General features: G+C 40.7%; 8 protein-coding genes across 13 annotated transcripts in view; 2 read left to right on the top strand and 6 right to left on the bottom strand.

The window, feature by feature from the left end:
* Positions 1 to 32,225: 32,225 nt before the first annotated feature.
* On the bottom strand, positions 32,226 to 40,104 carry c14h2orf42 (chromosome 14 C2orf42 homolog). Its single transcript, XM_031317502.2, has 8 exons — positions 38,902 to 40,104; positions 36,529 to 37,706; positions 35,378 to 35,497; positions 34,653 to 34,757; positions 33,942 to 34,049; positions 33,301 to 33,401; positions 32,929 to 33,091; positions 32,226 to 32,854 (listed from the first exon to the last, which is right to left on the bottom strand). Exons 2-8 carry the CDS (start codon positions 37,652 to 37,654, stop codon positions 32,622 to 32,624), a joined length of 1,956 nt encoding a protein of 651 aa, XP_031173362.1. The 5' UTR covers positions 37,655 to 37,706; positions 38,902 to 40,104; the 3' UTR covers positions 32,226 to 32,621.
* An 845-nt stretch (positions 40,105 to 40,949) lies between these two features.
* LOC116062804 (nucleolysin TIA-1-like) lies at positions 40,950 to 51,322 on the bottom strand. 2 transcript variants are annotated; one of them, XM_031317505.2, is made up of 12 exons: positions 51,093 to 51,322; positions 48,828 to 48,924; positions 47,846 to 47,944; positions 45,970 to 46,024; positions 45,222 to 45,309; positions 44,589 to 44,664; positions 44,332 to 44,437; positions 43,891 to 43,989; positions 43,712 to 43,796; positions 43,437 to 43,575; positions 43,160 to 43,314; positions 40,950 to 42,281 (listed from the first exon to the last, which is right to left on the bottom strand). In XM_031317505.2, exons 1-12 carry the CDS (start codon positions 51,116 to 51,118, stop codon positions 42,143 to 42,145), a joined length of 1,164 nt encoding a protein of 387 aa, XP_031173365.1. In that variant the 5' UTR covers positions 51,119 to 51,322; the 3' UTR covers positions 40,950 to 42,142. The 2 variants fall into 2 exon arrangements, with proteins under 2 accessions (XP_031173365.1, XP_035847758.1); XM_035991865.1 differs by having other exon boundaries at positions 43,160 to 43,311.
* Positions 51,323 to 51,894: 572 nt separating this feature from the next.
* On the bottom strand, positions 51,895 to 58,941 carry dtwd2 (DTW domain containing 2). Its single transcript, XM_031317903.2, has 7 exons — positions 58,667 to 58,941; positions 58,291 to 58,381; positions 57,422 to 57,516; positions 57,115 to 57,313; positions 53,950 to 54,078; positions 53,013 to 53,242; positions 51,895 to 52,420 (listed from the first exon to the last, which is right to left on the bottom strand). The coding sequence occupies exons 1-6, from the start codon at positions 58,828 to 58,830 to the stop codon at positions 53,063 to 53,065; spliced, it is 858 nt and encodes a 285-aa protein (XP_031173763.1). The 5' UTR covers positions 58,831 to 58,941; the 3' UTR covers positions 51,895 to 52,420; positions 53,013 to 53,062.
* Positions 58,942 to 60,218: 1,277 nt separating this feature from the next.
* si:ch1073-398f15.1 (cardiomyopathy-associated protein 5) lies at positions 60,219 to 64,610 on the bottom strand. Its single transcript, XM_031317898.2, has 2 exons — positions 63,802 to 64,610; positions 60,219 to 63,035 (listed from the first exon to the last, which is right to left on the bottom strand). Exons 1-2 carry the CDS (start codon positions 63,924 to 63,926, stop codon positions 60,764 to 60,766), a joined length of 2,397 nt encoding a protein of 798 aa, XP_031173758.2. The 5' UTR covers positions 63,927 to 64,610; the 3' UTR covers positions 60,219 to 60,763.
* A 2,373-nt stretch (positions 64,611 to 66,983) lies between these two features.
* On the top strand, positions 66,984 to 96,700 carry LOC116063036 (homer protein homolog 1). 5 transcript variants are annotated; one of them, XM_031317900.2, is made up of 10 exons: positions 66,987 to 68,019; positions 81,937 to 82,093; positions 86,309 to 86,440; positions 86,567 to 86,659; positions 88,427 to 88,480; positions 90,467 to 90,609; positions 91,132 to 91,291; positions 92,611 to 92,721; positions 92,808 to 92,888; positions 94,918 to 96,700. In XM_031317900.2, exons 1-10 carry the CDS (start codon positions 68,015 to 68,017, stop codon positions 95,104 to 95,106), a joined length of 1,125 nt encoding a protein of 374 aa, XP_031173760.1. In that variant the 5' UTR covers positions 66,987 to 68,014; the 3' UTR covers positions 95,107 to 96,700. The 5 variants fall into 5 exon arrangements, with proteins under 5 accessions (XP_035847780.1, XP_031173760.1, XP_031173759.1 ...); XM_031317899.2 differs by having other exon boundaries at positions 90,464 to 90,609; XM_031317901.2 differs by lacking the exon at positions 88,427 to 88,480 and having other exon boundaries at positions 66,989 to 68,019; positions 90,464 to 90,609.
* Positions 96,701 to 99,941: 3,241 nt separating this feature from the next.
* On the bottom strand, positions 99,942 to 125,103 carry jmy (junction mediating and regulatory protein, p53 cofactor). Its single transcript, XM_031317897.2, has 10 exons — positions 123,662 to 125,103; positions 116,399 to 116,572; positions 108,725 to 108,875; positions 107,683 to 107,852; positions 106,267 to 106,432; positions 104,248 to 104,438; positions 104,070 to 104,150; positions 103,442 to 103,537; positions 102,811 to 103,327; positions 99,942 to 102,188 (listed from the first exon to the last, which is right to left on the bottom strand). The coding sequence occupies exons 1-10, from the start codon at positions 124,538 to 124,540 to the stop codon at positions 101,878 to 101,880; spliced, it is 2,736 nt and encodes a 911-aa protein (XP_031173757.1). The 5' UTR covers positions 124,541 to 125,103; the 3' UTR covers positions 99,942 to 101,877.
* A 6,078-nt stretch (positions 125,104 to 131,181) lies between these two features.
* On the bottom strand, positions 131,182 to 135,329 carry bhmt (betaine-homocysteine methyltransferase). Its single transcript, XM_031317818.1, has 8 exons — positions 135,188 to 135,329; positions 134,842 to 134,974; positions 134,626 to 134,738; positions 134,306 to 134,497; positions 133,033 to 133,180; positions 132,104 to 132,286; positions 131,788 to 132,016; positions 131,182 to 131,697 (listed from the first exon to the last, which is right to left on the bottom strand). The coding sequence occupies exons 1-8, from the start codon at positions 135,206 to 135,208 to the stop codon at positions 131,517 to 131,519; spliced, it is 1,200 nt and encodes a 399-aa protein (XP_031173678.1). The 5' UTR covers positions 135,209 to 135,329; the 3' UTR covers positions 131,182 to 131,516.
* Positions 135,330 to 137,900: 2,571 nt separating this feature from the next.
* dmgdh (dimethylglycine dehydrogenase) overlaps positions 137,901 to 144,179 on the top strand; it is an 18,613-nt gene continuing 12,334 nt past the window's right edge. The window contains exons 1-5 of the mRNA XM_031317512.2: positions 137,901 to 138,159; positions 138,398 to 138,566; positions 140,162 to 140,260; positions 140,341 to 140,505; positions 141,737 to 141,941. Coding sequence (XP_031173372.2) covers positions 138,035 to 138,159; positions 138,398 to 138,566; positions 140,162 to 140,260; positions 140,341 to 140,505; positions 141,737 to 141,941 — 763 coding nt within the window. The 5' untranslated portion in view covers positions 137,901 to 138,034. The remainder of the gene's footprint in view (positions 138,160 to 138,397; positions 138,567 to 140,161; positions 140,261 to 140,340; positions 140,506 to 141,736; positions 141,942 to 144,179) is intronic.

The following is a 144,179-nucleotide window of genomic DNA, read 5'->3' as shown; positions in this document are numbered from 1 at the left end:
AATTTTAACTACTTAATTTACTGCTGTGTAGCTTAATGTATTATATATATATATCAGTCCCTCCAGGATTTCGCGATGTCGCGATCGCGCCAATTTGTGCAAATTCAACTAATCACAGTGACTTTGGTACGACTCGTAATTTTGACCAATCACCGGAGTTTCCCGCGACTTCGACCACTCCCAGCAGTCCCACGTGCCAGACTTTACGTCAGTATAATGTGACTCTGAGTGCTGAGTGCTTATTTCACTAGTAAATAGCTGTTGAATGACAAAAACAACCACCAGATGGGAAAAGGGCATTTAACAACAACTTTGAATGCCCCACGAGGCTGTAAATTACCAGTTTCATTGAACACACCGTCTGTTTTCCCGACAACAGCAGCTGCAGATTGTTACATGCCGGTGTTGAATCCTCTACAGTGAAATACAGACAAACTTTACACCGTTCAGCGTTAGCTGTCAGCATTGTAACCGTGTTTAATCCAGCTACTAGCTAGCGGTAGGCTAACGTTAGCTGCTGTTGAGTATAGTGTTAACTAGCTAGTGGTAGGCTAACGTTAGCTGCTGTCAAGTATAGTGTTAACTAGCATCACATGCAGCGGTGTTTCTGTTGCCTGTAACGTCTGTTTCAGAGCATCAGAGAGAAGTGCAGACATATCAGTGGCACCAGAATGAGGCACCGAAATCCACGTTGCTATTCCTGCAGCAGCAGGATGTGTTACGAGGAAGTATGGCAAAATAGTAGCCTGTTAGGCACGACGCAAAGCCGAGTGAAGTGAAAATAAATTAATAAATGGTGGCATGCGATTAATACGATTAAAAAAAATTAACGCATTATGCTCGGCCCTTAATCGCATCGCGATCTCACATATCTCAAAACCTGGGCCAGAAAAAAAATACAGAGTTATCCTTTAATTCATTAGGTAGACCCTAACCCAATACACCAATTCACCTACCAACCTAATGCAAAGCATTTGGACCAAAATCCATTTATTTATCTAACAACCTATTGTTAATAAATAACTTTTTTTACAACTCCTGAAGGTAGGTGGACTTCCTGATTAATTAAAGAGGATAAACACCAGCGGAACGTAGCAACTTCCTAATGTCTCATTACTCACATATGAAGCATTATTCAATTATGTATTAACTGTTAATGAAGCCATTAGTTACTACTTTATAAACTTTAGGCCCACTGGCGGGTAATAACAAATTAATTCAGTAGCAGCCGGATGCTAACAGCACAAAGTTACACCTCATTCAACGGAGTGACAGTCTTCATTTCTTCAGTGTCTAACCTGTTAACTCTCTAACAAGAGGCTTCTCTCACACAGGATGTGCAGGTGCCGAGAGGCAGAGAAACATCTCTCACCCTCTGTGTCACTTCCTGTTTCTCTGTCACTCTTACTTCCTTATTTCCCCTGATGTCTCTCGCTCCACCTGATCCCAAGGTGTCGGACAGGTGACAGACAGCGGGGCAGCGAGGATGGCACACAGTGACACATCTAATGCATCTATCTCTCTTTGTTTATCTCTCTATAGCCATTCTATCTTCTCTTTCTTTCCTTTCTTTTAAACAGGAACTACATTGTAATGATTGTACGAGTCGGGGGACATTCAGTGCATTTCCATCCCCGTTTTTAGTGAAGGCTGGTGTATGAACAGATAATGGATATATATAGCACAGTTGCAATAATATAAAATGTATTGGGGAAGTTATCATTGCTGACAAATACTGTTCATTAACACTTAATATAGCTTCACACATAAATTATAGTGTTATAAACCAATTTTAGGCACAAACTGGGGCTTCGGTCAGCTAGTGTTCTGCTTTTTATACTTTTAAAAGGAGAATTCCGGCAGATTTTACCTTAATCTTGATTGCTATATGTCTGCGAGTACTGTCGATAGACTACAATCAGTGCTAGCATACTGGAGTTGCTGCAGCTACATCCAGAGCTCCCAGTTAGCTAAAATGCCAGTTGTCGGGGCATCTTATAAAGAGTGCCTTTGTGCCTCTTAACTGGACACAAATGCAATTGAAATGTCTGTGCAACATGAAAAGGGCCCTTCCGTGACAACAAGATGCGTTTTAGCCTGGCTGAACCCCCTCATCCCGGACGGCAGCTAGCAGCTAGCAGGCCGAGCTAACTACCGGCAGGATCGAGACAAGGTAGGCTAGGTGACAGTACAAACTTTGAATTTAAACGGTTTCTTCACAATGTCTGAGTTGAAAACGCATCTTGTTGTCACGTAAGGGCCCTGTTCATGTTGCACAGACATTTCAATTGCATTTGTGTCTGTTAAGAGGCACAAAGGCACTCTTTATAAGATGCCCCGACAACTGGCGTTTTAGCTAACTGGGAGCTATGGACGTAGCTGCAGCAACTCCAGTTTACTAGCACCGATTGTGATCGTTTTTTTTCCTATCGACAATACTCGCAGACATATAGCTATCAAGATTCAGGTAAAAATCGCCCCGAATTCTCCTTTAACGTACAAAATAAACCTTCTTGCCTGGTAAGTCACAGTTAGCAAAAGGCCAGAGAATTCGGCTTAACTAATCTTTCAAATTCAAGGAGAAACATTCTGTACAAGCTAGATTTGAGCAGCACACAATGTGTTGTTGGAAAAACCGCCTATCATGTGCTATTTTCTGGGATGTCTTCCTTGTCAGATAGAAAAGCGAGGAGAGAGCAGAGGAAGAGGAGGGTTAGGACTGGGTACTAATGTCAACACCTGCCTGTAGTCCAACACACACAGATAAATCATGAATAAACCATTGAATGAGAACCAGAGAGATAAAACAGCTGACTGACCTCGGGATTATTTCAGTTTAAAAGCTCCCAATCAGTGTGAACAAGCAGTTTTAGGAGAAAAGGGGGTCCAGAGGAGATTAACCCTTGGTCACCCCGCTATGTCTACTGAGATAGTATCATTGGGTTTGGTGCCACTCATGAGCCTTTATCACAGTAGTGAAAAAACTGCATTTAGGCCGACTTCTATATCTTATTTCTGTCTACTACCCACTCCTGCTGGTGCTTCACTCTCTCTCTCAGCTGTTCAAACACAGCTCTTCTATTTATATGCATTAGCCTGAGAATATATTTACTCAGGTCCAATGAAGCAGTCTGGTATGAAAGAGCACCAGTTTAGCTTGTCAAATTACCCATGCGCCTGTGCTGCGCTGCCTGCTAATGACAGATAATTGAGCTGCTGGCAGGTTCGCCTGTCTGGTTTAATGTCGAGATCTGAGTCCTAGCCATCACTTCGCTGTGACTCTGGGGTCATGTCAGTCTGCACGGCCTCAGCAGAAGCAATGCTGATGAATGTGTGTCAGTAGGGTGAAGTTAGCACTCTCATGTATAACCATTACATTCAAGCATAGACAGTAAAATAAATGGACAATGTGACGCCGTAGATTTCCACGGAGACCAGTGAAGGATATTAGAAGCACTTTTCCGGTGAGCGCTGAGCGTTACTGAGCAGCCTCCAACTGAGAGAGACGACGTAAATGTGACGTGAGCAACCTGTCTGAAAGCTGTTAAGTCTTCTGGTAGCTGTGCCAAGAGAAATCTCAATCATTCCCAATCTTGCAGAGACGGAGAGCGTATATATATGTTAGGAGATAACATAGGCACAGGGTAATTATTGCTAACTAAAATGCTAGTTAACATTAGTAATTAAACTTAAACAGCTAATGTAAGTCCAAACTGTCTGCGAGCTTCTCCTGTACTATACGGTAATTCCTCTACTATGCGACAGTAAGTCCCGTGGTTATGACACGATCGTTAGCCTATTTTTACAAAAACGTCTGCTACTGAGCCATAACGTGAGGTACAAGGTAGTGGAGCCTTTTATACATTGTCATGTTTCTTTAGAATTAAACAATGGACAAATAGAGTCTTTAAACGCTTCAGATGTAAAGTTATTCGCTGTCAAAGTGGCACCAAAATGAATGGCAGTCAATGGGATGCTAACAGGGGGTGATGGCTTGTTAGCAACAAAATGGCTCCATAGGAGCTACACTTCCCAGCGATTTCTGGATGAAAAAATATTCCTTTTTCTGCACAATAAAGTTGATTTTTGAAACTCTGTTTCCTATCCAGGTATTTGTGAATGACAAAATAGTAAGAACTTTTGTGTGAACATATAATAAAATGAACATCAATATAGACAAATACCTGATAATGAAACTTTTTAAATGTTGGTTCATGTTATACAAATTGAGCATATACCTATATATTTCCACATTGCATAATGAAATGGAAATTACATTTCTGCTCAATTTGTAAGACACAAACCAACATTTAAAAAGTTGAAAAACCAATTAAAAATCTTTCTTATTGTGCAACTGACAAAATGTTTTTTTCTTCCAGATGGTTTAAAGAGTTTTTGAAGATTTTGAAAATACCTTCATAGACCTTCTGGGTTTTTCACCATGTATTTATTAATATAAATTAATATGTATATATAATGTACATATACACAGGGTGTGCTTTGTGAAGAAAGCAGAGGGGATGATCAAAAAAATGTTTTTTGATCATGCACAACAAAACAAAACATGAAAGAATTAAATCCCCTTTCCAATACCATGGATCTAGTGCCACTCTGCCAGGCATGCCAAAACACTTATGCACTTAAATATCCAATGGAAAATAATCTCAAAATTAAATATAACAACGTGGTGTCAACATCAAACACAGCGCTTTAAAGCCGGAGAGCGGAGTTGACTTTGCGGCGAAAACAAAACACCTTCACACAGAAAAAGCTTGTTCGTTCCTCGGGAGTGTTTTAATCCAAACCACGATCTTTTTTCCTAAACTTAACTAGTTGTTTTGGTGCCTAAACTTAACTGCAGAAGATGCTCACTTTTTCTGGCTTAACTCAACTACCATGGCTCCTGAAAGGACCGTGATCTGGTGATGCCTGTACCCGGCTCACAGTCACCTATTGGCGGCTAAACAACTGCTGCAGGTAGCCGGCGTCCCGGAGCTCAGCCACACGGATTTTATCATTCTATGGCACTAAAGACTGTTCACGTTACAGTGCTTCTTAGCTTAAAATGCTTCTATTTAAGGTATATAATTAATACATGGTCTAGGCCATTGGTGAAGTAGATGATGGTGGTGGTGGGGGGGGGGGGGGGGACACATTTTGTCCCCACTGGGGATAAAAATAATTCAGCAGAGGCAGGGATATGTAGACCTGAAAGGGGGAAATCCTACGCACCCCCCCTGGCAAATCGCACCCTGCATATACATAGGTTTATATTTCAGAGAAACTGATGCCTAGCTCTGCGACTCAAATGTAATGAGAATACATGGGAGACACACACTGTGGCTAGAGTGAAACATGCTGGAGTCTGTGTATCAGTAGTTTTTGTATTTTCTGTGCCATTTCCTGTGCACCTGCAGCACACTCTCAGCTTTCCACCTACACCAGCGAGGGCAACAAAGGCCAATTAACGGTTAGTTTGCTCAATACATCCAGTGTAATTTAATTCATTGCCAAGAACCTGTGAAAAAGTTTAATGGTGGTATAGAACGAAAAGAATTAGCAATACCAAAGGAGATTAGAGAGGCATTAGGATCTGGGAGGCTCGGCCGTGGTGCTTAACGGCTCCTCTGTCCTGAACAAATCAGTTTTACAAAGCAAAGCTGCTCTCAGCAGAATTATAGCCACTGTTATCCACCTCTTATTGCCTGCCCCCATTAACTGGGTCTTACCTGAAGAGGGATCGGTGGAATAATACCATTAATTCAGACCGCTGCCTAACAAGTTAGTTCCTGGGAGAAGCTCTCCTGCAACAAGAAATGGCTTTTCCTGCTTCATGTTATGGCTCATATTTACAGAAAGATGACTTGGCAACAGTGGCAGCATGGCACACTCACTCAGTCCACCACTACGATCCAAACTGAAGTATCTCAACAACTATCGGATGAATGGTCATTAAGTTCTGTACAGACATTAATGCTCCCCAGTGGATGAATCCTACCGGTGATCCCCTGACTTTTTCTGCAGCGCAACCTTAAGGTTGAAATTTGTGGTTCATAGTGAAATATCTTGACAGCTTTTAGATTATGTAAGGTAATTTGTAAATAGCTCATGTCTAAATGTTTCAGTGATATAATGTATATTATTCTGAAAGTTAATTAAGTAAAAGATCAGAGTACTTCTTCCACCTAGGGCTGTGACAGTATACATTTTTTTCTTACTGCGGTGAAGAAGCAACGTACCACTGCAATATGGTGGTTAACCACAAGCCCCCTGTTACGAGTAGTGTAACGTAGTAGTTTGAGCGAGAATGGCAGGGTGCCTTAAGTGAGTGACTCCATTGCCTGTGTGGTCGCACAAAAGGAGGGCGAGCAGTAGAGTAGCGTATGAGTGCGGCTATGATGAAAAGCAAGACGAAAAAGAGATAGCAAAGATGATGTAAAGTGAGTTAAAAGTGAACAAGCTTGAGCTTCTTAAGACACAGTGGCTTCATCAATACTGCCGGTAAAGGGAAGGATGTTACCATCGAAAAAACATTGGCTTAAACCTTGTTGCAACATATGTTGCAGCACAGTGTTTCCATTTCAGCTTAATGTAAGTCATTACTGCATTTTGCTGTCATTTACACCCACGCTGCTTTCTCTCTTCTCCGTTGATCTATTCCACAGACCGTTCAGAAAGCTCTATTGTCAATAAAGTTCTGTGCTCTGTGCAAAGCTCAAGTGAGGAGCAACTTCAGTTTTTTTCTCCATAATCTCTTGAATAAGGATATAGGATAACCTAACAATGATTATTGTTTTCATTCTATTTCATATCATACGACATCTGTTTTCCTGTAACTTTCACCAGCAAAAAAATAGCCCTACTTCCACCCAGGGTTGGGTACCGAAACCCGGTGCTAATATGGCACCGGTGCCAAAACGACCGGTATCTAACAAACCGAATAGCAAGGTGTATTTCTCGCAGATGCTCCGAAACGGACGTTAGAGGCAACAGAAGCATCGCTGCATGTGATGCTAGTTAAAACTACACTTGACAGCAGGTAACGGTGCGTTATTATGGAACCCACGCAACTTCTAGGCAAGACCTGCCCTTCAATAGCATAGCACACACTACTATTGGCCAGGCGTCCATGCTTAAGCAAGGTAACGTAACCCGATTTGTTCAGGTCCTATCCCCTGACCAGTCGGCTATCCTAACCTTAACTACTCGAGGTCAATGCCTAACCCCAACCAATCGGGTTGCTTCGTAGGGCGTGTCCAGAAGTTGTGTGGGATCCATAATAATGCGATAACAGTAACGTTAGCTTACTGTTAGCTACAGTAGTAACTGGATTAAACACGGTTAAAATGCTGACAAACAGCTAAACAGTGTAAAGTGTGACTGTATTTCACTGTAAAGGATTCAAACAGCCGGACGTACAACAGTCTGCAGCTGCCATTGTCGTAAAAACAACACAGACGGTGCGTTTACTTGAAACTAGTAAGCCTCGTGGTGCATTCAAAGTTATTGGAAAATAACCTTTTTCCCATTCAGTGGTTGTTTTTGTCATTTTAGCAGTTTACTGGTGAATTAAGTTATTGTTATTAAATTTTTTATAAATAATTACATTTTGACCACAATAGCAATAAACAAGCTGTTCTTTAATGTCGCCGACTGTCGTTTTGTGCTCTTCCCTTTTTATTTATTTTTTTTTTTTTTTAATCAGTTCAGGCACCGGCACTGTTTTAAAAGTATCGTTTTAGCACCGGCATCAGAAAAAACCCAAACAATACCCAACCCTACTTCCACCACTGCAGTAAAGTGCATTTTCACCTAAAGATATAACTTGAACTACTTGATTTACATGCCCTCATCAAAGAGGATAATGTATTGCTGTCAACATATCATTCTGTTTCCTGTTTCAGGTGCAGCTGTTCTACCTAAAAAGGGCTGACAAGCTCAGTTTTCTCACATTAATCTGGGCTGCAGAGAGCCAGACAAGAAAGAAATACAGTGTAAAAGAGGAGGAGGAGGAGGAGGAGGAGGAGGAAGGGGGGAAATGTGTTGAGAGAAAGGAGCAGGGGATGAGGAAGGGGTAGAGGGGAAGGGCCCGTATTGATCATCTGCCAGGTGTGATGGATAGCGCAATAAGTGGCAGCGGCCAGCGGAGGAGAGGAGAGAGTGATTTCTGCTTTTCAAAGTCCTGATGAATGAAAGTGTCTGAGAGGAGACCGGTGTCCAGAGCCCGGCACATGATGGACTGTTGTGTCAGATGGAGAGAAATTGAAGGAGAAAAGAGAGGTGAGGGGAAAGGAGGGAAGACAAGAGGGTAGACCGGGAGGAAGAGGATGAACTGAGGGATGGTAGGGGAGAGACAAAGGACATCAAGGAAAATGTAAGGAAGAGGGGTAAATGAGATGAGGGGACGGGGGTGAGATTTTAGGAAGAGGGTCAATAAAGTGCAAAGGAAAAGGAGATCACAGAGACAGGAGGCGACAGTTCATCTTTATTAATGGCCAAAGAGCAGAGAGGGAGTTATTAAAAAGGAGAAAGATGAATGAAAGAATGAGTGTGAACGAGGGGAGGAGGGTGACGAAGGGAGATGTGATATATGCCCCCTCCCGGCTTTTTGAAATCCAATAACAACACTGAGGAATGGGCCAGTTGGTGGACTTTAAGGGAGGAGGAGAGAAGGAAGCCAGTAAAGCAGGCAGGGGCAGCACTGAGAAATACAGTACATGAAGCAATTTATTTTCTTTATTTACCCTGATAATTAGAGGTGTTGAAATTAATCAAATAATCGATGCATCAGGATGCGGACATGGACGATGCTGCATCGATGCAGTGGCCCACCATAATCGATTATAACGCAATGATGTCGCTCGTTAATTTTCCAGCCGCGGCATAAACATTCAAATGAAAAATAACATTCTCAGTAGCCTAACCCGTTTCATCTAGACCTATGATAGACTCTAGTCCAGGGGTGGGCAATTCATTTCCCCATGGGGCCACATGAGAAACAGGGACTGTTGTGGAGGGCCGGACCAACAGGCTAAACTCAGTTCTGCTCAATATTAATTTTATGCCGCCTGGAAAGCGGCACATTCTCAAACGTCTCTTTTTTTCTCTGGGCATATTAGCGCTGCAGACTCCACCAAACACTCTTTAATAAACTCCCCTTCAGAAAATGGCTTACTGTTTTTGGCGATTTTGTGGGATATCACAAAGCTGGTCTTGACGCTTGGTAAAAAAGTCTTGTTGGTTTTTCAGCTTAACTAGCAAAGCTTCAGATGTCCGTGGCCGCTCTGCATCAGTCAAGCTGTTGTATTTCTCTGCGTGTTTAGTATTGTTGTGGCAATTCAAATTATAATCCTTCAACACAGCGATCTGTTCTCCGCAAACTACGCACACGGCTTTACCTTTGACTTCAGTAAATAAATACTTAGAAGTTGAAGTAGAAGAATGTTTTGTTTTTGAAGTGTGTGTGTGTGTGTGTGTGTGTGTGTGTGTGTGTGTGTGTGTGTGTGTGTGTGTGTGTGTGTGTGTGTGTGTGTTAGGGCTGTTGGAACGAATACCGAAATTCGAATATAATTCGAATAGTAAAAAAATCAATACTATTCGAATGTGACTTTTTTTCTTTTTTTTTTATAAATATACGTTATATATAATAAACGTTAGCTAATCATCCTCTTCTCGCCTTGGCCTACCCACATGTGTGATTCATGTCATGTCGTATGAACAATAACTTAGCCGGAGTGAGAAACACAAGGCATTGTGAGGTCTAAGCTAACGTTAGGTCTAAGCTAACGTTACGTACCGAGTAACGTTCGTACACGGGGGAGTGACAGGCTGCGGCTGGAAATCGTAAGAAGGACGGGAAATAGTTTTAACATGACTTTAAAATCGACATCCACCGAGCCAAAATGCTTATGTTATCAATAGTTAGCTCGTTCTGGTTTCCTAACTGCGTCGCGAGGTATAGTAACGTTAGCTTAGCTGGGAGCTTCATGGAGAAAGCTAAAGTTGATGTTAACTGCCCTACAGCTGTCAGTTAGCTTCCACGTCATATATTACCTTGTTACAGCTGTATTCTCAGTAACTTGACAATCTGCTGGAAACAGGCTGCTTATAAATCACTAAAATAGTAGTGACAGCACTGTTTGGCTTAGTTATTAATGCAGTTAGCATCGTTTGTTATTTACCTAGTTTATGACAAAACGTTTCGGCTGTGCTTCCTAACATCATGTCATTGTGCTAACCGAGCACTGTTAGCCTTTACAACAGAGCCGCTTCACTACACTTTAGGGGTGAACGATTTTTGAAAATAATCTAATTGCGATTTTTTTCCCAAATATTGCGATTCGATATTCGATTATTTTTTTAAGCTCTTTGTCTTCTGTATTATTCAACAAAGAATAATAATATAATAATTTAGTATGAACACACAATTACACACTAGACAGTTAAATAAGTAAAAATATAGTATATAGTATATATCTATACACACACACCAGTGTATTTTTTTATATTGCACAGAGAGGCGCTGCCTCCAGCCCCTCCCCCTCGTGAAGTTGCGTGCTGCCGTGTGCACTTGCTCAGAGAGGCTATCGTTGCGTTAGCTAGTTGCTGGTGTTCTTGCCGTGGGATTAACTGTACTAATAAAACTGTTGAAACACCGCGGCCACGCTGCTGTGAAAGCTCCCCGAACGTCATTTATCAGTCTGATTGTTACCCCTCTCAGTGGCAGCTCCTCCATTCCATATCTTTATAACGGAGCTAACCGCTAACTGGAGCTAATCGCTAACCGGAGCTAACCGCTAATCAGAGCTAATCGTTGCCAACTGAGCCTTCAGTTCTGTGTGCCTGTATCCATTAGCTGCATGTATAGACTCAAGACCGAATAAAACCCTTCATTTTATTAAAATGGCTGTCTGACCCCCCCCGGTCTGATGGCAAACCTACCACCTTAACTAACATTTTCTGCGGGAAACCCTGACTCCAGAAGTGATTCTGACGGCTCCCGTTGTCTTTCTGCCCCCTGGCTAAAAAGTCCTCATGCTTCGTAACGTGGTGCTTTTTTAAATGTTTGACTGCGTTCGTTGTGCTGTACGACGCGAGGGAGCTTCCGCCTCTCTGAATTACAGCTTTGCAAACATTGCATTTTGCTGTCTTGCTCTGCGGTGTTTCCAGTGTGAAGTATTTCCACACAGCGGGCATGTTGGCTAGCCACAATGCTGCTCAATGCTATCCTGCTAGCTGGCTGCAAACTGCAGAATGGATTTCCTGAGCGGGGGCGTGTCTCATAACTCTGTCTCATTGAGCCGCGCCTCCGTTCAGGAAATCGATTCCTCAGTTTGCAGCCAGCTAGCAGACTAGCCGGCGGGAATCACTTTTGGAGTCATTTCAGCAGACAACGTTAAAGCATAGACATGGCTCATGGATATCGGACATCTCCGCAGGTTGGATCGGGAAAATCTGATACGTGAATTACGCTGGTATCGGTCCCGATACCGGATCAGATCGGCCCCATCCCTATTCCCACCTCTACTGATAATATGCTAATAATGCAGGAAAAGCCAAAATACAACCAATCGACAGCAGTGACTCGGTACTAGACTGCCGAAACGTTGACATTTAAATTTATCTTTGCAAGTTAGACAGAGTATGTTTGCAAATTTACATCTGATAAAAACGTATCAGAGCATGTCAGACGTGCCATAACTCAACAGTGCCATTTGTCTGGGTGGTTATCTGCAGGTCAGACTGGGAAAGACTGCAGGCTCAGTGACGTTTGCAGTCTTTCCCAGTCTGACTAAGACTAATATTTCTTTTAAACAATTATTCTTCAAGGAGGATCTGAATATCCGACGAATATACTCCTCCCCAATGGCCGCCACCAGCAAAGCTTCAAATACTTGCTGTTCATTAGTACCAAAGCTTTGAAGCACAAAAAATGGTATTCGGTTTGTAAAAAAATACCTGCACTCTAATTCAACTATACAACAACAAGGACTTGCATCATTAAGTGGAGAAATGTTCATCGCTGTTGGAGATGGGACAACATTGAAGAAGTACAAACTTGGGAAGATAAAGATTGATTAATTAGCATCAGAAATGTGTTGTTGAAATCCAATAAAAAAGTGGAGGACCTCTCGGAGCGTCAGTGCCTCCGATAGTGTAAAGGTAGAGCCCAGACAGCTCCAGCTATGACTGTGTGCATCCAACTAGCAGAAACTGAGCTGGGAGCTGGGATCTGGCCTTAAAGTGCCCATATTATGAAAAAAAATCACTTTTTCTGGGATTTGGGGTGTTTGGAGATACGGTTTCTGAATGTGTCCTGCCTTCAGTCTCTGGGTGAGCTGTTCAAAATCAGCACGGCTTGTGACGTCACAAGCCGAAACGAGCTGGCTAACCGCAACCATTAGCTCGTAGCGTTAGCATGCTAACATTAGCAATAGCATGCTAATGCTAATGCTAGCATGCTACCTCGTTCTCAATAGCAAAGCACTGCTACAACACACAAAAGTTCACCATAATCTACAAAAGAACTACTTACATGTGCGCCCTCATTTAGAAGTCTCCCAGCTAATCCTCCCTTGTAACTGACCCAAGTTGTAGAAACAGCCTCTCTTTTACTGTCTATGGAGCTAGCTAGCTGACATGATCTACATCTGAGCTACTGAGCATGTGCGAGTGCAATCAAAGATAGTACAGAAGAAGAAGAAGAATAAGAAGAAGAAGAAAAGAGGTCTCACTCTGTAGCTAAAACAGAGACCAGCTGAAGAGAGGATCTCTCTTCAGTGAGAGAGAGCGGTGCAGTACAACACAAATATGGTGTTTTTTGAAAATTAAACCATGTAAACCTATTCTGGTACAATTTTAAAATACAATTATGAACCTGAAAATGAGCATAATATGGCTGCTTTAAGAGAGAACAAAAAATGAAGAGAGCAGAGAATTCAGCAATAACTGAATTCCTGCATCAGGTGCCACTTGAAAATGGTCTCACTCAGCCTGATGACAGCTTGTCCTCACATTGCCAAGTACCGACAGACAGTCCTGAATCACCTCCAATGCGATGTGACCCATACTTGCAAGAAAAGAGTGCTTACTTTGGCAAAAGAAAAGGTTTTACTGGCAATTTAATTTAATAAAAGAGAGATGGAGAAGTGCATCACCAAAATCCATCTTTGCATTCAGCAAGAGGAACCTTGGGGAGCATCAACCTTAATTATTCCCTGAATTTCTGTGCACAGGCGGCCTGCAGTGTACGCGTATGACCTGATGTCCTCAAGTGATGTAAATTGAGTCCGTGTCAGTTGAGGCTAAAGACCACAAGTTTGGGAAACAACCAATTAAATTTGAATACTTAATATACTGTTATGTTTAATTTATAAGAACACATTTTATTTTTTTAAACCGATCACGTTTTGTGTGTGGAAATATAATATTTCCCTCTGAGCTGTAGTGGAGTAGAAGTATAAAGTAGCAGAAAATGGAAATACTCAAGTACAATTTTGATATAGTTGTACTTTACTTAAGTACAGCACTTGATGCACAAAAGACAATGCACAAAGATGTTTGTTTCTACAGCTGTAACAGGTTTCCTCTAGGGCTATACAGCCCGAATACCATTTTTTTTGAGCTTCGAAGCTTCGGTACTTATCAACAGCGAATTGTCGAAGCTTCAGCGGGGAGAGGTCAACATTTCCGACCGCATGTGAAGGCAGTGGAGAAAGAGAGAAAAAGAAAAGAGATGAAGCGAGGGTTGAAGCGACTTTGCGTTGTTGTTGCAGGACACAGTCACCTATTGTTACACAAACTCCAGGGCAGTTCAGTGCTTGTGTTTCATTGTTTACCTTCATAGTGTTTAAAACTTTGTTTGTGGCAGCGATAGCCAGTGATGTTTCCTGTTTACTGTAACGTTACCGGGACTCTCACACCGCGCCGCAATACAGACAGACGAGTCTGACAGCCGGTAACATTAACGCAATTGTCAACCTCAGGGTGACGTCGGGTTGCTTTTCTCCAAGAGTTGAATCGGACTCAACTTTTTGCTGCAGGCATTCAAAATAAATGTAAATACCTGCGTTTTTGCCAGACTGTCTGACGAGTGACGGCCAACGCAGTGTTTGTGAATGAATTCTCAGCCAGCCAGTGCCTCACTAGAGCGTTATGAACGGTCGTACTATCTTTACCTTTGTCAAATCGCCTGAAAACGACACCAGGCTGCTACAGTATAACCATACAGACCTCTACACACATCAGACTGCTCGCTTGTAACTCAACATTTCTCCGTTCTTGGCCGAGATGGACGGCATAGCGCTGCATAAATTAGCCAGCAGCTAACGGACATTTAGCTAACGTTGGTGGCTTAATACCGACAAAACACCACAGAGAATTTCAGCCTGCATGCACGTTTTTTGGGGAAAAAAAACTAATATTCGAATCCCAAAATTGAAAATCGAATACCTACCCATTGAATGTATATTCAAACAGTCGGATCCAATCCTAGTTGTCTCCTGTTTATTGTTTGGCACTGTTGCCACATTTCAGTGGCAAATCTTTCCATTGCTGCTCTGACAGTCTTTATTTGCATCTGTAAACCTTTGTGCTGGAAAGCAACAGAGACATCTTGTGCCAGAACTCCAATCTCTTTAAAATGCAATGCCTACCTGATATTCTGCGCACGCTGCTGCCCATCGCAAATCATTTTGTTTTATGGTAAATATGACATCCATTGGGAACTACTCAAAGTGTGTCATCAAATGCCAGCATCACAGTCATGCCTCTTACTCAAAACAATGGAGGCTCAGTCTACCAGTGGTGGACTGAAACTAAGTACACTTACTCAAGTAGCCTACTATACTTAAGTACAAATTTGAGGTATTTGGTTTTGAATGCAGGACTTTTAAGGCCCTGACACACCAACCAGACGGGCCGACCGTCGGCAGAAAAGCCAGTCGGACTGATCAGTCGGGTCCCCGAGGTCCAAAAAGTGCCTCAGAACACACTGAGGCGAAGCCGACTTGAGCGTACGCTCTGCGCGTGCGCGAAACGTAATACGTCTCCATAGCAGCAGGCGGCGCTGCTCTGTTTCCATTAACAGTCTGATTATTTCCCAGAAAATGAAAACCGGCAGCTGGCGTCACGTGGTTCTTTTTTCTCCGGAAATTCAAAGCCAGACTGTCATGGCGGCTTGTTCAGAATACGATCTCATATTGGACTAAAATAGTTCACCGAAACGTGTTTCTGAAAACATTTTAAGCGAGAAATAGGCCGTGCAGTTGCTGAATCTGTCTTCATTTCAGATTGACAAAAGGTCAGTGTAAAAGATTTGTCAGATTTTGAGCGGCTCATCCGCTCCCCATTTCCGGGCGAGTCCCGACTGCCCTGTCTCCCGACTGAACATGTCGGGTCGGCCCAAATAAAGGCAGACGGCTCCTCGGACGGCCGACGGCACGGGACACACCGAACAGACTCGAGTCACCGACCTCGCCAGACGGCCCGACGGCCGATTATCGGGCTGGTGTGTCTTCTCTCTTACTTGTAGTGGAGTATTTTCAGTGTGGTCTTATGTAATACTTCTAAAGGATCTGAGTACTTCTCCCACCACTGGAGGTGACTATCAGTTGAGAAAACAGTATCTATTTCTGTAATTGTTTATGTCCGTGCAAAATGTGAATCTAAAAAAAAGAAGCCCTCGCTCATTGTTTTCAAGAAACTGAGAAACTGTTGATGTATTTGGTAGCTGGAAAATGTTAGCAAACTGTGCTCAAAATATCTGAACGTGACATCACTTCATGCACATTTGATGTGGTGTTAGCGAAGATAAACACACCAGTAAATATCGAAAATGCTCCAGGAAAACAAGTTATATTATGAATAGTCATTTTTTTAAGAGCATTTTAATAAGCGTTTTAGGATAAATGTTCCCCCTGAAGCCTCCCTCCTCTGCAGTGAGAGAATTTGGCATCTCTGCCGCTGCTTTGCCGGTCTATATGTATCTGTATCCACAGGACATCATCCATTATAGATGTGATTTCCAGCCTTTGATTCCCTCATATGTCTCATAAATTGCTGTTTGGAACTCATTCTGGGCTGGAATGACACCAAAGCATAAATACAACAAGCTAGGTCTATCCACAGGGCTCTACTCAAACTCTTTTCACACTCCTCCCGGAAACGTCTCGAAATACAATCTAAGCTGTCCCGAAATTCATGTGGACCATCCCGAATTTAAAGTCTTTGTTTTTCTACATTATCATTTACATACAGTTAGACTAATTGAAACTGACCGTTAACATAAATAACATCATAAAAAGGATTAGATGATCAATCAAACATTTTTTTTTTAATTCATAAGTCACACCAAAAACAAAGGCCAAGTTGGCAACAACAGTGCTGTCCTGCTCAAGGAGAAGCTGGCCCTTTTTGAGGTCCAAAAGGGCGAGACTCATGCATTATTGGATTATATTTATCAATAGATAAATGTAGGTATCACTTTTATATTGCAGCTGGTAAAGGTGGGGCTAATTTTTTTAATTACTGCTGACTAACTTAATTTTATTTGTTAATCTAAGAAACTAAATGTATCAAAGAAATGTAGTGCAGTAAAAAGTACAATATGTCCCTCTGAATGTAAGTATAAAGTAATATACAATGGGATACTTAAGTAAAGTAGAATTACCTCAAAATAGTACTTGAGTAAATGTACTTAGTTACTTTCCACCACTGCCCACACAGTGGTTGGTTGTAGTAATCTCCCACTATAAAGCACACTACCTGTACCATTACTTAAACAGGGTAGAAGTGACCTGTGACCGCAGCACAAGTGGGGGAAAAAAAAAGTGGTTCTACACGCAGGCGAGTCGAGTGAAAAGATGAAAATAGTCAGCTGAACAAGGGATGAGAGGTGAGGAGGAAACAGGAGGAGGAGCTGAAGCCAGACAAGCTCATTAAAGAGAGGGCAGCGGTGTGACAAATGATGCATGGAGCCGGCGGCATTGATCTCCCCCCTCCTCACAAGGGTTAGGGGGGTGTCTGGGCAGGGAGACGCATGGAAAAGTGTGTGTGTGTGTGTGTACGTACACTGAGTAACACTCAGGTGCCACTGCCCTAATGGAGAGGCCAGAGCTGCCAGCCCATTGACAGATGACTTGTCAGAGGAGGGGAGGAGGAAAAAGAGGAGAGGTAGTGATTAGATAGTTGTGCTAATGCTTGACCTCCTCTACCCCAGTGCCTGTCCTTCATCTCCACTGAAGAAGGGAGAAAGAGAGGAGGAATGAAGGAGGGAGGGAGAGGATAGAGTGGTAAAATAAGTGAGGAGAAATGCTGAGATGGGGAGGTATAAGTGGCTTTCTTGGCACTACATCAGCACATTGTGCAGACGGTGAAAGCTGAAATGAATTTCAGGGATTTGTAAGTGTGACAGCATACAAATCTGGGCTATCATTTAAATCACCCTACATCATATCCTGTCTCATGTTCTTGTACTTGAAGGTTGTATTAATAATTCATTTTCTCCAAAACTGTCCTTTAGTAGCCTACTATCTTCATTTAATAAGAAGCACTATGGGGTTCCATATAGAAGCAACACCTGTACAATTAAATGTTATCAATACTCTGCAACAACGTTATAATGTGCAGTTTTTGTTAAGATTAGATCCCAGAGGTGTTGATTAAACCATGTGGTAAATTCTGAGGCACTACTCTGTGGAGTTAATGCATTGGGTTACATGATATTGTAAGGTATACCTAAACTACAGCCTAAAGAAATGTGTGAAGTGATGTACCAGGCACAGTGCCACTGGGGTTGGCTACGAAAAAAGCCGAGCAGACTCACTGTTGGCATCTTGCTGTACAGGCAGCTGCTGTGAGTAACGTCTAATGTCTGTAGATTATCTAAATGTTATCAAAAATCAGGTTAAATGTAGTACTAGTAGGGTTGCACGTTATTGACAAAATGTGATATTGCAATATCGATTATGAATATTGCGATATTGATATTAATTTCGATATTTTTAAACATGTAAAATTACAAAAGTTACGGGAAAACGCATCATAATAGATTGATAACAATCAGTCATATTGGACTGGTCCAACATGAATAAATAAATAAGGACCATGTCTACAGAACAGGACATGTTTTACTGGTTGGACAGTATAAAATAAATAAAGAGAACAGGACACAACTTTTCTTTCTCTTCTCTGATTCGTTCCGTTTTGTTGTCTCCATTTCTTCACTTACACTGTCACTCTGTTGAAATATGCACACACGTCACGTGGTACGCTCCATAGGGTTTGCCACCTAGTGGACCCGTGCGCTGACGTGCACTAACGTGTGCAAGTGGCACGGTAACTGGCCAACGAAACATGATCATTATAGCTATTATTGATATTCAAGCGGGCTCTGAATCAAACACAACTAAGCCACACAGCCAACGGACGGGATGCAGCGCTCCACAAAATATCACATACTTATTGCGACACTTTCGATATAATATTGCACAACGTGATATTGCGATAACGATATTGAGTCAATATATCTTGCACCCCAAAGTACTGGACCTATAAACAATGAATGAATGACTAACAATATAATATAACACTGCCGTTTTCAAATCCTGCCGTCCAATATTCCGCAGCAGCAGAAATGTAAAACTTATTGTCTTCCTGTTAGGAGAACTCAGTGGATCAGTTTGAAAAGAAATGCGTCCTCATAAGTTAACAGCTTGTCTAAAACAAAGAAGTTTAAATACACTGACCAACAATAAAGTATTCCCAAACAAATACTTTGTGGAAGAAGCCTGTTGTACGTCTTTTTTTAAATAATAACTGCTTGTCAACAAATGCACCAAAGAAGCTTTAATTTACCTAAGTTTACTGACAACTTGCCATGTAGCAAACATGATTGTTTAAAAGGGGGTCTGTCAATTTTATTATAGGTTGCAGTAAGGGCATTTTTCCAGATAGACGGCTTTATGTATTTTTGTGCGTTTGTGCAAAGATGCAGCGTTTTATTGGGAGATGAGCAAAGACAACTGCAAGGACAAAGTAAAAAGATAACAGTTTGCAAAAGAAAGGCTGTCATGAAGGAAAGAAGGGAGCAGAGAAAGAAAGAAGAAAAAAATAAATGAGGGGGTTTGTTGCGATTCAGGCAGCCACACCGGGACTATCATTACCATACATCAGGACAATGAATGAGGCTTTCAGCAAGCGGTAATAAGAATTTGATAAATCATGAGCCGAGAATTAACTAGACGCCAAAACAATGAGAGCACCCTGATAGATGAAGAGAGGATGATGGCATAGATTAGTCAGAGCAGAGCGTAGTAGAGGAGAGAGGGAGGGAAAGAGAAGAAAAAGGGAGTCTACACAAGGTCAGGAGAGGGTAAGGAAGGGTCAGCAGTAAAGCAAACTAACGCAAAAAGGGGAAAGAGACGGCTAGATAATGGAAGACGGATGACACGGTGAGGAAATTTTTCCCAACGGTTAAAGGGGAACTATGCAGTTTTTTTGTTTAATATACCTTAACTGAACAGCTTCAGAGTCATTGGAATGGTTATATGACTTTTTTCAAGTTGAATGGTGGTTGTCTCGCTCCCCCCTAGCGCCTGTGAGCGGAAAAACCCCCCTTGCAACTTTCAGCCGGCGAGCCGGCGGCCTCAGCGTCAGGAAGTATTGCGTGATATCAGGTCTCGCGATGTGACGAATTGCTTCACGGCACTGCACACATACACCCATTCAGGAACCGGCTAACAAGGTAGCGATGGAGTTTTTCACACTATCGTCATGGCTGAGCCGGCAAAAAAGAAGCAGAGAGCTAGGAAAGCATTGTTGGAGGAACAGAGAAAGAGGGAAACGGCAGACTGACCGAGCGAGGAGTCAGACACGAGTAAACATAGGAGCTGCCAAATATCTATTCCGAAGCTGTAGGGGGAGCTCTATAGAGAAACCTGCGAGCAAAAAGCGAGAAAACTGCGAAGAAATGGCCAAAAATTGCATAACGCCCCTTTAATAAACTAGTGAAAACACTGGTGTTACCGATGACACTGGACATTTAAGAAAAGATATTTGTCGATGGCGCTTAATATCTGTAGAGCACTTACTTTGATCTCTGGCCTCTTTGGTGTAGCTTCTGCTGCCGAGCCGAGTTCCCAGAGTTCCCTTTTAGATTTGGGTTGAAATCTGAAATATTGCCATATAGGAGCTTCTGCTTTTCGCTGTGACACTAAACACCACCCTCCGCCATCGCCTTGTATGTAAACTCTCCTCTCTACATTTATCCTTAAAAAGGACCTTTAATATCTGTATCATATTCCTTGACAATCCATCCAATAGTTGTCAAGATGTTTCAGTAAAAACAAAACAAAAAATATGACCCACTTGGTGGCGCTAGAGGAAAGGCCAGGGGATCACCTAAGTCCGTAGGATTTACACTCTGGGGAGTGTAAATCCCCAGAGTGTTTCATGTAAATCCATTTGATATTTGCTGAGATGTTTCAGTCTGGACCAAAGTAGTGGAACGGCAGACTGACACTTCCATCCCTACAGCTACGCTGCTAGCAAAACAGCCCTGCAAGCTATTCTGCAAGAGCATCAACTGAAATTTTGCAACTGATTTGACTTTGACTGACACGTTTTTCATTAACATTTCACTTTATTGTCTATCTTACTCATACCTCCTCTCCTCTTCACCCCTCCTGCCTCGGCTACTCCTCTTCTTGCAGGGTGAGGGATGTGACAGGAGGATGTTTATTTAATGAGAGCAGTCTGGAGGGGGTAATGAAATCTACCCTAACACCATTAACAACCAGGCTTATCAGCTCGCGGGACACACGTCAGCATGCTGCAGCCTTTTGTTCTCTGGCTCGAGGCTGCCACCGACCTAAAGGACAGATTAAGGATTCCCTGAATGCCGTTGACACCTACCTTGAGAAATTAAAAACGGATCACCAATCTCTGCTGTGAACTAACTATATCATTTTTCACTTAGCTCATTATAAAATGACATGGATGGCATTAAAGAAGACGGGGTAGGTGGGCAGGTGTCTGACAGGTACATGTAAGTTATCTGCAGAGTGAGTGTTCGAGTGTGGGAGGTGGTTGGTTTGTTACCTGACCACACAGACACAATCAATCTCCCTCTGTGTCGCGGTAATTGATGCTGATGGATAGATTTCTCTTTCTCTAACACAGACAAGTACAGACAAGGCACAGGACAGGAAGTCTGTGCATGTATGGCAACACATAGAGGGACAATAAACCTCAATCTTCTTGCAAATATATCCAATTCCTAAACCTCCTTTTCCTGCCTCGTTTCAGATCCAGGTTTGCCATCCCGGTGCCGCTGTTCCACCCTTGAATCGTGCAATATTCAGTGAAAGGCTCATTTTCTCAGCACTATATTAGTGCGAAGCTGCTGATGGCCACACAAAAGCCATGTAAATGAGCTGTGAGAGAGGCCCATCAGTCATCATGCCACATGCGCTCTCCCATTATTATTTATGGCCATAATTGGCCCATGTTTCCTCAGGCAATGACTCTGCACTGATGGATCTGATGATGACTCCGCTCAGCTCACCAATCAGGAGGAAGTCAGAAGAGAGAAAGTTAACGTGCAGTGGTGATGCATGTATGAGAAAAGCAGTTTACATGTTGCAAAATGGTTTCTAAGGCTAGCTAGAGTAAGTATTATGTAGTGGTTGTGTTGAACAAAGTAGGATCCATCCCAATACTGATTGTGGACATCTCTTTGGTGGATTGAATAGGTTTTTTTCAGTTCAAAGATTCGTAGTAACTAGTCAAGTTTCTAGTCAAATATAGCACACATTTGAACAGAATTTCCAAAAAACCTGCAAAAGAAAATGCAAATGAATGTGTTTCCATCCACCACTGTTGTGAATATTAGGATGTAAACGTTACAGATTAAAGATCTGTGATATTGGGCTATGTAAATAAAATTGACTTGAGTTTTAGGTGTTGGTGATGTTCATTTTCCAGTCATTAAACCATGCCATTAAACATTATTAATTAAGAATGCACCAGTCGCACCTCAAATGAAGGAAAAACATGGACAATGTTTCAACTCAGGTTTTCTATGCGCAATTTAAATAATTTATATTCATAACAGGTAGATAGAAACGCACTAATGGACAATGTGGTTTGTTCACTTTTTTTCTAAGCTAAGCGATCGCAATACCGTCAAACGCACTTTAGCACGCACATCAGTAAGTAAACGCTTCACTGTCCACACCGCCGCAACGTTCGGCACAGATTTTGACATCTTCAGATCAGAAGTAAGTTCAGTCAGTTGCTGGTTCAAGCCATTACATTCAATCCAGCAGAAAACTAGGCCTATATAAGCACTGTTAATAAGGTAAATGGATCAGCAACCAATTATTCGTAACAAAGTCGCAACATGATTGTTTCTGTGGCTTTAAGACTTTCAATAAGCTTTCAACTAGGAAGTTATCAAGGCTTAGCTGACAACAGTGGTGTCAGCCACCACTCACCAGTGAGGAGCTACTCTGCTAAAATCTACTAACGCTGTGTTAAAAACTCCCTGGAACATGTGCTTAACACCTTTAATTGGTTGAGGGTCTAATATACAAGATACTGACAATGCAAGGCAAAATCGAGTCACTCCACAAAGTCATCCATCATTCAGGGATGACTTAACCTTCCTAATATGTGGTCATCAATATGGGTTGTTGTGCGGCCAGTGGTAATCATGGGAGACCGATTGGGGAACTGAGATATGGATTGTCAGGGGATTGACTTTGGATTTGGATGGTTGACTGGAGGATTGACAGGCAGGGTTCAGAGGTCGTTAGGTAAAGGGTCCATCGGCTCATTATGGCCTCCTCTCCTGATCACTTGCTCTGTCTGGTCCTGCCTCAGGCATGAGTTAATGACCTTCTGTTGAGGTAGGGTGAGTGGAGTTTGTATCGAGGATGTAGAAATGTTGCAAGTTTGTCGTCAGTCATCACGGATGTGTTGACAAGCCCTGTCAGTCTGCCTCTACCTCTTCCAGTTGGCAGGTAGATGACTTGCTGGCAGGTCTACTTCCCCCTCGTCTGACACCGAAGGGCACCACGTTAGATTAGCGTGTGTGTTGTTGAGTGCAGGTGCACGGAGTATGCATATCTCATATGTGTGACTGCCAGGCAGGCTCAGATCATTTGTTTTGCCTTGTTCATGTGGCTCAGAAAACACTGACCTCTGTTACTGATGATCTGTGTTTCCTCAAGGCTTTTCCCCTTTTAATGTTTTAGTTTCTGCTCGGTAGCATGGTATCTACTCATTGCGTGCAGATTGTAGTAAGTTTGCAACAACAAACTAACAAAGTAAAGTAGTAAAGAGTAGCGTCTACATTTATAATTGAGAAAAAAAAATGTTGTATGAGGAGAAATCCACCAAGCAGACACACTGAAGATATTTTGAATTTTTTCAATGATGATGGTAGGCATGTGCTCAGCCAATTAATGGATGTCCTCACTGAGTTTATTTGTATATGGACAACATTTAAAAACAGTGTTGTTTTGCATAAGAATGTGTTTCCTTTGTAACACAGATGTGCATCAAGAAAGAGACAGTGACATAAGCTTATTTTGTATGACAAAGAGGCTACAATAGGGCTGGGCATCGTTCAAAATCTTTCGATCCGGTGCCAATTTCGATACCTCAGTTCTGATGCCGGTTCCTTAACGCTACTTTTTTCGATACCATATGTTTTAAAATCCATTTCAACATACATTAAACACAAAACCTTTATTTTCCACCTTAATTTTGAATCAAAACAGTTATCAAAATTAAAAAAATCTGGTAACACTGCTCACTCAGAGTAACATTAATAAAACTGGTTGTGCTTTTGGATAGGGGTGCGCCAGTCAGACACTCAGGACTGGTATCAATCCGAACTTGGCCAAAATTTACAAAAAAAGAGAAACCTTTTTGCCACAACATGAACATATTATAAATAAATAAACAAATGACATTGTGTACAGGCTAATAGTGAACTAACTAAAATGCAAAGAAACGTAAACAACAAAGACTTTTTAGTGCAAACTGCATAATGACACAAACCTTTAACAATAAACTTGGTGACTGCCCTGTTGTCAACATTGAACTAATGGAGAACTAACTTAAGTGTAAAAGGAATGTAATTAAATGGCCTTGTTGCTGAAGGTGCTGGAGAAATAAAGTTGCCCTGCCTTACAACCTCAGCCTGTCAGTCAGTCCCCAGGGCATAGAAACCACTGTTGGGCCTGCTTGTCTCAGAGGAAGTGTAAAACAACAGCACCGCGACTGCTTTCGGCTCGCCGTTAATATATCGCAGCAAACACTGTCTGCGTGAAGTTTTGAAAAACTGTAACCACACTTGAAACCACTTTATCGGCATTGCCGTGACTCACTGTGACTTCAACAAAACTGCAGAGCTGGCGTAGTTTACTCCGTCCGCACCTCTGCGCGTGTGTGTGTGTGTGTGTCGGTCGGCGCTCCACTCTCTGTCAATATGCAGAGAGGACATATAAACTTGCGCTTACGCGCTCAGACGCTTTTGGAACCGAAATTTGGCACCGAAAGATAAATAATTTTTTGATACTCATATCTTTTTTTGGTGCCATAAAAGTATCGATGCCCAGCCCTAAGCTACAATCGATATGTTTGCACATTATTGCTCTTTACCTTAATGTTCTTTGGCCTTCAATACAAAATCAATACCTGAATGGTTTTCAGCCATGCCAGCAGCTTGGCTCTAGAGATGGAAATGTTGGTCGATCCACCACTTTAGTCCAGACTGAAATATCTCAATCGTTTGATGGATTGCCATGAAATTTAGTACAGACATTCATAATCCCCAGAGGATGAATCCTAATGATTTTTGTGATCCCCTGACTTTTAATCTAGTGGGTCGCTATTGGTTTATGACCAAATACCTGCAAAACTAATGACATTCCCATCGACCTCAGCTGTACTTTGTGTTTAGTGTTAATTTGCAGATGTTAGCATGCTACCATGTTACCTAACATGGTGGATGTGGTAAACATTACAGCTCTCAAACATCAGCATGTTAACATTGTTATTATTAGCTTGATAGCATGATGTCACTAGGGATGTCATGAGAACCGGTGCTCGTTTCTCTACAGTACCGTAGGTACCGAGGGATGCACTTTTTCCAGACCTGACGGGGTCAGTATACGCCGACAAGTGTTCTATTCTGCCACTAAATGCTGGAGAAGAAGAACGCAGACTAGCACAGAAAAACAGAGCGCCTCATCTCCGTGCACGGCTTTACCGTAGATAACATCTACAGCAACGGCTTTCACGACTTCACCTGGAGCTCACAAACAGAAAGTAAGTCTGTTTCTCTCCGTCGTTGTCTGTCACAGCCTAACGTTAGCTACGATAGCTGACATTAGCTAACTTTGGCGCATGTTTTAGCAGACGTCTATAACGTCAGTTAAGTCAGAGAGGGTTTAGAACCGAGACGCCCCAATTCAGAGGAGCTTCCTGTATCTGTGTCACGTGGGCTCCGCCACAGCCACGCCTCTTTAGGAGACTAGCGGCAGGTCCTGAGTGTATTGATTCCAACGGGAGAAGTGAACGTGAACACAGATTCTAAACGATTCTTTCGCCCCATAGTCAAAGTATGTATTGGACCAAATTTTCAAAAGCCACATATCTCCAGAACATTCTAACACAAAAATGGCATTTTTCAGACACACACACATCAGATGAAAATTAACTTTGTTTGAGACCTGTTTCTGTCTCAGGAACAAACTCCCGAGATCTAGCAACACAGAGAAGCTGACGTTAGCTAACGTTTGTGAACACCCTTACAAAACTAATCTCCGTGATGCTAAATGTCTTTTAGCTGTGTAAATATCTAACGTTAGCAAAAGAAAATATTAATAAATCATTTAAATATAACTTTTCATCCATCCATACGACGTTCACTACACGTTCAAACGAGGCCACGCCTCTTTAGGAGACAGGAAGTGTGGACCGTTTCATACCATTGGCGCTGCTTGAAATGCGCTCTCTTTAGTATAGAAGATCTTTGGTTAAGTTAACTTTAACCAGCCCAGTTCTATGTGAAAAACAACAACAGCAGAGAGAAACAACCGTTCAAATCTTTAAAAAGTATCTAATTTACTGACTGACAGTCTAACAACATTAATGTGCACAACAACAGCAATGTACATTGTCCTAAAACCAATGACATTAGAAGATAATGAAAGCAATGTGCAACATGTAGATTAATGGACAAAGACTAGTTCTGATTAATGAGAGGTGATCAATCACTGAAATAAAACATCTGTGATGGGTTGTTTCCAAATGATGTAACCTGCTCTCAACCCCAAACATGTTATTACAAATGACATCACAACCTGTGTGTCAGTAAATGCAATCTATATGATCTTGGAAAACATTTGTGTATAGATAATGTGGACTGACAGAGCTAGAAGAGAGCTGTCGGCTCAGTGCCTGTCTGTTGCCTGGTGTTGACAGACATGCAGTTACGGTCAGCCGTATTTTGGCTGCTTCCACTCACTCTATCATACAATAAGACAGACATTGTTGACTTGGCCATGAACTTTGTGGTTGCGAGAATTGCTCTTTTCTCCTTTTTTCTCTCTTTATCAAACTCGTTTTAGCCATGAGGCACAAAAAAAAAATAAAAAAATTGTTTGGTTCTGGTTGGTTGTCGGTTGAGGTCATGGGTCGGTAGGGAATTTATTTTATTTAAAAAAAAAATTTTTCCCAGTGGCAGCAAGGTATAGGTAGGAATTTGTCTTTGTTCCTTTATTCACATCATTCACGTGCATATTAAGCACCCACATGTATCTGTTTTGGTCTTATAATACATCCATAGGTTTACCACTCAACTTTCTGCTAAGATATATGTGACTTTTTTGCAACGAAAATGCGGGGATTATGAAATCATGCAAGCCCTGCATATTTTGCGTGGAAATCAAAAATATGGCATTTTCTGAAAATTAAACCACATAAACCTATTCTGGTACAACCTCTAAATACAATTATGAACCTGAAAATGAGCATAATATGAGCACTTTAAGTATAACGTATATATATACTTATAGGCCTATATACAGATCAGTCTCAGGTTGAAACTTGTAGTTCTGAAAGTTAAGTTGCACAACTTAAGGTAATGTTTATGTAGGTTTATTGTATGCCTTAGTTTGAGGTTGTTATTGCATTTCAGAAAATGTTTTTTTTTTAAAAACAAATGGCACTTAAATGCACTTAATGTTTAGTTTTTTGAGAGATGATATTGTAAGCAATGTAGGCAATAGAAATGTTGCTTTTCCCGAAAATTAAACCAAACTATTGTATATTATTGCTCTTCAATAAAACAAAACTATTTCTTATCAGGTCACTCGATTAATCGATGGAATAATCGGTAGACTACTCGATTACTAAAATAATCGATAGCTGCAGCCCTACCTACTGACTTTTCCCTAGCACCACTAACTGTTAGCAGAGCTAGCTAGCACTACACACAACGGTGAACACAATGCCATCAAGGAGTAAACAAAACAGTAGAGAGAAAATAGAGAAACAAATGTTGGTAGCAATTTCAGCTCCTAACAATCACAAAAACAACATAAACGACAAAAACAATTATTTTGCACATTACATTTTGCAAGTAGACTCCTATTTTGTCTTGTGTTCTGAAGGGGAATTCAATAAGTATTAAAGGAAATGTTATAGTTCAAGGTGGTTTTTACTGTTACTCTGTTCACTGTTGTTTTAAGTTCAATAAATGCAACATCTTTCCAAAAATTAAATAGCTAAATAATGAGGATTTTAATTTTGACCAAAGTAATTGTGATTATGATTTTTTCCATAAAAGCCCTACTTTCTGGACAACATTTTTTCCTTCTCTTTTACTCACAGCCCCCCCCCCCCCCCCCTCTCCCCCTCTCCCCTCTCAGGCCCTTTCTGTCTCTGTCTGCAACACATCTTTCAGGCGACGGAGGAAGTCTCTCTGTCACAGTGGGCTTGCTATTCCTTCCAGGAGAGGATTGATGCGTCTCTGTGACTGACAGACTACATAAACAGCTAAATGCGTGGCTCAGAGCTGTCTGGCAGCCGGGCCCCCTGTGCAGGCAGAGGCTGTACTCAACACTAATGTCCTGGGGGCCTGTGAGGGAGGAACGAGGCCAGGGAGCTGGCAGTGTTCTTATACGCCTACACCCCTGATGTAGATACACAGTGTGCAAGCTGCTATTCTGAGGAGTGCATATCATTTGGCGTGATGTTCTCATGGTATTAACTTGTAATCTTAATTAATTCATGAACATTTGGACACATTTTGGAAGCATCTGTGATGTTTCCAGTGATATATCTCACAGCAAGTGTGTAATTCCTGCTTTGTGATGCCCAGAAGGGAGGAAGCCAGTTCCAGCCAAATTAGGAAATGCAGTTAAATACTGAATTTTCTTCTATATTTGTTCATTTTCTGACACAAAAAACTGAGTACAACGAGACACTGGTTACACTGATTTTCACAAAGTAAGGCTGTTTGAATAGTCCTTTCATGTATTCCACCTTCTCTGCTTGTGTTTCCTTGAAAAGCATTAATCCAATGTCCTGTTGGGAAAAGAGCAGGCTTATGTCTCCATCTGCTGGTGAAATTTGGGTATCAACTAATTGAAGATGGGGAGGTAATACAGAACAAGTTAGCCTGGTTGACACCAGACCCTTCTCAGTTGTAACTGAGAGTGGCAGAGCAAATCTCAAATTTGCCGGAAGTTAGTCAGGGTTTTCCCAGGCTAAGAACAACTTCTTTTCCACAAAAAGTGCCACCAACATTCAGCATTAACAACGCACATCTCTTAAGGCCCAGGCACACAGACCAGACGGCCGACCCTCGGCAGAAAAGGCAGTTGGACTGATCAGTCTCCCCGAGTTGGTCAAAAAAGTGCCTCGGAACACACCAAAGCAACGAGACGTAATACGTCTCCATAACGGCAGGCGGCGCTAATCTGTATTGTTGCCCAAAAATGAAAACCGGCAGCTGATTGGACAAACCCGTCACGTGGGTCTGGTTTCTCCGGAAATTCAAAGACAGACTGTCATGGCGGCTTGTTCAGAATACGATCTCATATTGTACTAAAATAGTTCACCGAAACATGTTTCTGAAAACATTTTAAGCGAGAAATAGGCCGTGCAGTTGCTGAATCTGTCTTCATTTCAGATCGACAAAGGTCACTTTAAAAGATTTTCATCAGATTTTGAGAGACTCTAGTCACGCTCATTCCGCTCCCCGTTTCCGGGTTAGCACTCTACCAATCAGATGGGTCATTTGAGTCCGACTGCCGGCAGTGCCCGCCCCGTCGATTATACATGTCAAATTGGCCAAAATGAAGAACGACGGCCCCTTGGATGGACGACGGCACGGAACACACCGAACAGACTCGAGTCACTGACCTCGCCAGACTGTCCAACGGACAATTATCGGCTCGGTGTGTAGTCACCTTAATGTGGAGCAGGTCTTAAAATCGCAAGATATTGATGCCAATTCAGGACTTTTGCATCTCCAGTCAGCGTCAGGAAACAGGCAGGAACCATTAAGGTCACTCCAGAAAGCTTCAAACTGGAAATACTTGAAACTGCTGTTGTTTAAACGCACTGAGCAATCAAATACAACACCATGTTGTTTCCACATTATACTAACATTAAAAGATCAGGAACACTCCGAAGTCGGAAGAACATCCCAACTAGTCCAGCAGTCCAGAGCCTTTGGATCAAACGAAAAGAGCACCAACATTTGAGCACAGGGGCATCGAGGGGATGACCTCTCATATGCAGATATGGATGTCTGCCGGAGCCCCACTGCTGCGTTTGGCCCCTGGGGGCCTCAAAGAGGGCTGAGAAAATGTGTTCGATCAAACATTCAAAAAGTACCATCTCAAACCAATCTGATATGAACAGGCAGGTCACACCAAGTACTGAATGGCCCCTGCCAGACAAATTATCCGCTGCAAAGGGCCCGGCAGACACCAAAAAAGGGCTCCTCAGATATGGCCAAAATCAAATGAAGGAGGTACGACATGAAACCACCTTGAAATGAAAAAGCACATCCCACCGAACCCAAAAATCACCATGCCAGACAAATTACTTGCTGCAAAGGGCCTGCCAGACACCCCTCAAACGCAGCCCCAATATACAATATCATACAATTGACCTAGATTAAATGTTTTGAGTACCACTTCAAACTGTTTCTGAACCAATTGTGCACCACCACAAAGTACAACCATCAGCATGCCAGACATATTTTCTGCGTGTGAAGTGTGAAAAGGATTTACTGACTCGGAGCATTTATACTTTAACACAGTAACTATACAGTAATTATACTTATATACAGTAACACATACAATATAACTTTGAACTTTGCAGTTAATCTTTCTTTCCCAGGAAATAAGCTATAGCCCTTTAATCAATTACTCTAAATGAGTAATTCTAATGCCAATGTTTTAACTAACCTAAATTATGGTGCACATTTTTTAGTGTCATGTGGTTCTTTCATTATGTACGGATGGTGAATCGATATATGTTTGGGACTGTATTTCACTGTATTAAGCCATATCTGAGGAGCCCTTTTTTGGTGTCTGCCGGGCCCTTTGCAGCGGATAATTTGTCTGGCAGGGGCCATTCAGTACTTGGTGTGACCTGCCTGTTCATATCAGATTGGTTTGAGATGGTACTTTTGAATGTTTGATCGAACACATTTTCTCAGCCCTCTTTGAGGCCCCCAGGGGCCAAACGCAGCAGTGGGGCTCCGGCAGACAGAGAGGTCATCCCCTCGATGCCCCTGTGCTCAAATGTTGGTGCTCTTTTCGTTTGATCCAAAGGCTCTGGACTGCCGGACTAAACTTGGAAATGTGACCATCCGAGGAGCACGTGCATGCAACACTGCTTTGAGGAGCTAAATGCTAACGTCAGCTAACATGCTGATGTTTAGTTGGTTCCGTTACAGTGGCGATTTTAGGTGGAAATAAAATGGTCGGGCAACAACTACTTTGGATATAAACAAAACAAGAAAATTACACAATTTTACAATTCGACATAACGCCCTATTTCACACAGTTTAACACAGGTGATAATGTGGCTGGGCACATACCTGTTCTCCACAGCTTGCTGCTCAATTCCATGTTTGTATGCGCTGTCAACCTGGGCTAGCTAAATCCAATTTTAGATGTTGTCCTGCAGCTTTCATGTTTTGGTAATCCTCTCAGAAAGATGCTTGAGATGCTGAAAGCCTGTTCTTGACCAAGACCCATCCCCTCCGATGAATTAACGTTACACACGGCGGGAAACGAAAAAAAGGTCTTCTCTGACAAGCTAGCAGTTAACATTAGCCATTTCGTCCTGGAGAAGCACTCTACGTTATATCTAATTATTGATAGCAGAGGTTTATTTTATAACAAGATTTCGCGGTTGGTGGACACCGAGGTGTTTAATCTCTTCTTTTTTAGCTAAAAACTTTAGCTAGCTAGTGTTCTGTAGAAGATAATCCACATCCTTTATGGTGACTGACCACATCTAGCTTTTAAAATACTAACGGTTGCCAACTACGAGCCAATGAGGACACCAGTTTGGCAAACGGCCAATCAAACTGCAGCGGGGCAACGGCCAATGAGCGTTAAGCATGCGTGACAAACACTTTATATGACATTCACTTTATACAGTCTATGGGCATGCATTAATCCAGAATTATATTATTTCTAAATTTCACTGTACCACTAAAACCACAATTTATTCTGAGGCCAGCAGGGGGGGGGGGCTCTAAGCAGGTATAATGTTTACCATGGTCACTATCTTCTTACATTTGCTAATTAGCACTACAAACAAATTACAGCTGAAGCTGATGTGAACATTCATTCATTCTGAAATGGAAAATGAATGTCTGATCCAAATTTCATGGCGATCCATCAAATAGTTGCGAAGACATTTCACTAAAAAACTAAAGTCATCCATCAAGAAAATCCATTCATCTCTCTATAAGAGGGTTATTTATCTTTGGCAATAAAAAGACATTTTATCCAATAAATGTGTTTTATTTTCTTAATGCTTACATAGCAAAACAAAAATCTTTCTTTGAGAGTTTTAAAACACAGGTTTTTACACCTTTAGGAAAAGTTAGGTAATAGGATAAAGTTAACCTGTCTTGTGTCGCAATGTGTCACCAATTGATAAAAACAAAGTTCTTATTTTGTTTTAAATGCTTGTTTCTTTACATTCTTTCTGGTTGTATGCTCTGTCTTTAGTTAAAAAAAAAATGTATAGGACATATGTGTTTAAAAAATAGATATTTCTCTTTAAAATATACTTCCTTTTTTGTTGTTTTTTGTGAGTTTGACATCATAAATATTTTAAGGGAAATGCATTATGACGAGTGCTCCACTACAGACTAGATTGTCTAAAAATACTGTTGATCAATACTGTACTGCGTAAATGACATGGCAATTGATAATCCATACATTGCATAATATAACATGGATATATGAGGTAAGTCACATACAGTACATGTAAATATGAGTTATATATTCATCCATATCTGTCATGACAAAACGCATTGTTGCAGGTGTTGACACGGATTACTCTTAGACAACCATCTGAAGTATGTCAACAGCCTTTTTGTGTTTGGATTGGGTTAAGTCCGACTTGTTACGACCTCCTTTCTCTGCCGCACTCGTTTTCTCACAGTTCTCCGGCTGACCACTCTGCTGGTGGCCAAATTCAAAGCTGATCCGGAGCTCTCCCATCTGACAGCGAGGGAGAACATCTGGGATCCACTCGATCACAAACGGACTGACCTCCTTCTGATCTGCTGGTCCTGCACAGATACAACAGTGTGAATATACAGCGGACTTCTTGGTGCTATATCGTGGCTGAAAACAAGTCACTCACCGACTTTGAGGAAAGTGCGGAGCTCCATCGGTCGTATGGCCTGCGGCCGATCTGTCCTGTATCCGTCTGGTAGTTCTTGTTCAGGCGGAGGCTCGGGGCAGCGAAAACGTGAATAGGAGCCGTCGACGTTCTTTACAAAACTCTGAGAGAGCTCCAGAGGCAACTGGTGGACAGACAGCGAGGTGGAGGGAAGTACAGAGGTAAGAATGGTGTAAATTTTAATGTACGGACACTTTTATCAACTCATATCTTCTCTGCTTTCTAGCAGCTTGACTGTAAGAGAACAATGTTCAGAGAGGTTTTACTCAAAAGATCAACCTGAAACTGTAAAAGCCAGGGGCACAAACATTGAAAATGGAATTGTGTTTTTACCTCTGAGGTGTCAAAGATGCGTTTGACCTGCATGAGACTGGTGATGTGCCAGGTGTACTTGGAGAAAGAGCCGAGAGGAAGTCCATCATTTCTCACAAACGCTGACGTCCAAACAGACACACACAGAGAGAGAGAGAGAGAGAAAGAGAGATTAGGTGATCAAGTATTTCATCTGCTGCTACTAGCAATTGTTTCCATTATCAATCAAACTAGTTTCTCAAGTAATCAAGGTGTGATTTGGTCTATAAAAATTAAAATAGTGTAAAATGCTTTGTCACAATTTTAAAGCCCGAGAGAGAGAGAGACGATTTGTTGATTATACTTTCTATTGATAAACTCTACAAAATAGTAAACTAAAGTTTTCTAATACATGTAATGAAGTAAAAAGTGCAATTTTGGATTCCAAAATGTAGTGGAGTAGAAGCCTGGCAGCCTAAAATGGAAATATTCTAATTCGTAAAAATAGTATTAAAGTACAGTACTTGAGTAAATGTACTTAGTTACTTTCCGTGGGATAACTGGGTGTGACGCAGCACAAACACTTGTAGCGCCAGATTTACAGGCACACAAGTGTGATAAGAATTACTTTATTAATAATGTCTAATTACATAATTAATATCATGTGGTGAATGATGTTCCACCTGTTGTGAAGTTGGGCAGCCTCCTCTTCTTGGAGCCCAGCGACAGACGCTGCTGCAGAGCGGTGAAGAACTCCTGGGGGATGTGGTACACCAGAGGTTGTGGTTTCCCTGATGGAACAACACCAACAACATATTACTGTATGCAACAGGCGACCAAGGCCAGTCACCCAAAGACAATTACAGGTTTAGGTGCAAAAAAACAGTTAATAAGGCTTTGTATATCAGTATGTAAGCCATAAGTAAGACTTATGGATTGCCAGATTGTAAGAAATCATTTTTTTTCTCTCTCATTTATTAAAGGAATGTGGGGGGTTGACCTAAGGGCCTCGGGTCGGATTCGAATCCGGACCGCTGGCGAGGACTTAGCCAACATGGGGTACGCTCTCTACCAAGTGAGCTAGAGGACGCCCCACCACAACACAATCTTACGGCCACCCATAAGTTGGTCTCAATATGGAGCTATAAAGCATGAATCCTCCTGAGTTGAAAGAATATTGAAGTAGAAGAATATTTGATTGATGAAAGGTATTACAACTGATTTAGGAAATCCTAATAAAGTAGTAGTATTAAAGGCATTATGTCCTAAAAAGTATGCCTTATTCCTTTGATTAATGTTATGTTACAGAAGTTATTAAATCATTACTAAAGGATTCTTCCACTACATCAACTTTGGATATGGTGCCAAAGAGAACAACCTAGTAAGCTGTTTACCATCAAACTGGTAGTGCATGGCCTGGTGGATCCTCTCTGTGACGCTGGCCAGCCACTGCTGGAAGCCCATCGCCACTGTGCGCTCATCCACAACCTGAGTACTCCCTGAGACATAAAAAACACACAAATTAGACGATCAAGTAACACAACAAACACTCATTCATTATCTTCTTTCTTTCTAAGTGGACCACCCAGCAACCAGTTATTTAGTATTTCAAGTCTGCTAATCTTTTGCCTGTCAACTTTAATTAAAGAAGCCTGGAAATGTTTTCAAATTAAATGTTAAACTATGCTCTGTGTCCACCACAGTGCGGCCCTGTTCTTTTCAGGATTAGTGCTGCAGGATTAGACAGAGGGATGATAAAGATAGAGACAGATGTCTAAGACGATGTAAGGCTCTTTAACAGACAGATTTAGGCAGCAGAAAGATGAAAAGGCAGGGAGGGCAGACAGGCAGCACCTGGAGCCTTCAGCCCACCAGCACAGGGGGCTTTCCTCTGACCAGCTTTCGTCAGGCCGGAGGCTGACACTCCCTCCTTCCCCGCCCCAGAGATAGAGGCCACCGAGGGGGCTACACGGAGGCAGGAAATTGAAAGAACAACAGGTTGAGAAAGATAGACAAAGAGACAGAGAAGGGAGGACAGTGGAAGATTCAGACAAACATGCTTTGGAGAATCATCCTGCATTAATGATAAATATTTCATGAGGTATTATGATGAAACCACCAGAGAGAGATTCATCCAGGCGAAGTTTCTTTGTTTTATGATGAGAGCTGACGGGTCCGGCCTGTTGCAGAGGCTTCTCACTGGGACTAATTAGTCTACTGGTAGCGTTCTGCTGGACACCTGAAAGGAAGAACACGGAGAAAGAGATTATAAGCAACAGGTCTTATTAAATCAAATAGTACATTAAAGAAAAAGTTTGACATTTTGGGAAATATGCTATATATTTTCTTTGTCTTTCTTGCTGAGAGTGGAGCCACCGGACGATTAGCTCAGCTGAGCTTAGGGAGAAGACTGGAAACGGAGGGAAATAGTTTGCTTGGCTTAAAAGTTTTACTTCTGGAGTCTTTTGTCTGAAAAATGTTAGCGTAGGAGTTACTGATGTTAAGAATCTTTGATTATTTTTTTTTTTTTTTTTTTCCACGTTTGTGGATTAATATTCGGGACCTGATGTTAAGATCAGGACAGGAGTCCTAGGAGGGTGGATTAGATGTAAACACATTCAGTTGCCAGTTTATTAGGTACACCTAGCTAAAACTAGAGCGGTCTAATAAAAGAGTCATGCAATAAATCCTCCCTTCATGAAGGTTATACTGTTTTAGAGGTGTGTTTATGATCATTTTGGAGGCTGCTGTTTGTGGTGCTGTTAAATTGCATTGTGTTAAACTGTTTCTATTATGTTGTCCACCCCATTTATATCAATGAGGGCAGGCGAAATAACAGAAGCACCTCTCTAAAACGGAACTGTATAACCCTCATAACGGGAGGATTTATTGCAGTAATGTTATATTAGACTACATTCGTTTTAGATAGGTGTTCCTAATAAACTGGCAACTGAGTGCATGTCCCAGTTTTATGATTCGTCAGAAAGTGATCTAGGGGGGTGGTGGTTTCTTTAGAGGGAGAGAGAAAAGTGTTTCAATAAAAATATAAATTGCAAAAATCGAAAATGACAAATTGAGGTTCTAGTACATTTCTTGGCTGGGAACAGTGACTTTCCTTGATTCCGGTCATCACCACGATATCGTTAGGAAAGGTTAGTGGAGACTCTTATCCTCTCGGCAAGAAATCAAATAAGCGCGTTTTCCAAAACGTGAACTATTCCTTTCAAACCGGTTGAAACTGACAGAAACCAACAGGCTCAGTTACTGTACCACTGGGGGTGTAGTTGATGAAAGCAGCAAACTCTGACGCCAGTTTCTCATCGCTTGCAAAGGCGCACACACAGGCGTAGAAGTGAAGGCAGGGTTGTGACGTGACAGCGCTGGGAGGTGGAGGATGAGAGTTGGTGGATCCACCGGCTCCATCGACACCAGGTTTACTTCTTCTGCTGCTGACCTGACAGGCACAGTGAAAGACGGCTTGCTGTTGCTGCTGCTGCTGCTCTCGGCCCCTTCTCTCGCTCTTTGAAATCCCAGACAGTCCGCCTGCACCCACAGTGAGATGCAGCAGCCCCAGAGGATGCTGGGAACATGAGTGGCACTTCACCACCATGTTGTCTTTTGCGACGCGCTGCACCAGGGGCCCTGGAGACTCTGTGGCCAGCCTCCACAGCTCCTCCCTGGCTTGAATGGAGGCCTGCAAACCCTCCAGGACGGAGCTTTTTAACGTCAGCGGCGTCGCACGGCTCTGGCACTCTATGGCTTGCTTGATGTGGACACAGAGGCTGTCTGAGGACTGCTTTGAACTGGCTGCTGCTGATTCTGTCTCGCCCTGATTTGACCTTTGACCCTGCCTGCACGACGGCAAAAAGCAGCGGCCCAGGTTGATGCGGGTAAGCAGCGTGGCGCCGTCACCTGTCGCTATAGCCGTATCAGTGGGGACGAGCTCAACAAAGCCCAACTGCGTAGCTGTGGCTCCTCTTCCTCGATGACACACCGAAAACACCTGCACGCCTCCACCGGAGCCGCCGCCCAGGTCTCCTCCACCCTCACGCTCTTTCCCCACTCTCTCCTCACTGTCTATTATCACTTTCACCACCTCCACCGCACATTTCTTGCTGTTCCTGCCCGCTGCCGCAGAAGCATTTCTGAGGGAAATCCCACAGGCTTTGTTCTTGCAGCTGAGCCCACGGGTGCCATTGTAGACGCCACACTGCGGGCACTTGCGGATCCCCCGCAGGGTGGCCCTCCCCAGGTTGGAGAGGAAGGCGGGAGTCGTGGGTGTGGTCTTTCTGCTGTCTCTCTGCTTTGCTGCCAGATTGGCCTGGGCGGTCAAAGTCTGCGGAGCGGAGGATGAGACCACGCTCGATGAGGTGGTCACTGTTACTTCTGTTTCCATTTTTTGGATTCTCTGTCACTAACAGTTCAGTTGGAAGTGAAGGGATTGAAACCTGGGAAAAGAGGGAAAAGAAACAATACATTTCTTTGGAGATAACAGGAAAAATGTACCTACACTAACGTTCAAAATTGTGTAATCTCCTGCCACAAACGTTTGATTGAGTCCAGTCAGATGTCTGAAAGGACTCTCTATGTCTGAATGGTCTTTGATGATTTTAGGTTGTAGAAAGCCCTCTTTACCAAACGCTGTACAATGGCTCAACCGGACTGAGAAAGGGCAGAAAGAGACAAAGATCCCTCTGAGCAACAGCTTAAGAAGAACAAGAAGTCAGAGAAAAGAAATCAGCAGTCACTGGTAAAATACACTGTAAGCTTAACATCAAAATGTGTGAAAATTAAAATAGGAACAGGTTCCTGTTTCAGTGTCAAGTGCACAATAATGCAACCGATAACAAGCAGGAAGTAACAGGAAATGTGTTGCAAAGCAACAAAGCTCTTCTTTAAATTTTACAGTATAAACAGAAGGTTAGTGTCGGGTTAGCACTGTTGGAATAGCAGCTGAACATACTATGAGCTGAGTAATAACAGACACCTCATATCTGTTGTGCTTCAATAATTACCGTGGGTCTTCTAACATTATTTTCCCGTCATGCAACACTGTGAGGACATCCACTATATAGTATATAAATCTATTTCAAATGTCTGAATTTTACTGGGTTTTTTTTGTTTGTTTTTTTGTTTTTTAATATTTCTGTTAAAACAGCAATAATTGAAGTTAAGAAGGAAAACATCAACATGACAGCTGATTCCAAACCGGTAGTAATACTTATAAATATAAATCCTACTATGTAGACAGGTTTTAATCAGTGAGAAACCAGGTGGAGTCAGAGCAGTAGAATCATACAGTCTATGAGTACTAGTACTGTATGTACAGTACCAATATAATATCAGTATGGCAGTAATATAAAGTGACATCCATGTATCATACAGTGCGTGTAAAGTGACTAAGAAAAAAATAATCAGTCTGGTTTTTTTTACACAATCAAAATTGCATTCAACTTTATTTAAAATCACATTGCTTTCTTAAGTTTTGCTAACAATTTGACTTCACTATAACAGTTCAAATGCTTTGTTAATGCTTTAAATGTATCATGTATGTTAAAATGCCGCTCTACCTCGCTGTAGACACACCACCCGCAGCACACACGATGTTACTGTGTGTGTTTTTAAAGCAAATGTTTAAACTACCTGTGTTCAGCTTCTGTTTGGTCACATTCAGCTCTACTCTGGCGTCCAAAACCGTGTCGACCGTCGCCATTCCTCCTTACATCCCGACAACCGCATTGCGCCTGTAACGACAGTTCCCATTGGTCGGAGACAACCACGTGGGGGGAAAAGGGGGGGGGCGCTGCATCATTGGAGGTGTAGTTCATGTAGATTGGCGGGCAGACGCTTGAGTTTACATTAGTTTTCAGGCGTTTCCTTTTGACTTTGGCCTTTACAAACACAGTTAACTAAGAACACACTCACTATTTATTATAATGCGTAAACACCCACTGTTTAGGTTAAATTATTTTCGATTTTACATGTTTTTGATGAATCAATTGATCGTTTTGTTTATAAAAATGTGTGAGAACTCAGGAGAATGTCAACCGCGGTTCCCTGAAGTCTTCACGTCTCGTTTTGTTCAACCGTAAGTCCGAAACCCAAAATATAATCAGATTACAATGACATAAAACAGAAAAATGCAGTAAATACTCACATGGGAAAGCTGAAACCAAAGAATGATTGCAGCTTTTCTAATGACTGGCAACTAATTTTCTGTAGATCGACTAATGGACTAAGTAATTCTATAAAGGTCATGTAAGGTCCCTGATTGGGACAGTTAAGAAACCCAACAACTGCTCATAAACTCAACACAACTAACCGCCCGGATCAATGTTAACAGTCTCCCTGAGCACAAGGTAACATCTTAAAAAAGTTAAAATGTTTGTCCAACTAACAGTCCAAAACCTTAAAATATTCAATTTACAGTGATCCAACACAGAAAAGCAGATTATCCTCACAATTGAGATGCTGAAACCAGTGATTTGTTTTTGTCATTTTTGCTTCATTACAGCCTTTTCTGTCGACCATTTCAGCTCCAAGTCCAAACTAAAATTACGGCCCTACAACATTTGTCTCTATGTTCCATTTATTCAAGTACCAGGTTACCAATTTGTCAAAGATTAATTGTAAATCACAGCTCCATAAAATAAAGCATTGCAGTAACAGGAATAAAATTCAGGTGGAGTGCTGAATTTTGTTTGTCAAATTTAAATGTGTATAAACATACCTAGAATCATCCTACAAATCATTTAACTAAAAAATCCAAAAAGGACATGACCACAGTGTCCCCAATGCTACGACCTTAGGCAACTAATAGTGCATTGTACTGTATTAGAGCACTTTTCAAATAGATGACATGCTTGAGACACTTCTGGCTCTACAGGAGCGTGCTGTAAATAAAAGTCGACCACAACAAAGTAAGTTCTGTCAAACCTTCCATTCTCTGCACTAAAATGGTCCACCTAGTTTTAAAGATGAGATGCAAACAGTGTAACTGGGAGCTCTTTTAAGCATCAGCATTTTAATGGGACAAAGCAAAAACTCAAACCAAGTTACCAAAGCATCAACAGAACTTCCCTTGCCAAAACATAGGTTTAAAACATTCTTAGGCACCACCTACTCTTGGATGATTTTTGGTTAAATTAAAAAGTAACTCACTGATAATAATAAGGCAACACAATGGATTTTTCAACGATATTAAAAATGATGGTGGCCACAGTGCAAAACTCTGATCCTTATATGGTCGTTTCTTAATCTATAAAAACAATGGTTATTTAGGTTTAAGACACAATAACTTAAATTATGTATTACTTGTCAATCGAAAGGCTTTTGCATTGCATAGCAATGCTGCTTGACGTCGGAGCCTCTGGAAGAATGAAATGTTGCACTGTCTCTACTGTACACGGACCAGCACTGGACAGGGATGCTACTGTCAAACAGCTGTTTCTGGAGTCCATTAGCCCAACCAGAAGCAAGCTCGCCTCCTTAATCAACATGTCGTCTTTATACAGATTCAGTACAAATGAACAGACTGGTTGGTTATTTACATAAAAACAGACAAAAGAAAGTGGAATGCAAAAACACAAAAAAATAAAAAATAAACCTAGTATTTCAAATTTTGTGTAAAGATAACCATAAGTATTTGTGCAATATTTGTCTGCCTATAAGTAAGATACGAGTGGCAGTAATCCCTGCAATTGGTTTATTTGAGATATTGAAAATCTAATTTAAAAAATAAAAGTTGACAGTTGACAGTGACAATGTTTTATAAACAAACACAAAACGTCTCACGTGTCATGATTTCGAAGGTGTCACTGCAACATTTCCTCATAAGACAGTCCCGAAATGAAACACAAAAAAAGGCAAAAAGCTCTTTATACAACGTCAGCATTTTAAAGTTGCTCAAAACAAAAACAAAAGAAAGACAATTACACTATTTCATCTGTTGCAAAAAAAAAAAAAAATTAAAGATGGCATAGTCCTTTCTGTTTCAGGGGAAGATGAACTGGACATTGTTCTTGTGTGTAAAAGCATCAGTTCATGCACACACGCAAGCACACACACATTCCTTATCCTCAGACTGGGTTCTCTTCAGTCTGTTCAGTTCGTCCTGGGAGATGAAAGTGAAGGAGCACTGAAATTTTACTTGTTTTGTGATTTCCACTTTTCCTCAACCTGTCTACTTCTTCTACTCAGTGATTTCCTACATTTCACAGAATGACTGGACAACACCCTGAGAACTTGCTTGGACTTGTTTTTCACTTTAGGGACAGGTGGACAGACCAGATGTGAGAGTAAGAGGTTCCAATTGAGAAAAAATAAAAATCACACCCCTTACTCAATACATTTCATTACTTACTGTGGACTATTGAGTGCTTTCTGTGGCAAAGTTGGTAGCCTTTTCTCCCTGTATGATTGCAAACATTGGTATACAATTCTGCCCTTGCTCTTTGGCTCTGAGGGGCTGAAAATAAAGAAAACCTGGTGTTTTAATATAATTAGTTCATCTTAATTTTAAACTAAAATGTGGCTGTGCTAGAAATATCTTGACACGGTCGTATAATTTACATTTGGCCAGTTATCTGCAGGCATTACAAAAATACGCCAAACAATAAAATGGGCCCAGGAATGCAAGGTGCATTAGCAATTAGCTGTATTAACAGTGTTTAAGTGTTCTGGAGTGGATCGTTTTCTTTACACTTGTAGATTTGGGCAGTGGGTGAAGTTATGGGCTGGTAAAGGTTGATAAAATGGCGTACCAGCCTCTCTAACAGAATAACTTGTGTGGTAACAGAGAGAGCGCATCTAATGCGCTCCTTCCCCCAGAAGAGTATCATCCTTGTGGCCTCAGGGGCTTAGAGAGGGCTACTGTGATCAGTGATCAGTGGGTGTGGTAGCCAGCAGCGCTCATGCCAGCCTGGTTGGTCAGCACCGTCCCGTTGACTCCCTGCCCGGGCTCCACCATGCCCCCGTTGCTCACAGCGCCCACGCCTGTCCATCCGGCACCAGCATGTAAATGACTGTGACAACAGATAGAAACAATACAGTATGACAAATGTTAACGACAGCGGTTGTAGCGTTCATCAGATACAGAAGTTCAACCATTTAATAACGTGTGGTGTGAGGGAGAGCCTCACAAAACTCTTGTCTGGCTTGTAGTTTATGAATACGATTCATCCATGTTTTTGTTACATTTGTGGATAGCTTTTAAGCTAGCTACACAAACTGCTAAAGCGCACAACTTATTCTTCTTTTGGCAGTTATCAAACAGCTTCAGGTGCATTACCACCATTCGCTGGACTAGACTGGGGTCTACGCTGATTAACACATAGCCCGGAAAACCAAGAACACCGATTTGTGAGCAGGCCAACGGAGATGAAAATGTGTGGCTAAGCAAGAATGACAGTATTAGTATTAAAGCTACGCTGCGGGTTTCTGATGGCAGTAGAGATTGTCGAGAGTGAAGACAACAGGAAACGCATTGGAAAAAAAGTTAAAGTTATTGTCTCCTTTTCACCAAAACACATCTAGCAAAGCCATTTCTACAGCAAGCCTTCTAACCTTTGTAAATACATATCGTAAATACACATCGAAAATACGCTGACCGCAAAAAATAGTCCCCTAATCAGAATGAAACCTCCCGCTGTTGCTCGTATTACAAAGCGAGTGAAACCATGTGAACAGGGTTACTATGGGGAATATTATAAAGCACAATACGAGCGGAACATGTTGTATACACCCATTTAGTGTTGCCATGGTGATAGCCACTGGCAGAGTAAGAAACAATCAGGTTCAGGGAGGGGACAGAAACCAAACGGCTGCATGAAAACAAAGTTTGCCATAAAGGACGCTTGCTCTCGAGCGGTTCCTTTGATCCTGCGTCATCTCTGGTACTCACTTGTAGCCCTGCTGATCCCAGGTCTGTCCGTAGACTCCGTAGCTCGGCACCTGCCATCCATTGGGCACATACTGACCAATCTGCTGTGCAGCTGTGTTGCTGTACCACTGACCCCACTGACTGTAGGGCTGCGCTGCGAAGCTCACCGTGTTCTGCTGACATACAGAATCATATTTTGAGAGGCAGAGTATCACATTGCACCACGGTCAAATGAGCAAACACTGTAGCAGTCCAAGTAGTCCAGACATGTGGAGTTGGGGACAATCCTTGTACATACCTGTGGCAGCTGTACCTGCTGTATGGGGCTGACCATGTCTGTCGTTTCTTTGCCCCAGTAACACTTCACAACGTAGCCCTCTATGGATGTGCCATTGACCGACACGATGGCATGAGCTGCTGCTTCATGGGAGTTGAACCTGCACACAGAGGAAAAGCTCAGATATTGAGACTGTTCAAGTCATCATCGTGCACATAGGTGAGGTTCATATGTGCACGTTGAGCCTTCATCGCATCAAATAAATGTCTGACAGGTCAATCAGGAAGTCAGCTTACCTCACAAATGAGTAGCCTTTGTCTGGGAAAACTCGGATTTCCATTATTTGGCCGAAAGGTGAGAAGGTCTGTCTCATGGTTTGCTCTACAAAAGAAAAACGAAATAAAACCGTTGACATTCATTCACATGTGCAAATAGCGGCTCTATACCGGCAACTTGCTCTTATGGACAAACTCACCTGTGAGACCTGTTGTGACTCCCCCGCAGTAGACGGTGCAGTTGCTGGGGCTGGACTGGTTGACCACCTCATCAAAAGACAGCTGCTTGGAATTGGACGCTAAAAGAAAAATTTGAGCCGTTTTTATTTAATGTGTCGTCTTTTCTCAAAATATTTCTCTTATAATACAATTGTGTGCCTCGACTGTGCGTGCTGAATTTAAAAATCAAATATATAGATTTGAGGCATTGGGCAGCTTAGGGTTTAAGCGTTTATTGGTCTGGTGAGAATTTCATGCACGGAAGGAAAACAAAAATAAAATGGAAAATTCAATCACGTGACGTTCTCAGATGCTCCAGAAAATCTTGCACGTGCAATGGAAAACGTTTGAAAAGCAAGGTAGGTAGGAGAGCTAAGACACAGTCCATCGATTCATCTTCCACTTCATTACAGCGAACTTACTCTCATTTGTAGTTTTAGGAGCAGGCTTCCTTGTGGCCCAGTTGGTCCTGATCTGCCTTCCTCCCAGCCACTGTCCTCCCATCTGCTGAATGGCGTTCTCCGCATCCTGATTATACAGAGAGAAACACGCAAACTCCTGAGTCACCGACAGCAAACATCTCACTGTAAGTAAACCCTGAGCTTCAACTAAGTCAACATTCACAACCTGCTCATATTTTCTCAGTCCTCTAACACATGGGCATTACTGGCACACTTACCCATTTGTTGAAGAAGGAGACAAAGCCATAGCCTTTAGATTTACCTGTGGCCATGTCTTTCACCACTCGACAATCCCTGTGGACAAATAGAACACACGTCAAGAAATTCAGTTTATGATATTAAATTCATAATATTATTATCCAAGTACCTTAATAATGAGGTTTCTTTTATTTTATCGTTTAACTGGGACACGTGCAATCTTTTATATTTTTCTTGGTCAACAAATCCCATGAAAATACCAAAAACAACAATTTGATTCCACTGATACACAAGTATTGTGTGTATCCAAAGCCTGATATATTTTATTCTTATTAAATTGTATTAAAAACACATTAATGAGCCAAACTGTTGCACTGGGTGACATGTTCCTTCATTACCATGAACACATCCCACATTCACCATCCTGCCACTGTAAATACTCACTAGAGCACCAAATGTGGATTAATCTGCTGCTAAAAATAAATAAAATGCAGTATTTTATATTATTTAAGCTGAGTGCCACAGACAATATTAGGAGACAAACTAACACATGGTGTTGGTCTTTTTACAGGATTTGTTGAATTACACAATAATAATAATAATAATAATAATAATAATAATAATAATAATAATAATAATAATAATATACGTACGATATTTTCCCAAATGGAGCAAAAGCTGCTTTTATGTCATCTGTGGTGATTTCAGGACTAAGATCTCCAACAAAGACGTGGAAGTGACCTAAAAATAAAAGAAAAATATAGTCACATTTTATTTCATACAAACAATTTAACAGTGAAAACACAGATGGTATAAGTGTCAATAATAAAAACATTCCCGACCTGACTGGTAAGTCTGACTCCAACAACTTTATTTACTAAAAGAATTACTAAAATGGCTGCTAATGGCACAATTCCTGTTGCCATTTTGTACAGTATGTCCTCCATTTAATTGCTGCAGGTATTGTTACGATTTCATGTAGTTTAATCTATTTAAACATTGTACTGTTTTGAATAAAACAAGGCACACCCATAGTTTTGCAGCGGAGCGGGATTTAATATCCCAGTCTGTCGGTGCTTTCAAAACGCACACGTTCAGACAGTAAAAGATGGCATGATTTGAAACAAAGGACGCCCCTTATGAATGCACTTCAGTTACCACCAACTTTCTGAAGACGCTAATAATTACACTGTAACTGTGCATGTGGCTTTTAGCACTGATCTTTGTCAATTGGACTGTTTGTGCAACGAGTCATTTGCCAATTTTTGCTCCAAATGTCTGCACATTACCTCATTTAAATACGTACAAATAGGACAGAAAGACAGCGACTTATACCCTTAACCTGGAAGAAGAAACCATGTAACCGTGAGATAGTTTTTCTTACTACGATGAACTACTTACTGCTCGTGTCTTTCTTTTGGCTGGTTGGCGTCGTGGCCCAGTTGACCTTGACCTCCTGCAACAGAGACAGATGTCGAGAGCGAAGGAAGAGGAGAAAAAGGTGAGACGTGAAGTATGCTTGCAGAAGAGAGGAAGGTGCTTTTTCTTTGATTAGAGGTTTCGTCACACACCAGGTTTACTTGAGAACTTCTTTTAATAAGGTGGTCTCTGTATGCCATACGTGGGTTCTTAAACCACCACTACAAGTCGATTTATCCATTGTTATTATCTAGTTTTACATACCTTTGCATTAACTAATAAAACAGTAAAATACAGTGGAGAACATAAAGGGATATTAAGATTTCACCTTCATAATCAGGAACATTTCAGTCAAAATTTGGAGCAAAACGGTAGGAAGTAAGGTCCAAATAACAAGGGACTTACAAACAAGTGATTTTTACGAACTTGTTATACTCCTCAAATGGTCCTTCAATACCTGTTGAGGATAAAATATTTTCAACTGAATATATTTCTCTTGAAGTTGCTCTTATGTGGATTCTATGTGGAAATAACTTTGCAAAGAACACAGCAGTATAGCAGTAAAGATGGAAGGGGACAGAAGAGCATCAATTAAAGTAGATCAAAGACATGTAGCATGATTACACAGCAGGGCCATGTTCAATCAATTCATACACAAAATCTTAATTAAAAACAGACAGCATGGCGCATAAAGTGACAATAAAAAAAAACTGAACTTTGTTTACACCTGTGTAAATACAAAATGTAAGTTATCAGTTTATTAGGTGCGCCTATAATGTAATACTACAGATCCTGCAAAAGATCCTGGCTTTAAAGCCGGGGATGTTCAGTATTTCTTGTAACAGTGTGGTGACAACTAACCCTAACAACACACAACATATGGAAAGAAAATTAATTGAGGTTTTTTAAAATGCTTTCATTATGTAAAAAAAATAACACTTGTTGAAACGTCTAAAACTCTAAAAAGAGTTTGTGCACTATTATTCTGATAATCAACAAACATCAAACATTATTTCAGGTCATTGTTTTAAGTAAACCTGCCAAAACTATTTCACTATTTTATAGACCAAAACCATTGATCATCGAGAAAATAATCGACAGATTAATCAATAATGAAAACAATCAGTAGCTGCAGCCCAATGAAAAATGGGATGAGGTGATTTTTTTTTGTATTTAAAAAAAGGCAGTAGAATGCAAAACAGGCTGCAATAACAACGTTATTGATATTGTTGCACAAATCAAGTATTGTGCAATGGTAATATTGCTAAACTAAACAGTATTGTCATTTCTTTCGGTGCTTGTGCAAAACAAGTCTAAATTAAATAAATTGTGTACATTTTTTAATAAACTGCGTTAGTCTGAATGTTGTAAAAAGTCTTTTAGCCTCCTAAACCTACAACTGTGATGGGGAAAACAGAAAAATGCAGAACAGACTATAATACTCTAGTAGTGTATTGACTCTGATTACTATTTATCTATCTCTCCATGTAATGAATCCAATCACTTGGTGGAGCATCTACTGACCTGTGTTAAAACCACGAGAAAGCAAGAAACCAGGAAACACTTAGAAAGAAAAGCCAAAAACTCATATTGTTCAGTATTTAGACATTATGTTTTCAGGATGGTACTTCACAGCAGTAACATGATAAAGATCAGTGTCTGGAGTTTCCACCCCAGTCACTTTAGACTGTCCACTGAAGAAGAATGTGCACAGGGGAATAAAACTAATTAAAGTGAATGGGAGCAGGAACGGGGAAGATAAGGTCTAAAAAGATACAAGTTTGGCCAGCCGCTTCATTTCAACCCTGCCCACCCAGCCTCGCCATAGTTGACTCACCCAGGAGATATGATAGCTTACCTTACCCAGTATTTTCCGACCATTCATGGCTGCGATTGTGGCAGTGGCATGTCTATGCTCATAGAACTCCACAAAGCAGTACGGATCATGACCTGCTGTCTGGAGTGGACAGGAAACACAAATATTAATGAAATGTATTGCTAATAATTTTTATTATTATTAAAAAAAAAAAAAAAAAAAAAAAAAAAAAAAAAAGGGAAGAAAATAGGTCTTCAGGGAAATTAAAGAAATGCTCCTTTTCGTCTCAGCCGGCTGGAGAGACGTGTTGGTGTCTGTGCTTGACTGACAGCAGAGTGTCTGTGTTCAACCGTAGAGAACGAGAGACCAAGTAAACCAACTTGCGCTGTAGCCTTCACGTCACAGGCAGACATTGTGTTGTTAGTTGTAAAGGACCACACCAGAATCTAACCAGACCAAAGTGGAATTTACAGGTACGTTTCTATGCTTTTCAATGTGCTGCAGCTGAGCAGATACGTAGCTAACTAGCGTGCAAACTGACGTTAGCAGTACACTTTTTAATGCAAGATTTGATTGGCTGTATCAAAATAAGATCTTTATCAACACAGACGGATACCAGAATGGTATTCAGTCAATTAATGCAAAAATAGGGGGCGCCGTCATTAAACCAAATAATATATAAAAATGTTTTCCTTTTGGTTTCTGATTTTTTTTTCTCACGGAGAACAGATGCGACTTTAAAGTCACTGTCTGTGGCCATAAGGAATTTAATAACATCATTATTTAGCATTAAAATGAGAAGCCAGAATAACCGTGGACACTGGAAAAATATTTGTGAATCAACAGGATGAACATTAGAGATGAGCAAGCGACTAAATTAGATCACAAGGTGTTGACGTATTAATTCTCAAACATTGTACGACAAACGGTTGTCCTTGGATTGTACTGCCAAAAGGTGCCTGCTGTAGCCAAAGTATATTCTCAGCCAAAAGGGGGGGAAAGCATTTTTGACAAATTAACTTACATCTACTATCATTTTACAGCTCTTGCACGGTCCAATCTGCCCAAACAACTCCAAGATGAGGGCCTCTGTCACGTCCCGGGACAGATTCCCCACATACCTACAATGGACAGGAAGACACAGATAGTACAGTGTTAGAGTTTTGTGATGTAAATGTTGATTTAAGATCTTGTGTGGGTACTGAAGCAGGGGCAAGCTTTTCATCCAACTTCTATTATTATTATTATTATTATTATTATTATTATTATTATTATTATTATTATTATTATTATTATTATTATTACACCTGCACACACATGCTTGGAAAGGTAAGAGAGAATAGCTCACCTCATTTTTCTACATTGTTTTGTGTATCTATTTACCCGTTTGCCTCAAAACTAAAAATGGCCTTAGCTGCCTCATTATAATGGTGTTGTAAATTAGTTCCCTCCCTTTTCCTGTGGTTTTTTGGGGTTGTAACTAGTCTGAATAAATGAAGTACATTTCCAGGTTAAAGCCTGACATCCATTCCCGAGACTATTTTTGCAGAGCCACCTCGCTGCGTCCACAACTTGGCGCCGCCCAAGACGATTGTGATTGGTTTAAAGAAATGTAAACAACCCAGAGCGTTATTTTCTCCTATCCTAGAAAGCATCTGTGGTGTAGCCAGACCTATCTCCACAAGACTAAGTTGTAACATACAACTAAAAAACATTTTTAAATTTGTACAATCAATTGGAAACAAAATAATCTTTTTAACCTAATCTTTCTTTACTTTCACCTAACTTTTTATTTCTTGCATGGCTATGTTACTTCATACACTTATTGACTAGTTTTTTGTTGTACTTATTTTTGCCTTAAAATTTGACTGAACAACTGCAACTTCCCTAAGAGGATCAATAAAAGTATTCTGATTCAAATCCATATTCCCATGGAATATTACCACAAGGGACTGATGTGGAAATGCCAAAACCACACGCACACGCCAACATAATTTAAAAAAAACAATTAAGATACCAGCACCCAGAAACAATCAGATTTCAAGTCCACTTTCAGGATTCAAGTATATGCAAATGTTTCAAGACAATGACATCTCAAGGCTGTTTATGTTTCTGTAGTCTGCATTTAATAATCCAAACATAGAGTGCAACTAGAGACAGCCAGAATTATTGAAACCTCTGCTGCTGACCTTGTCTTACAACACTGCTGGCTTTAAATAGATTTTAGTAGGGCTGCTCCCTCTTAGTCGATTAGTCGACTAATCGGTCGTTTTGGTCTTAGTCAACTAAGATTTCTTTAGTCGATTAGTCATGTTTTATGCTTTTTTCATGCTGAATGACTTATTCCCAAGAAACGTACGAGCACATCTCTGGTCAACACAAGAATTAAAGTGGTGCTTTTGCATGACTCTTTGCGAAGAAACTCAGATTTACAGATCTGTCGATTAAATCAACTAATCGATTAGTCGATACAATTGAATGAGTGTTAGTCGACTAAGAATTTCTTCAATCGAGCACAGCCCTAGATTTTAGTTCATCTAACCCAGGTAATTGAAATAACCAGTTCTCAAAACCAAATAAACATCAGCATTAGCCTATGCAACATTTAGCGAGAGTTCCTAGGCTGTTGCAATAATAATTGTATGCCTAAGAGATGTTATGGAGTGATTATGGAAGCCAATTTCCGCAAATCTGATGAAAAAAGAAGATCCTACAGTCATTATAATGAGTTAGTCTATCCAAATAATGAGAAACTTTCTCAAAATAATGTTTTTTTCATTACATTGGCGGAAATGGGCTTCCACAATTATAGCACACCAAACTCCATACATAAGCTGGCAGCTCAGTGTTCATCTGCTTATCCTTGACTTGCTTGCATCTTAGCGCAGTCTCTGGTACATATGGCTAATATCTGCAAGCCACCATTTAATTCGGCATACGCAAAACAAACCAAACTGTTTTTGTTGTAATAATAACTAGCTACATTTTCCTTACCAAGCAGTGTGAAGCGATGCGTTAATTTGAGTTTTTTCTGGAATGAGTTAGCTGGCTAGCGTTAACGACTGAGCCGAATTTACCAGTTGTTAAATCATTACGATGTGCTTAGTTATCATTAAGTCGTATTATGTTAAAACTACATACAATAGTTGCATTTCTAATTTAGTTTGCGGTCCAAATCTGGAGTGCGATCCGGATAATACGCTACATCTGAATGCTAATTTAGCTAGCTAGCTACGTGACGAATACAAGCGGTTAGCTAACAGTAATGCAGACACACACACACACTTACAGGGTTTTGGGCGTGTCATCGTCCATTCTGTTTAACTTGCTGGCCGAGAACAAGTCGCAACCCTGAGAGCAAATCCACGACTGTCGCGGGCAGCTGCCTGTGACACCGTCAAGTTATTTTATTGCGCAGTATGAACTGGTAACCGCCGCTGTTAGCTCCAGAGTGAACAATGGATAGCCGACAAAGATGGCGGAGAGACCGGGCCGAGGCGAAACTCGCATGCGCAGCGGTTCAGCCATAGTGCGTTCCATTTGTACTCGGAACTCGGATTTTGTGGAAAAGGCAACACCAAGGCATGTTACAAAATATAATAATAATAATAATAATAATAATAATATACAACACATACGTTTCATATAAATGTAAATTCACCAATAAAATACCTCTATTGCTGTATTCCATTAAGAATCTGAGCAGTACTTTTAAACTTTGCACCAATCAAAAGCTGTAGACAGCTGGGTGTGATGCTTTTAATGTCTCTATTTAATTATCTACTGTTATTTTATTTATTTATGGACTTTATTTTTAAATCCTTTCTATTTATTGTGCTCTGTATCGTTTACTCCTCATTGGAACTTGACAGGGTGAGAGGCTGAAAGGGTTCAATTATTCTTTATAGGAGGTAACTTCTGTGCATCTTATTTGATCTGATGTTTAACTTAATATATGGCTAAGGCACTAAACGGCCCCATTAATCCATCACGTCAACATTAAAAAAATTACTTTACCTGCCTGGTTTACATTCAATGAGGTCGAGTTATGTTATTACATTTTGTGTAACGTAAGATTAGAAAATAAGACATATTATCCATGTAATTTTATTGTATTATAGGACATTATGCAGTCAGATTTACTATAAAAACATAACAGCAAAAAATTGGACCTTACTGTATATTCATCAACAATCCTGACCTCACATACAGTACAATACAATTCTCATTTTTCCTGCTATATTATGTGTGTTGTTGTGCATGTGTTTTAGTGGTATTTTTTTTTTATTTTGTAACATATCTGAATAAAACTAAAACTAAAACATCAACCCTTCCAGATGTGTAAAGTCAATCACAACAGAACCACTAGTGTTTATAAAACTTAGGGAGGAACCATGTAAATTGTTTTAAAAACAATAAAATCAGATTTATTGTCACGACCATGACATTTAAACTACAACTTTAATGTGTCATTCATTTATTTTAAATGAATGACAAATACATAAATTAATTTACCAGCAAAACAAAACAAAGTCCCAAAAAGTCCAGTGGTTTCCGTGTCTGTGCCCTGATGCTGCTACATGATGCCCTGATGAAACAGTCCTGTGCAGCGTATAAAGGTCCTGACACACCAACCCAATAATCAGCCGTTGGACAGTCTGGTGAGGTCAGTGACTCGAGTCTGTTCGGTGTGTTCGTCCGTCGGCCCTCATTTTGGCCGACCTGACTTGCTGGGTTGGAGGGCGGGCAGTCGGACTCAATAACCAATCTGATTGGTGGAGTTCTAGCCCTTGACTAGCGAATCAGTGCACTTATGTTAGCGTGACGAACGCCTCTCAAAATCTGACGAAAATCTTTTAAACTAAATGTTTTCAGAAACACGTTTCGGTGAACTATCTTCGTTAAATATGAGATCGTATTCTGAATGAGCCGCCATTATGCTCGGTTGTAAAATCCGGGAGCAGCCAGACCCACGTGACGTGTTCGTCCAATCAGCTGCCGGTATTCAATTTTTGGGCGACAATACAGATTAGCGCCGCCTGCTGTTATGGAGACGTATTACGTCTCGCGCACGCGCAGAACGTACGCTGAAGTCGGCGTCACTTGGGTGTGTTCCGAGGCACTTTTTTGACCAACTCGGGAAGACTGATCAGTCCGACTGCCTTTCCTCCTGACGGTCGGTTGCCGGGTTGGTGTGTCAGGGCCATAAGACAGCAGTGTATACAGAGATCGGTCCAGCTTCTCTGCTCAGTCCCTCCCTCATCTTGGGCAAATGCTGTTGTCGGTGACGAGTTTCTCCATCCTCTTTATCTTGCGTTTGTTCTTGGGCATGGGTTTGTCGTACATGCCGTTCTTCAGTAGATGCTCCTTGCTATGATGAATCTGAGCACCGTGCTGCAGCTGGAAGGAGCACAGGGCTTTTAGGGGCCTCAGCAGAACCTGGACACACAAATGGGGAAGTGAAGGGTGATGAAAAATACAAGAAATGTATTTATTTTACATTGCAACCACTGTTTGGTGCAGAGGACTTCTCAGAAAAAAAAAGACATCATACATCAAACACATACATACACGTATTTTGGTAATATATCTATAGTGATTTCACACTTCCCATGTCTTAAAGCTGCTATAATTAAAAATTAATCAAATCATACATGTATGTAAGGAGTTGCACATAGAAATTATCCTACAGAGATTTACAGCAGTTCCTCCCAGCTCTACATAGCATTTATTTCGGATGATGGCAAGTTCTTTCGGATGAGGGTTTTGTTTTTAAGGCCTGCAACTTCACAGTTTTGGTTCAGTCTAACCTAAGATCAGCCGCCCAGACACAGGCAGCTGTTTTCAGCAAAAAAGCTCTGATGATAACCCCACTGCAAATTATCTGTCCACCATCAATAAGCAGACACACAAAGTTAGCAATTAGCTGCTAGACATAGTGGAGCGTTTGGCAGCTTAAAAGCCATATATTTTTTTTTAGGAGTTGGTAGAGATCAAAGCAGAGCTAAAGGGAGAGTAAATATTGGACTTACATTTATCATGTGAACACAAACGTGACTTCAAATGATCGCTAATGTTGCTTTGTATCTGCTGAAGGTGTAATTAACCAACTGTATATAATATACACAACTATTTCCCCACGTCACCTCTTGGATGTCATCATTCTGCTCCAGGATGGATAAGGCGACAGCAGCACATTCCAGCGTGGACAGACAGATGTTGGAGGGTTGTGTGCGGATCACATACTGACTGGAAAGAGTCCTGCTGAGCTGCACCTGATATACCAAAGCGCAGGTGATCAGTAGTGTAAGTGTGCTATTCGCTCTTTGCTGACATTTAACAGGCAATGGCTTCTATGTATTAAAGTTTTAATGCTTACAATTTTCAGGAAATTAAACCCCATTTTTGATACTATTTATGGTCTTCATTTAATACATTTACATTTAGTAATTAACAGGGATGCACCGAATCCAGGGTTTCGGCTTTGGATTTGGCCGAATATTGGGCTTTTTGACAGGGTTCGGTTTCTGCCTAACCTTAGAATTTTTTTCCACTGAACCGAACCCTACGCTTGCACTACGTGTGCTACGCTGGTCGACGTAATGACGCCGCCGTTGATTACGGGAAGGTGTTTACGTAGGTTGACCGTTCAATGCAGTAAGCTGTGAGAAAGTGAAAATGGAACTCGTGGGCAGTGTTGTCTGGCAGTACTTTCAGTCAAAAGAAGGCCATTCAAGTCCAGCTACATGTTCAATTTGCAATGCCGATTTGTCTCGTGGTGGCGAGGACTCTAAACAATACACAACATCGCCGCTGTTAAAACATTTGCGTATAAAACATCCGAAAGAATACGAGTTGAGCATGAAGGAATCTACAGACAGCAGCCAAAACGCAGCAACTTCAGGTACGGCAAAGGAAGGACAGTCCCAGCTAAAAACTTGTGTTAACCAGACGACCATTACCAGCTTTGCTAGCCCTACACCAAACAAACAGCAGGCCCACTGTGTTAACGGACTGAGGATGGGAGTAGGATTCGGTATTCAGTTTTGGATTCGGCAGATTCTTAACCAGTGGATTCGGTATTCGGCCGAACCCCAAAAATCTGGATTCTGTGCATCCCTAGTAATTAACTCTCTTTATAGTAGTTTTCATTGTTAGTGTTAGTTTCATTGCTGTGCTGGATTCAAACTGCCTTCACCCGAATAAGAATTCAGAAATCAGAATACTTTATTGATCCTCTGAGGGAAATTATTTAGTTGCAGTTGCTCCCAGTCAGATTCAAGGTAGAATAAGAGTAAAAAAGAGCGAGTCAATAAGTGTATAAAGTAAATAAAGTAACATAGCTACAATAAGAAATAAATAAAACATTAAGTAGAAGTAAGTGAGATTAGGTTACAAGTAAGATTAAGTTAAAAAGATTGTTTCAAATGGATTGTACAAATTCTGTTGTAGTGCAGTGTCAACATAATAACAGTACGACCATAAATAGGTACAGTGTGAATATAAGCTAATAATGTGTAATCCAGCGTTACTGTTTTTTAATCACATCTCATTGACATCGTCTCACTGTTGAGCCATTTCAGAGCCGTATTAAGTTGACGCTAAACCAAACATTTCCTGCTGATGCTACTTCACATTTAAAGCGTTCAACTGGCGAAACATGGGCTGGTGTTTATTGTCAAATATTACGTATCACAGGGAGTAACGGAACAAAAAGTAGCAGCCACAGTTCGATTTAGGCTAAGAGTTGCAAGTGACTGTCGGCACACCTCCAACTTCTCAGAAAGGTAACCAACTCTTTGACTGTGCCCTGTGTGTTGCGTGGAAAACTTCCAGTTAGTTATTATTAACGGCACCGCGTTTCGGTACCCAACCCTACTGTGGACCAATCAGCAATTCTTGTCATGCCTTTTTATTTTCTAAGTAGTGTTTTGTGTTTTGGCTAAATGCAATCATAGACCAGTTGGGGTTTTTGAAGAGCACTGCGTGCCGTTTACTAATGTTGATTTCTCAGTGGCTTTAATGTTGCTTTGGTGCATCTATTTTTACTCATACTAAATCTTTTTTTAGTTGTTATTTATAAGCTCCTCAAGTTGTAAACCTTAAGATTTCAGTGCTGGTTGATTTTATGACATCAGTGATTACTGGTGGTAACAACAAATGCAGATTACTACTACAGGTCCCAGAATTTTGGGGGTAGCAACACTCGTTGAGCAGTTTTTTTGTTGTCGTTAGAAATACATCAGAAGACCGTGTGGTGTATCTGTTTCCGGTTCCGACCTAAACGGTAGTAACGAGACCGATAAGAACGAAACTTTCGGTGCCTTATTTCACCTGACTTTACACTACACTCAACAGCAGTTAACGTTAGCCTACCTTTAGCTAGCAGCTGGATTAAACAGGGTTAAAATGCTGACAGCAAATGTTAAACAGTGTAAAGTGTGACTGTATTTCAACACCGGGACGCAACAGTCTGTTCTGCAGCGCAGCAGATGCCGACGTCGGAAAAACACAGACGGTGCGTTCACTGAAACTGGTAACCTACAGCCTCGCGGTGCATTCAAAGTTATTGTAAAATACCCTTTTCCCATCTGGTGGTTGTTTTTGTCATTCAACAGCAATTTACTGGTGAAATAAGTTATTGTTTATTATAAGTTATAGTTATTACATTACTATTAAATCATTTAATTTTCACCATATGGCCGTAGTAATAAACAAGTTGTTCTTAAATGTCACCGACTGTTGTTTAGTACCCTTCTTTTTTTTTTTTACTTTCTTAAAAAGTATCAGTTCAGGCACCGTTTAGGCACCGGCATCGTTTTAAAAGTACCGCTTTAGCACCGGTATCGGAAAAAAACCAAACGATACCCAACCCTAGTCCACAGTGTTCACTTGCCCACATTTAAAAATAAATGTTTTTGTGTTGCTTTATTTTCAAATTAGTCATTTCTTGTGGGTAAAGCAGCTTTCCCACAGGTGGGTGTAATTAGAGAATGTATACCGTCTCAGGTGGACAAGGCCCTCTACTTTATTCCAGCAAGATTTTGTGATTTAAGCTGATAAACGGAGATCATTTTAACGCGCAAATCTGTTATTGGCTTCAGCGACACAATGGAAAACAAGGGTTTGTTAACTCTTTTTGACAAAATGAACTCTCTTTTCTCTTTGCACCTAACTTAACATCCACTAACTTTTTGTACTGTTTTTGTACTATCTCTTGCTGCTGTGACATTGGGAATGTCCCCATTGTGGGATTAATAAAAGGATTTTGAATCTAACCGGTTATAATGTGACAACACAGTTATACACACCTGTTTAGGCAGGTGGAACAGGCTGTTTTTGAGGAACATGTTCTTGGCCTGGCTCCAGGTGCCATCTATGATGATCACATTGTGTTTTAAAGTGCCTACTTCCTGGTATTGCACTAATTCCTCCAGGTTCTGAGATTTGGGACCTGGGTATAGTATCAGCGTCCTGCTGTCCCGACACACCGCTGCCAGCTCTGGGTGCCTGAGAGGAGAAAAGATGGGAGACAAAAACTAAATCTATTAAAGAACTCAGTGACAATGGTGTTGCGTACGTTGTGGAATCAGCGTGTTAACAATAAATACAGCTTACTTTTCCTCGTTGAATCTCCTTCCCACTATGACATTGCACTTTTCTTGTGGCAAACAAGCAGCAAGTAGCGGCACTGTGCGAAGTACTCTGCTCTCCTGAAAGTACACTAGAGGTTAGAATAGTTGATCTTCACAATGAGCCTCTCATAAAGATGTGCTAATGATTGTCATGAGCTGGCATGTTTGATTAAAAGTAAAAAAAAAAAAAAAAAAGGTGCATACAGTGGAGTACATCTCATTGGCAGGAGCATTTTAGGTTTTAGAAGTACAAGGATATAGAAGGTGCAAATGAAGATAATTGGTCAGATAAAAATAAATCAATTAGGAGGATAAGATACAGTAAGTGATAAAATAATATAAGATAGAACATTATTTATCCCAAAGGAAAATGTTGTGCAGCAGTTGCAGTACAAAGGTATGAGGTGCAAATCGAAAAATATACACAATGTCAAAATAAGGATTACATATGTATGAGAAGTGGCATAAAGCTCAGTTTGCACAATATCAAATCTGAAGTACAGGGATCACTTTATATCTAGTATGAACAGGAGGAATAATTTCATTGGACATATGTGCACCTCACTATTGTTTTTAAACAGATTTGATTATGAACGTCATAGTTTATGATGTTGTTTTTTTTGTTGTTGCACAATTTAAAATGACAAACAAACAAATATAACAATGTACAGTGCTGGGAGAGGCAGAAAACCCAATGGGCTTTTTGAAGCCTCCACCTAAAGAATTAAAAAAACATAGAGAGAATAATATGACTACATATTAGTGATGAAAACGTAATAAAATATATGAAATTAAAACAATAATTGATAAAGTGTTGAACATGCATGTCATATTTGACATGTAGTAACTCACCTCTGCAGGATGCTGCACTACGTACAGACACGTGGAGACCTCCAGGGGTTGTGGTGGAAGAAAAGGACAGAGACACACCTTCTCAGGGCGACTACATGGGAGGAAAGTTGCAGACGTGAAGCTGTGATTTCCCAGATACTTCCCAGCCTATAGCCCCAATCTCTTTGTTTCAGCTGGTCTCTTCAGCTTCTCTGTAACGACAATAATCTGTTCTCTCATTAAAGCATGCCAGATACTTGAGGAAGAGGGAAGGAGGAGGAAGAGAAGGACTCCTTTCCTGCCTGGTCCAACCCATGGGTGTAAAATAAAACGGTCCAACCACTCTAACGTTAACGTGTTAGCTAGCTAGCATTAGCTTCACTTTAATTCAGCTCACCGGCAACGTAAACACGTCGGTCTTCTCTCGCCAACCTCGACCGGGAGGGCAGCCAGGTCGCCAAAAGCGTCGACTAATCCATCTTCCGTCGACGAGCTGTCGCCGGTTTCTGGTCCATTTTCTTCGGAAGAGAGTGACGAACAAAAACTGGGGACATTGTCCATTGCAGAGTTAGCAAAAAGCTAACTTATCCAATGTTGCATTTAAGTGGCGTCGGAATAACTGTTAAACCGTTCGTTGCTTTCAACGTAAAGCGATCTAGACATAGAAATTAAATGGATAGAAGGGCCGTTTACATTCAAATCAACGTAGCATTACGGACCTAGCTTCGTTAGAAAATGTAATTATTAGCATTAACTCTGATAACAAGTCCAGTAAAGCAATATTTTAGAGGTTTAAAACCACTGGTTTTAGGGAATGTACTGGTGACTGGAGTCTGGGACAAAATCACTGTAACACAATGTAGCCTACAGCTTCAATCTGGAAAGTAATACTGGAAACATCTATTGTTTAAACGCTCTGAACAATAAAATAGAACACAACTCTTTTGTAGCGTCCATGTTTTTCCCCACATTACGATTAATGCTCACGAACACACTGAAGTCGGAAGAACGACTTCCCCACTCGGAAATATGGACCATCCGAGGAGCACGTGAATGCAACACAATTGGCTTCATTCTGGAGACTACACAGCGCCGAGGAGAGTGACTTCTGAGTATAGAAACACAACAACTAGAAAGACTGCAAACTGGTTTACAAATAGCTATTTATTTCAAATAAAAAGTTATTTTTCAGGCGTGGCTGAGTTCTTTTAATTGTTTTTATTAATACTGTTTTAAATGTATACAAAGAGCTAGCTATACATGTCAGTTAGCTTTATATACAGTTACATATATCAACAAAACAAAAACTTAGATAATCTTATTTTGCCAAGTCGAACAGCATCTCAATTTTAACAATTGTTTACTTAATTGAATTGGGGAAATGTGTTTATTAGCTGTGTGAATTAGCCAATCCACTATTTCTACTGTACTTCTATGACCTTGAGACTCACAGCTGCCACATGTCGATGTGGAGGAAAAAAAGGTGATTTTAAAAAGGAAAATAAGAGTAACATGCAAATTTTGTAACACTGGGTGTCGCCAAAGCGCATTTAAACTGATAATAAAAGGTCCAAAAAAGCCTTCAAACACAACCATTACATTATTACAAACAAAAATACTAAATACACTTGTACTGCACCTTTACTTCTCTTTATATCTAACCACATCTGTGCAAGTTTGTATGAATATCTGGGAGTTTCTTCTTCAAGGCCAGCAGGAAAAGAATCACTACTGAGCTCCAGATGGGATCCATTGGATTCAGGCCTAGGGGCAACTCTATCTGCAAATAATGCCTGACATAAACCAGCTTTAATGGCCACATGTGTTGTGTAAATACTGCACTGTCCAGTCTAAAAACAGCTCATTTGATTGGCTCAAAAAGCATGCATGGTCATACACATCAGTGTTTTGCCTGATATGTGGTGGATAATAATACAGAAGCAGATGCACATAGTTAAATGTTTTAATGTAACATTAATTGTAGTTATGTCGGAAAACATCAAGAATTAAACAACGAACGTGCATGGTTTTTTTTTTTTTTTTACTGTTTACAAGAAGGTACACAGACTCCTAGTTGAGACAAGGTGTCAGGTTAACAGCCAGAGAGGCTTATTTATAGCTGAAGAGTCGTACTAACGTCACACATGCACTTTCACCCGTTTTAATTCCCACTCGTGACCCAAACATCTTCCTTCAAACACGCTATGATTCATGCACTACTTCCACCCATTCACACTGAGTAAACAAAGGAAAATATTCTTCTACGGACATCTGATCATCTGTTTTAGATAGGAGTGTTGACTTCATGCCGTATGAGTACAGCCAGGTACAAATGGGTACAAATTATAAATAAATTGTAAGCTATTTGGCACTTTTAATATATGAAGTTTTAAGAATTTACCTCAGTTGATTGTAGGCTGATTTTACTGCGATTTTAAGACCTTGAATAAAGACACACCAGCAAGGCACTTGACAATAAACCTGTTGAGAACAGTTAAAGTATTACACACTGTCCTTTGTCTTTAGCTGGTTCAGTTGAATTATCGCCTTGTTTCTCTGGACTCTCTGTTTTAGCTGATTCTGATGACTGAATCTCTACTCCTTCTGGTTCAGTTTGTTTTATAGCTGCTTCAGTCTCGCTTGTTTCCTTTTCTTCTACTGTTTTAGTTTCTTTCTCCTGGGCTGCAGCTGGATTTGTGCTTCTCACAGCTGTTTCGATGCAATCTTCTACACTTTCAGTTTGTGGGGACTCCACTGCAGCCAGGGCATTTTCGAATAGAGCAACATCGGAGAAGGGTTGCATCGTTTCCTCTCCATCTGCATCTCCCTCGTCGGCAGGCTCTGCTGGTGATGCGGTCTCTTTTTCCTCCACCCTCTGTTCCTTTCCACCAGCCTCTTCTTTTTCCTGCATAATGTCATCAACTGGGGTCAGAGGTGTGAGGTCCAGACATGCCTTAGGAACGGATGTGGCCTTTCTCCTTGGGGGGGCAACTGGCCTTTGCATTTCCAAATCTTTTTTCCACAGTTCCTGATCTGTACTGACTGTCTCTTTCTCGTCCAGAGCTTCACGATCATCTATGCTTCCCCAGTCGAGTTCCTCTGAGAGAAACTCGAAGCTTGAGACGCTAAGTGGATCTTCTGGGATTTTAGCGACCTTTTCTACCTTGATGGAGACATTTTTGTCCGTCTTGACTTTAGTTTTTGTAGTTGGTTGGGTTTCATCCTCTTTGAGGGATCGAGGGAATGGGTCTACATCACATGGAGAAGAATTGTCACTGGTCCTCAAGAAGTCTGTGATTTCCTCCTCCGTATTTGGCATCTCACCTTTTTCAGGCTCGGACAGCAGATCGCCAAAATCATACAAATCTTGGGACAATACCCGAGGACCTTCCTCTGGGCATTTCTCTTCATCGGTTGGTTCCACTTCCACCGCAGGAGTCTCATCTACAAGGACATATTTCTCTAAATATCCCCTGGCCTCCCGGTCCGACTGCCTGCTGTGAAAAGACTTCTCAGATGTCATACTTTCTGTATCCTCTTCTTTTTTCCGACTGCCGATTGCTTCCTCATACAGGTCAGTGTAAAGGAAAGCCATGGCTTTGGGCTCCTCCAGCAAAATTTGGTCGATAATTTTGCGAGGTCCTTCTGGTAGAAAGATTGGAGTCAGGATGTCCTCTTGGCTTCCGAACAAATTCGAACCGCTCGGTTTTGAAGGGAGCCTTGAAGGCGCATCACATACGCCTTCTTTGTCTAGAGTTTTCATGACATAGCTGTCTGTACCGCCGTAGAAGACTTCATCTAGAAGATCGCTGTTGATTTCCTCAAGGCTGATTGTGTCTAAATTGTCATCATCCACAGTTATGGTTGTGGTGGTGTTGTCTTCAGGCTGCACAGGTTTCTCGGTGTCCTGGATCTCAGTGGCAGCTTCTGCCTCTGTTTCTTGCTCCACCAGTCCCTGTGCGATCACAGCAGGACTTCCTGGAGCCTCAGCATCAACCATGGTGAACGCCTCAAAGTAGTCCACATTGCCAGCAGCTCCTCTGCCCAGAGGTCTGGCCACTGGAGCCCCTGGTGGATCCATTACATTTGTACTTATGGAAGACGAGGGCTTGACCTGGTCACCTCCTGCTGCATCTGGTCCTGTGAACACCAGCTCGTTATCATGAGTCTCTTCACTGGCTTTAGGAAGAAGGCTCTCCTCCAGATAAGAAAGGTTGTCCACCATTTCTTTGCTCTCCTCTTCATCCACAGAAGCGAATTTTGGAGGAACAACGATGTTGAGGATTTCAGAGCCCTCGGACACTAACCTAAATAGCTTTTGCTCTTTATCTACCAGAGGATCATTCGCCTCCTCTTCGTCTCCTTCCTCGGTTTTCACATTTGGCTGCGAGAATTCTACTAACTCCGGCCTTCCGGAGATGTTCCCAGAACTTTCTGCAACTTCCCGTAGTCTGTCGCCTTTGCTCTTCTGATTTACCCTCTCTTTAGTTTTCTTCCGTCTTGACATCAACTCCTCGTCCATGACAAAGATAATCTTCCCTGCTGGAACAGACCCAGGTGTTGCAGGCCGCACTGCAACCGGAGAGCTGAGATCCATAGTAAAGTTTCCAGCTTCGGATGCCCAAGGCGTGGTGCAGCGACTAGGGGTAGTCTCCCACGCGATCCCGCTGTCCTCGCCTTGCATAGTTACCATAGAGAAGGAAGAGTCCATCATCAGGCACTGCATCTTGGGCCGGACGTTGTCATCGTGGACGGCCTCGCGTAAACTGAAGGCGGTGAAACAAGATGGCAGTGAGATAAACAAACGACATCTAAGGGGATGAAATTCAAGATCACTCAGATCAAGAAAAACTAATCAAGTCAGCCAAAGAGGAGCCTTAAATGTCTTAAATTACTGTTTACACTTTTCTGTTAACTGGATTAGAAAATATCTTGACATTAGAAATTACATTTTTAGATAGCCTTGTGATTCATTTTTGTAAAATGATCATGTAGCAGCAAAAATTACTGACATTTTTATGGTATTTAGCTGATTATAGCTATGTTGACCTGTATGTATCCTTCTCTCACTTCCACACCCTTTCACACACTGACAACTAGCTAAAACTAATGCAGTCTAATACAACAGTCATGCATAACTCCTCCCTTGATGGTAATTAGCTTCAGTTTTTTAAAACTACTCTAAAAATGTGTTGATTAAACTTAATGATAATGTTGGAGGCTAGTTTGAGTTGCTGTTGAACTGCATTGTGTTATACTGACAGGTGTTTCTATTATTTTTGTTTTAGACTGCATTAGTTTTAGCGAGGTGTACCTAATAAACTGACAACAACTCAGTGTATATACGTGCACTTAAACACTCAAATGCACAGACAGGTTAGTGTCACTAATGGAATTTCATTTCATACGGGAAAGGATCCAACTTATTTTGGGAGAATACAACTATAAAGCAAACCTCATCACACAGAAAACTTTGGCTTTGAGCTGCAGCAATAAATTCAGAATACAATATTAAGAATGACTGATCTGTACCTGTTTCTAAGGATTTCCACTTCATCACTGCCCTCGAGGTTTTGTTCAGTTATATCCTCAGGTGTCAACGCTGTCATCTCAGTGTCCATATCCGACCGTGCCACATCTTCAGTCAAAGCATCCATTGTTGTAATATGTTGATAAATGTGCTTTAGCCTCTCACTACGACTCAGCACTGCTCTGTTGATCACATTCTAAGCCGAGCGTGCGCCAGTTGAGTCTCCATGCTCAGCGTAATCTTGAAATAGAAAACTGGTCTTCCAGTGTTTCATCTGAAGCATTTGCAACATGCAGGGAGGTTAATTTGTCATCTCTTCACACTGGCTGAACCCTTGCGTTTGGCACAAACAATACATGGGTTAATCTGGGTTAATAAATTGTAGCCCTGTGATGAATTTCAACTGTAAAAAAATGCAGCCGCATGAAGTAAATACCTCTGTTTTTTTTCTTTTCTTGCCAGGTCTAAATACAATGTTTTGCTTGTAGCCTATATCTGATGTCATGAGTATGTCTATAAGTCTGTCAAACACAGATAAGAAGTTGAAGAAGTGTTCAGTTTGGTTTTTAGTATCAATAAAAACCCCATATTAAGCTTTAACAGTGAACTGGTGATGAGGAAAACAAAATGCATAAATAGCACATTTATCACCCCTTTACCCCCTAATAACACATTTGTATGGCCTAATGTGCTGCTTTAATCGTCAGAAAGTTCAGCATATTGTATTAAAGATCTGCTTTTCTTAACTTGTGATCCACACTTACTATGAAAATGTCAACCTCGCACCTGTTTATGTCTGTCTTGCAGCGTGACAGGGATACTACATGGGAAATGAAAGACTGGAGGAGTTGGGGAGGGTTTTTATAGTCAACAGGCTATACCTGGGCAAAACATGTCCTCATGTATAAACTAGTCTGGCAGACCTTCTGTAAATCATAATCTTGCCCAATGGACATGGCTAATATAGGCTAAAAATGTACTGGAATTAAACATGCGCTTTCTTCTACCAATGTTTTTGCATTTTTAACTCATTTACTACAAATCACATCATATAAAACTTATAGTAAACAGTAAATAATTATTCATTAATACCAGTTGTGGAAGAAGTACTCAGATCTTTTACTTAAGTTAAAGAAGCTATACCACAGTGTAAAAATACTCTGTTACAAGTAAAGGTCCTGCATTCTAAATCGTACTTAAGTAAAAGTACAAAAGTATTAGCATCAAAATATTTTTAAAGTAAAGTCATTATGCAGAATGGCCCATTTTCTGGATTCAAATTAATGATGCATTAATGTGCACTAAAGTTTAAAAATTAAAGTAGTGGAGTAGAAGCAATATTTGCCTCCAAAATGTAGTAGAGTAAAAATAGAAAGTAGCCCAAAATGTAAAAAAAAAAAGAAGAAAAAAAGAAAGAAAAGAAAGTACCTCCAAATTGTACAAAGTAAAATACTTAAAAAGTTCCCAAGGTCTTTAAAATGTTTTTGTTGCAATAACATTGTGAAAAATGGTTATCCCACTTCTTAAGAGTTTGTTTTTATCACAGCACTTTTATCAAAGTGATCAAATAAAGGCTCTTTGCTCTTCAGTACTGACTATATCATTAACTGTCCACAAGATGGCAATCATCAGTAACATACAACTTGTTTTGTATGTTTGAAGACACTAACAGCATTGAGGATTGTTTAAAAGTAGAATTTAGATTGTTTAATAATTACATTTCATTAAGTACTGTACTTAAGTAAAATTCTGAGGTACTTATACTTTTTTTTTTTTTCTGTTTTATGCTACTTTATACTTCTACTCCAACACTACATTTCTGAGGGACACATTGTACTTTTTACTGTATTTGACAACATTTGTTACTAGCTACTTTGCAGATTCAGATCATTAATACAAAATATTACTAACAATGGATGAAATGAAACAATGAATAATGATGTATTATAGATTAAGCAACCCAGCAGAAATTTAAATTGTTTAATGTACCCACCTTTAGCTGCAACATTAAAGTGATGGACACATTAATGCATCAATAACAATAATCCAATTATATAATATATATATTGTTCTGAAATGGCTCATTGTGCATCATGCGTATTACTTTTGGTACATTAAGTTGGCTATATTTTGATTCTAATATTTGTTGACTTTTTAATGCAGGACTTACTCTTTGTAGCAGAGTATATTATACACCATGGTATAGCTATTTTTACGCATGTAAAGGATCTGAGTAGGCTACTTTTTCCATCTTTCAAAAAATACAACTTTTGTTATAGCCATACCGGATGTGAGGAAACACTTTATAGCTAATTACGTCACAATTTCAGGGGTGACGTGATGACGTTGTTAGTAATGCATAGATATAAAAACGTAGATAGGCTACCCCATTGGCCACTGCTGTTTTTTGGATCGATATGTCGACGAGGCCGCCATATTGGTCCGGAGTAGCCGCGACTCCTAATGCAAGTATGTGAGGCAGGTCTATCCACAATTAAAATAATTATTTCTCGCTTAACTCCTAACCGTTTTTAAAGTGGTTTGCTTTGTTACAAATTCCAGACATGTACTTATAATACAGGATAGCCTATAAGGTTAAATTAAAAATTTGGTTTTTCATATCAAAATACCTTATATAGCCTTGATAGTATGCAGCTTTAAGTTTTAATATAATTTAAACCGGTAAGTAAGGCCTATATAAAAATTCAACCCACGTACAGTTGTCATGAAGGGTGAATTAGCTAGAGACCAACCCCGCTTTTTGTACCAGACAGTAAACATATTTATTTATAATGTAAAGTTGATTTTTTTTTTATTAACATGGTCGTCTTTGGGGATGGACTTTCGTCAAGGGGCCACTCGAAGAAATGCAGTTCAGCCCGGAGTTTCCACTTCAATAACAGACATTGGCTAGCCTACATGACAAATATTAGGCCTACTAATTACTTTAATAAAAAAGACATCACCTGACACAAGCTAGCATAAGCTTAATTCAGTGCCAGGACAGTCACTTAACATGTTACAGTCACAGTAAACTATTGTAAAACACCCTTTTCATCTGTGAAATTTTATTTCATGCTGCTTACCATCGGCATAATGTCTTTCGCATGAAAATCCAAAAGCAGCACAAAGTCCCACAAAAGTCTTTTTCTAGTCTTTATGGTCAGAACGGGTGTTACCCCGGACCAAGATGGCGGCGGCAGAGACGCATCTCACAAGCCGGATATGGTATCTACGTATATATATATCTATGCGTTTAATGCTCCCTACGGACTACAGAGCAGCAGCGGAGGATGGACCCAAGTTAAATGAATGAGATGCGGGCTGATAGAGACCAGACAGGCGGATGATGATGATGATGATGATAAGAGGGTGAACCGGCCGATGGAACATCAGGATCGTAATTTGAATCCTGGTTTAACGCTTGGCTAAATTACGTGAACAATTAAGTGAATCATAAGTTAAATTACCTGGTTGCACACACATTAGCCCTATACATTCTTCGGTTAACATCGACGTCGGTGAAGCCGAGCTGTCTTGGAGGATGTTAAAGCCTGGAATATGCACCAAGTGTTTTCTGTCTCTTCTTCAAAAACACCGGAGATGAAGCTTCCTCTTGAAAGAAGATGTCCTCCATCGTAAAGCGGCGTTAAACAACTCAAATAGCGTTGCCACACTTGGTTGAAGGAATTTGATTTAATGGCACAGCGGACTGCTGCAAGAAAAAGCCAACGACTGAAAGTGGGATTTATGAACACTCGGTTTATTGAGTCTTTTTGTTAGTCTCTTTCGACATTTTCTATTTGCATTTAAAAAGGCAACTTCAGAAGCTTAATTTGGTTATAAATCACACTGCCTTTCCTGTCAGTGTTGCCCCGAGTTTAGCTCCGTAATCCTCCTTTGTGAGTTTTATTTAGCTAAGGGTTGCAACTACTAGTTGGCGTCAGTGCTGCTTCTTCGTTCATCATGCATGCACAGACACGTTTACTTGGATGAAATCACCAAACAAAAATGTACCAGAGGGCACTACAACAACACCAAGCCCATGTCTGGACTGAGAAGAGCACCGTGGCTCCGCTGCCCGTGAAGCCACAACAACCATAGCGGCTTTAGTTGGACACCGAGAGGGGATCAAAAACTAGCCTCCAGCCTGTTCACACCGCCCTCAAGAGACCACCGAGAGGATCATTTTCGACTCAACTGAAGCCAGCAAAAATGGGGTATGTAACTTGCATGTCAAGCTACAGTTCTCACTCTACACGTCAGGGTATGACTGACTGTGTTTTTTGTAGATATGAGCAGCCCTTCGGCAGATTTTTTACAGCAGGACACCAAAGCTGGTACACTGCTAGCTTAGCCACCCATGGCTAACTGTATGAAGCACTCCTGTCATCTCTTGTCAAAAGCTAAAGAAAATGCTTGCCACTATAGCAAACTGAGACCCAGAGATGCAACGAATATACCGCATTCTCCTGATAGAAGTAGCGGTCCATCATTATATCCACTCACAGCTTCCATACACTGACATGTAGATTAGTGAAGCGAAAAGATTAGGCAGTAATGAAACAGGCTACTGTTGGGGAAAGTATCAGAGCTCAGACAGTTGCTTATTTTTGTACAATGTGATTAAAAGGATGTGAGACATATGCATTATTGTTTTTCTGTCTGTTCCATAGGAAATACATGAAAATAATTAATTTTAAAGGGAAAGCAAACCTACTTAAACCCCCCAACCAGACCATAATGATCTCCCCTGCACTTGGCTCAAAGCATGTAGCTGAACCTGCAGATGTATGGTGATTCTCCTGATCAAGAGCGACCTAGTTCTTACTCCAGATGAAAGCATGTGATTGGTGTGTTGTCATATTGTGGTAGGGGTGGGGATGGGTGGGGGGTGCACATCCTCTGTAATTCTCAGGGCCAATGGTTATAATCCAGTCCAACAATCAATTCCTCAGACACAGAAGGAGAGCATGTCCTGCGTGTGCACTTACCCCCATAATTAGCAAGTCAGACTTACAGTAGCTGATCCAACAGGCTTCTGTTGTTGTATAATAGATGATTGTAAACAAGCTGTCCTCCTCAGACTTGGCACTTCTGAATAAAACAGTGTCCAGGAAATAAATCAGAGTTCAGCCAGCATGCTTTTTTTTTTAAGTGACAACAGAGCACAGGAGGCTAGTAGTTACAGTATAAGTGAGCACATTACATGCAATAGTAAATAGAACTGGCCTCATATTGACACCTGTTATGCCTAGACAACATAAGGCAACAGATGAGTCCTACTCATTTTTTATTATTATTTTTTATTGGCTTCCAGGACTACATATAGCTCCGGATAATTTACTGAAACCTAAGATAATTTTGTGTGTGTTGTATGATATATCATAGAGCTGGGCAATATATCGATATTATATTGATATCGCGATATGAGACTAGATATCGTCTTAGATTTTGGAAATCGTAATATGGCATAAGTGTTGTCTTTTCCTGGTTTTAAAGGCTGCATTACAGTAAAGTTGTCATTTTCTGAACTTACCAGACTGTTGTAACTGTTATATTATTTGCCTTTACCCACTTAGTCATTATATCCACATTACTGATGATTATTTATCACAAACCGCATTGTGTAAATATTTTGTGAAAGCACCAATTGTCAACACTACAATATCGTTGCGGTATCGATATCGAGGTATTCTGTCAAAAATATTGTGTTATTTGATTTTCTCCATATCGCCCAGCCCTACTATATCAAAGTCTTTTTGTACTGTAATGTGGTGCATACTGGCTTTGCAGACTTTTGAAGCATACTCTCTCTCTCTCTCCCCCCCCCCCCCCCCTCCCCCAAACTAGCAATTTGCCTTCATTTTATAAAGATAGTATATTTTTATATAGGCAGGAGGTCTATCCACAATTTTTAAATAATAATTTCTCGCCAAAAACTAGCAGTTTTGTCTTTATTTTATAGCGACAGTAGAGAGGAGAGATGACCTGCAGCAGCAAAGCTTCTTGGCTAAACCGGCGAAGTTGCGATTAGGTGTTTAGCGTTAAAACCTGCAGGCCACCTATGAGTCTTTAACTTTAAAACCATTTAATTAAACGATATTGTGGAAAGATCTAAAATGAACGTATATTAAAAACCACACTAAAACTGCCTATACACATAATCATCATAACAAATCAAAACATCTGAAAAGAAAGGACACTACTTCCTTATCTTTATCTCAGATACAGTCCCGGGTTTCCCCCAACATTATAAGGCTTGGGTGCAGCACCCAAGCAGGTTTGGGCACCACCTAAGCCAAGTGAATCTAAAATCTATGAGCATCAAAACTATATGATGTTTCCCAGATCTAATGATTGTAGTTGCAGTGTTTTCCCTTGGTTTGTGGAAGACTTAGGTGCTCATTTGGCGGGGGGTTTAGGGGTCCTTCCCTGTGATGTGTGTCAGTGAAGAAATATGCAATTTGATATAAATTTGTGAAATTTTTCAAATTCATAATTTTTTTTTTTGAGGGAGGACCCCTAAACACCCTGTCAAATATGTGCATCAAACCTAGGGAGAAACACTGGGCACAGTAGTACATGGACCTGTGCTGCTATTGGTGAAGTGTTGCGTACAGCAGCTGTGAGAGACCTCTTAAGGTCCCTTTACTCTTACTTTACCCTTTACAGATAACGGTTGACAATCATGAATTAAAAATGGCTCTCACTCTCTGGTTTCAGCTCCTCAAATGTGAATATTTGCCGTTTCTTCTTCATCTTCTATGATATTAAACTGAATTATTTTGGGGTTTTGGACTGTAGGTCGGACAAAAGATGACATCATGGGCTCTGTGAACTTGCGATGGGCTTTTTTTGTGCTAATTTTCTGACACTCTAAACAGACCAAATAACTATTAGATTAACAGAAAAAATAAAACGACGATTAATCGGTAAGGAAATAATGATTAGTCGCAGCCCAGATTTCAAGTGGTTCTCTGCCAAAGTTGCGTGACTATAGGGTTGTGCCAACTTAGTTGGGTTTTGTTACCGTTTATCTTTCACTTCCTTTATTGGTCTTATTATATCGTCCATGGAGGTCAAGGAGAAGTTATTTGGCAACAGACAAACTCTAACTCTGTTTGATTTATTACACCCAGACAAGGGTTGAGCCGTCAGTGCATCTCTGTATCCTAAAAATGAAAAGAAGATTTACGTGTCAACCAAAATCTTCTTTACACACACACACACACACACACACACACACACACACACACACACACACACACACACACTCTCTCTTTCTTCTTCTGACTCTTTTCTATCTGCGGCTGAAAGCTGTACGCCCCGGTGAATGGCACCTGGGTGTTTTTTTTAAACTGGAGGCCTTGCCAAGCCCCTGCTGCCTTCCTCTGGGAGTGGGTTAACCAGACAGGGACGCTGGGATCGGATTGGGCCAGAGAGCATGTGGTGGGAAGGAGAGAGCGGAGAGGGACAGAGTTGGAGAATGTTTGCAGCTCCTGCCCAGCCCTGAAGTCACATGGCTGTTGCTATGACGACGCAGCAGCTAAGTTAGTAATGGTTATTTTTCCTGTAACCGCCCGCGCTCTGACGCAGCGTCTGATGAGTATGACTGAAGAATGTTTACTAATTCATAATGGTAACATGAATTAATATGGATTTTAATTCTTATTTTAAGAGTGTCAAGACGTATAGACGTATTAGAGAACGATTAGTCCAATAATCAATAGTCGGCTGACAGAATTGTAGAAGTAATCGTAATGTGAATATTTTGTGGTTTTCGTTGCCTTGATATGATATGATGAATAGTTCGGTTTACATTATAATGAACAAAGCATGGCAATTTGTGTGAATATGCAATTGACAAAAACATTATACTTTTACACCAATCTATTTCACACGCTGTAACTCACACAAATAACAACCGAAAAAGTAATAGGCTGAAGCCCAAGGCTTATTTTTGCCTATCCAATCCATAAAAAAAACCAGAACATCGGCAATATGATAGAAAGAAACAACGGAGGAAACACGCAAAATAAAAGGTCAGTTTGGACCTGTGATTCTTATGGACCAAAGGTCATCAGTTAATTAAGAAAATAAACAGATTAATTGATAACTGCACAATATTCTATGTGTAGCTGTGTGAGCCACGTCAAAGAAAAATTATGAAATTAATGTTACAGTTGGCACTGAAAATGGTCTGCGTTTCTCAGTTTTGTGTCATTTGAAATAAATGAAATATTAAAAAAAATTAAAATGAAATATCTTTGGTTTTTGGATTGTTGGATTGGATTGATTTTAAGAATCGTTAATTGCTACTTAAAATTAGGACACTGATCACAGTGTTAATAAGGACTCTGGATTCAGAGAGAGACTAAAAGGCAGGCAGAGGGCAAACATTAATTGGGATAATTTGACGAAACCCCCTGAATCCAAGTTGGTCTGAGGATAAATGTGGCATCAACAAGGCTCAATGTCCCGAGTGACTGATTTGCAACAGTCCTGATAAAGAATGTGCTGCACGTAGTTAGAGATAATCTGAACACATTAACTTTGTAGCCGCAGACAGTACACGTCTCTGTTGTCCAGTATGCAAACACTGGCGTCTGTGTGTGTCTTCTGTTTTCTGCTGATTTGATAACATCTGCGGTCAGATTCCTCTGTCAAAGCACTTGTCATTGAGACTTGAATGCCTCAGTACGTTTCATTGTGTAAAAGGGATTATGGGCTAACAATTGAGACACACACACACACACACACACACACACACACACACACACACACACACACACACACACACACACACACACTTTTTGATGATTTTGATCTAGGCCACGCTGTCAGACTAATGACACCCTGAAATATAAAATGAACTGCTAAAATGTGGTCAGGACAGACACTTAAAAACGATGGGTAATTGAGACTTTGACACTATGGTTTCGCAGAGCTGAAGTCAGCATGTTTTCCAACAGTCAAATTAAGGTAGTGACTTAATCTGGTCAAGCCCGTGAATCTGATTCCTTCTCTCCATTATCAAATGATGCCACAGCAGTATTTTGTCTTTACTAAACCCATGACAGAATACAAAGTATTTCCACATTTTTCAAGCTTTAGGCTTTTTTCCAGAACCAAAAACATGAGCAAAAGTCTAAGGATTAAATTAAAGGTGCTCGAAGCGATGTTGGGTGACGGCACTTCTTGTTGACATTCAAAGTATTGTCAAACAAAACGGAGGCTAGCTCGCCCCTCCCTCCTCCTCATCCCGTCCTCTCCCCCTCCCTTCCGTGCTTGGTTATTGGCTGGAACGCTGTTTGTTATGTTTGGTGGTGCAGGTTGGCACAGTTTGTTTTTGTTGCCGTTTGTGGAGCCTGGGCTGTCTACAGAGACCCTATTTTTTTTTTACAGTGTGTTCAGGGGACAGGCAGCTAATGGATAGTGAGATGTTTGCTGTATGTGACAAAAAAAGTTGTGCCATCGCTTAGAGCACCTTTAAATCATATCTGCTGTAACAAAAGCATGTCGGCTATCTAGCTCAGTAGTAACCTAACCCAGCATTACTTCGAAGAAGCACATCATTAGCTAACGACATTTCGTGGAGTTACAGGTTACCTCCGTGTTAGCACATCCCCCGTGTTGTGTTTCCTCACTGTGTGGAGGCCGGGTCCTGGGTGCCATCAGAGTTTAGGGTAACGTAAGCAGCTCTGTCCTGCTCTTTATTGGATTTGGTTAGGTTTATATTCCAGCAACCCCAGCCACACTTGTCCAAGACGGTGTTACATTCGGCAGACACACCGGTTAGTCCTCACCCTAAAAGCCTTTTTGTAATGTTAAAAGTTAAAACATACACAAACAATGAAGTATAAATCTAACAAACAGGGTTATCTTAGAATTAAATAAGAGTCTAATCCTACATGTTTCTTTACGATTCTTTATTACTATAATACCAGGGCTAACTCGCTCTACACTTCAATACAAGCGCAATGCTGTTTCTTTATTTCCATGTCTTCTACATGGATCGTCAGCTGGTGAGGAAGCATTATCTTTTCATATCATTTATGTAGCGGTCAAGTAGGGCTGCAACTAAAGATTATTTTCATTGTTGATTAGTTGTTTGGTCTATAAAATGTCAGAGAGCCCGAAGATGACGTCCTCAAAGGTCTTGTTTTGTCCACAACTCAAAGATATTCAGCTTACTATCACAGAGGAAAGAACAAACAAAAAATAATCACATTTAAGAAGCTGGAATCAAAATAGTTGGCGATTAATTTAATAGTTGACAACTAATCGATTAATCTTTGCAGCTCTACAACTCAAGTGCATATTTTAAGGGATAATGGAAACATTAAAAAGTCAGCCACAGACACTGTTTTCATATATATATATATATATATATATATATATATATATATATATATATATATATATATATATATATATATATATATATATATATATATATATATATATATATATAACATTTTATTTATATTTCTCAACATATACAAATCTGTAATAATTTTAATGCGAGAACCAAAAGCTTGACAGGCATTGCAACATGTCGACTTAGGAGCCAACCTCCCAAACTCTCCCGTCTTAAACTGGTTTTTACATACAGTACTGGAAGAGCTTGAACATGTCCTGATAGATGATACAGGAGAGTTGCAGTAGGCAAATCCTGTCAGAGGAAGTCAAATGTTTTCATGATGATCGCACGAAAACGCAACAAAGACAAATGTAGTTAGTGCACAGACAGAACATGAAAGCAACACCACAGTGTAAAAAGTCCTGCATTTTAAAACGTTACTCAAGTACAAAAGTATAAACATCCAAATGTATTAAAAGTACTTATTATGCAAATTTGCCCATTTTAGATAAATGTATACTATTTGATTATGAATAGTGATATGTTAATGTGTTCATCACTTTATTGTTGCAGTGTGTAAAGATGGAGCTGATTTCCACTACTTCATGGCCTATAATCATTCATAATAATGTATTAGTTAATCCTATTTTTTGTATTTTTAATCATTTGAATCTGCAAGGTAGTACTTAGTAACTATAGTTATGAAATAAATGTAGTGGGGTTAAAAAGTACAATATTTGCCTCTGACATGTAGTGGGGTAGAAGTATAACGTAGCATAAAATGTTTATACTCAAGTAAAGTCCCTCAAAATTGTATTTTTAAGTACAGTGCTTGGGCAAATGTACTTAGTTACATTCTACTACTAGTACTGTACTACATATTTAACACACACATATATATATATATTCAGTACATTCCCGCCTGCCTGTTTGAGCTGGTGTGTATCGCGTGTACACGCCCTCATGTCACCACCATCTCTCCGATTAACTGTCTATCTTTAAATAACATCTGCTGACTTAATTAACACGCTGAGACGTGACGAGAGGATTCCACAGAGGCTGAACAAAAGTGTCCCAGAGGAGACCTGGGACACTCAGCGATCACATCTACTTTCCCTGGAAGACTGGCAGATACTGTAGGCATGTTTAGTTACTTCTCAGACGACGTTTTTCATCCCCTTAGTGGGCATTCACACCAAGAAAAGTGATCCGGCGATTTGCCGCAGGGTGGTGAATGAAACAGCCCATTTGTGTGACGTCCTGTTGTTTTCGTAAACCCCCCAACAAAGCACAAGTAGATTTTATATTTCACAATTACTGTTTTCTGACAGAAAGACATACAGAAAAGAGACAAGCGAGACATAGCGAGTGCTTTGTTGTTGCAGGAAACATTTAGCTAACTCCCGGGCAGATCAATGCTTGCATTTCGTTTTTTACCCTCGTAGTGTTTTAAAACTTCCTTGTGTCAGCGATACAGTTTGTGATGTTTCCTGTTTACTGTACGGGACTCTCACACCGCGTCAAACCACAGCTTAAAACAGACTGACAAGTCTGATGTCCGGTTACATGATTGGCCACCGCAGCGTGACGTGGGGTTGCGTTTCTCCAAAAGTTGAGTCAGTCAACTTTTTGCCTGCAGCCTAAACGCGCTACCCCGATTCAAAATGAACGGAAAGACCTGAGTTTTTGACGGACCGTTGGACGGCCGACGCAGGCTGTGTGAACGCATCCTTACTGTCAAGTGAAAACCATGTGCCTCCAGATGTGTTGATGTTGAATGTTTATGATAAACTGAAGGATGAAGTGGTCCTTTATGTGTTGAGAAAAGTGTCCTATTATCTTAAGCTAAATAAAGTCTTTAAAAAGCCTCTTGGATCAGCTGGAAAACGCATCGTCACAAAGCTGAAAACAGGGCTGTTTTTTTAGAGATACGTGGTCCTCACAGGAGAGCCATGCTACAAACATATGATGGTCTTAAAGAATATGATGCATTGTTGTAGAGTAAACTAATCCACAGTATATAAAGGACTTAGATTAGCAGTAAAATGCAACATTCACAATAATACAGCAGTAATATTAATCCAGAAACATCAGATATAATAGGAAAACACTGACAGGCAACATTTTACTGCACAATACATACTTTTACTTAAGTAAGGTTTTGAATGCTGGTGTTTACTTGTAGTCCTGTATTTTCACAGTGTGGTATTAGTACTTTTACTTCAGTAAAGGATCTAAATACTTCCACCACTGTTAATGTTGAAGAGAAAACACTGGAGAAACTCAAGTCCAACAGCAGCTCTCTGTCCTGTTGGAGAGCCTTTTTGTTGTTTAGCCATTCAAATACAACCAGGAAATGATAAAACTAGATACACACAGATTTAAAAGCCAAAATAAAAGTATTTTGTCTTACTTTAGTGGCTAACGAACTGCCTAAATGTAGCATGACTGACAGTGCCAGCTTTAAGGCTCAAGAGCATCGGCCCTCTTGTTTATTTTTGTCCGGTTGTCCAGGGTGACAGAGAAACTCAATTATCCAGCAGATGCAGCAGCAGAAATTGGAAGTGGTTATGTTTTGCATGTTTTGATAACCGATTTCAGATATGGGTATCAGCATTGGTAGGCAAAACATTTATCACGTTCTTGTTCTTTTTGTTGTTGTTGAAGCAGCTTTAAAAGTAGCATTTAGATGAGAAAGTTGCAGCATAGTCTGTGTAAATATTGTAAATATTGAATTTAAGGTGGTAACACAAGTGTAATTGTACATTTTTATTGTAAAACTTAATAATTACATTGTTTTACTTCCCATTTTTTAACAATCGGTCCTTCTTTTGAGCTGGAGAAGATCATTACTCCCACACTTATTTATTTATTTATTTATTTATATATATATATAAAAAAGAAAATTACAAATTGGGACATTTCTAAACAGAGTCTAGACATCTTTAGGCATAAATCTGTTTGTTGTGAAGCGTTCCGACCAGTTACAAACCAGAGCGTTACAGCTTGTTTTGCTTTTATTACCAGACCCTGGGTTGAGCTTTTTATCCATAGCAACGTTTGGAAACCGTCCACATGCCTGCTGATCTCTGTATGTTGGCACAGGTGCTTCCAGGTCACCTTTGGCATCACGGCACTGTCTCTACGTCAGTGTTGGCCCTGCTGGTCAGCTCCGGCCTGCACACACTCACATATAACATCCTGCTGCTTCTAGCAGAATCATTCAACATTTCACTCTTGAGCTGCCTCAGTTACAGACTGGCAGGGTCTCTGCTTTACTGGCCAAACACATATGGAAGCATACCAACTCTCTCCACAGTATCGATCTGCACCAACATGATCTCAAATCAATCGGCCTGTTGTTTTTTTAATCAGTCTATTCTCCGCTTTATCATTACCAGCATTGAAGAGTAGAGCCTTCTAGAGCTGCAATTTACGATTATTTTCTTGATTAATCAATTAGTTGTAGAGAGAGAGCCCTATATAACGTTCTTACGCTGGGTTTTACCGGCAGCTTTTACAATGGCTACGCCACTACCGCTCTGCAAAATCAAACTCAGATTCAACTTTGGAGAACGGGCGGGGGATCTTCTATGCTAATTTAGAGCTAGAAGCCAGACTCATCTTCAGAGCCAGATGTATAATAAGACCAACCAGGTTAGACTCCGTCTGCTGCTCTGCACTCGTGACCGATATCGCGAGACAAGTCTTGTCACATTTTAATCTTGTGAGATTCACACCTCTAACATTTAACACAGCTCTTCTAAACCACAGATTTAATAATAACATGTAAGCTATTTGGGTTTTGATTGCACACATACAAGACTAAAACTATTAAAATCAGCGAGTTGTTGTGATTCCAAGCCAGTCTTGTCATTGTGCTTGCTGAGTTTGAAGCCCCGAAGCTTTGAATCTTTTTAGTGCACAAATAAGAAGAAAGAAGAAAGCCCCAATTAGGCTTCAACTGCCAAGTACTCATTTTATTATTACAGAAGAAACACCAAAATGTGTGTCAGTAAGGTCAAAAACATGCTGATACAACTTGAAATATCTGTTTTTATCCGAAAGTTTTAGTAGTGACCTAGTGTGTCGTGACGTAGTGTGTAGTAGTAGTAGTAGTAGTAGTAGTGTGATTCTCCATTTTTCATTAAACTCCAATTTCTCTCTTTTCATATTGTATGTCCCTTCAATAATGTCCAGCCACTGCCCTAAAGGAAGGGTTGGGTCCTTTAAGCCTTCTCCGCTAACAGAACTTAAACAATAAATTGGTCCTATAGAGCCAGTAGAGCCAATAAAGAAGTCAGCTGGTAAAGTCGGCTATAAAATGATCCATAATCCATTTTATTTTGATGTTACAAACAGCTGGTCGAAATGGCAGAGTTTTAGACGGCGCCTCAACGACCACCTGAAAGCACGGTAACGTTGTAAGGTCAAGCGAGATGGAGAGTGACTGAAGAGAGGGAGCGCCCTAGCCTGGTCCTACCAGACTCTGGTACATTAGCCTGGTCCTACCAGACTCTGGTACATTAGCCTGGTCCTACCAGACTCTGGTCCATTAGCCTGGTCCTACCAGACTCTGGTACATTAGCCTGGTCCTACCAGACTCTGGTCCACTAGCCTGGTCCTACCAGACTCTGGTACATTTCATTTGTACAGAGAGTCTGGCCACTCCTCATTGACAAGTGTTAACTTCCTTGAAGGCGGGTACTCTGTTGAAGTTTAAAACTATTGGATCTGCCCAGAGCCACTCTGGATCTGCCATAACCAATCGCTAACGTTTGGTCGTGACGTCGGCTTAGCATCGCTAGCGTTCGCCTTAGCCAACTCCTTCACCACTAACAGAGCGAGCTGGAAAATCAAACTGTTCCTGAACCCCGTGGGGAGGAGGGCCACGACATCATGGCCACCAACACAACTCAGCAAAGATTGTTCTTGTTCGGGCTTTAACTTCTGGATATTTCGGCAGCGTTGCCACAACGGACCGAATAGCTTCACTCGCATCTTTCTCCGCCGCCATTACGGAACTACAACTCAAACTAGCGCACAACCTCAACGCCATAGTTCTCAGCGTCATCGTTCTCAGCCACTCCCTCTGTTCGCTGATTGGACCGGTAAAGATTTGGCCGGAGAAAACCCACAAATATACCGCAAACCCAGAGGTAGTACTGAAGGAAAATGAAAATTGAGCGGAAGTACGTAGGAGGGCGGAGCCAGGCTAGGAGCGCCCAGCGGCGTTAGAACAAAGCCGTGAATCAGAGGAAAAAAAAACGTGTTTTCGCCGTTTCATCACTAGAAATACAACTGTAGCAAGCATCTCAATATCGCTAGCGTTATCCACATTCATATTTAGACAAAACAAATGATATATCCAGCAACAAAAAAGCCTAAAAGTTGGAAGTTAGAACGGAAGCATAGAGATGCGTTGTTATGGAGATGATACACCGTCTCGTTGGTGTGAACTAGCAGGTTTCAGAACGCTGCAGACCGGCTCGTTGCATGAAGTTGCTAGTTTCAACTCGTCTCGTCTCGTTCTTTGGTCTGAACTCGGCTCAACATACATCATCCCAATACATTACCATTTTCTGACACTCCCAAAATACATGAGATGCAGCAGCGTTCTAGCAGAGTAAATATAATTTAGGTCGCCTGAATCCGAGCATTATGATTGTTTGTAGCCTACTACATTATTGTTGTTGTCAAACTCCCATGAAGCTTTATTTTGAACATAAATCATTTTTAATGACTTCATCACCCACTGGCTGCAAAGGTTCATTAACTCCAAGTAATGGAGTGGATCCTGAGATTATTATGAATTTATTTGTGTTTTGAAACATTGCAGAAAATCTAAATTACGAAGCACATTTTAATATTTGCGGATTTATTTGATTTTTTTATCTTTATTTTATTTCTCCTGACAAGTCTTTTTTTGCAGATACAATGCGTATTGAGTATGTTTACTATCTGCCCCGTGTTCGACTTTACACCTTTCGCCACATGTGGAGAGGGAGACTGTGTGTTTGTTCATAAACACACTTGTTCTCAGTGTGGAGGCCTAGTGGGGTTTTTTTTTTTTGTTCCTCGTCAAGTCACTGGTAGTGCAGCAACGCAGCAGGCTGGTGAATTATGGATGTGATGGGATCCTGGAACCTGTTTTTCTCACCTTCCTCTGATTCATCACGCTTCTCAATACTTCCACTCCCTTTTCTTTGTAGGACACTGTTGGATATCGGATGTGGAGCTTTATTCACACGTTTGCTTTTGTTAAAGCTTGTTTTAAAAGCTGCTTGCACACCAACCAGACGGCTAACCGTTGGCAGAAAAGGCAGTTGGACTGATCAGTCTCCCCGAGTTGATCAAAAAAATGCCTCAGAACACACCAAAGAGACGAGACGTAATACGTCTCCATAACAGCAGGCGGCGCTAATCTGTATTGTCGCCCAAAAATGAAAACCGGCAGCTGATTGGACGAACCTGTCACGTGGGTCTGGTTTCTCCGGAAATTCAAAGACAGACTGTCATGGCGGCTTGTTCAGAATACGATCTCATATTGTACTAAAATAGTTCACCGAAACATGTTTCTGAAAACATTTTAAGCGAGAAATAGGCCGCGCAGTTGCTGAATCTGTCTTCATTTCAGATCGACAAAGGTCAGTTTAAAAGATTTTCGTCAGATTTTCAGAGACTCTAGTCACGCTCATTCCACTCCCCGTTTCCGGGTTAGCACTCTACCAATCAGATGGGTCATTTGAGTCTTATGAGATTATACATGTCAAATCAGCCAAAATGAAGGACGACGGCCTCTCGGACGGACGACGGTGCAGAACACACCGAACAGACTCGAGTCACCGACCTCGCCAGACTTTCCAACGGACAATTATCGGCTCGGTGTGTCTGGGCCTTTAGCTTGGCTCTACGAACTTCACACTTTGGTCCCAACAACTATTGGATGGATTTTAGGGATGTTACGATGCATCGTGAATCGGTTAAAAAAATCGAAATAAATGTGTAAAGAATACAACCAGTTGATAAAAAAAATAAAAAAAAAGAATCGTAATGCAATACGTAACTTGTCCAATACTTTGGTTTATGACCAAATTCCTGCTAATCTAATGCCATTCCCATCAGCGTCAGCTGTACTTTGTATTTATTTTTAAAAGATTATTTTTTGGGGGCTTTTTCCCTTTATTATAGTGACAGTGGATAGACATGAAAGGGGGAGAGAGATGGGGGATGACACGCAGCAAAGGACAGCAGGTCAGATTCGAACCCAGGCCGCTGCAGGACTCAGCCTACATGGGGCGAACGCTCTTATTGGGAGAGCTAGAGGCCGCCCCAGCTGTACTTTGTGTTTAGTGCTAATTAGCAAATGTTAGCATGCTAACACGCTAAACTATTAGATGATGAACATTTAAACTGCTAAACATCAGCATGTTAGCGTGCTGACGTTAGAATTTAGCTCAAAGCACCACTGTGTGGAGAACGTAGAAGAGTGCATGAAGCCTTGTCTAGTCTTGTTTTTCTTTTGTCTTTCGGTATCTATGTCTATATGAACACACGCGTTGGCTGAATTGTTGATGTGGCACAGCGATGACTAAAGTGTTTTGTTGTTTCATCCATTTCCGTGCAGCCAAAGCCTGTTTTTCCCTCCTCACAGACCGGTGTTTAGTTACACACTGCATATTTACAGCTTAACCTCAGAGTTGAGGCGTTTATACAGATACTTATTGCTCCATCTCTTCCCCCTTTCTGTTTCTTCCCTTTTTCTGCACAGAGAGCAGCCCATCTTCAGTACCCGGGCCCACGTCTTCCAGATCGACCCAAACACCAAGAAGAATTGGGTTCCCACCAGTAAACATGCTGTCACGGTCTCCTACTTCTTCGACTGTACCAGGAATGTATATCGAATCATCAGTCTGGATGGATCTAAGGTGTGTTTGAAGCACTTAAGCACGCAAAACCGTGTTTGTGTATTTATATGTGCAGTGGTGGAATGTAACTAAGTACATTCACTCAAGTACTGTACTCAAGTAAAAATTTAACGTACCACTCCACTACAGTTTACAGAACTAATTAACTTTTTACTCCACTACATTCATCTGACAGCTTTAGTTACTACTTACTTTACACGTTAAGATTTTTGCACACAAAACACATTTTAGTTTATAAAATACACAATGTTTTATTAGAAATTAAACTACCCAACAATATAACGGCCTACAAATACAGCTGAAATGATTAGACCATTAAACACTTAGTTGATTGACAGAACTGTTTGGATCGTTTCCAGTTTCTAAAATGTGAGGATTTTTCTGCATCGAGTACTATAAACTTTTAATACTTTAAGTACATTTTTCTGATGATACTTACATACTTTTACTTAAGTAACATTTCCAATGCAGGACTTTTACTTGTAACAGAGTATTTCTTTTACAGAGGGTATTAATACTTTTATTTTAGTAATGATCTGAATACTTCTTCAGTCCAACTTAACTTGTGTGGTGCAATATATCAATATATCCCACCTCGACCCAGCTCGTCTGACTTGTTTGCCTCGGCCTGGCCTCTCTCGGCGCTGAGGCAGTGAAGGAGGCGCTCAGGCCTGTCATATCTATGTGGCAGTGATTATTTTAGTCTTGAGAGAGGTGCAGGGGTGGAGTTAGCATAGTTATGTAAGAGCGTCTCTGGGTGACTGCTGCTGCTGTTGAACCAGCAAGTTTGCGCTGTGTTCTGCTGGAAATAGCAGCGATTGGGTGGGAGGACGTTATTATGCAGACAAACAATAAGTCTTCTCAGCAGAGAAAAAGAAAATCGAGACAGATGCCACACAATGGAATATCATTCTGGTTGAGTTTCTTTCCAAATTCTTGAAGTGAGAAAACATTTTTTGAAATGTGTTTTTGAATCTTGGAAATTAAAATGTCAGCGGACTTCCTAAACCAGTTTAAACTTGTGACCCCTTAAAACAAAACAGTGCCTACCATTTGTGTTCAGTTTAACCAAAGACTGATTGTTTTACTAGAATATTCTGTAATTTCCAAGACAAAAAAGAAAGATGGAAGTCTAAAAAATATTACTTTGTGTAGCATAAATGTTTTCTCCTTCTGTTATTTGTCTTGCAACACTTCAAATTTATCTTGTGACCCTGTGTGGGGGTCCTGACTACTGTAAACATCTTCATTAGAAAAACAAAGATTCTTTTAACCAAGTTGTGTATACAGTATATACAATATACAGTTGTGTTCAGAATAATAGAAAAAAAAGTGAATAATGCTTAAAATTCTTAGAATAGCTTTTAATTCCATAATATCAATGCATTGGGAACACTGCACATTCAATTCCAAATCAAAACATGACCAAAGTTGATCAAGTTTGTGTGAAAAAGGAATATTAGGCTGTTCAAAGAAATAGCAGTATTTGCATGTTTCTTTTACAAACTCAAACATTTACTGTATAAACTGAAAAATGTCTCAAGGGTTTGCTTTACTTTGAATCACTGCACTAATATTTAGTTGCATAACCATTATTTCTGAGAACTGCTTCACATCTGTGTTACATGGAGTCGACCAACTTCTCAGAAACAGCATTTTTGATGTCACCCCACAAGTTTTCTATGTGATTGAGGTCTGGGGATTGGGCTGGCCACTCCATAACATCAATCTTGTTCATCTGGAACCAAGACTTTGCTCGCTTACTGGTGTGTTTTGGGTCATTGTCTTGTTGAAAGACCCATTTCAAAGGCATTTCCTCTTCAGCATAAGGCAACATGACCTCTTCAAGTATTTTGATGTATTGAAACTGATCCATGATCCCTGGTATGCGATAAATAGGCCCAACACCACAGTATGAGAAACATCCCCATAACATGATTTTTGCACCACCATGCTTTACCGTCTTCAGTGTACTGTGGCTTGAATTCAGTGCACGGGGGTCGTCGGACAAACTGTCTGCGGCCCCTAGACCCAAAAAGAACAATTTTGCTCTCATCAGTCCACAGAATGTTGCCCCATTTCTCCTTTGGCCAGTCAAGGTGTCCTTTGGCAAATTTCAACCTATTCAGTACATTTTTTACTATTTCAGGACACTATTTTTTCAGCAATGGGACTTTGCGGGGGCTTCTAGCTGATAGCTTTGCTTCACATAGCCTTCTTCTGATCATAACAGTACTCACAGGTAATTTTAAGTCTTCTTTGACTTTCCTGGAGCTGATCATTGGTTGAGCCTTTGCCATTTTGGCTATTCTTCGATCCATTCGAATGGTAGTTGACTGTTTTTTCCCACGTCGTTCAGGCTTTAGATGCCGTTTCAAGGCATTTGAAATCATTTTGGCTGATCAGCCTATAATTTTCTGCACTTCTTTATATGTTTCCCCCTCTCCAATCAACTTTTTAATAAAAGTCCCCTGTTCCTCAGAGCAGTGTCTGGAACGACCCATTTTGCTGAGTATTTCAGTGTGAAATGCACTATAACCAGCATGCACAATATTTGCTTCCTTCCTTCCTTAAATATGGGCCATAATTGACACGTTTCTTCACAGAATCAATCACCTCACTAATTGAACACAACACTGCTATTATTTTGAACATGCCCCTTTCAATTACAGATTAAATTACACAGAATGAGCAGCATGCATGTCATGACTGTTGGGTCTGTTGGTTTTCTATGACTCTACAACACTTACTAGTAATCACTAATATCACTTCTACCAAAAACTTTGATTTATGAGGTTAGTGATGTTGGACTGCTATTATTTTGAACACAACTGTATGTGTGTGTGTGTGTGTACACACACACACACACACACACACACACACACACACACACACACACACACACACACACACACACACACACGAACGAACGAATATGCAGTGTTTCCTCTGGTTTTGGGTTCGATAGTTGACTGCTGTACACTATTGCATTTACAAACTGACTGTCATAAAAGTCACTTTTAAAAAAAAAAAAAAGCTATGACTGTTTTGCCAGTTTTTAGTAAATCGATTCTTCCGATTGCATCTTCAAGCAGATTTTATTTATTTATTTTTCCATCTGTTTCCTTCCATTTTGGGGCACATCTCTCTCTTCGCTGCTTACTCCTTACAGCCTTCACATTCTGTCAAACTGCTGAGAGTGTAACGCATGTGTGAGTGTCTCTGCCAATACACATGGAGTTGCCAAATAACTTTTGAATTTGTGGTGAAATTTTGTGCAACATGGCGATTTCCTGTCACAGGATGTCATCTGTGTCAAGCTACTCACATGTAAAAAATGTCAGAGTTACATTTTAAAAATATGTGACAAAACAATCTCAACTCAAAGTCCTCTCACTCACTTGTTCTGGAGCTTTCAACCATGTTCTCATCTGCTGTTCTGTTGAGCTCAACTTAAATGTGTGATTCAGTCAAAATCTTCAGAAAAGCGAGTAAGAGGATCTTGAGTTAAGATCTGTTTCCAATATCAAGAATAAACTAATGAATATTAAAGGCATTTTAAAGCTATAGTGTGTAGTTTGTCGCCCCCGTAAGGGAATTCTAAGTAATGACAACAACACTGTCGCTGCATCCACATGATACAAGCCTTCAGTGATCACGTGTCACCCCCACCCCTCCTACACGCATTTGCTTGTAACCAAGGAGGACACGGAAGATTAAAAATATATGATGGACTCTTCAGAAGAGGTAATTCTCTTCGCTTGATTTTCTGCCCGCGAAAGTCACCGGACGACACAATTTTGTGACATACTGAGAAATACAGAGAGAGTTGTGTGGAGCTGATGGTCTTAGTTAGCTTTGTATCAACTCATTTGGCAATTGCTTGAATGAAACAGATGTTCATTAATATCTAAGCACTAAAGCTTTAACGGTGAATAATGTTTTTTCGCCTCTCTCCCAGCTCGGCTAGTGAGTCCTCCCACACTGATCAATAACATGACAGTCAGTTGGACTCACTTCAGAACTCCTCATTGACTGCTTCCTGTTTAACACACACACACACACACACACACACACACACACACACACACACACACACACACACACAGTAGCTATCAAGACATCCAGCTGCTCTCGCCAAACCCCAATTACAGCCATTTCCTGAGTCACTCAACAATATATTTCCACTTTTTGAATTGGGTTTGTCCTCAACAGGCCATTATCAACAGCACCATCACCCCCAACATGACGTTCACCAAGACGTCGCAGAAGTTTGGCCAGTGGGCCGACAGCCGGGCGAACACCGTCTATGGCCTCGGCTTCTCATCTGAGAGCAACCTGGCCAAGGTGAGAACACTCGGACCCACAGCGGAGTCCTGATTTTGATCTAAGTGTGTTTGCTTTCCCGGTTAAAAAAAACAAAAAACAAGGACATTGTTGTTGAGCTGTAGTATAACTTCCTATTACTTTTAGTTTGCAGAAAAGTTTGCCGAGTTCAAGGAGGCAGCACGGATAGCAAAGGAGAAGTCTCAGGAGAAGATGGAGCTCACCAGCACTCCATCTCAGGTAACAAACACCATCACTGCATCCTGTTGCGTACTTTGAAGAAGTGAACTTTAAGGTTCAGCTGTATTATCATTATAAGACAGGATTGCACGATGAAACACAGTTGCAGCTCCCTCCATGCAACACACACAGACAATGTATAAACAAATATTCAAACATTTAAATTAGAATAGACTGAAACAAAACAAACAAAGCATATAAAAAGCAGCGCTAAACGCAGGATTATAAAGGAAAACGTAATTATATTTAAAAAGAAGATATACAGCTACGTATACACACAGAAAATATGTAGAGTTAACCATAACAACAACAACAACCATACAGACAGGTTTCCAGTTAAAAAGAGTTCAGGATGGAAAACGTATTGCCACAATGTCATGATAGCTTATCTAGTTGGACATTTTCAGTGTTTAGAAATAAAGGCTAGAAACAAATTCTTTGTGGCACTCATCCTCGCAGTTCCAAAACTTTTCTACTACACAGCTCACGTTGATAGATATCTGTCGGCTCTAGCTAGCTAACATGACAAATGGAATTGGAGTAAGACAAGGCAGCTAGTAGCAGTGATAATGCTAACCGAGACTACACAAAGTTACTCTACAGGTAGTCTCGCATTGTCAGACCTTCCTCCACAGCGCTGCAGAGGAGGGTCTGGCTAGTCCACACAGCATTCTGGGATGGGAGAAAAACGCGCTCAGGTTTATTGGCATTTCTTTTAAACCAATCAGAATCGTCTTGGGCGGTGCTAAGCGCCAGACGGAGCCCCGGTGCCGCTGCAAAACAGCTTCCGGAAGGAACTTGTTTTGGTGGAACATGTATGTTCAAAAGTTGTTTTAGTCGTGCAACAGAAAACTCAGATTGGACAGATTTACCATAGTCCTCATACATTCACAAGAGTTTAAAATTATAACACAAAGAAAGCGGAAGGTAACGGACACCTGGCCCGAAAGAAAGGACATCCAGCGGAATTTCTGGCGGCAACGGAGCAATCCCGGAAGTGGAACGTCGTGGATATAGACTACTCTACAGGTAGAGAGAAATTACCAATGTGTCCTATGCTAAAGTACTGAAGCCCTTTTCTCCTCATACAAGTAACGTTAGCAATAATAAGTAACGTTAGCATATATGAATTTCCTTCTGTTTTGGCTGCTGCACGACCTTAAAGCATCAAACTGTCGTCATTCTGGATGTTATATTAGTAATGTCAGGTTGTATGAACTTCCTGCTGTTTGCCATCAAAATACACCAGACATTGCATCTACAGATGTGGAGCCAGATGTTTTCTATTAGTGCAGGAGCTCATAGAGCAGCCCAAAGCTCACATGCACCTTTAAAACAGATGTTTCTGCCGCACCAGTTCCTGTGCAAAACTATTCACCCCTTTAATTAAAAATCCAGGGCTTTGACCAGATTGCTAGATGCTAACAGCTAATCCTGACCTAACGGAGAGTTTCTTGTTGAGCCTTCACTTTCTGTACCTCAGTTTACAGTTTAGGGCACAAAAACTCTTCATCTTGATCTCATCTTAAGCTCTCAGTCATTCTGGTTCAACATTTTCCATTCAGAATCAATGTTAGTTCGATGGCAACGTTTGTAACGAGCCCCATGCGACACCAAAGCCAACCTAGAAGAATTAGAAATTGATGAGAAATGAATGCAATCATGTACTAAGCTGTTTTATGTTTCACTCAGCATTACGCTCACATTACAGCCACTACGCTAACACATTTTGGCTTGTTTTACCTCTCCCTAAATAATCCTCCCCAGGGTGGTGCTGTAAAAAGGAATGTGTTTTCAGTCAGCAAAGCTGGTAAAAAGAAGGTAAAAAGAAGTGGAGAGATCATTTTCATGACTCCGATGGCCCTTTTCCCCCCAGTTTTACCCCCCGTTACCAATGCAAACTCCCCTCAGGGAGGTCTCCTCCTCTGCAGCATTCTTGCAAAAAAAATTCTTAACAGTGTGAGCACAATGATGGACTAAAACCGCGTCAATCTCTAACAACTTTGTCTATCATCCTAATGTCAGACTAACAACCACAGGAACCCCGTCTCTGTGAATTCTTCCCGCATTACCCTCCGGTTCTCCTTTCATGCTCTCAAAAAGTGACAGTCAGCTACAATTAGGGATGTTTGAGGAGCTGCCAATTACAAATGACAACGATTACATTAGATAAATTGAAAAAGGAGACGCACTGTCTTCATCAAAATGGAGTCCTAGTTCTGAAATGTGTCTGCAAATATTTCTGAGCTCCACAGGAGTTTAAAGATGTAACGTTAACCCAGCAGCTCGGGCACAAAAAAGCTTTTAGCATCCCTAACTACATTACAGCAGAAAATCCTGTTCGTTTTTGAGAGCACGGAATCATTAACACTTTGTTGATTGTTGATTTGTTGTGTCTGATAATCCAAATTTAAAGCGTAACTCTCGCCAAAATGCAACCTAGGGTCTTTTGGTGAATGTACCCGAGTCAAACCTTTGTTTAAAAGCATATTTAGGACGGAAGCGCCACTTTTAAGATTGACCGTATTTTCGTTTTTCGGTCAAATGGCCTTTTGAATGGGAGTGCTAGGGGCACTTTTATGCTAGCCTCAAAATAGCTATTTTTTAAACACTAAGAAGGCTCGACACAACATGAGACTTTGCTCGAAGTATCACCAGGGGCTCTACACCTTAACTACACCGGTGCACAAGGGATATACTAAATCTGTGGCTACTTGTTTTGATATTGACTCGTTTTGACTGCCGAGGTGGTAGCGGCCGGAAACAAGAGCTATGGTGAGTTGTTCAAAACCTTTTTTAGTAAACTCTGGGTACACAAACAATGTTGTCGACGCTTTCGTTAAGGTGTAGAGCCCCTGGTGATACTTCAAGCAAAGTTTCATGATGTGTCGAGCCTTCTTAGTGTTTTAAAAATAGCTATTTTGAGGCTAGCATAAAGTGCCCCTAGCACTCCCATTCAAAAGGCCATTTGACCGAAAAACGAAAATACGGTGAATCTTAAAAGTGGCGCTTCCATCCTAAATATGCTTTTAAACGAAAGTTTGACTCTGGTACATTCACAAAAAGACCCTAGGTTGCATTTTGGCGAGAGTTACACTTTAAAGGAATAGTTCAGCCATTTGGGAAATTACCTTGTTCGCCTTCTTGCCGAGAACTACTCTTATGTCTGTACAAGACATATGAAGCTACAGCCAGCAGCCGGTTAGCTTAGCTTAGCTTAGCATAAAGAGTAACACGGGACGCCCTGGTAGCTCACCTGGTGGAGCGTGCGCCCCATGTACCAAGGCTCAGTCCTTACTGCAGGATTCGATTACAACCTGCAGCCCTTTGCTGCATGTCTTCCCCTTCTCTCTCTCTCTCTCTCTCTCTCCCCTTTCCTGTCTACAACTGTCCTATCAATTAAAGGCCAAAATACCCCCAAAAAAGAAATCTAAAAATTAAAAATAAATAAAAAGAGTGGTAACAGGGGGAAACAGCTAGCGTGGCTTTGTCCAAAGGCAACAAAATCAGTCTACCAGCACCTCTAAAGCTCAATAATCAACATGCATGTTAATCTTGTTTAATCTGGTAGGTTAGTTTGTAGTTTGTTACCTTTTGAACAGTTTCCGCGTGTTTCCAGTCTTTATGCTAAGCTAAGCCTCGCCTGACTCTAGCTTCATATTTAGAATACTCTCAGCGTGAAAGTGAATAAACTTTTTTCCCCCAAATGTTTTGCTTCAGCAAAAACTCCATGTATTATTTTTATTTTTTAATTTTTTTCTAATTCTATTTTTTTTTTTCCCGGATTTACTCGATGTGTCGAAGCAGGAGTCGGCCCCTGGTGATCTGCAGTCACCTTTGACCTCAGAGAGCATCAACGGTACAGAAGAGGAGAGAGTCACACCAGACACAACGCAGCACACCGAACCCAGAGCAGAGCCTTCCCAGAATGCACTGCCCTTCTCACACAGGTAACCAAAGCCAGGTTAACACAGAACCAGTCACAAACAATGTTTCGCCAAATATTGTCTTCCTCTTATCACAGTTGTGTTTTTGTCAAATAACGTTTTAATCGGTAACGCATCCTGATCATGAAATCATCTCATTCAGGAGTGTAAATGAGAGTTCCTTGTTCATTAGCTACTCTCTAGAGTGCTGATTTAAAATGAAATTGGCACAGTGCAGCTCAGAGCGCTGCAGCTCATGTCGATTCAATCATTCATTATTAATCTGCCTCCCCGGGCCTCTGGACAGCATTAAAGCATTACATTAAAACGCTACGCATGCTTCCCTATTAATTATAAACCACTAAATGAGTGGAGATAGTTTTGTCAGCTGTGCTTCAGGGGATATTAATGCAGCAGAAAGACGTAGCTTTAAAAAGTTAGAACCGCGTAGAAATGAAAGCTTTCTACAATGCTTTTTTCACAATGTTAATGGACTAGGGTTGGTTGCAGCCCTTCTGATAGCCTTCTCTCTCCCTCACATCCCAGTTCGTCCAACATCAATAAGCACTGGGAGGCAGAGCTGGAGGCACTTAAAGGGAACAACGCCAAGCTGACGGCGGCTCTGCTCGAGTCCACGGCCAACGTCAAACAGTGGAAACAACAGCTGGGGGCCTATCAGGAAGAAGCCGAGAGGCTACACAAACGGGTAACTGCACAATCTCACTGATTTGTTGAAAGTAGGGCTAGAGCTATAATCGGGCCTTAAAAGTTAGGCCCGACAAGGCCCGAGCCCGACAAGTACATTTTGATTGACAGCTTCAGGGTTCATACGTTTTGAAAAAAACCTGGAAAAGTTATGGAATTTGAAAAATGCAAATTCCAGGCCTGGAAAGATTTTGGGAAAATAAAAAGACCCAGAAAGTTTTGGAAAAGTCATGGAATGTCTTTTAACACAGCATAATAATATGTGATTGATTTAAAAAAAAATCGTTTAATAAAAAATGTATTTCACGTCGTCCTAACCTCAACGTTCTATTCGGGGCGCGATATTACGAATCCCACTATGAACCACATAAATTGTCATTCATTTTCTTGTTAAACCTCTGAGGGTAAACTTTAACAGATTTTTATTCTTATTGTACAATGTCGACTGACATTTTCAGGAATACACAGTCATGGAAATTTGCCAAAAAGTCATGGAAAAGTATTGGTTAAAATGCGTATGAACCCTGCAGCTTCTTAAAAGCCCGAACCCGTTTACAGCCCAACATTATTCAAATGTGCGCACGCACACAGCTCTTTTGCCTTTTGTCAGGAATGAGTCATTTATAAAAAAAATTACATAATTTATTCATGACTAACGTAGGCTATAGGTCACTTGGAAGTTGGAACAAAGAAATAAAATAAGTCCTCCAGAGGCCAGCCTCTGTTTCACCTCCTCAGCATCCATTTTCGCGCTAATCGAAACGCATCACCTGACCGCTCATTTACCGCGCAACCCGGAGCGCAAGCCCGAGCCCGAGCCCGAGCCCGAGCCCGAGCCCGAGCCCGGCCCGGCCCAAGCCCGAGCCCGTGTAAAATGATAGATGGGTTCGGGCAAAGATCTTCAGCTCTAAGTAGGGCTGCTCGATTATAGGAAAAATCCTAATCACTATTATTTTGGTCAATATTGAAATCGTGATTATTTAATTTGATCACTCGTTGACTTTTCGAAAGATGTTGCGTTTATTAAACTTAAAATAAAACCGTTAAACAAATCAACAGTGAAAACACCTTAAATTCTGATATTTCACTTAATACTTTTCCTGTTTTTTTTTGTTTTTTTTTTCCAATCAAAACACCAAGACAAAATTAGAGTTTACTTGCAAAATGTAATGTGCAAAATAATAGTTCCTCGTTGATATTGTTTTTGTGATCGTTAGGAGCCAAAGATCATCATTGCGATAAAAATTTGATTCATTGCACAACCCTAATTGAAATTAAAATGTTGACCATGTTGTGATGGAGATTTTTGTTGTATTCCAGGTGACGGAGCTGGAGTGTGTGAGCGGCCAAACAACAGTGATTAAATCCCAAAAGACCGAACTCAACCAAACGATAGAAGAGCTGGAGTCGGCTTTGAAGGCCAAGGAGGAGGTACGAGGAGTGTAGACGCGTTTGTGTACGGAGAAGAGTTCCACATCTTGTTTAATCTTTGCTCTTCCCTTTTTAATAACTTCCAGGAGTTGGAGAGACTTAAAGCAGAGGTGGAGAGTGCCAACGACTTTCAGTCTCAAAAAGACTCCCTTACACAGAAACTACAGGTGAGTAGGCTAATGCACCGTACCTACAGTAACATCGGCAGCCGATTAGCATGTTGCTGCTAATGCTGCATTCACGTCATATTCTACAGCAGGGGTCACCAACACGGTGCCCGTGGCCACCAGGTAGCCCCCAAGGACCACATGAGTAGTCCTCAGGCCTGTTCTAAAAATGAAAATTGAATATTGACATTATCTGTTTACCACCTTGTTAAGTCATTGTTGATAATTATTGTGAGAATCATTAATCATTAATAATCATATATAACTAAAGGCAAACTGAGCAAATTAGTTATTTCAGAAGAGCGTATCAAACTAGTAGCCCTTCGTATGACTCAGTACCCATGAAGTAGCTCTCAGTTTCAAAAAGGTTGTAAATATGAGCAGCTGAAACTCAAGACTCCATATATGGTGAATTTCAAATATCTCCCAGTGAAAAGAGCTCAGAAGGCTCCACAAACGGGTACCAAATTGGCCATAAAGCAATCATTTCCTGCAGTTCAGGGTTCATAAAATCCAATAAAAACAATTCTACAGTCAATACAGCTATTTTAAAAAAAGGAGCTGTGTATCCTGAGCAGTGTGATATATCTGGTTAAACTGGTTAATATATATTTAAATGACCATCCTCTGAGTGGAAACAACTAAATGAGAGCAGAGCGATACTGATACGTTGGATATAAGCTTATTGCAGATATCGGTATAAGCGTATGTGTCGCCCAATAAGTAACAAGAACCTCCAGTAGATATGCTAAAATATGCTTTAGGCCATTTAGAAACAGTGTCTTTATTACAATTCTATGGAAATCAGCCTCAACAATCCTGTATTGGTGTGGGGATAGTTTTTCACATCTTCCTATTCTGCAAACATGGCATGAATGCAGCACTTAAACCTCAGACGAGCCTCAGTTCAGAGTTTTACGTTCAGACAGGACAATTCCATCAAAGTTTTAACCATTTATTGCAGTAATACACATTTTATTTTGGCGATGTGTTCTTTTTAGTATAAAATTCCCTTTTTGTGTTTCCTGTTGAGCTGCATTGGAAGGATGCTAACAAAACAGGGAATTTGTCTAATTTGTCGTCTAATTCAGACTGTTGAAGCCTCATATTAGCTTCAGCTAAATGTTGGAATGTATATTTGCTTGTGCCCCATCATTTACATTTAAAGCACATTAGGAAAAGATCTTTTAGTTTGAGTTTTTAATGGCTGTAGGAACAGGAGGAATGATTACAGCAGATTCACGGTACATATGGCCACCTGACTTCTGTTTTAGGACATTTTGAATCTATTCTTTAAAGAGGAACTCCGGTGGTCGGCTTGGCTCAGTTGGTAGAGCGGGCGCACATATACGTACGGTTTATGCCTCGACGCAGAGGTCTAGGGTTCGACGCAGAGGTCTAGGGTTCGAGTCCGACCTGTGACGATTTCCTGCATGTCTTCCCCCTCTCTCTCTCCTTTCTCACCTAGCTGTCCTGTCCATCAAAGGTGGAAATGCCCCGAAAAATAATCTTGAAAAAAAAAAAAAGAGGAACTCCGTTGATTTTATACTACTGCATATGTGAAAAGCCTTGGATGGTTTAAGAGTTTAAAACTAGTTTGATGCACAAAAATGAAATACTACTGGCAATATTTTTATTGTCGTGACAAATGCAATATCCCCCATAGTTGTAACAGACACATTACCCTTAGGATAGTGTTTGTAACCTGTATATTTATTACTTCTCTTCTCCTCCTGATTTACAGTAGTACTCATACTCCAGTTACAGTATCTACATTTTTTTTGGTCTTATTTTAATTTATTTACCTTGTATAATCTTTTTCTATTTTAGTCGGTGTGCTTTTCTTTGCCCTTAACTTTTTCTTTTCCTTACTCAAGGAGCCTGCACAAGAATCCCTATGTGCCTGGACAGCTTGGTGTATGCAATACAAATCTTGAATCTTTAAAATTCTGACAGGCATGGTCTTTTTTTCTTCTTTTTTTTCTGTAAGTGTTATTTTTTTTTCATAAAACGTGTTGTTTGTTTTCAGGACATGGAGTCGAGGAACCAGACGCTGGAGGCCCAACTGAACAATCTGGAGCAGCGTCTGGAGAGCAACCAGCAGGAGAGGGAAGCCTTTCGCAACAGCCTGCGCTCGCTGCTGGAGCTGCTGGACGGAAAGCTCTTCGAGCTGACAGAGCTGCGGGACACGCTGGGGAAGCTCCTCGAGAACAGCTAGAGAGGCGAACACACGTCCGAACACGTCGTCACCAACATCACCACAGCCAGCGCTCGGAGGAGAAACCACCTGCATGTCGGCATTCACGTCGTCACTGACACGTAACTTGAAAATTAAGTTGTTTTTTTTTCACATGTATACGATAACGTGTAAAGGTTTACACACGACTTTATGCATTAACGGTACACACTTGTTTCGCTACGTCACATCGGTACACGTTTACAAACGAGCCAAGTAAAAGAGGCTTTGCTTGGACCATGCCTTCCCTCCGCTCCACTCTGGAATAACACGAAAAACTCCGAATGAATCCATTTTGATTGTTTTTTGTTTGTTACTTGAATATCGTTTGCGGGGGACATTTTGTTTTTTGCTCCTTCAATCATGCATGACTTTTATTAAAGACGAGCTGCATATTCTTTTTTTTTTTCCCGAGCTACGCTTTGGTGTGTTCTGAAGTCACCTGGAGCCAATGATTGTTGTTCTTTCTCCCCATCTTTTTTTTTTTTTTTTTTTTTTCCCCCATTGTCAGCCAAATGAACATTTGGGAATCAGATGAGAAGGGACTCATTTTTAGTTATTCGAACTCTGGAAGGTGACAGGGCGCTTCGAATGTCTTGAAGAGACAAATGTTCCTCCTGTGACTGAAATTCACAGAGGGACTGCAAAAAAAAAAAAAAGCCGGGGAGAACTTTGTCTCTTATACTCTTCTTATACAATATATGAGCAATACAAAAAAAAGGGAGCATCAGAGGGTAAATAAACACTTTCCACTCTCACTTTCAGGTAATTTTACTCCTCTCTCGGATGCGTTTAGACCACAAGCAAGATTTTATTCACTTTCTTTCTATACACATTTTTTAAAGAATATAAACAAATTCATAGTGCACTTGTAAAAATGGGGTTTGTGTGTTTGGGTGAATCTTTCTTTCTCCTCTTGCTTCTGTTGTGACTTGAATTGCAATGACTGAATCCTTTTTGTTGTTAATTTATTACTGTTACTGAAGATGAAAGTTGTACAAAAACAAAGATCTTTATTTACATCTCGTTTTCACTTAATCTTTTTTTTTTTTTTTTATTGTCTGGTACGTGGGTGTCAGGTAGTTTTTTGTGTGTGTGGAAAAACTGGCAATATTTTTGAACTATTTATGAAAATGAAATGAGAATATAACAACCTGCGATTGCAGGTTGGATTTGCAGAGAATCTTTTTTTCTTTTGCCAAATAACCTTTTTCCTGTACAGATTAGAATTGTTGCTGATGTTGCCTTTGGTACAGAGATGCATCAAGAGTAGCTAACTAGCAGTATTTTAGGTTTTGTGGGATTTACTATTGCCAAAAAAAATTCAGCAACATTAAGAGGAATAGTATATACACATGAAGAACACTATTTAAGGGCTTGTTGTTGGTTCGGGTACATTTGGGAGACTTGAATGATTTTAGCGGTGACTTTATCACGTTGAAAATTACGACTATATTACAGCTTGAAAAGGGAAAAAAAAAAACATTTGAATAAGACTTTTAAATGTTGATTATACCACATGCTTAAAAACACAAATTGTAATTTTGAGTTTATAGTAAAAGAAAACCAAATGCAACTCATGCTGTCGTGTCGTTCTTTCACATTCTGATGTCATGGCTTCTGTAATCTGTACATTAATAAACACTTATATCTACATTATAGTGCGTTTATAAGCCATTTTTTTTATATTTAGAAACCGTTTACAAATGTTAAATGGGGGACTTAAGTGAAGTTGTCAACCTTCATACACCAAGGACCATTCAAAGACATGTTGGTGCTTGATTTTATTTTGAAAGGAAAAAATATATAGAATTGGGATATAGAAAGCAGAGAGGAATGTCATGATAGGAACCAAAAAGCAACAAAAAACCAACCTTATAAAGTACATTTACATTTGTATGCTTTTAAAAATCATTTTAAAATATGAAGTCTCAATAAATACTCCAATACATTTAGGCATGCGGATATATTTCTTTAAATTTCATTACAGTACTTAATAAAAAATGCCTTTTTCTTAATCTTAATTATTGCACTTACGTTGTGATGGGTTCGTCCTAAAACCAGTCACATGCATAAGGTCATAAAGGGTTAAAAGGACAAGTAGTGTCATGTTCAGAATCGGAGAAAATCTACACGTTAAACAAAAAAGGGGTTTTAAAAGCACAATGGTTTCATAAACTCAAATTAAAAAGATGAAAAAAAGGACAGAGCAGTGTGAAGGAGTTACTGTCACTGAGCAAATATCTGCTGCCAACGTTAGATGATGTCAAAAATGTTTAATAGCATTAAAAGATCTCTGTGGATGAAAGAGAAGCACAGTTTAAGCCACGATGTCGCTAACGTTACTGCATGCAACATGTTCAAGAGTCGCGATGGGTTTTAACACTTGGCATCAGTGTCTCGGTTGTCATGGCAGCTGTAACTCCATATGTTTACAGGAATAGTTTGACACTTTGCAAGAAAGCAAACAAGCGTATTTCCCCAGAGAGTTGGATGAGAAGATGGATGCCATTCTCATGTCTGCACAGTAAATGAAGCTACAGCTAGCAACAAGTTGGTGTTTGAAGTAGTATCTCATGTGTCTGACTGTTTGTCTAACCTCTACCGGTCCTTTTCTGCTATGCTTAAACCGGCAACACTTATAACTATCACCTTTTATGTTTCTATGTTAGCAAACAGTTAGATACTCACACATACAGCACACACAGCGAAACATTAGCATCCATCTCTGGTCGTGTTTGTGTCCGCCATGGATGTATTGAAGCAACACTATGTAACTTTTCCCGCTCTGGTCCCCCTACAGGTTGTCTCATTGGAACTACAGCTGCAGCTAAAAGTTACATAGTGCTGCTTTTAGAGAACGGTGTCCACCCATAGACGGTATACAGGCGTCCACCCATAGACATAGATAGCCCTTAAGTGTCCACCCACAGACAGTATATAGGCGTCCACCCATAGACAGTATATAGGCGCCCACCCATAGACAGTATACAGGTGCCCACCCATAGACAGTATATAGGCGTCCACCCATAGACAGTATACAGGTGCCCACCCATAGACAGTATATATGTGTCCACCCATAGACAGTATACAGGTGTCCACCCATAGACAGTATATAAGTGTCCACCTGATGAATGTCCAACATTCGCGCTCTTTTAGCTCTGGTTTTGATTCCCACCAACTCCTGAGGGAAACATCCGGCTGCTCAGTTACTAAATGCGGTTAACCAGACGTACGTAACCAGTTCAACTTCTTCCTTTAAGTCTTTTCCCGTGTAAAACTGAAAAAAATAAATAAATACTGTTTGAAAACAGTGCAAATGAAGCAATAAATCTCACTTTTGTGTCCCTTGTCCAAGTTTTCTAGTCTGGTTTCTTCTTCGTTCCATTGCGTTGTACCCATATATGGTTGTACCAAACCCTAATGTGTTCATTACTGCCCCCTGTGGCCAGATGGCGGGAAACACCCACTGGTAATTTATGCTTGGTGAGAACTGCAGTTGCCGCATGGATGTATAATATTCAATATAGGGCTGCACAATTAATCGCAATTTCATCGAAATCGCAATATGGACTAGTGCAATATCCAAATTGCACGAGGGCGCAATATTTGTTAAAAGGCAAAATACAGTATGTGTCAAACCATTCTGAATTAAGTATTGCGCGGCTGCAGAGAAGTCCCGGCCTAGAAATTGTATCCTACAGACTAAAGAAAAAAAAAACCTTCTTTTGGTACAGATCCTCGCAAAAAAAAAAAAAATCACCAAAATGATCATTCCCTCCAATATCGTGCATCATATCGCAATATCAGTCAAAATTATATATTTTCCTCACATCGTGCAGCCCTAATTCAATAGCCATAAGAAGCAACAATGAGCACACATTTTTTCCCCACACATCTGAAAAAAGAAACTTTTACAAGCGACACATAGGTCAGATTTATTTATCAGCGCTGGCAGGTGGATTTTTTAAATCTTTGGACAGAGCGAGGCTAGCTGTTTTAACTCTTTATGCTAAGCTAAGCTAATCGTCTGTAGCTTCCCAATTACTGCACAGACAAAAGTGGTATCTAATCTTCTCATCTAACTCTCGGTAAGAAATCTAATGAATGAATTTCCCCCCAAAAAGGTCAAACTATTCCTTTTAAATGTAGCCATGGTACTCAGTGCATGACTGCTTAAATACAGGAAAGTGTGTTTCAGTTAAAAACAGGTTTGACACACAAAGTAAGAAGAGAGGTATAAAAACCACACACACGCACACACAACTCCAGTAAGTGAATAAACTCGGAAAACAAATGTCTGAAGGCAGTGGAAAGAGAGAGACTCTCTCAGGTTAATAAAATGACAGTAAAAATAAATATTAACATATGATCTGGATGTTGTCAGGTGTGGAGAAACAGGAGGCTGCGTCGGTTACCAGCAGATGGCGATGAAGCCTCAGACTTCAGCTAACTAACTTCGATATGCTGCATGGAAAGGTTTCTGCATTATGTATCCAAACTACATAACCTCCACATGTGCAGTTAGTTATACGTGTGTGTTTAAATAGGGGGATTTCCTCAGTATTATTTTAAAGACCCCATGAAACATCAATTAATCTGTAGGTGATTTTCTCAAGTAATCCATTAATCGTTTAGTCTACAAAATAGTTAAACATGTTCAAGGTGATCATGTTTTGTCCAACCAACAGTCCAAAGCAGCAAATTGTCACAGAGTAATGAGTTTAAAGAATTGATGGCTTAAATAACGTCAGATTAAATTCTCTGCTGAATCGTTCCAGCTCCGATTAGAGTAGAGATCCATACAATAGATTTTCATCATCTGTCTGAAACACAGCCAGCTTTTTTTTTTTTTTTAATAGTTTCCTTTTTTGGTCATATGCTTTTGGGTCTTGAAGAGTAACTTAACGGTAATGAATCATCACAGGATGATCACAACGGAGGTCATTATTATTCATCACAGGGAATCCCTCTTTATATATTAAAATATTACATCCATCCATTTCTCTATCTCAAAAGAGTGACAGCACAATCAGCCGATCACGGAAAATGACTAAAGCTAGATTCAAGTAATGGTTTATATTTCAATTGGTGTGTGAATGTGTGTGTGTGTATATATATATATATATATAATTTTATATATATATATTTTTTAAATATATTATACAATACATTTAGCCAAAATACTGTCCTGGTTTAAATGGCATCCTTGGAGGAGGAAAAGCAGAGGATGCACAAGTCAACAGATGTTTCTGATGAATATTTATCTGAAAAACTACAGCGGTGTGTGCTAATATTTCCAGTGTTGGCATTTCCAAGTTTACTTTGTATTTCTGACCCAGCTGTGCTGAGCTTCTGAGCCTGTGTGGGCTGCAGGTAAACGCTTTGTTTGGAAAACATACAAACATGAACTCTCTCACTCACAGCTACAGCATGCTGAACTTTCAGAGTTCAAGACTCTCAAAGTCTGGCATGAATACAGGAAATAAAAGATTACGTCGCTCCTATTATTAGAATTATGTTCTAAATTGTGCAATTACATTTCCCATGATGCTTTGTGTGATGTACACAGGAAGTGTAATGTCATCAGAGTAGGTTCTGGCAAATTGGCACCATTAAAAGTATGCCGAATTAGCGGTTAGCAGTTCCTGTTTGCAGTGTACCCATGGACGTACACACAACTATCACTGGATTACTTTGATACTGAAGAAAACTTAAAACATGTTACAGGGAGCGTCTTTTTTTTTCTGTGATTTCTAAGTCGGAGATCGACATCGGCGATACTGGCATCCTCTGGAAGTTTAAGTCACACTGAGTCTAAACATATTTTAAGTTGAAGCAAATTTCGGCAACCTGGCGCTAATTGCCTCCATGAGCCGCTGCTGCTCCAGCTACTGACCGTGTTAAACTACAATAATTAAAACGTCATGTTGTTTTCAGAACAGATTATGGAGATTGGATTTGAGTTTTATATCCTTCCCCCAAAATCTTCTCCTCTTGTTATATCATACTTTACTCAATATGCATCTTATTAATTATTTCTAAAGAGAAAATGCTAAAACAGGCATGTCTGATTTGCTAAATACACTAATCAAAGTGTTTGCGTTCTTTCCACCAGGATGATGAAAATGACCCAACTTAGCAAATGCAAGTAATAGTTTTACATTTTGGGAAATACGCTAATTTGTAGTTACAGCCAGCAGCTTTATCTCTCAAAATGTCAAACTATGCCAAGTGGGATTTGTCCTATCCTGCATGACCGTTCAGGCATTTTATGCACTGAAAGATACAGTAGAAATGGTTGTCACGTAGTTAAATGTAAAAGTGTACAGCACACGTGTTCAGTGAAGAGTCTGAATGCTTACCGTGTCGTTGAACGCGAGAGAAACGTAAAGACTAAAAAATACTCACTTCCTAAAACAAACCCATCACAGCAAGCTACAGTACGACTCTGACATGTAGACTGACATAATGAGAGGTTAGAGGTTGTATCCTCGCCAACAATGCCACAGCAACGACATAAAAAAAAAGATTAGTGGTCCATCTTTACAAACAACACAGAAGTATGAATAAAAAAAAAAAAAAAAACATACTTCTGAGCGGTTTTTGATATAAAAAAAAAAAAAAAAAAAAATCAAGGGTTTTTGTTCAAATTGCACCAAGGTATGTCCAGGTGCTTTAACCCTGGTTTGTATGCTTGTTTTCTCTTCGTTTTGGCTCCACGTATCCATAAAAAACTTCCTATAAGCCAAACTAGTTTTCCCAGTCCGTGCATGGGAGGCCTTCGTCCTCCGACTCGGACTCCGGCGAAGCCTCTTTGATTCTCCTCAGAGCCTCGTGGATGCTGCGGGTCAGAGCGTCGGCCGAGTGGGGGAAGCCCTTGGCGTGACGCTGCTGCTCTGGCCGGGTCCGCACCTTCTTCAGCCGGACGCCCTGCCGGATCTGAGCCAGGATGTTGTCGGTGTCGTCGTCCGGGTCGGGGGCCAGGACTCGCAGCTCGGCCTTCCTCAAGTGGAAACAGCCACGTTTCAGAGAGGCCAGCACCTCGTCCATGGGGGAGCTCGCTGCAGAAACACACCGTTGACACAGTTAGCCTCGTATGCAAGGTAAAGACTTTTTAGAATGCAATTTAATACCCGTTTAATGATCACACCAGCCACAAGTATGATAGAAAACCAGTAGTTAACCTAAACACACTGCCCACTAGGGCTATGAGATATGAGGCTAGATATCGTCTTAGAGTTTGGATATCGTAATATGTGTTGTCTTTTCCTGGTTTTAAAGGCTGCATTACAGTAAAGTGATGTCATTTTCTGAACTTACCAGACTGTTCTAGCTGTTCTATTATTTACCTTTACCCACTAGGTCATTAAATCATTTCTGGAGATTATTTATCAAAAATCTCATAAATGTAAATAACATTTTGTTAAAAGCACCAATAATCAACCATACAATGTCGTCGCACTATCGACATCGAGGTATTTGGTCAAAAATATCGTGATAGTTGATTTTCTCTATACCGCCCAGCCCTACTGTCCACACTTCTATGACACAGAACTGGATTTAAATCATTAACATATCTCTTTAGCGATTATAACTTTAACAACTTTAACCAAAGACTTTTCATTTATTATGATACTAATATTAGTTTATTATTATTGTGAAAGATGTGAGTTTTCTCCTCACCTCTCCTCCACTGAGACGAGTCCAGCGAGGCCGTCTTCTTCAGCTTCTTCCTCGCCGTCTGCAGCTGACTGCTGTCAAAGAATCGGGGGGAGAATGGAGCCAGGGGCAGAGAGGAAGATTCAGACTTGCGTTCATGGTGCCGCACTGGGCTGGGATTATTCTCCCTGCCCTTACCCTGCTGCTGCTCCTCCGGGGAAGGAAGTGGCGGAGGAGGCGGGGGAGGTGGAGGAGGAGGAGGAGGACCCAGGGAAAGAATAGATGGAGAGTCTGAAAGGGGAGGCAGTGAGAGGAATGGAGGTGAAGAGTCAAGATTTCCGAGTTCAACTGTGGGTAAAGAGACGCTGTCGCAGCTGCAGACATCGGGTGGAGGAGGAGCAGAGAGTTCTGGGAGATCGGAGATGCAGTCGGTCTGAACGCTGGCCGAATGAGTGCTGGGCTGTTGTCCGGCTCTCCTCCGGCTGTGAGGCTGACTCAGACGCAGCCGGCTGGACTTCAGAGTCACCTGGCCGGGATAACGCTGATATGGAGAGTCAACAGACACCAGGATCAGTCACGGGTCAAAGGGTACTCTTCAGAAGAACTTCAGAAGAAGCTGATGGAGCTAAACATTAGTGGATGTCTGGGTTCTCACCTGTTTGAGGCTGCGAAGTCTGTCCAGAGTCCGCTGCCTCTCCTGACTCACTCTGGCGTTGCTCTTGGCTTCATCATCTTCCTCAGCTTCACCCCCCTTTACAGGAAAACAGAGTAGATCTGATGTAGTAACAAGTGTGAGTGTTTGGTTTGGTGCAAAACAATATGTAATATACGTAAATATTACACTGCAAGATGCCCCTTTTTTCCTCTCGTTACTTCCCGTTTACCATTATTTATCATTTAGGAGTTCCAGCTGCATGTTATACCGTTAATGTTCATAATAAATGATGTCTTGTGTGAAAAGAACATTTCAAAAGATCCAATTCATGTAACAGAAGTGTCCTTTCATAGAGGATACGGTGTTCTCGGTCATTTTTTCTAAACCCCACAATAACAATAATCTCCTCATTAAAAAGCCAACTCAACACATTACCTTCAGACAACCAAAACAAGGAAGCAACTCACAGCTCAACTCTGGATACAATCACTGTCACTATCACTATTAATGGCTAGTCTCCATTTACTACACCAAAGAGTCCTAAAACTAAATTTGCAAATGCGTATACATTCTAAGTACACTATCAGATGCAGCCCCAGACTCCAAATGCTAAACATTTGAGTCTTACCTGTTGCAGTGTCTGCCGGGAATCGCCATGGCTACCTTGTTGCTGTTGTATCTTCTGGTTGTGATTGACAATACAGATTTCCTATTCAAGAAGAGAAAGCACAGACGTGATGCACTAAACTTCCCCGTGGAGCCGTTTGAAAAGACTTTCCAGAGGTGTCTTCGTCGTCAGTGCTTACCTTCTTGTTTTTGAGGTAGACTTTCTTGGCAGTGATGCGGCCCCTGCGGGCCTCGAGCTGCCGTGTCCTCTGCTGTAGGACGCCGAGTTCTTCATCTCGGAGGGGGGACGGTGGGGTGGCAGGATCTTCTTCACCCTTCATGGCATCGGGGCTCTCAAAGGCATCGTAGTACACCACCTCATCCTGTCGCTCTGGGACAACAATCAGAACAGATTCATCAAAATGCAGTTTCTAAACACTGGTACTGTACAGGTTCTCAGTTTATATAGCTGGTATAAAGAACCAAACAATAGTTCATTCAGCTGTTAATGAGCTACCTGAAAAGCAACACTTGTAGCCAGGGTTCGAATTACGTGGGAGCCAGTGGGAGCTGAGCTCCCATAGAGAGAGGATGAGCTCCCATGAAAGCAGTAAAATCATACACCTGTGGGGGTCTCCAAAAATCATCAGCACCATTATTTAACTCACAAACACTCGGAGCTCTGAAGCAGACCTGTGCGTCGCTTAGTGTCCACTCTCGCTGTAGAAAACAGATGAGCAGCGCGCCCTCCGTCCGTAGTCTGTACAGCTTCAGGTTTATAATGGACGCGCTCTGCTGTCGACATGCTGCGGCAGATTTCGTAGTTTCGGTTTCCCACCTCCGATGTAGAGCGGCGTACAGCCACTTCCCTAAACTTTCGCTCATTCAGAGACCAGAGTCTCAAACGGGGCTCTGAGTCTGTCAGAAGGTCTGAGATCTACCGTAGGCCTATCAGCAGAGCAATCACGTAATGCACAGCAGACTATGGTGCAGGTAGATTATTTTCTGAAATATAGTGACTTTATTCTTTTAATAGCCTATCATCACTTTATTTTTCTCAAAATATCACGACTCCTCCAAATCACAGAGAGCACAGATGGGATATATTTTGAATGTGCACAAAGTTTTGGACATGAGCAGTAATCTTGCTCAAACACATCTGAAATATTACAGTCCAGGAGTTCATTAATCCATTAAAATGAATAATGTATCATTGAGGTGAATAATTGTCATATGCACATTTAAGGACGTTATTTCCCCAACAAAAGATGCAAAAGAGGAGGGAAGAGTAAATTATAGGCTACATGTGTGCTGACTCAGATATAATTAGAAAAGTCGATCTACAGGAGAATAAATAGCAATACAGAATGCCTGAGAGCCTTATTGTAATATATTCCATTATGTTTTTATATTTGGATTGTAATCTCTGTTTCTCTTTACATAAAGATATTTGCAGCATACATTGATTCAGAAAAACGTAAATAGGTGCATAAACATTCACCAGAATGCAGGAAATGAAATGTTTAATGCTCAAAATTTGCTGTTCATAGACTACTTTTTTTTTTTTTTTTTTTTTTAAAAAGAGACCCCCACAAAGATGAAATCATAATTCGAACCCTGCTTGTAGCTGTTATTCAAAATCCAAATTAAAGTTACCAATTAAATGTTTTGCTGGCCTTTTTAACTAGAAAACTTAAATTAGCAAAACGTGGTACACGTTTTCTGTTTGTGTGAGATTTGTTATGGTCCCTGATGAATAAATGTAATAAACTAAACTAAAAAAAGATCAGAGTGGGTTCAAAACATTTACTGTGTTAGTTAATCGTTAATTTAATTTTCAGTTATGCAGAGCTTCAGCACTACTAGATTTGTTGAAGCCAATAAAAACACAATGCAGTACAAACGGTACATTGGCCAATATTCATCTTTTAACACTAACACAATGGATTTTTTTGATGCCTTAAATTAGTTTTTAAAGGATTATGAGTTAGATGCGTGCTGAATGGCATGTTTTACAGTTGAAAAATACATTTGTCAGTTCTGTCTGGCATCTTAAACATTTCTGTACTGAAATTGTTTGTTACCTATCAGCCCATTTATACTCTGATATCAATTTATCTGTAATGAGCACAAATCGTTTGATAATATCAGCCAGACAGATGCCATTAACAACACAACTCTGTTACATGGAGCCCTTAAAGAACAGAACAGATGCTCACCTGTCATTTGCCTCCGTAGACTCTGCAGCTGTGCAGTGAGCAGCAGCTCTTCACAGCGCAGCACTTCTGCCTGAATATCATACAGCTGCAGCTGCAGCTCGTAGTACAGCGCCTCCAGCTGGTCCAGACGCAGCATGGCTTCCTCCCCACCTTGCAGACCCTGCATCTTGAGGCCACAGCACAACAACACACAATGTCAATCATCATTACTCTACCGCAGACCCGGGGGGCATATGCCACAGGCTGGGTGAGTTTGCACTACTTCCTGTCTGTGCATTTGTTTTTAAACACAAGTGGATACTGAACCTGAGACAGTGTTCCTGTTCTCTCTCTAAGGGCTGAGCTACACCACTCCAGCATACAACATGTACTGTAAACATGCAAAGCAAAGTATTTGACCCCAACAGTAATTCCCAATGAGTCATCTCCACAGGATGTTTTTCACTGCATTGCAGGATGTCTGAGCCATGAGGTCATTTCTCTCTCAACTCGCCTATATCCAAGTGTTTGTGTATGTATGTATGTATGTATGTATGTATGTATGTATGTATGTATGTATGTATGTATGTATGTATGTATGTATGTATGTATGTATGTATGTATGTATGTATGTAATACATATACATACATACATACAGACTATTCTGCATTATGAGTACTTTTACTTTTGGTACTTTAAGTATTTTTTGAAGCCAATACTTGCATGCAGTTTTACTAAGATTTTGAATGCAGAACTTTTACTTGATAAAGAAGGCCGGCTCCGTTATTGGCTGCAAACAGGACACATTTGAAGCTGTGGTGGAGAGGAGGTCACTGAACAAACTGTTATCACGGATAACCCCGACAACCCTCTCCACCCCCCTACACTGGTCCAACAGAGGAGCACCAACAGCTTCGATGTCGCACAGACAGCTACAAGAAATCGTTCCTACCACAGGCAATACAACTTTTTAACACTTCATCACTGAGTGTTAGATAAGACTCATATATATGAGTCTTATCTAAGTGCAACTTGCACAATAGGTTTACTTAAATCTTTATTAATACTATTTAAGTAGTTGTAGTTATTTATTATTTTTTACATTTTTTATTTCATGTATATATTGTATCCTATTATTTCATGTATGTGTGCCTGATATTTTGCTGCTTTAACACTGTTATTTCCCATTTTTGGGAACAATAAAAATCTATCAACTTGTAACAGAGTATTTTTAGATTGTGGTATTGCTACTTCTACTTAAGTCAGAGGACAGACAGACAGAGACAGACAGACAGAGATATATAGATATATATAGATATATATAGTATTCTTCCACCTCTGGTTATTGTGGCTTTGGACAACTCCTTGTGTATCACAAGCTTTTTAAGAACCTACACTTCTGATCTACATCAGTGATAGACTTTCTTGTACTTTACCTCCTCCTTTAAGCCATGTTTCCTCTGTTCCAGGCAGATTTCCTTGGCCCTCATCAGCTGCAAAGTTTCTTTGGAAACCGCGTACTGCAGCCGCTCCATGCGTTCAACCGCCGCTGCCCACGCCGACTTGCCAAACTTTCTCTGGTCAGCACGCATCCGCTCATTCAGAGCTGCAACACAGAAATAAAATGGGGCTGCAATGATTGGTTGATTAATCATTTAGTTATAAGTTAAATGGCAACTATTTTCATAATCAATGAATCCTTTGGAGTATCTTTTTAAGGTGTCGGCCTCTCCGATGCTAGGTATTTTCTGCTTCTCTCTGTTCTAGCTCTATTTAAACTAAATAGTTTGGATGATTGAGTCAGACAAAACAAGACCTCTTCATATTTTCATTTTCTAATGTTTTATAGACTGAACGATTTAATCAAGAAAGTAATTTACAGGTTAAACAAAGACTGTAACCATCAGTTGCAGCCCTACAATTGGAATCTAAAAGCAATGCTTTAGAATGGACTAGTGCCTCAACTCAGGCTAAGTGAAGCCTGCTCCATGCCTAAACAGAAATCAGTTGACGTGTTTCCGAGCAGCTCATAGCTGAGATGGTTTGAGGATTTAAATACTTTTGGAGGTGTGTGTGTGTGTATATGTATGTATGTATGTATGTATGTATGTATGTATGTATGTATGTATGTATGTATGTATGTATGTATGTATGTATGTATGTATGTATATATATATATATATATATATATATATATATATATATATATATATATATATATAGATATATATATATATATATATATATATATGTATGTATGTATATATATATATATATATATATATATGTGTGTGTGTGTGTGTGTTGGGGGACTTTGGTATGTAAGAGGTTGGAGATCTGAGACACATTGCTACGTGGAGGATAAACTTCACTTTGTTATGGAGTAAGCATACAACACAAACGTTCAAAAGGTCACAGCGAAGACAAAAGCCCCACACTGCTTTATGAAGGCAGGAAATGCCTCCTTTCTGTGTTTACCTTTCTGTGCCCTAGTCGTGGTTTCAAAGAACTTGACAGTCAGGTCTTGTATGGAGAGAACGGCAGCGTGAGCCTTCTTCTGCCACTCCTCATCCTCTTTCCTCAGGCTCTCCACTCGGCGAGGACCCAGGCGCTCCGTCTCCAGCGAGATCTGATGGGGGGGAGGGGAGGGGGTCAGACAGGTTGTTGAAGCAGGTCCAACATACATTTGCTTCAGCACAGATAAACAAAGTTCAGCCAGCACAGATCAGGGGTTTTCAAAGACCCCCACCAGATCACCACTCAGTTTATATATATTTAGCATTTTTGTTAATCCTATTATTAGATTTTTGTTTTACATCTATTTGGTAGATATTTACAGCCTAGCTTTTGGTGGATGCAAACAGGAAGTGTAATGTTGCCATGGATTCAGTGAGTTAGCTTTGTATATTTGTTTTACATCTGGGAAACTGCTAATTAGCTACTAGCAGTTTTTGTTTACAGTGTTACCATGGATGCACAGACAACTATCACTGGAATATGTTGATACTGTAGGAAAAAAATTGTGATGATTCTCATGCACGTTGTTAAGGTACAAGATTTTTATTTTGAAGATGTGAAAGGGTAGAGAGAGGGAATGACATGTAGCAAAGGGCCACAGGTTGGAATTGAACCTGCGGCCGCTGCGGCAAGGACTGAGCCTTTGTACACGGGGCGTACGCTCAACCAGGTGAGCCATCCAGGCGCCCCAGGGTCCTTTTTTACGTATGACTTCTAAGCAGATTTATGGACGTTCATTTGCGAAATGATATCGTCGGAAAGTCACGCTAGGTCTAAAAAAAATATGCGTCATGTCTATATGTTCAGATTTGGCTGAGTTATGACTCCGTGAAGTAGTACTATTGACACAAATTGTAGGAATCTGGGTTTTAAATCACCTCCATGAGCGGTCTGTGACGGCAGGCCAAACTACAATAACCAACTTCCTGTTTTAAGAACACTTGCATGCATTAGTCCCTTTCACCTCAAATAGTATCTCCCCCTCCCCCCTCCCCAACCCTTTTCAACTCTCCCCTAAAAACCCCTGGTACACTACAGTCCTACACCAGCACGTAATACCAGCACGTCACAGCAGATGGGGGTAATGGCGATGCCTGGCATTCCTGTGCATGTTTATGTTTAGAGTGACACTAACTTTTAGTGTCCTACTGGGCTGGTGGAAAAAGAATCTCTGATAACAAAACAGGACAACTCTGAATACACTCTAGAGGGAGTTCATGTTACATGGCACAACATCACATGTCAAGTTCACTTTTCAGCAGTTCGTGTCAGGCCATGTGAGAAAGAGTGAGAAACAGAAAAAAAGTTGCCAGTGAAAAAGCAGTGCCACGTGGAGTCCTGTCCTGGCTGTTGACTAAGAACTGAACCCCCCCCCCCTCCTCCTCCAAGAGGAGACCACATGGAACAAAATGTACACAGGGCCTCATGTACATAAAGTCATATATTAATAGCTCAATGTAAAACAGATGTGTGTAGATGCTCAAAAATAAACACTAACAAACCTTAAATGCCTTGATTTATGTCAGCCAGCATACTCTGTGTTTTGGTGTGTGTGTGTGTGTGTGTGTGTGTGTGTGTGTGTGTGTGTGTGTGTGTGTCACAAGAACAGGGAGGGGTTTTGGGGTGAAAGTGGGAGCGAATGGGGGAGGAGAGATTACGTCAGAGACCAGAAAGAAAAAAGTATTGGACATAAAACAAAACAAAACAAAAAAAAAAAAAAATCACTTTAGGATAAAAAAGAAAGAAAATTAGGGGAAAAAAAAAAAAAAAAAAAGAACTCATTCCAGGAATGGGGGGAAATCAAAAAGAGAAGGATTATGTTAACCCAATACTTAAGCAGTGATCTCATTGTTCAGGTATCCTTTAACAGAGAGTATACAGTACCAAAGCACCAACATGTGAACACATCTGAAGAAGAGCAGGCTCCAACATTTAGGCTAACACCCACAGAGCACCAAATGGCAGAGACATTTGCCGTCAGGAGAGCTGGTGACATGTCACACTGCCGTTGACACACCTGTTGTTTAACTTCTGTGCATGCTGTTGTTGTCAAACTAAAGCAAACAAACCATCTGGTATTTATTAGGCTTGTGTATTTATTAGACTGGTTTTATGCAAAGCAGAAAGCATCCATGCAACCTGGTCACTAACATATTCAACACAAGTCTGAAATGAATGCACTCCGATTAACATCAAGGCTGCAGCACAAGGTGATACATGCAGAGAGAGAAGAGAGAATAACCGTCTCGTATGTGCAAAATCAATTTAATAAACTAGGAAACCGTGTGAAAAAGCCAATTTAAAAATATTGCGGCGATCAATCGTCTCAAAGCTCTTCTCACAAGAGGAGTATGTAAGTAGTTTAAAGGAGTCCACTGATTCAGCATTGCACTCTTTCTATACCACTGTCAGTCTCACGATTGACAAAAAAAAAGGGATCAAAAAAGATGCAGCCGAGACAGACATAATTTGTATGGTGCATTCTTCGTCCTTCAAAAACCTGGCACCTACACAATACAAAATAAATCTCAGCGTCAAAAGGAGGCCGCTACGATGCAGAAAAAGAAGAAAACATCTGTTGTGGAAAAGAGGGAACAGGTTCAACAGAATTGTGTAGAGCTGATCTGCAAAACAGGCAAAGTGACATATTTGTACAAAAAGAGGACAGTCCCATTTTTGTGAGTAAAAATAAAGCACTGGACCGAATAATAAGATGATATGATGGAATATCACCTATAAAGCACTTTCTCTCACCTGTCACCCAGTCCCTGACCTCATAAATAATACACAATGCAAGCGTTATTTATTCATCACCACTCCTAATCATACAGTGGGAGACAAAGACTGAGGAAAGATGAGGTCACTGAGAACACTGTTATATACCTAAATGATGATATGGAGTCAAATATACTCACAATTCTTTAATAATTTACACCTGTAGTACCTTTTTTTAAGCTACCAACCTGTTTTTTTTTTTTTTTTTTTTTTTTTTTACACTTCTCTTCTTGTGTACAACTTAAAGCAGGCAGGAAGCGACGGGGGAAGAACTGAAGTAATTTGCTTGATTTCCTTTAACACCTGTGGTCAACAGTCAGTGGTGACAAAACACAGACGTGTCAAACTCTGAGAATAGAAGTCACGGCATCTCGGCATAGAGCTACATCATTTGCATATTATTTAATAAGGTGTGTAAAATCTGCTTGAAAGCTGTAGGTAAACACAGCAGGTGTTTAAGGGGCCACCATGACAACCGTTGCCATTTAATAATGCAGTCGAAAAGTAACTGGAGCTCACTGTGGTACAATAGTATCTCAGACTTGTTACAGTGAAACCACATTTTTAATTCATGGCTGCCCTCTGACCTCCCAGGCAACAGGACACCGCTCCAACACGCTACAGGGCCGTCCAACAAAGCACCATTCACCAAAATACTCAACACCTTTTGTCGTCGATTGATTCATCATTCGTTCACTGCTCCATCTGCTCCTTCATTCACTGATTCAGTAAAGCTCAGATGTCTACGATTGAGGAGAGTCGAACGAGTTAAAGAGATAACATTTTACTGTAGAGCTGCGACGATTTATTGATTAGTTGATCGATTTTTCAAGCAAAAAAGTTAAACATTGTCAAGTTTCAGCTTCTCATTTGTGAGGATTGGCAGCTTTTCTCAGTTTTGTAATGATAATAATAAAAATAAAAAAATAATGTATTTATACAGCACAATTACAATAATACAAACATAAAAATGGAATAGAAAACCCAACAATATATGGGATACATGTGATATATGTGATAGTAAACTAAATATCTGTGGATTTTGGACTGTTGGCTGGACAAATCAAGCAATGTAACGACTGTGATGGACAATAACAGATCATTTGATAATGAAAATAATTGTTAGTTTTAGTCCTAATTCACTGTACAACTCTGAATACAACAACATTGAAATATCACAGCTGAAAAACACTTTATTAACTTCTCCTAACCTACAATATAACATTCTCTCTACTCTTTGATGCCTCTCGTTGATTAAATCTCAACTCCTGTCTGGCTTTTTAGCTTGAAGCACTGTTGGCTTTTAAACAACCTCACACGTGTCCATGTGTATTCACACTTTCAGATGAAGTCAGGATAGCCTGAAATTCTATCAAGCAACCGATACTCTGCTGCTCTGGTCCTTTTCACATCAACACTGCCACATTAAAGTAGAATGCAAACTGCATGTAAATTACAGTAGCATGTGTCCCAATTCCCAACACCCTCTGCTTCCCTTTCGCCACAAAGCAGAGGATCTCCACCATCCCCTGACTCATCAGTTTGGGAGAAACCAACCGCCTCTGCCGACATCAAGGATTCATTTGCATACAGCTTTGTTTTCAGCTGTTGGATCGCCCCGAGGGGAGCAGGTGGTTGAGCTGGAAACTTTGGCATCGTACAGAGCTCAGACTGTCAGAAAGCTTCATAAAGCATAAAGTCAGAAACATGCAGAACAGGTTAGAGGGGGGTGGACACCTCAGAGGTTTTAGGTAAACGCGACTTGAAACGTCGTTTCCAGCAATTTAGTAATGCAGCTCTATAAAGTTGGGGGACTCTCAAGACACCTAGGCCCAGATACAGCACAAGGTGATTTCCTTTAACACCTGTGGTCAACAGCTAGTGGTGACAAAACACAGACGTGTCAAACTCTCTGAAAATAGAAGTGACGGCATCTTGTGTGGTAAAGTGCTGGGATCACAGCGTGGATACAATCATGGTGGCACCTTATCTTGTTTGGTTAAAAAGTCTGAAATGAACGCACTCCGGTTAACATCAAGGCTGCAGCACAAGGTGATACATGCAGAGAGAGAAGAGAGAATAACCGTCTCAGTAAATTGGGTTAGGGTTAACTCGAACCCAATTTACTGTCATAAAACACTAAAAAAAAAAAATCAATAATTTTATATTGATTTTATAATATTATTTAATATAATATAATCGTATTGATGTTCAAAACACTGATTAGATTTTTTTTTATTTATTTTTTTTATTTAAGTTTTGGGCATTTCTGCCTTTTTTGGACAGAAAAGCTTGAGATATGAAAGGGGAGAGAGAGAGGCGAAGACATGCAGGAAAACCACCACAGGCCAAACGGCCACCTAGATTACATTTTTTTTTTTATTGTCAGCAAATCTCATGAAAAGACAAACACCAACAATGTGTTAGTCTGTCTCTCACTCTTTGACTTCCCCAGCCTGTTTGTTGCTAAACTCACTCATTTCTACTGGTAAATCTACTGGTAAAAAACAGGTCACGAATATACTGTTTCATTCTTAAAAAAGGATAAATACTATCGTAAAAACAGCTGGACACTGTAGTTCTTAGCAAATGTCCGTCAAAATGGAGGAAATAGTACATTTGTTGGGTACTATTTTTAGCAGCGGATTAATCTTCATTTGGTGCTCTGGTGAGTATTTGTGTCAGCAGGACGGTTGGGTATAAATAAACTACAGTGTTTGTGTTCATGGTAATGAAGGAACATGTCAGCCAGTGCAACAGTGCGGCTCACTGACGTGTATTTAAAAGTTTTTGGATAACTTGTTGGGTACATTCATTGTTGGTTTTTGTCTTTTCATGGCATTTATTGACAATAACAAAAATATCAAATATCACCAGACTGATCCTTTAAGAAACAGTTGCTCCATAAATGTTGGTGATTCAGTGAAATTTCTTAATTTAGATCAGCATCCGCCCAAGAACCCAAATACTAAAACACACCCACACAGTCACTTGCGTTGGTTAGTGACAAGATGTTGGATGAGCATGCTGTGTGAGGAATGTAGTTTAGAGATGGGAAAGTACTCGCAACACAACAAAGGGGTAAAAGACAGAGTGTCTGAAGAAGGATACAGAGACAGCATGTGTCCAGTTAAACAGCACTCAATACTGTATTACATAATATCGAAGCCTGCACATGTTGCACAGTCCAGTCAAACTTGATTCCCTGACCACTCGGGAAAAGTGAAGACAAGAAACAGACATTCTGCTCATGTTTTTTCTCACTGTTGGATAAAGCTGGTTATTTTTGCCTTCCTATCACTGACTTTCTCCTCCGTTGTGTTATTTCTGACTCGCTGGATTGGACTCCACCTTGAACTCATGAAGTTATGTGGAACAGAGACACCGGTACGCAGTGGTTATGGGTTACGGTGAAGTACAAAGGCTGTGTCAGAAATCACTCCCTATTAACTACAGTATATAGTGCACTACATGTACTGCCTGTCATTTCACATGAGTGTCCAACTTCTGTTCTATATAGTGCTCTAAAATATTCCCACGATGGAACGGAAAAAAATAGTGTCTTTGGAGAGTACAATTCTTTCTGCTAACAGTCCCACAATGCAAGGTGCAGTCGTGTAATGCTACAACTGTCAGTGATGACGTGAAATGATGATGATGATGATTCACAAGCGTCCGACATCGCGATTTAATGCCCAGTATAGAGCTCAAACTGTGATGTGCACAAAGGGAGAGACATGAGGTGAAAGGGACTGGTGTGTGTTGGTGAAAACAACAGGAAGTGGTATAATTCTAATTTAGTCAAGTCTGAACACACAGACAGGATTACACACGTACTTTTAGATTCAGCAGGACTTACACTTTCCGAGGATATCATACTCTTTGATGTGCATCGCAAATAACAGTCCATAAATCCGCTTAGAAATCATAGAAATGAGATGCTTTTTATAGCTGCAGAAGTTGCCTAAGAATGATCACATTTCTAGGTTTTCGTCAGTATCAAAGTAATCCAATGATAGTTGTCTGTACATCTATCTGTATATTGCAAACAGAAGCTGCCATTAGCTAATTCGGCATATTTTGAAAGGCCAATTTGCCAAAAAGTAAACAAATATGGGCTAAAAAAAAAAACAAATCCTTGGGAACATTATATTTCCTGTTTACAGCGCTAGTTGTCTACCTTAATGGATGTTACCTTTCCTGCCTGGTTGTTAAACGAGTAAATGTACTTTGAGAGTGAAGTATTCTGACCTATTGACCCCAACCAGGCATGTGTACCTCAAAGAAACAGTAGAGATTACCCTGTGGGTTTTCTTCCCTCTTCAAGCCTCTAATGAAAGAAAAACAACAAAGATGGAGTGGAGAAAGAGTGTGGAAAACAGAAGAGTGTGCTGAGGCTGCAGAATTACCGAGTGGTTTAGTGGCTGCTGTAATAATACTCATGCTGGTTGTTAAGCCGCTCTGAGCGGAGGGGGAAAAAAAGCCTCTCTGGCTGATCCTCTGCCCTCCACAGCCCCCAGATGCAAAGCTACAGGGTAGCACAGACCGGCTACCATATCATCATCATCATCATCATCGCTGCATGATTCCTCAGCAACTAATGTCATTACAGTGGGCTTAGGAGGGTAGGAGGCTCAAAGGAGGACATTACCATGCAGTGGTTCAGGGCTCGTTGCCCAGCACTAACCGTGGCTTTTAAAACCACAAGAATAGCATCATAACTGGCGGAGTACGCTGTAGCAGAGAGGCAGTCAGAGTGTGTTCCCGGACAGACCAGTTAGCCGGCTACAGTGAGGTCTAAACCTACTTAAATCAAGCCCTAAAACAGATGGTATTTGTATCTGTGCTTGTGTGTATTACCTTAATCTGCTGTCTGCGCAACATTGCCAGTTCCCTCATGTCCCTGAAAGGCTGAAGCAGGTAGTGGTAGAGCTGAGTTGTTGCCTCCAGCAGCTCTCCATACGCCTCGTCCTCCTCGGGGTACACCTGCAGCAGCTCCACCATGCTGTCCATGGCTTTGTGTCTATCCAACACCTGGGACAAAAAAAAACATGTAGAGGAAAGACTTAGCAGGGAAATAGGTACAGGGTACGCGTGTTATTTATATTTTTCTTATGGTCAACAAAGTCCATGAAAAGCCCAAAACTAACAATGTGTTTTGTGTTCGGTCGTCTTCTTCCCCAGCTAGTCAGTCTTTAGCACTCAGCGCAGAGCCTACTGGTTCCTACTAAAGACGAAAATCTTTGCTGAAACTATATATCGATAAGTTGATCAACAGAAAATTAATCTGCAACAATTTTCATAATCATTGAATGTTTTTTAGGAGTTTCTTTTAAAGCAAAATAAATGCTAAAAGTTCACTGGCTCCAGGTTCTAAAATGTGACTATTTGCTGGATTTACAAGCCAGTAAACTGAATAGTTTTGGGTTTTGGACAGTTGGACAGACAAAACAAGATATTTGAAAACATGAACTCGGCCTTTAGGAGATTATAACAAGCATTTTTTTTTAACAAACCAAATGATAGAGATGTATACAGTATAGTAATCTGCACTTTAAACCTTTCCTTGGCAATAAGACCAGCATTATCCGTTAAACTATATCAAAGTTAATTTTACTTGAGAACCCAACAAGGAGGCAGTCTCTGCACTACAGAATAGTACAGACAATGACCTAACGAAAAGCTCTCTACAGCTGCTTTTTATAATACCAAGTAAAATGTAATAAATCATGATACAGAGTAGATGTCGTCAATTGTTATCTTGTCAGAGTCGATGACGTCTCCCCTATCTGGTCTGAGAGGGCATGTATGCCCTCAGGAACACACCGTGCTTAGACAAGGACAAAAAACAGTGGCTCCCATGTTATCTCGTGAGTTCAAGCAGTGATTTGGTTTCTTAACAATAGCCACACACATCCACAATTAATTTAACAGAGAGAGAGAATATAATATTATTCTATGCAAACAGTTTAATAAATAACAAGAGGGAAAGTATGTATCATAATTTCCTAACAATATATTACCAGAAAATATTGTAAGGGGTACAACAAAAGAGCCTTTTTAATAGGGTTAGTTAAATAATACCAAAGGGTGGATGCTAGCTTTTCTGATTTTAAATGGAAAACTGGATTTCAGTGTGTAGCGAGTCTAATTCAGGATTAAAATGAGTCCTAAACAAAAGCTTTTTCAAAGCTCAAGAAAATAATCCAAACCTAATCTATAAAAGTGAGATTTAAGAGTGTGAGAAAATCTCCGTATGCATGTGTGTGGTCAGTAAGATATCATAAAACATATTGTTTGAGTGCAGTACAATGAGAACTAATTGGCCCCAACTGTTGCTGATTTGTACCATATGTCCTGCTATCCACAGAGTGCTCATTGTTCCTGAGATAAACACTATCAAAACAGCTATTGTACACACAAATACAATTCATCTCCCAGCTCTCAGAAACCAGTAGCTCCAATTCATACAGCACAATACTTCTCCTTCACTTCTGCCTCAGATAATATTGAAATATGCCGCCACCCAATCTTCGTCTAAAGCGGCGAGTAAAGTGCTCTTCTCTCTGCAAGGCGCTATAGATATGAATAGAGACTCTTATATTAACTCCAGGCTGCCTTTCCAAAGCCCTCCACGTTGGGGATAGACACTGCACGATTCAGCTCGAACACTGCTCCTACTGTTTACCTTGGGCTGTGTCTCCCTGGTAACCACTGGCCAACCGTACACCGACTCCCTGCCCCTACAGTCGCCGCTGACCAGGAAAACCCCTGGGCTAAATGAGCCGACTCCTGCCTGGCCACGAGCTACGCAACTTCGCCAGCAACAAAGGATTGAGTTATGTGCCATTTAACTTATGAAACTTTCACAAACAGCCCGCATAAAGAAATCTCTGAAAATGGATTTTCTTTCACTACTTCCTTTGATGACCAAGCTGTTCCTTTATAATGCACCATTCCGGCTGTAATTGTATTTACATAGTCAAATCTACTTGTTGATATTGAAAGGCAAGAAGCCAGAGGGCCAATGAACGTTTGGTATGTGGGCTGATGAGCCAGCACTTGAAAAGGCAGCAGGGTGACCCGTCGAAATAATTAGTTGACCAACTGATTAGTCGACTGAGAGAAATTAATTTGCAGCTGCTTTGTATTCAACATTCCCCTTGTCCCAGGTTCCCAAATGTGAGGATCTGCTTTGGATTTTCTTTGGGGTTTGGACTGTATTTTGGACTGACAAAATACAGAAACTACAATAAAAAAGTTACCAAACATTAGTTATTGACGGCTGTGGAGACATTCCTGGAGACTAAGTGCACGACATTGGACTAAACTACCATGGTTTAGCTCAGAACTCTCCTGGTCACTCCAAATTCTGGTCAATTTCAAAAGCACTATCTGGGCCTCTAGACCTGGTTATCTTTTCACATAGTTGATGTATCATTTGTTTAAACCCCTGTCTGTCTTATCATTTTTAACTCGGTTTTTCATTGCAGTCTGGTGACTTCATGGCAATGGCATTCATTGGCGCTTTATTCAGTAAAAGGCAGCACATGTGGTCTCATACCTGATTTAATAAATTGTATTATTGAAAAATCACCAATATTTCTTTCCGTTTTTTTCCAAACAAAAATACTAACTAAAGAATACGAAAAAATGGCTGAGCTATAGGGGTGAGTGTGACATTAAATGTAGTTTATTTCTTACTTTTCCAAACTGTTTGAAAGAGGTCATTAAAATATAGCCGATCTTGTGTATAGACGATCTACACAGTCTGAACGAAAGCACTCCAAAGTGCAACGAGTACATAATTACAGGAGTGGTCTGAGCTATAGTATAGACATTGCAGCCCTATCATTAATCTAACTTACAGTTTGTCGGTACTAAATCTGCGCCGTCTTGCTGGAGTACTTTTCTCTCTGCCTTTTAATTCAAGTATCTCACAGGAGGAGCGCGCCTTGACTGTGATCAGAGCAGGCACTCTGTTTAACAGCTTTTTGAATGAACCGAATGCTATTTAGGAGACATAAGATGCAATGTGATTCTAAAAAGGGGAATACCAGTAATACCAGTTATCTTTATCACTCGATGGTAAGGTTCTTTGCAGAGCTGCCACCACCTGTGAATCAACTAAATTTGGACCTACAGTTAAAATCATATGACCAATGTGGTCATATGATTTTGCCTATTTTCCTCTCCAAAATATTTCATGTAGGGATGAATTGCATAAGAGGATTAATTGGTAACTGTAGCCAGCAGAGGCATATAATATTACTGCTCTCAGCTCAAAGATAAACACAGAAGTAGTGTAAAAAAATATGTTAGTGAGTAACAAATGAAAAAAAAAAAAAATAAATAAAAAGACTACCTGCATCATGCATTTACGATGACAAATCACAAACTGTGTGGGCACACACACATTAACCCACCATAATGCAGTAGTAAATGAACTGCCTATAGAGTGAGGAAATATATGTATGGGCATTACAGCTGAAACCATTATTCGATTCATCAAAATACCCTTTCGACAGAAGTTTTAACCAGCAAATATTTTGATAATTGTCCGTTTTTAAGCAAAAACTAATTGCAAGACTCTCTGGTTGCAGCTTTTAAATGTGATCTGTGTATGAACACTGAATATCTTTAGGGATTAAAAACCGAATATCTTCAGGGTTTGAACAGTTGGTTGCACAAAACAGGACATTTAAATATAGGCTATTGTCAACTTACAGGTCTGGAAACATTCTTCACTGTTTAACATTTTATAATCCAAATGATTACTCAAGAAAATACTCAGCAGATTAATCAATAATGAAAATAACTGTTGCAGCCTTAACGTGTGCATTACATGCCAGGTTTACAATATACTCACACTTCTATGTTGGATACCAAACACTGCAGAGTAAAGCATCAAGCCTGCTTTAATAATGCTGTTCAAGTTCATCCACCGCTCATTACTAAAATTTTGTTAATGTTTAATCAGCTTTCACACACTTTACATTATCATCACACAATAACAACTTCAAAGCAAAGCCATTAAAATGTAACTATTAGCTTGCAACGTGACAGGTTTGCTGTAGGCAAGCCTAATTCTGCTTAACAACAGATAAGAAAGCCACAGACAAGTCTCTGGTGAATGATTGACAGATACATGCCCTACATCTGTGGAGTGTTTTCCACCAGTCTGTCGGTTTGCATATTTGGCCCGGTTATCATCCCAAACAGGGCTGAGATTCCGGCTGCATCTCGTGATAAGTTGAGATAAGAAAACACAACACTGATTCTCCAGCTGCTCCATACACACCAACTATCCAGGGTCCCTAAAACCACCATAGCAGCGATGGGTGCCGGGCTGCAATACTAAAATCGGTTGTGATGACCTTTTTGATAACAGGCTCTAGTAGTTTCGCAATATTTTCTGTTGCAATACGGTATCGATACACAGACGCCAAGTATCAATCTTTTATTATATATGTGTTGGTCAGCTTGTCAATCCCATTTTGCAGTGAAGTGAGATGAACAAACAGAGAAATGTATGTTTTAGATAAAACAAGATGTTGACAAAGTTCATTTGAAATTGGGAAACATTTGAAGTTGGAAAAAAGGTAATAAGTTGCAATATATATATATATATCTCAGAATATTGCAATAGGTTTAAAATCGCAATAATATCGTATCGTGACATAAGTATTGTGAGGCCTCTGGTGATTCCCACCCCTAACAGGCACTACTCACAGAGCCAGTGGGCATCTTAAGTAAAGCTCTCCTTATACTTTCTTCTAATCACATAATATTTTAATCCCAGTTTGTAGGCTCTTCTTCAAGGTAGCAAGTGTTATGAAGGAGCTGCATGAGGTTTACAGTACATAAAGTACAGGAATTTCCCCAGTGTGGGATTAATAAAGTCTATCTCACCTTAATGTGATGGTTTTCTTTGGAGTAATCGTTAAAAATGAGTGAAAATGTCCTTTATAATTCCCTACAGTCCAACGTAACTTGGTTAACTCTCATCTTGTTGAATCGAACAATCTTTAGTCCAAAAAGTGTCAGAAAATTGGACCAAGCCCTTCCTCAGCTGTTTGCAGTGGGTCATTCAGTTTAACAAAACAACAAAGGAGGTGAAACACTGCCTGGGGCTTTGTCTCCTCTCAAAACACACACAGTGACTGTGATCATTACCGTGATTCTGTTTACACTTTTCAGTAGTTTCTGCAGTAAACTAGTTGGGTTTCACACTCATGTCTACTCTAACAGCTAGGTGATATTTGCAGTGGTGGAATGTACATTCACCACTGTACTGAAGGTACTTTACTTGAGTATTTCCATTTTATGCTACTTTATATTTCAACTCCACTACATCATAGCTCTAGCCTGACAAGCCAGACTCACATCAAGATGTTGGGTCTGGGAACTCATCATTGGCAGGGCTCAATCCGAGGGGCGGGATAAACGGTTGTCTTTCAAATTCCCTCTGCACTCATGGCCAACCAGAGCAACGCTAGTTGATAGATTAAACTTTTGCCGTATCCGGTCGGCAAAACTCCGAACACAGCTTGCTTTTTTTAAGAATGACTTCAGTGCTTAACTCTCTCTCTCGACTAAGTCCTCCAGAGTCGCAGCTAAAGCCGATTCAAAAGGCCGCTGTTCGCCAGCAGCAGCAGCCATCGTCTTTGTTTTCAAGTAGCAGGGAATCCACGCGGAACCATCGCAACTCTGCCGTCATTATGTTAAGCCCGCCCACCGACTCTATACACGATGTGATTTGCCTGACCAGAATTTGGTTTTTCCAGCTCGCAAGCACACAGAGAGTTGCTAGACTGATCCTGGCTGAAAATTACATTTGTTGCCACTAGGGTGTGTCTAGATTTCTAGGCTATCGTATCTCTTTACTGCACTAAGTTTGTCTGACAGGGTTAGTTACTTTTCAGATTACAATTTTTCATACCGTTCCTGTTCAGTAAAACCACTTATCTCCAAATTTGGTGATTTTGAATGTGAATGTTTGTGACTGATGTGCTGGAATTTCCAGCTTTCGAACTCATGCTATGTAAATTGTGGTACCCCAGGTCTTATTCAGGTCAGTGTCCAACAAAACCTCATAACCTCTCCGGGAAGAGGAGTTGCTTTGTGCCTCCACAGACGTAGCAGCTGTATGATGAAGGCCATAGGGAAAGTAAACACACAACACATTTTGTCTGTGTTGAGATATGTGGACGCCCACAATAGCTTTGTTTGCATTGAAGGTTCAGCTAAACTTAACGCCTCCACCATGAGTTCAAATACACCTGCAAGAAGACCGGCACATCAGAGAGTTGGGACGAAACCTGCCTCGAATTCATCAAAACCTCCCGAACATTCTGAATGTATGTGAAATGACTTGTGCTGCTCCTGAGTTTTTTCTTAACAGTAAGCTGAAGGATGAAGTGTTTATGTGCTGAATTAAATCTCCTACCTTTAAGCTAATTAGTCTTTAAAAAGCCTTTTGTAAAACACTGACAGAGAACATTGTACTGCACAATGAGTAGGCAACTTTTACTTTAAGCAGATTTTGCGGCTACATACTTTTACTCAAAGTTTTGAATGCAGGACTTTTACCTGTAGGGGAGTATTTTCACTGTATGGTACAAGTACTTTTACTTAAGTAAAGGATCTGAATACTTCTTCCACCACTGCCACGTTCCCTACAGACAAATTTAAACTTCTTACATGTCTCTTCAGCTGTCTGGACTATCACGGAAACAATCTCAGCAGCTGTGGTGACACATTATTTTTTTAAGTCCGCCTCTAATTGTTCTCCTGTTTTTTCTATGAGACTCCCTTCAAACTGTTCAGCCAACTAGAGTGTGGTGGCTGGCCAGACCAGATCATATTACAAGGCCTGTGAACGTGCAGCAACAGATGGTAGATCACAGGGGGGGGGACAAAGGAAGAGGAGGAGAATTAGCAGGCCATGAGGCACAATTATGCTCCAAAAACTACATGCTCTCTGCGGTTGTCCTATAAAAAAAAATAAAAATAAAAAAATAAAAGTGTAAAATGTGCTTTTTAAACATCAAGTACCAAAATATTCATATCACACCTGCATGCATCTTATTCAAAACAACATGAGGACACAAGTTAATTCACCTCTTGCATGCGCCTCTTGGCCCTCTCCAGAGCATCTTTATAGCCTTTCTCCCTCAGCTCACTCAGGCTCTCGTAGTACTCGTCCGTGTCCTCGCTCTCGGAGAAAAGCACCTCTGAGAGGATCTTCCAGCCGCAGGTGTCCAGGGCATGACCCAGGTACACCTGCAGCTGGTAGCACAGGGCGTCCGTCTCCCGCTGCGACACCCCTGAGGCACCGAAAAGCACCGACCACACGCCGGACTGCTCCTCGGGGAAGGAGGGTAAACATGGCTCCAAGTCCGAGTTGACGGCGCACAGCTGGAGGTGGGCTGCCTTTAGGTCCTGGAAGGAGAACACCCCGGCCCAGCTGAAGTCCTCACGACCGCTGCTGTCACCGTACCCGTCCCCTGGGTCAGCATCATCCGCAGAGACCGGGAAATCCGCTGGGTCCAGGATCTCGATTTCCATGACTTTCGGTGTCACAATATCCCAGGACCCTAATGTGGGACTGACACACTCTGATGTCTTTGAACCACCGGGTTTTAAAGCATTTTTGTCCGCAACAACAGCCTTAGTTGTGGGCTTCCCTTTAGGGGCAGAGAGTGGTCTAACTTTACCCGCTTGGCAGACTTCATCTTTCTTACTTTTTGTGTGTTTCTCTGCCACGGAGGCACCGGGGGAAAGAAGCATAGCGCAAGCGGGGGCACCGTCAAGGAGCGGGTCCAGAAGAAAAGTAGTCCGTCTCTGCACGGTTCTGTTGTGGCAGGTTATGGCGAACTTCCCCTCGATTTCGTTCCAGGCCACGATGAAGACAAATTTATGCCTTTCTTTTTCGTCGAAGACTCTGGGTCGGACGGACACCCACTCGGACTCCAAGTTATCCTCCATCGTGAATGACATCTCATCCAGCCAGTGAAAAAAAAGACAAGATTAACGTTAGCTAAAAGAAGAAAAAAAAAATCTGATGTCGAAGCTACTGCTAGCTACGGTTAGCTAACGTTAGCTAGAAAAGTAAGATTTAGCGCAGCTGAAGCGAATGAACCGACTAGCTAAATTAGGAGGTGAAACAAAGGCTGTCCAGCTTTGTTTACCCGCTGCCAGCTGCGTGCGAGCTGGAGAAAACGCAGCTAACGTCGGTATCCCTCCACACGCTCGGATTTGGGATCCAGACATGAAGAAGTTCAAGCGGTCAGACTCGCTCGAACACAGCAGCGCAAACGACGGACGAAAGTCTGCTTGATAATGTCGGTTGTCATGACACCTGGCCGTTTACCTGCACCCGATGCTCGCGCTGATTGTGTCGCTCTTTGTCCGCTCGCAGACAATCGGGCTCTCAGTGTCACGTGTGAGCTTCTGTTTACAAGCAGTCAAGGTGCGTGTTGTCAAATCCGGGGAGGGATTTAACTGGTGCACCCCACACACACATACACGGTGTTGCGTTCACGTTCCATGAGGAGAGCAGTACATACCAGTGATAGAAGAAGCACTCAGATCTTAATATACTTAAAATACAAAAAGTAAAAGTACTCATTATGCAGAATGGTCCATTTCAGAATAATGGGTGTTATATTATTGAATTATTGGCACACAGGACCCCCCTGGAATCTGATTAGCCCCCCCAGCAGAGTCAACAGGTAAACAGTGTGCACCGGGCTAATTGATTAAGTAGTGGTACTTAGTGTTTTGTCTGAATTAATATAATAGAATATAATGCAAGTCAATGTAGCATTGCACATACATACATAATATAGAATAACATAAAATAGGCTTATAATATAGAGTAACATTATATTTAGTTATATAGTGCAGCAATATAACATATACAGTGAGGAAAATAAGTATTTGAACACCCTGCTATTTTGCAAGTTCTCCCACTTAGCAATCATGGAGGGGTCTGAAATTGTCATTGTAGGTGCATGTCCACTGTGAGAGACATAATCTAAAAAAAAAAATCCAGCAATCACAATATATGATTTTTTAACTATTTATTTGTATGATACAGCTGCAAATAAGTATTTGAACACCTGTCTATCAGCTAGAATTCTGACCCTCAAAGACCTGTTAGTCTGCCTTTAAAATGTCCACCTCCACTCCATTTATTATCCTAAATTAGATGCACCTGTTTGAGGTCGTTAGCTGCATAAAGACACCTGTCCACCCCATACAATCAGTAAGAATCCAACTACTAACATGGCCAAGACCAAAGAGCTGTCCACAGACACTAGAGACACAATTGTACACCTCCACAAGGCTGGAAAGGGCTACGGGGAAATTGCCAAGCAGCTTGGTGAAAAAAGGTCCACTGTTGGAGCAATCATTAGAAAATGGAAGAAGCTAAACATGACTGTCAATCTCCCTCGGACTGGGGCTCCATGCAAGATCTCACCTCGTGGGGTCTCAATGATCCTAAGAAAGGTGAGAAATCAGCCCAGAACTACACGGGAGGAGCTGGTCAATGACCTGAAAAGAGCTGGGACCACCGTTTCCAAGGTTACTGTTGGTAATACACTAAGACGTCATGGTTTGAAATCATGCATGGCACGGAAGGTTCCCCTGCTTAAACCAGCACATGTCAAGGCCCGTCTTAAGTTTGCCAATGACCATTTGGATGATCCAGAGGAGTCATGGGAGAAAGTCATGTGGTCAGATGAGACCAAAATAGAACTTTTTGGTCATAATTCCACTAACCGTGTTTGGAGGAAGAAGAATGATGAGTACCATCCCAAGAACACCATCCCTACTGTGAAGCATGGGGGTGGTAGCATCATGCTTTGGGGGTGTTTTTCTGCACATGGGACAGGGCGACTGCACTGTAGTAAGGAGAGGATGACCGGGGCCATGTATTGCGAGATTTTGGGGAACAACCTCCTTCCCTCAGTTAGAGCATTGAAGATGGGTCGAGGCTGGGTCTTCCAACATGACAATGACCCGAAGCACACAGCCAGGATAACCAAGGAGTGGCTCTGTAAGAAGCATATCAAGGTTCTGGCGTGGCCTAGCCAGTCTCCAGACCTGAACCCAATAGAGAATCTTTGGAGGGAGCTCAAACTCAGTGTTTCTCAGCGACAGCCCAGAAACCTGAAGATCTGTGTGGAGGAGTGGGCCAAAATCCCTCCTGCAGTGTGTGCAAACCTGGTGAAAAACTACAGGAAACGTTTGACCTCTGTAATTGCAAACAAAGGCTACTGTACCAAATATTAACATTGATTTTCTCAGGTGTTCAAATACTTATTTGCAGCTGTATCATACAAATAAATAGTTAAAAAAATCATACATTGTGATTTCTGGATTTTTTATTTTTTAGATTATGTCTCTCACAGTGGACATGCACCTACGATGACAATTTCAGACCCCTCCATGATTTCTAAGTGGGAGAACTTGCAAAATAGCAGGGTGTTCAAATACTTATTTTCCTCACAGTATAGTAATCCACTGGCCTGGGAACGCCTTGGCATCCCCCAGTCAGAGATGAGTGATGAGTGAGTTTGTTACGCCAAAGGTCAATCAAATGAACAAGAAGAGACCTAAAACCACCACAAAGTGACGCAAAACTAACACAAGGTGGCACAAAATGACCAAAAATGAGTGCATAACAGCCACAAACGTCTCTTGTTCCTAGGAAGAGGGGTGGGGGTCTTTTTACACATATTGTTTGGCTGTAGGCTGTTTGGAGTCACAAATATAATCTATTTATTGATATTATTGCAAAAAGGAATATTTTTAAAACGGAATAAACAATGTGGTTTTAATAATGTACTTTGCTAAGAGGGCTTTGAAGCTGAGTTTTAAAGCATCATTTACTCATTTACCAAATGTGTCCCCCTTCTCTGAATCTGTGCCCCAGTCTGTCTGTCTGTCTGTCTGTCTGTCTGTTAGTTATGAATAGAGCAAAAAAACACCAACATATTTTTTCCTGTTTGTTTTAAGATCAGTTGAGGATGACCACAAAAGGAAAATTATTTTTAAAACGACATACTACCTTAAAGCAGACATGATTTTTGTGCCAAACTAGTAAATCTTAGTCTTTTAGTTGTGTGTGTTTTGATGTGTGCATATTTGTCTAAAAAAGTTGTTGGAAGTATATTGCCAGACCATCCATGGCTATTTAGACTTTTTATTTATTGAGAGAAGAGGGCAGGTACATTTATGTAAAATCATAGTGATATCATTTTCTTCTCTGTGCACCTGTTCGACCATGCAACTGTTTAAGATTACAGCTTTTATATTGTGTAAAATGTGTGTTGTTTTGTCTTATAATGATGACTTTAATGTTTAAATGCAGTTAGTTCCGGCACAGATCTTTTTTAAGCTAGCTATGTTTAAGGCAAGTAAGAAAACGATCACCTTTGAAACATAAAGCGATTGCCCGTTTTTTTCCCATGTTACCTGAAGGCAACATAGCAGTCCCTTTACTAGGAGAGTTTATCAAACCAAAGATTCTCTACAAAAACCGTCTCTGGTTAAATCAAACGACAGGCAGAGGGTTAAAATAAATGCGCATTAGTTTTCTTATTCTATAATTTAATGTCAGTTTTCCTCCATCCTCCTTTTACTTTCCATAAATCGCTCTTTCTCTCCGTCTCTGTCGCCCTTTGCGCAAATTTGCGTTTTTCTAGGATGGCGAAGGCATGACCCGCCCTACTCTGCCTCTGATTGGCTAGTACTCGTTGCCTGCTCTGGTTGGATTGGTTAGACACGAGGAGTGAGATTGGTTAGTTAGTTAAGAACACCAGTTCTCTTTAATAAGTCGATGGGTAAAGGCAATAAGAGACAGAGGAGGGCGGGACATGCCTTCGCCATCCTAGGAAAAGAAATATCGCGTCCTCCAGACTATTACTTTATGTACATGGCAGACGTGCACGAGGAGCATAAACATCTGCACGTGGGCAAATCCATGACGCAGGCACGCACAGAACGTGACGGCATGCCGACTGAGACAAAAGATTATAAACAAGTCTAGAGATGTAGGTGTCAAACAATCAAATCTAGGCCTATATATTAGATCCATGGTTTCAAACTACTACATTTACGATATCTAACAGAACATTTCCAAAAGATGATACATTTATATTAACACTTGTATTACTCTTACAGGCCCATATAATCATTGTAACCTATTTTATACAGTCTGATAAGATCTGGGTTTGTTGTTCATTGTAAACAGTTTTTTTTAAATGATGCCTGTGGTCCAAAACATTTATTGACTTAGCAGAATTTCACATTCACAAAAGAACATTTTGTAAAATAAATCATGAAATACAAACAAAACCCTAGCTTTTCTTCTTGTCATATTTGATGTTTGTTTATTTTTTCCCCCTCTTCTTTCTTCTTTATATTATTTGATTATAATTTTGCACCTTTGTGAGCATCTGATTCTTTATAACACTGTGAAGAATTTTAGGCCATATTGTTTGTATATGAATTTTGTTAAATAAAAATGAACATCAGCGGCAAAATAAATAAAAATGTGCTTCCCGCTCGGCCCATAGCATTTACATTTTTTATGTTTTTAAATCACTTTTCTGAGTATGAGAATAAAGTATTGTAGATCCAGTATAAGCAAGAATGCTTAACAGAGAAACAAGCTGACATGCTCAAATTATTCTAAGGCTGCGTTCACGCTGCCTACGTCGGCAGTCTGACGGTCTGGAAAAAAACTCAGGTCTTTCCATTCATTTTGAATGGGGGTAGTGCATTTAGGCTGCGACGGGGGTTGCTGCAGGGGGTCACTCAAAAAAAACACAGCGGGCCTGCAGCAAAAAGTTGAGACCAACTCAACATTTGGAGAAACGCAACCACACGTTGCTCTGCAATGGTCAGTCATGTCACCAGCGATCAGACTTGTCAGAGTTTTCTGAGGCGGTGTGAGAGTCCCGTACAGGAAACAGCAAACATCACTGCCACAAGAAAGTTACTCCGGATTTCCACTGAATGCAGAATGTCTGCGGACCGGCTCCGCTGCGGAACGGCTGCGTGCTCCGCCGTCCATCAATACCCATTAGGTCCGATTTGTTGCGACACGGCTGCGGCCATGACTGACAGCTGTAGTCACGAGGACCCACGAGATCTCGCGAATTCACGTAGAATAGAACCACAAAACCAACAACAGTTTGTTTCCATCCAGAGGAGTAGAGGGGAAACAACTCTGTGCTGTGTTTTCAAGGTGTAGTGCAGGGAAATATGATCCGCCGTGAGCACGGTGGATTTTATTTAGAAAATGAACCGGATGTTTATTTTGTTTCTGCGCTCGACTTCCTGTCCCGCACTATCTGCCGTGTGCTGAATTGCTGCGGAGGTCTCCGGCGTCCGGCAAAAATTGAAGCTCTGCGTATCTGCTCCGGAGGGCTGCGGATCGCCGGAGCTGGGACGGAGTCGGAACGCAGCCGTTCTGCAGTCAGTGGAAATACACAGACTTTAAAGGAAACCTATTGACTCCGCCGCCGTTTCGGAGCCGTTCCGCATCCAGTGGAAAAAAAGTGCCCATATTATGAAAAAAACACTTTTTCTGGGATTTGGGGTGTTATTTTGGGTCTCTGGTGCTTCGACACGCATACAAACTTGGAAAAAAAAAACATCCAAGAACAACAAAGTGAGAGGTCTCACTCTGTAGTTAAAACAGAGAGCTGAACACAGGGTGAAAAGAGGAGCTGCAGCAATGTGCAGTACAACAAAAATATGTTTTTTGATAAACAAACCATGTAAACCTATTCTGGTACAAACTCTAAATACAATTATGAACCTGAAAATGAGCATAATATGAGCACTTTAAAACAAAAACACAAGGACTGCCCGGGAGTTTGTTCAATAACTGAATGTTTCTTGCAACGTATTGAACTTACTAAATGATTAAAGGTGAATATGAAACATGGACCCGAGTTACAGATGTTGTCACAAGTTAATCTGGGCGCAGCTGTTCCACAGGTAACAACGGTCTTCTCTCTGTGTTTGAGCCGATTCGTCAACACCTGGCGGTTTCCTGTATATCAGGGGTCACCAACACGGTGCCCGCGGGCACCAGGTAGCCCCCAAGGACCACATGAGTAGCCCTCAGGCCTGTTCTAAAAATGAAAATTGAATATTGATATCTGTTTCCCACCTTGTTAAGTCATTGTTGATAATTATTGATAATGAGAAATCATTAACGTGATCAGTGTCTTCACATAGATGACTATCATTAATAATCATAACTAAAGGCAAACTGAGCAAATGTTATTTCAGAAGAGTGTATCAAACTGGTAGCCCTTCGTATGCCTCAGTACCCATGAAGTAGCTCTCAGTTTGAAAAAGGTTGGTGACCCCTGCTGTATATGCTGTAGGTAGCCTAAGTACAAACACATTAAACATGATCATGGTACAATTAAGACCATTGCAGTGTTAAGCAGACAATGCTGAATATAGAGCACAGTGCTCTACTAACCACAAAGCTTTGTAGACTTTCTGTAAATTGTGTAAGATGTCCGTCTGAACGGAAGTGATACTGCACTCTTTGAGGTTATATGCCCCCCCCCCCATTTGCTCAGCACAAAAACTCACTTGATTTTGTTAAATTTTAGAAGTTTATTGCTACACATTGTTCAGTTCTTTTGTAAGACATTAGGCATGTGTGGAGCTTTAAAGCATTACTTTAAGTGCATTCAAAGTTGCTATTTTGAGTTTGCGGTAATTTCACAAGGCTCACAGTTGTGATTAACTTACTTAAAAAGGCATTCATTGTTGGTTAAGCTAATTTAAAGCATCAGCATATGATACGAGTCTTCCACATACAGTAAAATGGTCCTAAAGAGACAGAAAGAACTTCAGCGTTTCAATCTTTTTGGTATGTAAACTTAAGGGACTGATCTTGGCTTCTCCTTTGGAAACAGACACCTCAAAGAGCTCAGTGACTTTTGTTGGCCTTGTTGAAGAGAGCCTTCAGCTGCTCCTGGGAGGTGGCCTCTTTCTGCTGCATCAGGTCAGCATGGCCTTTGGTGACACCCCAACCATCGGGCATGGCCATCGAGGGGCAGAAGGGACGGCCAGACGCAGGCTTCAGCTTCTCCCAGTAGTCACGACGGGCCCTACAGAGACAAATACCTTTTTAACCAAACTGCTGGAGGGATTTTGAGAGAAAACGCAAGGAAAACGAAAGAAATATCTATCTACAGTACCTAGCTCTGACCCAAGGCTTCGTGTGCATCTCCAGACCACTGCCCCAGTTGCCATGCTTCTCAGAGCCGGCAGGCAGGAAACCCCTCTCAGGTGCCAGCTCCTCGGCCAGGGCACGGGTGTGATAGGGTTCAAATCCACAGCAGCCTCCGATGTAATGAATACCAGCATTGTACGCTTCCCGGGCGTATTTCTGCATGTCCCATCTGGTCAGGATCCTCGGCTCCAGACCTGTCAGAGAGAACACCGGTTGTACATTGTCTTCCATGTCACGGTTTAGATTGAGACATTGCATCCGTTTTAAGTTTTTATACATACTGAAAGGGAACTCGGGCAGATCAATGAAACCCTGGCAGTTGCAGTCAGGAGTGTGGAAAGCCAGCGGCTGGGTCATGTAGTGAGCCTTCAGCCCGGCTTTCTCCACTCCCGCCTTCATCATCTTCACAGTCTTCACACATGTCTCCGGGTCAAAGTGGCAGTTGACGCCCACAATCTGAGCTCCTACGAAGAGTAAACATGCAAACTTTATTACAAAGAAATGACAATCCAACCAGGTGAAAACTGATGCAGCTTTTGGGTTGCTTTCTGCAGCAGTGTGTATTTTTGTCTGGCACTGTCTTTTCATTCTTCCACTGGATGGCACCAAAGTCAGATTCAAAATCCACATCACATACTGATGTTAAAAAAAGTCTACCCTCCCATCACCACTGGGATCTGTGCTTGAGATTTAAACTACAAATGTATTACAGAAAGCCTTCGTTACAAAATGGGTGCATATGTTAGATTTGGGCTTAACGGCAGCGAGAGTGAAATGAAAATACTACTGAAGATGCATAATGGAAAATGAGGATCCAGCATCAAGTTGGAAAAAATACAATTTTTTCACAATTGACATTTAAAATGTTCCGATAGTGTTTTAGCTAAATGAGCCTAGAAAGTGTAAAAAAAAAGTACAAATAATTACTCGAACATACGTAATCCGATCTTCATGAAGGTTATAATGGTCAGTTTTGTTGAGGAGGTGTTGATTCAACTATATGATCAGACTACTTTGTGCCGCTGTTAAACGTGTTTGTTATTTAGCCTGCCCTCATTAATATACACAGGGTGGCAAAATAATAGAAACGGTTATTAAGTGTTAAGACGGTCAACTGGGTCGTCAGCCCAGTTTCTCCACACCTGCACCTATAGTGGGACAGGAGGTTTTAAACCTCATACGTACAGTACAGCAACTGATATTTCCCTACCAGCTTTGACGAGTCTGACAGCACAGTCTCCGGGGCTGACTTTGTTCAGGTCGCCTTCAGGTCCAATGCACAGAGTTGCAGCCACAGGCTTCCCAGTGGTCTTCAAAACCTGGACGGCCCACTCAGCCTCTTCCACGTGCTCAAAGTACTGCAAGCAACAACAACAAAAAAATCATTTTAATGGCCATTTGTGATCACATTAATTGAGAACAAAATAAGTCACTGTTGGCGGCTAAATAAATTAAATAACTGAAATGTGAGGGGCTGTAACTTTACGGTTTTGGTTCATTCTCCCCACTTCCTGCTCAGCAACAAACTGCAGAAAGTTAGAGACTAGCTGGTGAACATAGTGGATTTAGCAGCTCAAGTGACTGGTACAGAGAAGACTAACTGCTGGATGTGTAAACAGTTAATTTCACCACATTAATTTAGAGTAATTATATGCCAATGTTTGTTCACAGCTCGATTCTGCTGCCCCCAAGTGACCTAAATAAGGTTACTGCAGGTTTAAATAGATTACAACATACTGGCAACAATCAGGTGCTGTCAATCAGCACTGAGCAGGGCTAATCTGCCTCCAAACAAGCATATGCTTGTTTGGAGGCAGATTGACAACTAGTTGACAGAATTAAATGGGTATATCGAAGAACACTGAAATGAAGATTTAAAATGGTGCAATGATGGCTGTTTTAAAACACCAGGGACAAACATTTAAAACACTTAAATTCAACCCAAGTTACCTTTGGGGTTCAAGGTAATAAAACAGGTTGGCTTTAAAAAAGGGGCACGCCACTGATTTTAAAAACGTAAAGGAGAGTTTACATTGGACGACTAATGTCTTGGAGCTTACTAAAGTCTGAGAAATAACCTGATGATGGAGACATGGAGTATTTATGAGGCAGGGAGGGTCTAATGAAAATATCTTATTGGTTGCATTATGACAAATGAAGTGTCCAATGTGGGTTTTTTTACCTCTAAAAATCAGGATACGTGCTTCTTGTAAATCCTCCAACCAGGGTTCACAATTACCACCCACTAGCCAAATTCTAGTAAAATATGCAATTAAGTGACTGGTAGATTTGCTTCACTCCCAAGCCAAAAAAACCCCCAAAACAATGGTAATCTATTGAGTGGCTGGTGAAATTTGAACATTCACTAGCCATTTGGCTGGTGGACGAAAAAGTTAATTTTGAACCCTGCCCTCAACTTTATAGAAGTGAAACACCGGGCATTTGATCTTGTGCCCAACTTACCAACAGTGTTCACTACATACCTCAGCAATCAAGAAGTCCACATTTTTCTTGACAAAGACATCAATCTGTTTCTTGAAGATGGCCTTGACGTCATTCTCACTCTTGCAGCTGAGGTAAGAGGGGGTCTGAGAGACTCCTCCGGCCACCAGAGCATCACCCTCATTGGCCACCTCCCTGGCCAGGTCACACGCTGCTTCGTTGATTTGCTGCCCCTAAATAAAAGAAACGTTCACGTTAAGAGAACACAAAGTCCCCGTATCGGTTGCAGTCAGTTTGGTTTCATGCCAACTGTCTCATGACTCAAGATGAGGCTTGAGAGCAGCTGGAGAGCTCTACTCACAGTGAAGCGCTGAGTGTGGCCTCTGTTCTCCAGTTTATCATCGCTTGCGTAGAAAGTGAATGTCTGCATGACATTGGAGCCTGCTCTCAGGAACTCCCGGTGCAGCTGACGCACTGAAACAACACGACGAGATGGCTCATTCAGCATTTGTCGCTGTCGGTTATTAAATGTCTCAAGCAGAGTAGTAGTAAGTAGTAGCAAGAGTAGTAGCCATACCTGCTTCAGGGTACTCGGCTGCAGCCTCGGGGGTCCAGGGTCCTGCTTTGACATAACCTCTCTTCTCCAGGGCGAAGACAAAGCCTCCGTCCCCGATGACGATCTCTCCTGCATCCAGACGCTCCAAAATGCCCTGCGTGAAATCAAAGCGTGCAAGAAGCACAGAAATGCACTCACGTTTGTTACATTTTAGTATCTGGTAGTTGACATATATGCAAACCATTTTCTTTTGCACAAAAATGCGCACACGCAACCAACGTCTGAGTGCTGTGGCTTCAAAACTATAATGCAACAAGTGAAATGCGGTGCGGTGCACAATAAGCTAAGAGACATCTCATTCACTCACCTTCTTTGCTCCTGATGCCATGATTATTGCAGCAGTGACCGGCCCACTCTTGAGTGTCTCTGAGTTTGGAAAGGGCTTTGTGCAGATATCGGTGCTGCATTTATAATCCAGGAGGGGTGCGGTGCTCCTGATGTCACTCTAAAAGAAACGCCTGCCTCTTACATAGCTCATCTTTTTTTTTTTTTCCTTTTGGAAAGTTGGCACATATCCACACAGTTGGATATTTTATGGAATAAATCAATACGAATTAGAAGAAGAAAGAAAGATAGTTTGTCTACTTTGTTCATGTGCAAAATTGTATTATGGGTTTATTCTATGGCTGTTTTCTCATGTTTTATGTCTCTTAATTTGTTTTATTGTATTTTATGCCTGTGTGAGTTATGTATTTTATGTCTGTTTTATTCTTCTGTACAGCACTCTGATCAACTTTTGTAGTTTTAAAGTGCGTTATAAATAGTTTGATTGATTAATTGATTCAAAGAGCAGACATTTGACTTTGGTTTGCTTGCATGAGCAAAATCTGCTATTAAAAAGGATACATTGAAACACATATTACATCGTATAACATTACCACACTCATGCAAACCAATGTATAATCAGGATTTTCTGCCTTTTTTTTCAGTCCTTGTTTCCTTCAGTCAGTATCTTGCATGGCTCTGTTCTCAAGCATAGGGCTCAAAGCCAAAGGTCAGGATCTTGTGATGACATCCAGCGGGGCAACAATGCCTCAAGTTTTTGCAATCAGGCCAAGATTTATTCAGTTAAAGGTTACGTTGTAAAGGATTCAGCATGATAAAACACAAGAAAAGTAACATGATTGCATGTGTATGGCCAGACATAATTTCATGAAAGGTTACAGTGTACAGAGTTCCGCATGATCAAACACAATTTCCCTTACAATGACGACAATGCATTTTTTTGCTGATCCAAGAAGAGACTTTACTTAGCTTAAGAAGTAGGAGGATTTTCTCAACACATAAAGGAATACGTCATCCTGCAGTTTATCACAAACATTCAACATCAACACATCTGGAGATACGTGGTTTTAACCGGACAGGAAGGGGATGAAAAACTGTTGTCTGAAAAGTAACTAAATCTGTCAGACAAATGTAGTGGAGTAGAAGTATGAAGTTGCATAAAATGGAAATACTCAAGTACAAGTACCTGAGATGTGTACAGCACTTGAGTAAATGTACTTAGTTTTCCACCACCAGTCAAAACACGATGATTATATGTCTTGGCTCTTTTTTAGGACGCTCCTCTATACCCTACATCCCTCTATCTTTGAAAGAACACCACGTGTAGCAACATGATATTCTTAGACAGGACATGCTGTATAGATGCTACTCTCGTTGTGGATGTTTTAGTTTACTGTGGCAATAAACCTTTTCTCTGATTCTGATATCTCCTAAGAGGGTTGAAATGTGCTTTAACTAATCCAGGTTACAATGTTGCTGTCAGGTGAAAATGTCATCTCATCCGTCTCCTTTGCACAACGGTCCTAAAAGCTGGACTCCAATTCAACTTAAGAAGACATGCAAATTGACAAAACACAAGAAAGTTAAAGAAATCGCTTCACCAATTTGACAATATAAGCAAATACAAACACTGCACAAAAAGGTAAAGTAAGGGATGAGTCCTTACAGTTCATCCTGAGGGGAACATGAATGTCTGAACATTTTTTTGTACCAATTCATTTAGAAAATTAGGATATTTTACTGCACATGTGAAATATTTGACCTGTTGGTGGAACCAGAGGAAAGGTCAGGGGATTACCAAAGGTCATTAGGATTCATCCTCTGGGGAACATGAATGCATGCAAAACCATCCAACAGACCGAGATGGCTATAAAGTGTAACGTGAAAATTAAAAAAACTGTTTGAGTCTAAACAAATAGAGGCATAGAAGACGAGGCTTTGCCTTGGGAACAGATTAAAACAAACAGTCCAGCTGGTTGCAGTCCACCTGTGGCAGCCTATATACTGCACTCCACATGTTGTGTAACTTTATATAAGTCTAGTGCACCATGTTTGCTCATAGACTCACTAGCTTATCAACTAAGTTTGCTTTCTTGCCTCTAAATCCACTCAGTACAATAACCCTATCCACATCAGTTCTAATCAGTTCATAAATACATTTGTTTCTGCATTTCAGTGTTTATATAAATCAGCTGTGAAGATAATTACAGTACAGTAAATGTCCAGTTCAAACCTGTTGCAGGTGGGTTTAGAGAAAGCTGTGTTGCAATATGTATATGTATATACAGTATGTATGTATACAGTATATATATATATATATATATATATATATGTTCAAGAGATGTGTTATTATAATAATATAATGTATGAGGCACTGGCCATTTTCCTGCAAAACCTGTACTTTTTTACACTTTAAGTACATTTTGATGCTAATACATATGTACTGTCTTCTGTAGGCTACTTTACTCAAGTAGGATTTTAAATGCAGGACTTTCACGACTTGGTTTTGATTGGTACTTTTACTTAAATAAAAGGATCTGAGTACTTCTTCCAACACAATGCAGAAAGTAATATTACACCATGGTAGCAATGGCTGTAGATAGAATAAATCAATTAAATAACTCACATAGTTTAATCAGGAGCTATGTGGCCTAAATTTGGGGTTGTGACACTCAAAGGGTTAACATGCCTGAGGGTTGTTCTGGGTAAAGTTTCGTCCTGACTACCTGTGGGCGTGCCAAAACAGCTGTCAGTGCAAATGAGGGATATTTGTAACGACCACACTCGGCGGTGCAGGGGTCCACTGAGAGAGAGAGAGAGAGGGGGGGGGCTGGTTATGCTTTAAGTTGCATGTAATATTACCTCAATTATGTCGCGGATATTAAATCTAATCAACAGTCATATGCGGAGAGATTTTGCCGCGTGTCGAGGCAGTGTTGTTGGGCTTCCTATCAGGACCATCTGCTGCACTTCCAGAAAACAAACACAAGAGGGGTGAGTTTTGTTCATATTTCATTTGACTCGCGTTGGTCAGGCAATTTGTTATATGAGGGTATAAAACAGCCATAATTACCTTGCAGAAATGTTGCCCTTAAAGTAGTCCTGGTGCTTCTGCATCATGGTCAACATGGTGCCTTCAGTTTGTCAGCTCTGGTTGCAGGTGTGACAGCGTTGTAAACACATGTTGGAGCTGTAATGATTCACATATAATTCTGTGTTTATCCATCTTCAGTGATGCATCCTCAGCGTTGAGGAAGAGGTGGAAGGACACCGCGGACACTGTGATCATCGGTGGGGGATGTGTGGGGGTCAGCGTGGCCTATCACCTGGCCAAAGGTGGAGTGAAGGATGTGGTGCTGCTAGAGAAGTCTGAGCTGACGGCTGGCTCCACCTGGCACGCTGTACGTCTACTAAAGTCTCCTTTTATGTATTAAGTACAGTGAATATGAAGGTGGACGTAGTTTGGATGAAAACCCAGATGATCTGTGTCACATAACACCAGCATATTGGCACACCTGCTTTCCTGTTTAAAAAGCTGTGAGAGTGAACTAAAACACTCTGAAACACATTTCCATTTAATATTGTTGTCTATAAAATGGTAAAAAAACGCCCATCACAATTTTAAAGCCCTAAGTTATGTTATCAATTGTTTGTTTTCTCCGAACAACAGTCCAGAAACCCAAATATATTCAGTTTCTCATCACATAAAACTAGGGCTGCAACTACCAGCTATTTTTGTAATTTTCGATTAATCTGCAGATTATTGTCTGGATTAATTGTTTTGTCCATATAGGGAGCCCAGAGTGACATCCTTTTAAATAGTTACTTAAATAAAGTATCGTTTAGGGCAAAAACATTTTAAAAAAAGTTTCCACTTGACAAATGACTGAAACATTTAGTCGATTTAAGGTTAAAGTTGTATATTTTCTTTTGATCAATTAATCAACTGAACGTTGAAGCAAAGTCCTCACAATTTAGGCTGGAACTAGGCAATATTTGGCATTTTCACTGGAAAAATTCCTTAATTTACCATCGTATTTAGCCCTATTTGCTTTAAATTTGCACTTTTTCTTATTCAGTTGTGAAACGTGGATTCACAATGTCTTATCTTGGATTTTCTTTTAATAACAGGGCATTTTCTTGATAATTTTTAAGCAAAATTAGTCAATCTGTCCTCTGAATGATATTCCAACTGACCAGTGAGCATCTAATGCTAATGGGAAATCTAAAACACAAGTATGGAGAGTTTCTTCCTCGACAGCCTCGTTTAGTGAATGTGTTTACAGCCATTTTCTGTTTGTGTCATTCAGTAGTCACGTCGTATCCATCGAGAACAGCTGTTACAAGTTTTCAAGGCATCTGAGGACTCTTGCCCCATCTACACCGTCACTCATTCACTCCACTGTGATGCTATTAATACACGTTTGACATGTCAAAGGGTGGAACTTACTCTTATTATGTTACTATCTTCACCCGTAGGGGGGGTTCAGATGTATATATGTTTTTGGCTGTGGGAGAAAAGTGCTTGGACAGGGTAATCAAAATTTAATATAAAAAATGGATCAAATGACTACTCTGAAAGGGGTCGCTCATAGTGATGAAGAATTATCACTCAACTCTGTAGCAGCATCTTTAAGCTCATTGTTTTTCTTATGGTCACTGTTTTGGTTCATTCTCACAGCTCTCATTAGCGTTGTTAGCTTTTTAAAAACTGACTGTGTGCTACTTGCCGATCACCAAATGGTAGACAGCATCAGACAGATATGAAATGAGACAGATATTAGTCCGCGAAGATGTTGGTACACCAAAACAGAGGTAAAGGAGAGCATTGGGTCAGTTTCAGCAAATATGACAGAAAATTGGTTTTATAAGTCTTACCTACTGCACCTTTAAATGGGATGTCAGTGCTTTTTCCAAACAAAAATGCAGATTTAAGTCTGTGAGTGTTGTGTCTTTGTGGATGTATTTTCTTCTCATGGTTTATTTTGTCTTTCAGGCCGGTTTAACAACATATTACCATCCAGGCATCAACGTCAAGAAAGTCCACTATGACAGCATTAAATTATACGAGACCCTGGAGGCTGAAACTGGACAGGTAAGATGCCTCGCTAATCTTTCCTATGTGTTGAGGTTTTGCTTGCGCACGTGTCATTCATAGCGTCTTTTTATCTGCAGGCAGTGGGCTTCCATCAGCCCGGCAGTGTCCGTATTGCTTCAACGCCAGCTCGAGTGGATGAGATGAAGTACCAGATGACACGCACACATTGGCATGTGACGGAACAGTACTTTATCGGACCGGAAAAAGTCCACGAACTTTTCCCATTGCTCAATTTAGACAAGGTCTGTCGGAACCATGGAAATATTACAGAGTTTTTATTCTTACAGAGAATGTGATTCTTGTGGATTAATGATTGACTGATTGGTTATTTTTGTCTGCTTGTCCCTGCTGATCCTCTCAAAGCAGAACAGTACATCTATCAAATAATCTCCTATACAAAGTGTTTGAATTTCTGCAGAAATTCACCCAGACATATATAATTTTTAAAGGATGTTAAAGTCAGTCAGTCTGCCTATTAGTGTCTTGGTCGATTGGTCAATCTGTTTTGGTAGATAAATTGAGTGAGCCTCTCTTTCTTTATCTAGCACCACCACAAGGCTGAAGTTACCCTTTGTGCAGAAGAATTGTCCATGCAATGTACCAGCACATTCTCAAGTATTCGCTCAATGGTGTTTTAAGCCCCCAACGTCTCCTTCCAGGCAACGCTGCGACCGTTGACTTCAAAGCACCTAACCCTAACCATATCCATAACCATAACCATAACTATTGCCTAATCCTAGTGCCGCAGGCAGCGCTGCATGGAAGGAGATGTTGGGGGCTTAAAACACCGATAAACCAAGTATTCATGCTCCTCAGAGGTAGAACCGTTTCCATTTTGGACCTTCCAGTTTTCTATTTGTGTCTTCTTAAATCATCAAATATTAGGCAGATTGCCATACATTTTTCTATGAATATTCATGATCCCCAGAAGATCATTCCCAGTCCTTTAGTTTATCACCACAAGGCCAAAATTACCCTTTGTGCACAAAAATTGTCCAAATCTAAATCTGAAAATGTCCATGAAATGTACCAGCAGTTTCTCAGACATTTATGCTCCTTAGTGGAAGATCCTTGTCCATTTCGGATCTTGCATCATCACAAAATGTCCACCATTCTCACACACACACACACACACACACACACACACACACACACACACACACACACACACACACACACACACACACACAAAACTGTTTAAATCATCTAATATTAGGCAGACTGCCATGAAATCAGATTAGCACATTAATGCTCATGAGTGTATAAACCCCTTTGGTTAAATAAGCCATAGTCTGGCTCAACAGATATACATAACTAAGATAAAGCTTGACATCTGGCGTGTCTCCCATGCACAGGATGTCCCTCCCCTCTCGCTATCTCCGCTATCAGACTTAGGAAGATAGGTCAAGAATCACTATCTCAGTATTAATGCTTAATATTTGTTGTTACATGAAAGTTTATCTATATTTCCAGGTGTTGGCAGGTCTGTACACCCCAGGAGACGGCCACATTGACCCTTACTCTCTGACCATGGCTATGGCTGCTGGTGCTCGTATGTACGGTGCCCAAATCTACAACCCAGCTCCGGTCACCGCCCTTACCCCGACCGCTGACGGAAACTGGGACGTCCAGACTCCTCATGGGACCATTCGCGCCAATCGCATCGTCAATGCAACAGGTTTGTACTTGAATATTCATGTTCCCCAATGCACATTTGCTCTCAAACCAGAGATAATGGGGGAATGTCTCATGTGTTTCTTTAGGAACATGCATGGAAAATGTTGATGGTGTCTGCTTTGATCTGTTTTTTTTTTCAGGCTTTAAAGGGGTTTAAAAGTTTCTTTTTTGCATCAAAGTTTGCGTCAGAGTATTTTTTTTCTTTCTTTAGACGTGCAAACAACTAGAGCCTCATACACACTGCAGTCCATACACTTTAAGTCATGTTTTCTTCTAACACATGTGACAGTCGCATGCTAAAATGTAAGTCGAGTGCAGGATGTCTCATCTCAGATATCTTATCTGCTGATTAATACACAATGCAGACTCATCCCATAGCCACTGCTCTATAAAACCACTCAACAGCAGGAGACCTGTGTCAATGCAGACCACTACTTGCAGAGTTCAGAGAAATTAGCTTTTGGCTTGAACTGGGGGGGGTTTGTTGGCAAAAACTCGTTTCATCCTTGCAACTGTTGCTTATTTATCTGGCAAGGTTTAGGAAGGAGATGGTGTAACATATAGCAATATATAGGTCATGCACATTTTTCTGTAGCTACCTTTTCTCTGCAGAAAGTCATCTAATATGAACTAACAAACAAATAGAAAATGAAAAGCATTATAACTTAATACTGTAAAATTCATGGATCAGAATGCTGATATATATGCATGTTTAAAATAGTGTTTTGACAGTCGCAGCAATGTAAACACCGTGTCCCTTTAAAATGTTCTAGTACACTCACAAATATTAAATTGTAAATGGCACTCTTAAGACCTCGCAGAACAAAAGCTCTTCTTGCTCCATATTTCCACCCTTTGTGTATTTGCACATTCTGTACTCTGGTGGAAGCCAGTTATGTTGCTAGTCATGCTGGCGTTTTGCCTTCACTGTGTCTGACAGCCAATCCAAACAGGCCAACAGTTCAGATTTCATCCAATCTTGAAGCAGCAGCACATGCACACCTCCCGACAGAGACAGTTTTTTTTTTTTTTTTTTTTTTAAAGCATTTTCCTTCTTTTTGTATCCAGGGACTGAAATGTCAAACTGATAGATATCACACCTGTGTGTTTGCATTAATCGTCTTCCCACATGAAGCAAATTTAACATTTCTCTGGTCATGTTTATTATTGATATTCAATTCAATTCAATTAATTTTTATTTTAAAGTATCAAATCATAACAAGAGTTATCCTGAGACACTTTACAGATAGAGTAGGTCTAGACCACACTCTATAATTTATAAAGTCCCAACAATTCTAGTAATTCCCCCAAGAGCAAGCATAGTGCGACAGTGGCGATATTGAATGGGCAAATGTAGGCTTTTGCGAGTACAGACTCATGCGTTTTCTTTTTGTATGTTGGGTTTGTTTTTGTGATTCAAAGATTGATGGGCTGCAGAAATAACCCCCATAATAAATCTCACATAGCAAGGAAGATAACACCTCCCAACAAACATCAGGAACCTCAGTCTTTTTTTTTTTTATGCATTGTGTGCCTACGTATGTTATTGTTTAAAACCCATTACCCACAAGCGGCTGTTTTTTTGAGCTTGCATAACACCAACCATCTTTAATTAAACTTTCTCTCTGCCCTTTTAAAGAGCCATTTTTCAACATACTTTATCTCTCCTATTCTATACTGCCGCCCCACAATGCCTTGTCTAGAACCTCAATCACTCCTCTTTTCCAGCCAACGTCTTTTTTTTCACAAATTCTGCTCACTGTTGAAACTGAGACGAAATATGGAATGCAGGCTGTAATGCTTCCTCAGGGCTGGACTGGAATAATAATTCAGGCCAATGAACCTAACAGAAGTTTAGGCAAATACATATACATTAACCACCAGTGTTGGTCATCTTACTTTAAAAAAGTAATTAGTTACAGTTACAAATTACATCTCCCAAAAAGTAATTGAGTTAGTAACTCAGTTCAACCAAATTGTAGTAACGCGCCACTTTACATTCTCAGTAACGATAACGGCATTGCAACGATGGGAAAAAGTAATTAATTAGATTACTCCGTTACTGAAAAAATAACGCCGTTACTCCCAACACTGTTAACCACAGCCTACTGTAACTATTTTCTGATTACTTTTACGATGGCCATTCTCGTGCTCAAATATGTTTCTTAAGTTGTTGCAGCATTTGTTGGATTGATGCCATTTGGGTACCCAAAGAACCCCATTTTCATTCAGATATCTC

Source organism: Sander lucioperca, chromosome 14 (assembly GCF_008315115.2).
Source record: "Sander lucioperca isolate FBNREF2018 chromosome 14, SLUC_FBN_1.2, whole genome shotgun sequence".
Classification (NCBI taxonomy): domain Eukaryota; kingdom Metazoa; phylum Chordata; class Actinopteri; order Perciformes; family Percidae; genus Sander; species Sander lucioperca.
This window is presented reverse-complemented; position numbering and strand designations above follow the sequence as displayed.

Excerpts from the sequence above, each read along its gene's own strand:
- c14h2orf42 (XM_031317502.2), bottom strand. The coding sequence starts at position 37,654 with ATGGAAACAGAAGTAACAGTGACCACCTCATCGAGCGTGGTCTCATCC. Across the intron at positions 34,050-34,652 it reads CATGCACTACCAGTTTGATG|GGAAACCACAACCTCTGGTG; the intron begins GTAAACAGCTTA and ends TTGTTCCATCAG. Across the intron at positions 33,092-33,300 it reads GCATCTTTGACACCTCAGAG|TTGCCTCTGGAGCTCTCTCA; the intron begins GTAAAAACACAA and ends TCTGTCCACCAG.
- LOC116062804 (XM_031317505.2), bottom strand. The coding sequence starts at position 51,118 with ATGGACGATGACACGCCCAAAACCCT. Across the intron at positions 48,925-51,092 it reads GATGACACGCCCAAAACCCT|GTATGTGGGGAATCTGTCCC; the intron begins GTAAGTGTGTGT and ends TGTCCATTGTAG. Across the intron at positions 42,282-43,159 it reads TGGGATCAGCAGGGCTACAA|TCATTTACATGCTGGTGCCG; the intron begins GTGAGTACCAGA and ends CTGTTGTCACAG.
- dtwd2 (XM_031317903.2), bottom strand. The coding sequence starts at position 58,830 with ATGGACAATGTCCCCAGTTTTTGTTCGTCACTCTCTTCCGAAGAAAAT. Across the intron at positions 54,079-57,114 it reads TGTTCCACCTGCCTAAACAG|GTGCAGCTCAGCAGGACTCT; the intron begins GTGTGTATAACT and ends TTGGTATATCAG. Across the intron at positions 53,243-53,949 it reads AGAATGATGACATCCAAGAG|GTTCTGCTGAGGCCCCTAAA; the intron begins GTGACGTGGGGA and ends TTGTGTGTCCAG.
- si:ch1073-398f15.1 (XM_031317898.2), bottom strand. The coding sequence starts at position 63,926 with ATGGATGCTTTGACTGAAGATGTGGCACGGTCGGATATGGACACTGAG. Across the intron at positions 63,036-63,801 it reads GTGGAAATCCTTAGAAACAG|TTTACGCGAGGCCGTCCACG; the intron begins GTACAGATCAGT and ends CACCGCCTTCAG.
- LOC116063036 (XM_031317899.2), top strand. Across the intron at positions 88,481-90,463 it reads GCAAAGCTGGTAAAAAGAAG|CAGGAGTCGGCCCCTGGTGA; the intron begins GTAAAAAGAAGT and ends GATGTGTCGAAG. Across the intron at positions 92,889-94,917 it reads CCCTTACACAGAAACTACAG|GACATGGAGTCGAGGAACCA; the intron begins GTGAGTAGGCTA and ends GTTTGTTTTCAG.
- jmy (XM_031317897.2), bottom strand. The coding sequence starts at position 124,540 with ATGTCATTCACGATGGAGGATAACTTGGAGTCCGAGTGGGTGTCCGTC. Across the intron at positions 104,439-106,266 it reads TCTACGGAGGCAAATGACAG|AGCGACAGGATGAGGTGGTG; the intron begins GTGAGCATCTGT and ends TTGTTGTCCCAG. Across the intron at positions 103,328-103,441 it reads GACTTCGCAGCCTCAAACAG|CGTTATCCCGGCCAGGTGAC; the intron begins GTGAGAACCCAG and ends TCTCCATATCAG.
- bhmt (XM_031317818.1), bottom strand. The coding sequence starts at position 135,208 with ATGGCATCAGGAGCAAAGAAG. Across the intron at positions 134,739-134,841 it reads AGCCGAGTACCCTGAAGCAG|TGCGTCAGCTGCACCGGGAG; the intron begins GTATGGCTACTA and ends GTGTTGTTTCAG. Across the intron at positions 132,017-132,103 it reads TCTGCCCGAGTTCCCTTTCA|GTCTGGAGCCGAGGATCCTG; the intron begins GTATGTATAAAA and ends TCTCTCTGACAG.